The sequence below is a fragment of the Chiloscyllium plagiosum genome, unplaced genomic scaffold (assembly GCF_037043375.1).
Source record: "Chiloscyllium plagiosum isolate Xiang-an unplaced genomic scaffold, Cpla_swu_hap1 HiC_scaffold_28, whole genome shotgun sequence".
In the NCBI taxonomy this organism is placed as follows: domain Eukaryota; kingdom Metazoa; phylum Chordata; class Chondrichthyes; order Orectolobiformes; family Hemiscylliidae; genus Chiloscyllium; species Chiloscyllium plagiosum.
The window spans coordinates 44,530,765-44,670,122 of record NW_028270166.1 but is presented as its reverse complement, the minus strand read 5'-3'; the positions used below and the strand labels follow the sequence as shown (position 1 = coordinate 44,670,122).

The window sequence follows — 139,358 nt, the reverse complement described above, 5'->3', positions numbered from 1 at the left end:
CTTCCAATTAAACCTGTTGGACTATAACCTGGTGTTGTGTGATTTTTAACTTTGTACACCCCAGTCCAACACCGGCATCTCCAAATCAAGACAAGTGGACAGAGTGAATGCCCCTTTGTTCCTAATTTTCTTATTTATAGGAAAGAAAATTGGAGTTTATTTGTAATAAAAGCAGCAAAAAAGGGCAGATGGATGTATGGGGTCAAGGATCTTCTGGCAAACTCTGAAGTATCTCCACAAAAGGCCAGTATCCAGTCACCAAGTTACCCCTTACTTACATGTGTAGAATCCTTGACAATAACCCAGCTCCCTCAGAGCCAGCTCTCTGAACAGGATGTCTGACAATGTCACTCAGTGCTCCCTGATTGGACACAATTAAACAGCTCTGAGCAGGGAACTCATTCTATGAAGTCCATCCGGTTGACATTGTTGCAACCACTACAATGATTCTGACTCAAGACCAAGCTTATTATGGGCAATCCTAGAACAGACACCTCATCCACAGTCTTGCCTCATTCAAATTCTCCTTCTGTCCAGCTGAATCCAAGTGTCCACATGGAGAACCTAAATTCCCATCACCTTTAGAAGGAAGTGATGACATGTTTGTAGACTGATGAAATCACCATTGCAATCACCCATTTTAAAAAACAAATTGAAGTCAGGATGTTGTATGAGTAGCATAATGGGTAGAATCAGACTTGGTGGGAGATGCTGGTTTCAGTCTGACTGTATGATATTTTAATGAGACACTTAAATATCACATGAAGTAATGCAAATCGTTTGATCTTGCTCTTGCCTGCAGTCTCATGTCAAGATGAAATCACACCGAAATGTTTAAGAAAGTTCATGGTTTCCTTTCCCCAGTACACTCTGTATATAGTTTCCAGGAACGAGACCAAAATATTCTAATTCTGTCAAGTTGGCACCAAACAAGAATGAAACATCTGACCAACTCAGGAGTGATACACATTCAGGTAATACAAGTACCAGTCTGGTATTCTGTTACTGTCTTGAAAAATTCAAACCATTTGGGTTTTGCTCAATATAATAATAATATTGTTCTAGTCTAGGACACAGTGCAAGATAACATGACTTACTACAGTCTAATAGCTCTGGCATATTAGTACACCATTGGTACTTTACTGAAAGCAGCTTCATTCTTCCTATTAAGTTTGTCCGCAGGTTAAAGCATGTTTTGTTGGGATGGGTATGTGTGCTGCCGGATGTTTTTCTCTGCATAACCGGTCCAAGGAGGAAAAAGCTTGCAAACCATTATTCTAAGTTCCAACATAAGTTTAGCTATAACAATTATACATGAACAAAGGGCTGGATCCAACTTCAGCACACCAAGTAGTGATTGTAGTTTATTATAAGGGCCTGAAAAGTCTGGACAGTCTCAAGACTGATGACTAGTTGCTCTGTTTTGATGAAGTTTGTCAAATTTTCAAAGTAACTCCCCTGATTTTTTTACACAGCTCTTCTTCAGCCAGCGTATGGTGCCCTTGCCATTTTCATTGTTGCTTGCATTTTTGGCTGTGCACATAATATTTCTTATAGCACTGAGATGTAAAATGACCACAGAATGTTTCAATTGTTACTTTGGCTGTGTTCAAATGGGAATTCAGCTTTTCAATTTGCAAGCCATATCACCATAACCTGGTGGAGTTGGAAAGTAGAAACCAAAACTTCAACACCCAAACAGCTAAATTGTGCAGATTAAAACCTTTCTATCAATATTGAAACTTTAAAGATCATTTTAATGTGTGGCTGAAACTGCAGAAATTTCCATGTCTCAATTGCAATGGAAATGCCATTTGCATGGGCAGCAAACCAAAAACAATAAAAGTAATTGCAGGCACCATGTGATGGATGAATCTGCAAAAACACAAAATGAAGCATTGTCACCAATGCTATTTTTATGCAGCTACCCAGAACAGGGATAGCCTGTGGGCTGTGATCCTGTAGCACTTCAATCATTACAATGCGATAGACTTGAAGGTGCACAAATACTGGTCACAAAAATGCAAATTTTATTTGTGGCCTCAATTATTACAATGACAGTCCACACCATCAATGGTTTGAGAATCCCCATTGGACATAGCTTTACTGTGCTGTTATCAATATGAAGCAGTTATCCAGCCTGCATCACTTACGAAACAGGGAACTGGGATTCTTTCCAGTGAGCTCTGGATGAGCTTGGGGGCTGAGTACCCGAATGAGCTGGATGCTTAAAATTGCATAGGTTTCTTTTCTCTCATTACATGTTTTTTTTCCCCTTTGCCTCCCGAGCTCAGACATCATCCACGGTGAAAGCGAGCATTGACTTAGTCTCCCAGCACTCCCAGCCTCATGGTGAAGTCCAGTGCCACCTGGGTTGGAAGGACTGTTAATCTGAACTCTTACTTCTCTATTTTGAATTTATTGCTGGACGTTATTTTTCTTTTTCCCCTAAAAATTGATATTTAATTTGTACCTTGGTACCTAAGTGGCATTACAGGTGATTTGTAAACTTTTCACTGCACTCATGTGAATACATGTGACAATAAAACTAATCCAAAAAGCTACATTGTTGGTCTACTTGGGCAATTTTGGCAGCTTTAGTCAGCTTTACTGAGCATAAATCCTTGATCTGCTACCAAACTCTCAGGCTCCTGGGTTCAGCTAGGCGGCCTGACTTCCTAGAGGGACAATGTCTTCATTCTATTTTCAGTAAACAGAAGCTCCATAAAACTGCTCTCAACTCCACATCCACAAAAAGGTAAAGTCAAAGATCAGGTAGTGTGGCTCAAGGGGAGTGACCTTATTTGCTTTCTTGTGACATGGATGTGATTAGAAAAGTGGGTTTTTACTGTCTGACTCCAGCTATTGAAAAGTGGGGGTTAAGCATTCTACCTGAACTATTTCACACAACTGAGTAGGGTTCTGCACCTCTTTAAGAATGTAGTTAGTGTTAAGTGTGGAGTAGAACCACATATGGGGCAGATTGGATAAGAACACTCAAAGAAAGGCAAAATACTGCAGATGCTGAGACAAACAGAGAACACTGGAAAAACTCAGCAAGTCTGGCAGAATCTGTCAAGAAGGAAAGACATAACGTCTCAAATCCAGTAAGAAGAGTATTAATGAACAGTCATATTGCACTCAAACATTAACTCTCGCTGCACAGACCACCAAACCCATAGACTCTCAGTTACTCTGTATATTTAGGAACAGGACAATGAGTTTCCATCATTACACCAGACAATTTCTTTTACAGTAATCTGACTGCTTCATGGCATGTATTGATTTTTTAAAAGGTCAAATTGCCATGCTGATAACTGAACCAATTTTCTGGTAAATGTCTGAGTACCCAGTTTATTAATGCAGGAGGATGGCTAGCACACAGCCAAACCCCTCAGTATAGAAGATTATCAGCTTCAATTCTATTAGGTTTGGCAACGTGCATGAGGATTTTCTGTTATAAGTCACCTTTGTTCCAATGTCACCCAGAGTAAAAGTAAAAGCTAAGGCCAGCTCTAGTCAACCCAAAATATGCAGAAGTATCAAGAAAAACAGTAACAAAACCATTAGCAGACCAAAAGTTAACAAATTAACAGATAACGACACATTACAAATGTAGCCCAATGTGAGCAGATCGACACTCTGGGCTGGACTCCAGAAAGCATATCATTTACAAGCAGAACTGTCAAATTTAAAAAAGTGTAAGTAGTGTTATCCAAGCAGCATCTGCAACCACACAGTGTTACTCAGCCCTCAGTCTGAGGTAAATGGGGACCTGATAAGATCAGGGTTGAGATTAGGGTGGTGCTGGAAAAGCACAGCATGTCAGGCAGCATTCGAAGAACAGGAAAATCGACGTTTCGGCAAAAGCCCTTCATCAGGAACAGTCTATTCCTGATGAAGAGCTTTTGCCCAAAATGTCAATTTTCCTGTTCCTCGGATGCTGCCTGACCTGCTTTGCTTTTTCCAGCATCACTCTAATCTAGACTCTGGTTTCCAGCATCTGCAGTCCTTGTTTTTACCTCCTTGATAAGATCATCCCACTGCTTACTAAAGAGGGCAAAATAAATAAACAAGACCTCACTTCAGATTTGCAATCAGTTTACAATTTCTACAATGAGTCATTTGTCCTCAGACCAATTCTTTCCTAATACTTCTTTTCCAAGGATTTACCAATCATAACTTAATGCAACGCCGAAAAACAAACATGTATTTTCGAAAATAACTTTCTGCCTGTAATTAGTGAATTACAATTTGGCTCCCAGTGTTACTTAAGGGCACATGTTACATGAGAAATGCCATAAATATTTTCCTATAAAGTGGAAAACAGTTAAACAATGATTGGTGGGCAATCAGTAAAACTTTGTAGACCGAACGTCCCATTCCTGTGCTGTATAGTTCTGTGTTCTTTTGCTAGCAATCCCTCCACAGTCCCCCGCTCACCCAGGTACTGCACTCCACACGAAGCATCATTCTATGCCAAGACCCCCATAACCAACACTATCTTCAATCTGTGACAAAGCTTATTATCCTGTGGCATTCTCATTAAACCAACCAAAATAATTTTCCAATCTGTGTTAACTCTTTGTTTAAATACTTTGAAATTTCCTGCCTAATTAAAAATCAAAAGGGAGACATTTAGGAAGAATGATAATGAAGTCATTGGCTAAATCATGATAATCAATTTTTTAATGAATTAATCTACTAGAAACCCAGATATTGTCCAAAGACACATATCCCTTTGAATTAGGCTAAATGTAGACTGATCCCTGGCGTAGCTCCTCCTTTGAGGAGCCTGACAAATGGCTTTTGCCTGAAATGTCGATTTTCCTGCTGTGCCTTTCCAGCACCACACTGACCCTGACTATAATCATAACAGTTTAGACAAATGAGAGGTCATCTTATTGAAGCATAAAAATATTCAAACAAACAGAGGCACACTCAGTTTAATGTTATGATAGAGGTCAAACTCCTCTGCTGTTTAAAACCAAAACACACAGAAAAGCTCACCTCAATCTTTTCAGAGGGAGTGAAAGAAAGCCTTCTGATTTCTATTGTTTAAAGAAAACAATAACAGTTTATTTTTCTAAGTCTAAAAATGAACACAAAACAAAAACTATTAGCAAACCTGTTAAGCCTTTCTCTTAAAGACAACCTCTGACCACACTGCAATTAAAATGCTGCATCAATAACACAATGATTAAACATTAACTCAATTTTATCTCTCAAAGTCTACACAGTCACTTATCATATAACCCCTACAGTGTGGAAAAAGGCCATTTCGGCCAACAAGTGCACACCAACCCACCAAAGAACAACCCACTCAGACCCATTCCCCTACTTTATTACTCTACATTTATTCCTGACTAATGCACCTAACCTACACATGCCTGAACACTACTGGCAATTTAGCATGGCCAATTCACCTAATGTGTACATCTTTGGATGCTGTCTTCCTTCCAATTTTGCTGTTTACTTTCCACTTTGCTGCCTTCTCCCTGGGTCATCTACTTTTTTGTGAATGTCTTTGTATACAATTTCATGGTACCTTAAATAGATGATACCTTCTGCGATATTTCTTTTGAGAAAAAGATGTTTATTGCTTCAGAGAGCAGTTAGCGCTGACCAATTTTCAAAATGCCCTTCCGTTTACAACCCCCAGCGTCGTACCCTCTCATTGGTCTGATGTTTTCAATACAATAAATCCAAACTCAATTGGTTTATGGTATTCTGGGCATAATTAAAATTAATTGTTAAATTCAAATCCAATTGCCTGAACATCAAATCCCAAGCTGATTGTTATATATTATCCAACTCTCAGCATTCTCAGTCACGTCAAGGGGATGGCCTTCACTCAGGGGCTGTGGGCGCAGTTAGTCAGAGGCAGCCTCTGATACAGTCTCGGCCTTCTCAGGGTGGTTAGAGACCGGATCCTATCTTCATGAGAAGTGCGGAGCTAAACAATGGGAAGCACTCCTCCTGGCTTGACTCATCTTGTCCTGTTTTGGATAGTTTTGCTCCTGGAATGCTCAACATAGACAAACATGTGCTGTCACAATCTCTCAGCTCAGAAAAGATACTTGTCTCTTAAAGTGACCATACACTCTTTCGACTTCATAACAATAAGAGGCAGGCCCATTTAGGACTGAGATAAGGTAGAAATGAATTTTTGGAATTCTCTATCCCAGAAGCCTGGAGGGGGTTCAATCATTGAGTTCTGTTCAAGAGAGAAATTGACACATTTTTGGATATTAAAGATATCACGGCTTGAGGCATAGTAAAGGAAAATAGCCTTGAAGTAACATGATCTAGTTGAGTGACAGATTGTGCTTGAGGGGCCAAATGGCCTCTTCCTGCTTTTGTTTCTTGTCATAATTTCTTGCTTTTGCACTCGATGGATAGTATCTTCGCAGGCCCTGAGCAACATGGGCTCTGGTGCGATGATTGGTAGAGTCACATGAGGCTCAGCTCATTGCATCCTATTTGCTTTACAGAAGTGACATAGCAATATTTATACTAGGCAGCAAATGAGTCTCTTTTGGTGCATGCTAAAAGCCTTATCAAGAGCCAAACTCACCATGACTTTCTATCTCACCAAACTTACCATACAAGCTAGTGTCAGGATACCTCAGTATGGAAATCTCATCAGTTTCTCGGTGGGTTCAACTCACCACTTAATCCAAGAGAGCCCCATGTTGAACACCAGGCACCAGCATCTAGGGGACACTTTACAGGCTCCAGCCACACACACCCCAGATCCTCGAATATTAACCTTCGACATGTGCCGGCCTTTCAGTAACATCATGGCGTGTCTCCAATCTATTCAGAAGATGCTTCTACACTTCACTGTACCTTAGGCTGCCCCAATAACTCCCATTGTAATACTGCGGGAAAGACACTGTGTGCTCAGGGACATACACCCAGCCCCTGGACTGGACCAGGCTGTACCTCTGGGCTCTTTACTCATAGTGCTCACTCACTCTGAGCCTACCCGAATGCTTGCAGCATCCTACCTTACATTGCCTTGCCTTTGTAGGGCATTACCCCTTCAGCCAGGGATACCAGGCTCAAAATACTAAAGTCTTGCCATCCACAAAGCCAACAAGCTTGCCATGGTTGTCAGAAGACCTCAGTGAAGTCAAGGGGATGGTCTTCACTCAGGGGCTGTGGGCACAGTTAGTCAGAGGCAGCCTCTGATACAGTCGAGGCCCTTCTCGGGGTGGTTAGAGACCGGATCCTATCCTCATGAGAAGTGCGGAGCTAAACAATGGGCAGCACTCCTCCTGGCTTGACTCATCTTGTCCTGTTTTGGATAGTTTTGCTCCTGGAATGAGAGAGAGCAGTAGCCATTACACTGGCATCAATGGTACTTATGGTGCAGGTGGGGATGTGTAGTTTGTGAGTGAGTAGGCAGTGCAGATGGCACACAGGGTTAATAGTGACAGAGGTTGTGATGGAAAAGAGGGAAAGTGTTAGAGGACATAATGAAAGTGGTTGAGCATGAGTCTTGGTGGGAGGTGACGACAGAAGCAGCGATAGAGTGCGAGGTAGCAAAGAGAAGCTGGTGGCATTTACACTGGTGGAGAGAAAGACCGACATTGACTTTCTTCCTACAGTGCTGGACATCCTTCTAGATGGTTGAATTTACACTAACCCACTTGGCAACCTTGGACCAGGCTGGTATGTCTGCTGGGGTGGCCTACACTGCTGGTTTTTCGGGAAGAGGAAATTATGTGTCTGCAACACCTTGTCAATTTTCCCCTGGTCTTCCATATTTGGGGCAAATGCTAAGAGCCATGCAGGACAGCTCTAGATTGACAGTGCTTGGCCGGGTGCACAAAGGGCTTTTAAAGATGGTACTTGTGCCAAGAAATCTGGGTCAGTTGGTGATCTCCAACAAGAGGAGAGCTGCTCCAGGAATGGCATATGGTACGTAGGGGTGAAAATCAGATACCAACCATTCGGACTGAAACGTCAATGGATGTGATGAGTTTGAAAAGATACAGTGAGAAAACTTGCTCAGACCAGTGGTGAGACTTAGGCCACCAAACTTGATGTGATTTTCATGCAGCACATAAACCACACCATTCAGCCGTATGCCTCTCTCTTCAAAGTCAGCGGAGACTGAGAGACAAAAGAATTCAAGGAAAAATTTAAATTTGCACAAAATAAAATAATTTGACGATATGTAATGTTTGATTTTGGCATCAGGAACTCTTTTAATTTTATCACCTGCTGTTCTCTGGGGAATAAATTTCAGGCCTCAGCTCAGGCCTCACTGATGCTGTTAAAAACCTCCTTCTTGGAAACTTGACTGTTTCCTAGCCCCTGCCCTATTTTGATATCTTTGGGCAGTGAGAGGTCATCCCACAGAGTTCAGGAACAGTGCAAACTGTTGGAAAGTGATGGATTGCAGAAAGATTGAAATTGCTGATGCAAATATTTGTGTGAGATGTTTGGAAAATTAGGTATTTAGAAGAAACTGCCGTCTAGTAATTGCCAGAACTGGCTCCAGACAGACTCATTAGTGGATCTTGTCATCCTGAAGGAAAGTATGTAGTGACTGAGAATTGAATACTATACAGCAGCTAAAAAAAGCAACCATAGTTACCACTGCACCACTGTCTCAGCTGTCAATAACACTAATACAGTGCCAAGTAATTTTGCAGTCTGCCCTGCAGCACCTTGAACTGAAATAATCACACAAAAGGGTTGAGGTAGACAGAAAATGGAAAGAATTCCATGGAAAGGGTTGAACATTTCAACAAAACTGTTCACAGGCAAAACAATTTCAACAATTTTGCAAGTTGCATGCAGGATTGTATGGAGAATGTTTTCACATATTTTGTCCCTCACTGTCATCTGAAATATAATGAAATCCCAGAGAGGATTGTCACTCTATAAGCACTTGTTTTTCCATAGTGTTGAATACAGTGTCAACTACTCAGCAAAATCATGAGTCCACATTTACTCTGATTCAGGAAATCATTGTCCCCACGATCAGTCTCATTGAACAAAATTAAAACCCCACACATTGAGTCTGATTCAGCAAGATCACTACTCCTACACTGACTCTGGTATGAGAGACACAAGGATTGCTTCAGGAAACCGGGACGACTATCCTTAAGAATGAAAAGCTCGAGAAAGACATTTGATCAGCAATTTAAAACACGAGGGGCATGGACAAAGGGGATAGGGAAAAACTGTTCCTGGTGTTGATTATTTCTGAGCCATATGGGGCACTGATTTAAAAAAATTGACCAAGGGGCCAGACTTCATGAGGAATGACCTTTCTGTTGAGTTTGTGGTTAGGATCTAAATTGCACTGTTGGAGTATGTATTCGAGACAGATTCAATTATTGCTGTCAAATGAGAATTAGTTAATTATGTGAAGAGAAATTGTTTGCAGGGCCGCAGGTTGGAGGGTCCCAAGGCGGCAGATGAGGCCTTCTTCCTCCAGCTGTCGGGTGGCTTGGATTTGGCGGTGGAGGAGGCCCAGGACTTGCACGTCCTTGGCGGAATGGGGGGGGTGTTGAAGTGGTTGGCCACAGGGCTATGGGATTGTTTGGTGCGTGCTTTCCAAAGATATTCTCTGCAAGATTCCACAAATTGGCTTCCCCTCTCTAAAGGAGACCAAATCGAAAGCAACAAACACAGAGATAACATGTTTGGATGTGCAGGAAAATCTCTGTTGGATGTGGTCTCTTCTATATCAGGGAGACAGGATACTAACTCATGGAACATTTCAGGGAACATCACTGGGACACATATACCAAACAACTGCACTGCTCTGTGGCCGACCACTTAAACTCCCCCTCCAACTCTCCCAAGGCCATGCAAATCCTGGGCCTCCTCCACCACCAAAGCCAAGCCACCCAATGGTTGGAAGACGAAGGCCTCGTCTGCCGCCTTGGGACCCTTCAACCACACAGCTTCAACATCAACTTCACTAGTTTCCTAACCTCCCCTCCCCACTATATTGCAGATCCAACCCTCCAACTTGACACCACTTTCTTGACCTGTCCTACCTGTCCATCTTTCTTCTCAACTATCCATTCCACCCTCCCCTCAGAGCTATCACTATCACCATCCACCTGCATCTACCTATCGCCTTCCCAGCTACCTTCCTTCACCCCTATACTCCTATTTATCTCACAGTTCCCTTACCCGCCCCATCCCTCCGCCACATTCTTGATGAAAAGCTTGTGCCTGAAATGTCGACTCTCTTGTTCTTCGGATGTTTCTTAACCTGCTTTGCTTTTCCACTTTTCGACTCTGACTCTCCAGCATTTGCAGTTCTCACTATCTTCATGAGTAGATTTGATCAGCTGTGATCACGATGAATGGTACGGCAATAATAAAGGGCCAAAACACTTCCTCCTGCTCTCATTTTCGATGTCTCTCGATTCACTGTTGGGTTGACTGGGTTGCCAGGACAGTTCTAGTTCTCAATCTATTCTGGATGTCAAATATCCCATCCTCTGAGACACTGCAGGTTAATTCCTTTCTCCTGTCTCTGGGTACTGAGAGCTCCGCAGCTGGGCTGGGATGGCACTGTTGCCCTTCAGAATGTAATGGATCGATTGTACCAAGGGGAACACACCTTTGTGGCATTTTGGACTCACACACGTCTCCTGGGAGTTAATTGTTGGAGCGGGCTGCAATCTTTCAGAAATCCCCACATCCTCCGGTGATAGGTGGGGATCGAATTCAGATCAATTGTGCACATAGCCACCATATTTCTTGGAAGCCGTTTGGATATTAATCAATCTCAATCCATCAGTAACTGTTTTAGACTTTATCTGGAGCAGTTTTAACAGAACAACCTGAGAGAGCCCATTGTTGGAAACAACAGGTATTTTTGCATATGTTTTAACTCAGCATTTTGTGCGGATTTCCCTGGGGCCATTATTTGGCTTCTCTTTGTGTGACCATGATTCCGCAAAATGACAGTCACATTTCCTTAATGCAGTTGAGATTGCATTAGAACATAGAACATAGAACAGTATAGCACAGGAACGGGCATTTCAGCCCACGATTTTGTGCCAAACTTGACGCAAAATTAAAGTAATCCTTTCTGCCTGCCCTTGATCCATATCCTTCTATTTCTTGCATATTCCTGTGCTTATCTAAAACATCCCCATCGTAACTGCCTCCATCATTACCTCTGGCAACATCTTACAGACATCTACCACTCTCTGAGTAAAAGACTTGCCCCTCACATGTCCTTTGAATTTTTTCCCTCTCACCTTAAATACATGTCCCCTAGTATAAGACATTTTAACTCTGGGAAAAAAGTATTTCTGACTGTCATCCTTATCTAAGCATCTCCTAATTTTACAGACTTCAATCAAGTCTCCCCTTTGTCTCCACTGCTCCAGAGAAAACAACCCAAGTTTATCTAGCTTTTCCTTATAGCTCTTACCCTCTAATCCAGGCAACATCCTGGTAAACCTCTTCTGCACCCTCTCCAAAGCCTTTATGTCCTTCCTGTAGTGTGGCAACCAGAATTAAATGCAATTTTGCATTGCAAAAGTACTTCATTGGCTGTGAAGCACTTTGAGATGTGTTGAGCTGAATTGTATCAATCGAGGTTCTCTCTTACTCCTCAAACACAAAACATTTCAGTATCATCTCTGTACCATATTGTGACAAACAAAGCACACTCACTTCAATAATTTCAGTCCGAGACAAGATCTGAAGCAATCAGTATGTTTATTAAAAGCTTGCAAGCGTGGTGCCTGGAATTGACACACAGAGTTTAGCAAGTACATATCTTATATAGGATTCACTACTCCAAACCCGGTGCCCATTACTATTGTTTATCTCTTGCCTTATCCGGCCTTGTGCATAACAAAGCACAAGCTTTACTCGGCCATTTCACCACGTCCTGCTGTGGCCCATTGTTGGGTATATCCTTCTTCATGATTATCTACTTCCTCCACCTGTGCCATTTCCTCCCTTTCCCCAACCATATTGATCCTTATGACCTTTTAACTGGGGTTTGTTTTTGTGTTTTTGCAAAAGTGGGAAACTGACGCTTATAATTACTGCTTGTACCAGCATATCTGGCTTAACCTACATCCTCACAGCACCTTATCTATTTGTCTTCCATTGTTAACAAGGCAGTGCTCACCACTGAGCCACTGAAATAACTCTTCTCCCCATTGAACATGGATAACAAAAAAAAGGGAAAAGATTCCCCAGCCATCACCATTCCTTGCTCTTGGTGTATTTCTCAGACTGCTTCCCTTCTTTGAAGGTGTGGCCACATTATCCCTTTTGGTTCCAGTAATCACCTCCCAAGCTACTGTTTGGGATATTGTGTTTTCCGGCCTAGTCTTTGTCATTTCATAGACTCATAGGAACTCTACAATGCAGAGAAGAGGTCATTTGGCCATTCGAGTCTGGACTGACCCTCCAAAGAGCATCCACCGAGACCTCATCCCATCCCATCCTCATACACCTGCATTTCCCATGGCTAATCCGCCTAGCCTGCACATCTTTGGAATGCATTCTGCACAGTTTGCTAAAGGCCTCCTCAAAGAAACAAAAACTCTCAAATTATTTTTAATCAACGTATTCAGACTTAAACCCACGCCTTCTAACCCATAGGTAGAGGTACTGGAACTGCACCAGAAGACCGTCAGTTCCAATGCTTTTTCATACTCCTTCAAATTGATGCTGAGGGACTTGCAAATTGTCCATATCACTGGGATCAATTGAAGTTTCAACACCAGCTTTTCCTTAGTTTGCTGCTCCGCTCCAGATTCACTGTAGGATGTCTAATCTTGAATATTGATTCCCGATCAATGCCATGTAAATGTTAAGAAGTCAGCTCATGAAAAATACCAGAGAGCTGCTGGCATTCCACACCTGGTAGCCCCTTTATTGGACAGGGTTACAATATTAGAAAATGAAATTAGATTGAAATTAGTTTAGTGCACGATTAATGTGTTTAACAACCAGAAGGGAATTTGAGTGCCAGATTGAGAAAATAGCCAACAATATCCATTTCCTTTCTTAAATACTGTCTTTGTCAATGTGAGTTCAGGGAGAGACATAAATATTTTGGCTATGCTTTGTGGATGGCATTGAGTGATTAAAGTCATTGACCTTACTCCGTTTATTCCTATGGTACAATGAAGGTAGCAGTATGTTTAGCTTCGAGACTGAGCAAAGGGCAGCGAGGATGTGGTGGAATTTTGATCATATCAACAGCCCTTCAGAAACACAGGGACATAAAAATTCCATGTCTGTTTTACTCCTAGTATTTATTGTTCCTAGTGATTTTATCTTCAGCTCTCCCTGGAAAGAAAGAATTTGAAAAATCCAGAAAATAGTGAGAATGTACCAGCTTTTGTTTACTGGTTTCACCATGAGCTTAGTGCAGATATTCCCCATTCAAAGTAAGTTCTAATCATACATTTTTATTTTAACATAGTTTATACATTGACAACCCCCAAATATTTTTGTTTAATCAACATTACTGCAAGTGTTTCTTTCTTTAGAATAATGGTATTTAATTTTAACAAAAGTATTTTATTCAAGAAGCATGTTCCCAGCTGTGATTTACATCCAAAAATTAATCAAGTTCATATTGAGACTAAAAAATAATCAAGACATGGAAATGTTGCAATTACACAATAACAAAAAGAGACAAATTCAGCAGCCAAAAAGAAAATGGTGGATGGGACATTGAAGGAAAGATTGCATTAAATTCACAAACTGGGTTACAATAAATATCAACTTTCTTATATCACGGGTATAAATTTCATCATTTCAGCCAGGGCTACTCAAAGCTGAGGGTGTGGCCCCAAGTGGGTCATGAGCTACAATTTTGAGGTTGAATCTGAGATGATTGGCTGCTGTAGAGTTGGAACCAAGTTACAACAGCTGTGTCCCAACTCTAAAGAACTCCCAGCTCTCACATTTCTCAAGGAGATTTTGCAATTGTATTCAAGCTTCAAGATAGATTCACAGAGTCATATTGTTGTACAACACAGAAACGAGCCCTTCTGTCCATGCTGACCAGATATCCAAAATTAATCTCGTCCCATTTGCAAGCATTTGGCCTATATCCCTCTAAATCCTTCCTATTGATGTACCCATCCAGATGCATTTTAAATGCTGTAATTGTCTCTGTCTCCATCACTTCCTCTGCCAGCTCATTCCATACACACATAGCACCCTCTATGTGAAAAGAAGTGGTCCTTAGGTCCCTTCTCAATCTTTCCACTCTTACCTTAAACCTATGCCCTCTAATTTTGTACTCTTCTACCCTGGGGAAAAGACCTTGGCTGTTCATCGTATCCATACCCCTAAAGATTTCATAAACCTCTGTAATGTTACCCCTCAGCTTCCAACACTCCAGGGAGAAAAGCCACAGCCTATTCAGCCTTTCCCTATTGCTCAAACTCTACAACCCCAAAAACATCCTTGTAAATCTATTCTACACCCTTTCAAGTTCAACAACATCCTTCCTATAGGAGGGAGACGAGAACTGATTACAGTATTCCAAAAGTGGCCTAACCTATGTCCGTTATAGCTGCAACATGACATCCCAACTACTATACTCAGTACACTGACCAAAAAAGGCAAGCATAACAAATGCCTTCGTCAACACCCTGACTACCTGTGACTCCACCTTTAAGGAATCCCAAGATCTCTTGTTCGGCAACAATCCCCAGGGCCCGACCATTAAGTGTATAAGTCCAGCCTTGATTTGCTTTACCAAAATGCAACACCTCACATTTATCTAAAGTAAACTCCATGGGCCCAAGTGATCAAGGTCCCGTTGTACTCTGAGAAAACCTTTTTCACTGTCCACTATCTCATCTATTTTGGTGTCATCTGCAAACTTACTAATCATTCCTCCTATATTCACATCAAAATCACTTATAAAAATGAAGAAAATGTATTGGGATGAGATCACAATGAGCAAATATTTCAGATTCACTGACTGAGGGCCCAAACCATGTAAGGAGAGGATACACTGGTAACAACATAAGACATCAACTCCCTCTTCCTTCCCTCCTGCTTTCATTTGCCCTGAACTCTACCCCACTTCCCACTTACCCCTCTTGATGCTGACTACTTTGCACTCATTACTTCACTCACCGCATCTCTCCACAAAGTCCATGAGAAAAGCAATAAGAATTGAGGAAGGAATAAGGATGTGTAGGGAGGGATAGAGTGGGGTGAATGGCAGAAAGATGTGACATAAGAGATAGGCAGTGACAAGTTGGAGACATTTAGAAAGAGTTAATAAGTCATCAAGAATCAGTGAATCACTGAGTCACACAGTGATGTACAGCACGGAAACAGACCCTTCGGTACAATATTTCCATTTCAATCCTAAATAAATCTAGTCCCATCTGCCGGCATTTGGCCCATATCACTCTAAACCTTTCCCATTCTATACCCATCCAGATGCCTTCCAAATGTTGTAATTGTACCAGTATTCACCACTTCCTCTTGCAGTTCATTCCATATATGCATCACCTTCTGCATGAAAATGTTTCCCTTTAGCTCCCTTTAAAAATTTTTCCCCTCTCACCTTAAACTTATGCCCTCTAGTTTTGGATTCCCTGACCCCGGGGAAAAGACCTTGTCTATTCACCCTATCCATGCCCCTCATGGTTTTATAAACCTCGATAAGAGGTAAAAGTTAGGAATAGTATCTTTGAAGATAGATGGCTGCAGATTAGATTGGATTTAGATTAATTGTCATATGTATATAAAAATACAGTGAAAAGTGTTTTATCATGCGTTGTATGCAAAGTGTCACCATGCCCCTCTGCCATCTTGAAACACTGAATATAAGGCATGATTTTACTGCAATAGAGTTCTTCTTTCTCTCTTCTTGTTCCTCCTATTGATGCTTGGCAGTGGCCAGAGTCTCTGCAACGGGCTCTGGATTACCAGCCTCCCCAATCACAACTGCCGCATCAGAGCTGGAAGCATAGACATTGTGATGTGGGGGTCCCATCCCTCCCATTCCCTCTGCAATGTCCCTCACAATGTTGCCAACATCCATCAGGGTCCTCCCTCATCCCTTTCTCCAATTCTTCCGTTCCTTCAGGTACCCAGGCCCAGCCTCAAACCTGGAGCCTTGGCTCAGCCTGTGTGTCCAGGCTAGGTGAGTCAACCTTGCTTGCCAGGACACCCTGGGCTGGGTGGAGCTGTGTCCAGCACATTCTGGCTTTGTTGCTGCCACCATTGGAAGCCTCTTCCTTTACCTGCCACTCTCCAGGCAGAATTGCTAGAATTTTTGCCTGTGTCATCATAACAGGGATATTCGCCAATGACATCCAATGCAAGAGAGATGCCAGACCTGAGTGGTTACGGTCATGGATTAAAAATCATTTGGTGTTACCACCTCCCCACACCTCCCCGCCCCCCCCTCCCCCCCACCTCCACCACCACCCTACCTCACATTGGTTTGAATCATGTTGACTACGATCCTTACCTTACTGAAGCAAGTGCGATAGTTTTATAAATTCATCTGTGTGGGTATTGCTGGCTGGACAGCATTTATTGCCCATCCCTGGTTGCCCTTGAGAAGATAGTAGTGAGTTATCTCAGAGTCTCAGAGTCATAGAAATATACAGAATGCAAACAGACCCTTCAGTCCAACTTGTCCATGATCAACAGATTTCCTAAATTGATCTAGTCCCATTTGCCAGCATTTGGCCCCTATCCCTCGAAATCCTTCCTATTCATATAACCATCCAGATGTTTTTTACATGTTGTCATTGTACCAGCCTCCACCACTTCCTCTGACAGCTCATTCCATACACGCACCACCCTCTGCATGAAAAAGTTGTTCTTTAGGTCCCTTTTAAATCTTTCTCCTCTCACCTAAAACCTACACCCTCTAGTTCTGGACTCCCCCATTCAAGGGAATTTCTATAAGGTCACCCCTCATCCTCTGACACTTCAGGGAAAACAATGCCAGCCTGTTCTGCCTCTCCCTATAGCTGAAACCCTCCAATCCTGGCAACATCCTTGTAACTCTTTTCTGGTCCCTTTCAAGTTTCACAACATCCTTTCTATAGGAGGGAAACCAGAATTGCACACAATATTCCAAAAGTGGCCTAACCATTGTTCTGTACAGCTGCAACATGACATGTCAACTCAATGTTCTGATCTATAAAGGAAAACATACAAAACACCTTCTTCACTATTCTATCTACCTGACACTCCACTTTCAAGGAACTATGAACCTGCATGCTTCTTGAACCGCTACAGTCAACTTGCTGTGAGTTGACCCACAATGCCATGAGGGAGTGAATGTCAGGGTGTTGACCCAGCGGCAGTAAAGGAACAGTGATATATTTCCGAGTCAGGATGGTGAGTGGCTCGGATGGGAACTTGAAAGAGGTGGTGACCCCATGCACCTGCAGGCCTTGTCCTTCCAAATGGAAGTGGTTATGGGTTCAGAAGGTTCTGTGATGATTTTTGGTGAATTTCTACAGTGCATCTTATAGATAGTGTGCACTGCTCCTACTGAGCATTGGTGTTGGAGCTTCACTCATTCAGGCAAGTGTGGCGTATTCCATCATACTCCTGACTTGTGCTTTGCTAATAGTGGACTGGTTTTGGTGAATCAGAGGTGAGTTATACATTATGGTATTCCTTGCCTCTGACATGCTCTTGTAGTTGCTGTGTTTACGTGGTGAGTCCATTTCAGTTTCTGGTCAACGATAAACCCCAGGATGTTGTTAGTTGGGGATTCAGTGATGAAAACACCATTGAATATCCAGGGGTGGTAGTTAGACTGTCTCTTCTTGATGATAGTCATAGCCTGGCATTTGTGTGGCACAATTTGCTGGCTAAATTAGACACACACACATTTTATCATGGTTTTTTCAAGGACATTTGCAACATTCAAAAACATAGAAGAACAGGGAAATCTAAACAGGGAGTCAACAAAAGCAAGGCCCATGCATTTGTGATGTAGTCAATGGGAATTTAACATAAAATTTACAGAACAGATGACATAGTTCCTTTATCATCTGCTTTCTGATAAGAAAGTGATTTTCAATTCGTACTTGCTAATTTCGTATGCCGTTTTCATGGACCACATGTGGGATTGCTGGAATACTTTGGCTGAATGGAGAACTTTTGAACTATTCCAATGACATTTATAACTCAGAGGCCACCAAAACCCTTTGAATAGAGATAACAGGTGAATAATAACTCCCAAAGGAAAGAGTGATCAATCAGAGTCTGCAAGGATCAAAGCTATGTCAGGATTTCAGTTGTAACCCTAACTCATCAGTCCATTACTGGTGGAGATTTGCTAACCTGTGCTCTCTCTCAGATGCTATAACCTCCCAATGTTTATTGCCTATCCAATGTGAGAAGTGATTTATGTTCCTGATCTATAATTTTCACAATTAAAACCTAGAAACTACCTACTCCCAAAATATCTTTCTGCAGTCACCATGGCAAATGTTTACCTTGCAGTCACCTGCCACTTGGAGAACTTGTAAACCAAAGATGCCCCACTTGGTCTGAAATCTGTACATCAATGTCATATACACACAGTGTTCGAATGATCAGGGGTGTACAGAGATTGTGAACATTAGCAGAAAACAGACAGTGAAAATAAGGCAATCCAGTCCATTACATCTTTCCCAGAGCTAGTTCTGAAGAGGGAGAGATTGTTAACACGGTAGCCAGAGTGTTTCAGGGTCAGTAGAGGGGAGAGGGGGCTTAGGTGACATTGCCATGTGAGACGTAGACTACAGCAAAGTAGATCTGTACCATAATAATATGCAAATGATGAAGGCATAACTAATATTAGTATTAGAGATTGAAATAAAGCATCAAACTGGAAGAAGTACATAGAGAGGTCTCAGACTACTGTATTTAGTAACCTGCAATGCATAGATGTAATAAAAGAGTAAGGTAAAGTCAGCCCTTTGTTTTATCAGACCAAAGGGCTGCTCTGTTGTTGCAGAGAGAGAAATGTCTGGTAGTGGTTTAGCGTAAGGGTCACCACGCCTCAGGTGAGGGGTGAAATTGAGAAGGAGAATCTTTCCCGGTAACCTCAGCAGGTGCGGGAATTGAATCTATGTTGTTGAAATCACTCTGCATTACAAACCAGCCATTCAGCAAACAGACCCCCACTAACTGTTACAGGAAGGTATATTGTTAAGCTGGAGGGAGCTCCGAAGAAATTTACCACAATGTTGCCAGGAATGGAGGGTCTGAGTTATGAAGGAAGGCTGCTTAGGCTGGGACTTTTTTTCTCAGGAATCAGGAGGTTGAGGTGTGACCTTATAGAGGTCTATGAAATCATGGAGGACATAGATAAGGTGAATAGCTGGTGTATTTTCCCTAGGACGGGGGATGTCAAAACAAAGGTTGTTTTTTTTTTAAGTGAGAGGAGAAAGATTTTATGAAGATGTGGCAATTTGGTTTTACACAGAGAGTGGTTTGTGTGTGGAATGAAATTCCAGAGGAAAGTGGTGGATGCGGGCATAGTTATGAAGTTTAAATGATATTTGGATAACTACATGAATAAGAAATGTTTGGAGCAGGTGCAGGCAGGTGGGATGAGTTTGGTTATGATTATGATTGGCATGAACTGATTGGACCAAAGGTTCTGTTTCTGTGAGGTTATATGACTCTATAATGTTATACTTCAGGAGTTGAAGGGCATTACCTAAGGATAAGGAAACACTTGCAATGTTTCCTCTCTTTTTCCTCCTCCTCTGTGGATCTCCAGGGTTGGTATTCAACGTAGAATCATTGAGATGTACAGCATGGAAACAGACCCTTTGGATCAACTCATCCATGCCAACGAGATATCCGAACCCAATCTTGTCCCACCTGCTAGCACCCGGCCCATATCCCTCCAAACCCTTCCTCTTAATATACCCATCCAAATGCCTCTTAAATGTTGCAATTGTACCAGCCTCCACCACTTTCTCTGGCAGCTCAATCCCATACACTTACCACTCTCTTGCTGGATTCACCATTGCTGGCTGAAGATTGCCGCAAATGATTCAGCTTTATCTTTCGCATTGAGAGATGAGAGTGTTTGTGGAGCTTTCTCCTCCAGTGAGTTGGCAGTTCATTCCATACATGCACCACTCTCTGAGTGAAAAAGTTGTCTCTTAGGTCTCTTTTATATCTTTCCATTTTCATCCTAAACCTATGCCCTCTAGTTCTGGACTTCCCGACCCCAGGGAAAAGACTTTGCCTATTTACCCCATCCATGCCCCTCATAATTTTGTAAACCTCTATAAAGTCACCCCTCAGCCTCCGACACTGCAGGGAAAACAGCCCTAGCCTATTCAACCTCTCCCTATAGCTCAAATCCTCCAACCCTGGCAATATCCTTGTAAACTTTTTCTGGACCCTTTCAGGTTTCACAACATCTTTCCAATAAGAAGGAGACCAGAATTGCATGCAATATTCCAACAGTGGCCTAACCAATGTCCTGTACAGCCACAACATGACCTCCCAATTACTGTACTCAATACTCTGACCAACAAAGGAAAGCATACCAAATGCCTTCTTCACTATCCTATCTACCTGTGACTCCACTTTCAAGGAGCTACGAACATGCACTCCAAGGTCTCTTTGTTTAGCAACACTCCCTAGGACCTTACCATTAAGTGTATAAGTCCTGCCAAGATTTGCTTTCCCAAAATGCAACACTCACATTTATCTAAATTCAACTCCATCTGCCTCTTCTCAGCCCATTGGCCCATGTGTTCAAGATCCTGTTGTAATCTGAGATAACCTTCTTTGCTGTCCACAATACCTCCAGTTTTGGTGTCATCTGCAAACTTAGTAACTATACGTCTTATGCTCACATCCAAAGCAGTTGTGTCTGGAAACGGAGGTCATGCATGGGCCATTCCAGCACATCCGTACACTCTCGAGGGAACATTGGCCTCCAGCCTCACACAAAGGGAATGTTGAGAAATCCACGTCTCAGAGCTACTAAGGAGAACTATCCAATTCTGCTGGAAGCATCATTACTTTAAGCAGAAAATTAAGCATAGTGGCAACTAGTGCCCTCCAAATTCAGGATCCATGGTTAGATGAGACGTTCCAAAAGATGCAGCTAAAGAAGGGGAGACTCTGAAGTCAGGAAAATATCTTGGAAGCATTCAAGTAGAAACTTGGAAAAGGAGGAAACTTAGAACAGAAGGTGACAGTGTGGAAGGACTCCAAACAGCAAAATAAAGAACTTCCGGTAATTTCATTGCCATGCCACAACTAGCAATATTCCAAAGGGTAAAAACACAGAAACAAAAACACTTTCAGAGTAAGAAGGTAAACCCTCGGTTTAATAACTGATGATGTTGTGTCAAACCAAAGGTGAAAGAAAATATGACAGAGTATGATTTTTTGATTGAAACATTCAACTCATAGATTAAGCTCCTACAAGCACTTTCTTATCGAAAAGGTGAGATTCAGTCAGTAATCTCAGCATTTGAGTGAATAAATACAGGCATTTTTAACAGGTTTATATTGTCTATTACAGTAAGACCATGAGCCATAGGAGCAGAAATCATCCATTCAGCCCATCATGTCTGCCCCACCATTGAACAAAATCATGGCAGATCCAATAATCACCAACTCCACTTTTCTGCTTTTTCCCCGGAACCCTCACTTCACTTATTGATTAAAAACCTGACTATCTCAGCCTTGAACACACTTAGTGACCAAGCAATTTAGCAATTCTCTGTGGTAAAGAATTCCACAGATTCACAACCCTATGAGGGAAGAAATTTCTCCTCATCTCTGTCTTAAACTCTTGACCCTTTATTATGTCCTATGATCTTCAACCTCTCACAAGGGGTAAGAACCTTTCAGGGATGCTATCAGCATGAAATTCCAAAGCTATTCAGAGACTTAGACAACTTAAAGCAGGAATATCACATGGCTCTACAAGAAGGTAGTAAGCATATTCACTTACACGTATCCTTGGCAAGCTTCCATTCATAATCTATTTCCCCTCTCTCAATCAATTGTTTTTTCCTTCTTTGCTGGTATTTAAACTGTTCCCAATCATTAGCTCTCCTACTTTTTTGGCTAATGTCTGTGTCTCTTACTTGGATCTAATATTATCTCTAATTTCCCTTGTTACCATGGTCATGCCATTGTTTTCCATTGCATTTTTGATCCAAACAGGGATGAACACTTGTTGCAATTCCTCCATACACTCTTCAATGTTTGTCATTGCCCACCCTTTTAATAACATTTCTCAATGTATCATAGCCAGCTTTTGCCTCATACCATTGTAGTTTCCTCTACCTTGATTCAGAACCTGAGCCTCAGAATCACTTGCATGCCTCTCATTTTGATGAGAAATTCTATTATATTATGGTCACTCATCCCTAAGGGGTGCTGCACAGCTAATTTGCCAAGTACTCCTTTCTCATTACGCAATAACAAATTGAGGATAGCCTGTTCTCTAATTAAATCTTCAGCGTAGAGAGCCAGAACACCATCTGGTGCACACTTCATGAATTCCTCCTCTACCATATTATTACTAATTTGATTTGCCCAATCTAAAAACAGATTAAAGTAATTGATAATTACAGCTGTACCTTTATTCATTGTGCCTCTAATTTCCTTTTTAACGTCTTCTCTAACATTGCCTCTACAGTCAGGGGTCTAGTCAAATCTTCAGAAGGTTTATCATGGAGAGTCTAGACAGAGTGGATAGACAGAAACCTGTTCCTGCTCATAAGTGGATTGAGTACACAAAGGGAACGGTTTTAAAGTGTTTTGCAAAAGAAGCCAATATGCGGGAAGAAAATGTTTTTCATAAAGCAAGGAATGTACTGCCTGGGAGTGGCATCAGATGATTATTTACATAGAAACATTGTGCAGGGTTATGGGAAAAGTCTGGAAGAATGGCACAAAGCTAAAATGTTCCGAGAGTCAGTCCAGACGTGATGGGCCAAATGGTCTTCTTCTGTAATAACAATTCCGTGATTCTGTAAAGTTGACATGATCATGACCCCATTCCTGCTGGGCTGGCTGTCCATTGACTTGCAGATCCCTCCCTAGAGCTAATCTCTAAAGTATGTCTGTGTCTGTACTGGTTCCTTTGTCATGTCTTGCTCTTGTATCACTGTCAGACAAAATTGCAGTTCTTCACCATCTGAAGGTGTTGCAGTGAAGGGAGTGGACAAATGTATGCAAAAATAAAACCTTAAACTGTCTGCAGCTTGTAATCAGAGGAGATTAGGGGGATGAGGCAAAAAAGGATAAGAACATTCTGACATTTTCATCCTGTCACTGGCCACAGCCTCGGCATGGCCACGCCAGTGACAGCATGCACTGTTTCCAAAAGCATCTTCTTATTGGGATTATTTATTTTTTAAGCCATAGCTTCCGTGAACATGTGCTAACCTATCAGGACTTCTCTCATCCTATTGAGGCATGCAGCTAGTTATGAATTCACATTGGCAATACAAGTATTTGTTGCCCATCCCTAATTGACCTTCAGAATGTCAAGTTCACTTACCTTCTTGAACTGTAGCTGTATACCCACTGTATACCCACAGTGCAGTTTAAAAGTGAGTTCCAGGAATTTAACCTGCTGGAAGTGAAGGAACTGTGACATAGTTTCAAATCAGGTTGGGATGTGGGTCTGAGGGGAACTTGCAGGTGATGGGGACCCATCTATCTAATGCCCTTATCTTTCTAGATGGTAGAGGTTGCAGTTTTGAAGGGAGCTCTAGTCCAATGAAATCTGCATGACAATGTCGAAAATTGCACAGGTAGTCCTGGCCTCAAATTCAATCCAATTTGTATAAGGAGAAGCACAGAGTAGGCCATTCAACCTTACTGCATCTTTCAATATGATCATGGTCTCTCATCCAATTCACTGCCCTGTTTCTCATACTCTATGATCCCTTTAGTCCTAAGTTCTATATCTAACTCCTTCTTCAAAACATTCAATGTTTTGGCCTCGATCGTTTTTTTGAGGAGAGAGTCCCTTAAACTCATCAGTCTGTGGATGAAGACATTTCTCCTTAATCCAACATGGCCTACCTGTGAGCCCTGGGTTGGGACTCTCCAGTCAATTCAGGAACATAATTCCAGCATTTACCCTGTCTAATCCTGTGAGAATTTTGTAGGTTTCTGTCACACACACACACACACACACAGTCCGATGATCCAGTCTCTCTTCCTATGTCAGATCTGCCATCCCAGGAATCAGTCTGATAAATCTTCCCTTTACACCAGAACACTTTTCCTATGGTGAGACCCAAACTGCAGACAAAACTCCAGAAGTTTCCTGGTTCAAGTCCCACTCCAGAAACTTGAAAACGTGACTGTCATACTGAGGCACTGTTGGTGGTGCTGTCTTTTTGTTGAGACATTAAAGAGGTGGCAGGCATTAGTCAATATGAATGACCCCATGGGACTATTTGAAAAGGTAGAGGGAGTTGCCCTCGGTCTGACCTTCAGGCCAAACATCCATCAGCTAACATGTGACCCACCTCAGGCTGACCTAAGTGAAAATTTCAAGGCGTGAGCAGGAATCCACAAGGAATACCAACTCTTCCCAGTGAAAGGAAATACAACTGGAAACTGTATCCACCCATTGTTAGAGAACCAAAATAACATATTAGAATTCCAAGCCTTCAAGACCCATGTGAATAAACCTCTTTCTACAATTATATAGATGACTGTAAATAGAGGTATAACATACAAAAGCAAGACTGCTATGTTGAACTTATATACAATACTGGATTAGCCACATCTTAAGTATGGGTCATCATACCTTGAAAAAAAACATTGAATATTTAAAGAGGCCACACAAGAGATTTACTGGAATATTGTGAGGCATGAGGAACTTCAGTCACATGGACAGTTGGGATTGATTAATGATTAAAGCAAAGATTTAATATACATATCAAAATCATGAAGGATTTGATTGAGTAAATAAGCAGAAATAGTTTCCACTGGTGAGAGAACTGATGATCAGAGATTATTTGCCTAAAATTTAGGGATCGAGGCTGAAGCGAAATCTTTTTACACAGCAGGTTCTCACAGGTTGCAGAATATGTACTGCATGAAGTAACTTTCAACATGGCATATTGGTGACAAAAATGAACAGGGTACAAGTGTAAGATCTGGTGAGTAACACTGTTTGATGAGTCTAACACATACTGTCTGATTCCTATATTGTGATAACTACACAAAAGTAAAATGGAAATCACCAGGTTAAAAGGCTCAATCATTTGAAGCATCCAATCTAAAAACAAAAAAACAGGACAAAAGCTAATTTGAAAATTCTTGACGCTTTTCTTTTTGCTGCATTGTAACTGTTCATGCTTCTTCCAGAGATTCTCTGATGCTTTCTTGGTGTGAAAGATGGCAAACATTCTGACTAGGCTGCAGTACTCTAGCAGCCTAAGGCCCCTTCCATTAACTGCTCACTTAATTTGAGTTTACGAACAGTGTCTTAACACATGGTTTCAGGCATTTATGCACAATGGGATTACTGATGATGAATGGTCAGCTCATGACAGAATCTCAGGTCATCTTAGTTCACTTAGCAGAAATTTAACATTTGTCTTAAGGCTATAACCAAACTATTTGAGAATCTTCTGAACCTTCTGTCTTACAGTTGCTGGTATATAAATCCCAACCCGCAATCAGAACAATTTAGAAGAAACTCCGGGACTCAGCAAATGAGGTGAGGCTCCAGTCATTTTGTTTACTTACATTCAGATCCAATGATGTGTATAAACTGTTTAACGTTCCCAGTCTGTATTAAATGTCTCCATTTGTATTTCAATGTTAGGTTCCCTCATTTCATTTCCCTAACAGACTGAAGTGAGCTAGCAGGTTTATTGCAATATTCTGGCTGAGGATAAATTGCAGTTTAGAAATTAATGAACATGTTCATTGTGTATTTATGTCCTTCCGCTCACTTTGTCGTTCTATTTCAAAACATTAGATTTATTCTGTTGCCAAACTAAAGGGTCATCTCACTAATATAGCGGTTAACCAAGGGCTAATTTTGTGAAGACTGATTAGATTAGATTAGATTAGATTAGATTAGATTCCCTACAGTATGGAATACTGAAGATGCCTATTCATAGAATCCCTACAGTGCAGAAACAAGCCATTCAGCTCATCGAGTCCACACTGACCTTCTGAAGAGCACCCTCCCAGACCCATCTTCCTCTACGCTATCCCTGTAACCCAGCATTTCCCAGGTCTAACCCACCTAGCCTGCATACCTCTCCATGCTATGGGCAATTTAGCATGGCCAATCCACCTAATCTGTATATTTTTGGACTGTGGGAGGAAACCGAAGCACCCAAAGGAACCCCACACAGACACAGGGAGAATATGCAAGCTCCATGTAGATAGATGAGGTGGGAATCAAACGCGGGTAACGAGTGCTGTGAGGCAGTGGGTCTTATCACTGAGCTACCATGCCTCCCCAACCAACGAATTGTTCAAACGATTTACCTGATTATATCATTAGAGGGGACACAGTTTTCCTATCTGTAGCATTGAGAGGGTTTTATATTTTTCACACAACACAGACAGCTTTTTGTGAAAGACATGAATGATGTGTCTGATGGGAGCTATATTGCAGTTGATCAGGGAAGTTAACTGGAAACACTATTATAGCAAAGGGATCCAATTGATGGAGATGTGCAGAGTGTCTTTTAGAATGTAAACATAACCTGCTTTACTGACAGGAATCTGCTACCTCCTGACAAGTTAGGGCACAGCATGAGTCAGCTCCAGCATTTAGTGTACAGTCTGGAAGCAGAACTCAGGGATGTGAAGGCTAAAAGTTGGAGTCATGGGAGATACGTCTCTGATAGGACCAGTCACCTGCACCAGTTCACAGGTCAAGGTGATCACCTGCACCAGTTCACAGGTCAAGGTGATCAACTGGACCACTTTTTTTTTCATGGGACCATATTGTCCTGCATTCCTTTCTCCTCAGGACAATATTTGTAACGTAATTTTGAAATTATTTATGCAGCCTCACTCCTGTTGTTGGCCAGAAGATGGCAGTGGATTGGCACCCCAAGAAACTTCTTCACAGGGGGCAATAGGCTGCCAGAACATGTTTGGCCATCCTGGGTTAGGAAGCTGGATGAGAGGGACTTCAACATCCTTTCCCTCAACAAAGATTATCACTCTGTTGCCAGTGCATCATCTCACAGCAAATAAAACCAGGCTCAAAACCAACTGACAGGGAGTCAGTGACATAATGATAATTTACTGGGCCAGTAAGCCAGACTATTGCTGCAGGGATATGAGCTCAAATAGCAAAGAGTTTGAATTTGATCGAGAATCTAAGTTGAAAACTAGTCTGTGATGACCATTCCATCTATTATCAATTATAGTAAAGAAATTTAATCTTTTAGGGAAGGAAATTTGTGGTCCTTACCTCATTTGCATATGGTTCTTTATTCATTTCTATTTGAGAGGCCCTTCTATGTTTCCAGAGCAGTAGTGTTTGTAAGTTATCATAGAGTCATAGAATTTCATAGCACGAAAACAGATCCTTTGGTCCAACTTGTTCATGCTGACCAGATATGCTAAATGAATCTAGTCCCATTTGCCAGCATGTAGCCCACATCACTCTAAATCATTCCTATTCATAAACCTATCCAGACCCCTTTTAAATTTTGTAATTATATCAGCCTCCCTCATGAGTTTATAAACCTCCATATGGTCACCCCTCAGCCTCGAATGCTCCAGGGAAAATATTCACAGCATATTCAGCCTCTCCTTGTAGCTCAAACCCTCCAACCCTTGTAACATCCTTGTAAATCTTTTCTAAACCCTTTCCAGTTTTACAACATCCTTCCTATAGCATCAAGACCAGTATTGCACACAATATTACAAAAGTGGCCCAAACAATGTCCTGTACAGCTGCAACATGACCTGCCAACTCCGATACTCAATGCATTGCCCAATTAAAAACAAGCATACAAATGCCTTCTTCACTCTCCTATCTACCTATGATTTCACTGTCAAAGAACTATGAACCTTTCTTCAATGTATCTGTTCAGTAACACTCCCCAGGACGTTATGATTAAGTGTAGAAGTGCTGTCCTGATTTGTCTTTCCAAAATGCAGCACCTCACATTTATTTGCATTAAACCCCATCTGATCAAGATCCCGTTGTACTCTGAGGTTACCTTCACCCTGCCCTCATTGGTAAAGAAACCTATGTTGACCTCCTTTGAGGAAATGTAATGCATGTAGCATCTCAACCCTGTCCACCCCTTGTTTTCGGTCCATCTAGTTAATGAGTATGTTCCAGTTATGCAAAGCCTGTGTTAAACTATGCCTAAAGTTGACCAGATTGATTCCTGGGATGACAGGTTTGTCTTATCAGGAGCAATTGGTCAACTGATTTTATATTCACTGGAGTTTAGAGGAATGAACAGGAATCTTGTTAAAATGTCGAAAACTCTAAGGGTGCTGGACAGACTGGAAGTGAGGATGATATTTCCCCTGACCAGCAGTGGGGAGGGGTGTTCCAGAAGGAGAGGCTTCAGTATCAAGATATACGTTAATTCTATCCTTTTCCAACTGAGATGATGAGAAATTTCTTCACTCAGAGGGTGGCGAACCCGTGGAAGTCTCTCCTATAAAAGTCTGTGGAGCCTAAGTCACTGAATATATTGAAGCAAAAGATAAATTTCTAGAGGTTGCAGGTGTCAAAGGGTATAGACACAGAGTATGGTGTTGAGAGAGACAATCAGCAGTGGTCATGTTGAATGCAGAGTGGGCTTGACGGGCCAAATGGACTACACTTGCACATATTTCTGAGTCTTTATGTTTCTACAGTCAGCAGTTTTAGCCACCATCCTTAAAAAAGGATAAATGTGCCTTGGAAAGAGTTTAGATTTAATGGGTGAATATCTGCACTGCAAAGGTTTAATTAAAAGGTGTGATTGCACCAGATGGCCCTGCCTTGCTGGAATTTGATGAACAGTTTAGAGTTTTCAAGCAGTTTGGAGGAACAGGTAAGTTCAATGGAGATAAACTATTTCCTGGAAGTTTAAGACTAGTCAAAATGATTAGAGCCTGATTTTTTATGAGTGAAATCAGGACATGCATCTTCACATAAATGATTAGATTCCCTACAGTGTGGAAACAGGCTCTTTGGCCCAACCAGTCCACACTGACCCTCCATAGAGTAACCCAGTCAGACCATTTCCCTCTGATTAATGCACCTAATTTAGCAAGGCCAATTCACCTAACCTACAGGAGGAAACCCTCACAGACATGGGGAGAAATATGCAAATTCCACATAGGAAGCCACCCAAGGCTGGAATCAAACCTGGTACCCTGGTGCTGTGAGGCAGCAGTGCTAACCACTGAGCCACCATATGTCCTGACAAAGGGTTTTGGCCCAAAACATTGACCTTCCTGCTCCTCAGATGCTGTGTGACCTGCTGTGCTTTTCCAGCTCCACACCTATTGACCCTTCATATCAACGGTGTCGGAAATTGGAGCATTTTTCACAAATAATAATTGATATTCTGAATGTGAAATGTAAACTTGCTAGGTTTTTGTTATCCAGTGGTATTAAGGGATATAGGGATAGGTAGATGTGTTGAGTTGAGTCACAGATCAACCATGATCTTGTTGGATAGCGGAATATGTTCAAGGGACTAAATGGTCAAGCTCTGTTCCAATATCCTAAAGAATTACTCTTCAGATTTCAAGTGTTGATGCAGTGCACATTAGCCCACACTGCTTGTCAGTGTAAAGATTTATGAAATGTCCCAGGAGTTATAATGTCAATGGGAGTTGTATGTTACAGTATGAATGTATATCTTGTATTTGTATTGAAATGCTAGATCAGCAACAACAGCTGCAAATGACCTGAAGGCTTGTCAGAGTGGCAATTACAGAGAGCACTTGATAAATTTGGGTACATTTCCCTGTCAGGCTGCTTTACCATTGTCATGTCCATAAACTGAAGCATATATCTCTGTATCATTCTGAGATTGACCTCACGTGGAGACCAACAGCTTTGGGCAGGCTGCTATTCCCAGCCTTGGAGGGTGAATGCCTTGTGTACCAAGCTACACCCTCTTTCCAGGCTGGGCAACCAAATATCACGAGGTGGATTAAAGTTTTGATCTTGCATCATGTAGTCCCAGCTCCAGATCTATTAATTCCATCTTACCCCCTTATGGTCTTATTTCACACTGTAATTAGAAATGAGTACCTCTGTTAATTTACTCCTTGGCAACTATGGGAAACCCCTTACAATAACAAATTAATACTAACTCGAGAAAGTCAGTGAAGATGGAGGCTGGTGAACTCCAAGTTCATGATACTTTTGATTCCAGATAAATTGCCCACTATTTTTAATTTTAGGAATGCCTACATGATCGAGGATGTCCTGCATGATGTGCTAAAGGGTCCAAGCAGCCAAATAGTCTTTTCTGATTTGAAGCTTTCATACAGTGTTATATCAGACATTGTACATCCAGTTTCTTCCTTAGAGAAGGACCTATGAACTACAATGTCCTCAGAACCATAAGGCATTTAGAAGTGGAAAGGAGGAGCAGATAAAGAAATTAAGCTTCTGAGTTCTTGATTTGAGAGACACTGATTTCACCCTCTCATTTTAGAGGTTTTCATAAGAGTGGCTGCACTGTGTCATGACACCGACTCAGTACCTGAGCAAGTTGGGCTTGCTCATGGCATGTTCCGTGATCAGAATATGCGCCTTGTCAACCACTCCAAGTTCAAATATCGACTGGGAAACCTGGAAGACTATCCATGGGAAAAAGTACAACAGTAAGGTAAGAAAGGTCTCAGAGGTGAAGAATACTTATCCAGGATGCTTCTTTTTCCATTTGAATTGGATAAATATCTGACAAAACAGTGTTCAGGTACATAATTCTTTGAAGTTTGCATCACATATAGGCAGGGTGATCGAGAAGGCATTTAGCACGCTTTTTAAAGGTTTTAAAAGGACATGAGGTGCAATGTTTTGACACAGAGATTGGCTCATATGTGGAATGAACTGCCAGCAGAAGTAGTGGATGTACAGTTTTAATATTTAAAGAACATTTGGATAAGTACATGGATAGGAAAGGTATGAAGGGATAGGCCCAAATGCAGGCAAGTGCAACTAGTTTAATTTGGGAGCATGGTCGGCATGGATTGATTGGACATCGGGGTATGTTTCCATGCTGAGTGACTCTATGACTCTAAAACAAAATTTAAAGTGGGCTGTTTTGTTCTGGAAGGTGACAAGTTTTCTCAGTGTTGTTGAAATCTTGCACTCATCTGTCCAATGGGAGAGTATTCCTTCAGGCTCCTGGATTGTCCTTTTTATACAGGCCTTTGGATATATCTCATTGAATCCCTGCTGTGTGGAACAGGCCATTTGGCCCAAGAAGCCCACACTGACCCTCAGAAGAGTAGCCCACCCAGACTCTTTCCCCTACCCTATTACTCTACATTTCCTCTGACTAGTGGACCGAGCCGACACATCTCTGCACACTATGAGCAATTTAACATGGCCAATTCACCTAACCTGCACATCTTTGTGACTGTGGGAGGAAACTGGAGCACCCGGAGGAAACTCACGCAGACTCGGGTGGAATGTGCAAATTCCACACATACAGTTATCCGAGGCTGGAATCGAACCTGGAACCCTGGTACTGAGCCACCATGCCATCTAGGAGTTAGGAGGTTAATTACTCACTACAGAATTTCTAGCCTTTGACTTACTGCTGCAGCCAGAGTGATTATAGAGCTGGTTCAATTCAGTTTCTGATCAATGATAACCCATGCGATGCTAATGTTGTAGGATTCATGATGGTAAAGTCATTGAAGGAGAGATGATTGGAATCTCAGCTGCTGGGTTGACGGAGTGATTCTATGTTTCTACGGCCATTACCTGGTACCATGAGGTGCACATATTACAGGCTATTTATCAGCCCAAGATAGGATTTTGTCCAGGTCTTGCAGAAGGAACACAAATTGCTTCGGCATCTGAGGAGTTACAAAGGGGAATGCTAAAGTTTAAAATGTGCAAAGCAGCGTACATGAGCAGTGATGAGGCAGGTCTCAGATCTAGGATTCACAAGGATTTGAGGTTGAGATGCTTTTAGTCCTTATTGAATTGTAAGATCTCACCCGATCATTGGCTGAAGTTTGGATTAATTTCTGAACATTTTCACTTACGTCTTTAGGTAAATTTGCCCCAGATTAACTTGTAAACAATAAAACGCTTCATGTAATTAATCTCATGCTTAACCTAAGCTTTACTTATGCTGAAAAGTCCGAAAGCCCATGAATGCAGTGTGTGAATAAAGGAACAGTGTAAATGCGACACTCAAAGAGTTCCAGTCTCTTGTTTTTAAAAGCCATGATGTGGAGGTGCCAGTGTTAGACTCAATTGGACAAGGTCAAAAATTACATGACACCAGGTCATAGTCCAATGGGTTTATTTGAAAACATTAGCTTCCAGAGCACTGCACTTTCATCAGGTGTTAGTGAGAGAGGAAGACTTTAGACACAGAATTTATAAGGAAAAGATCAAAGTGTCATACCACTCTTGAAAATGAATTGAACACACGTAAGATATCTCTTAAATCTTTAATCGGTTAGATTGGAGGTATGGGTGTCAATTGATTAATATGCAAATTCCAGAATTTCTGAGAAAATTTCTCAATATAAAGGAGGTGACACCTCTGGTCAGACCCTAAACAAGACTTCACGCCTCAAATACATTGTCTGACCGGAGGTGTCACCTCCTTCATATTGATAACACCTTAAGTTGTCTCAGGGCATTGACTTGAAAGAAATCCTGGGAATTGCATATTAATCAACTGAAACCTGCATCTCCATTCTAACTGATTAAAGATTTAAAAGTCATCTTATGTGTGTTCAATTCATTCTCATGAGTTGTATGATCCTTTGAACCTTTCTTTATAAATTCTGTGTCTAAGGCCTTCCTCTCTCACTAACACCTGATGAAGGAGCAGCACTCCAAAAGCTAGTGTTTTCAAATAAACCCATTGGACTATAACCTGATGTCGTGTGATTTTTGACCTTATTCTTAAAAGAATAGTGACTCCTTCCACAGTCCTTGGTTTACAGCAGTAGCCTTTTCCCAATGTGATCCCAATCCAAATTAAAGAAACATTAAAGATGTTTACTGTTTACAATGGAAGCCATCTCAAAGACTGCAATTGTAAACCATACCCATAGAAGTGGCATGGACTTGATGAGCTGAATGCCTCAGATTGCAATGTAGCGAGTCCAGGGCCCAGGTTTGGAAACCTCCAACCATATCGACAAGGAGGTGGGGGCTTTATCCGTACAGCCCATGACCTCACCAAATGCTTTCACTTCCTTCTGAATAGCTCCTTGATAGAGATAGAAGTAGCGTTTTCAGAATTACTTACTAAGAAATTGGTCTCTGAATTTTGGCCTTCGACCCAGGGCACAACTTCCTGGTGGTCTTGACTTCAGTTCACCTTTGAGTCAAACTTACCCAAGACTGGAATCCAGCAGACACACTCCACAATGAGTTCAAGTGAATAGAATTCTGTCAGTGAGAAGTTTCACTGATCACAAGAACGTCAAATTATCTTTTATTATCCGGAACAGATTGCTACAGACACTCCTTCTCATCTTTTTCTCCCAGACCCATTTTCCCATGGATTCAACTCCTTGGTTAAAAGGTCGTATTTTCAACACTGTTTGGCCAAGTTCCTAAAAGGTGCAATTAATGGACATTGCAAGGACGGACAGATTAAACTTTAACAAACCAGGGGTGCAGTACAAATTCTGCTGGTTTCTGACATGCAGATCCCACATAACATGGGGTGTCGTCAGGGTAAACCTACTAGATGCACCAAGACGAAGCAATGTTCCCTCACCAATATTCAAGCAGCTACACTTCTATATTTCAATTTTAGGGTGTCACTGTGTGTGTGTGTGTGTGTGTGTGTCATTTGACCCACTTCGAGCTGAGATTTGGTACATTTCAGACCAATGCCAGATTAGAGCCCATAAAACATTGACACTTCCCACAGCAAGATTCCCTCACCAATATTCAAGCAGCTACACTTCAAAACTAATAGCTGTAAACCACTTTGGGACATTCTGAGGTCTCCAGAGGTGCTATTGAAATGCAGACACATCTTCATGATGACAACACCTTAATTTCTCACTGTTCTGTGTCCAGAAAACAGAGGCTCTCAGAAAAGGAATCTGGCTGCAAAATCTGAAGAAAGTTAAGGAGCATAATGAACATCAAGATTCAACGTTTATGATGGTCATGAATAGTTTTGGTGATTTGGTGAGTGATGTCTTGGTTAAGGTGGCCTATTGGTTACATACATAATCCAGTGCTTAGAACTTAAATTCTACCCGGACAAGCTGAGAAATGAAACTCGACAGAATCCGGTATTTGTTGGTTAATTCGGATAAATGCATTCCTAGTTTTATTGTGAAAGCCCAGCACAAGAATGGGGATCTGCTACATAAACCTGACGGAGTCACATATCATTCTGTCCTATACTACATAATTGGCTCTTAATGTTGTCAAGTCAACTACTCAGGTCAACTCAGGTCAATGAGTAATAAATACCCCATGTGGTTAATCCAAGATGGAGGACAGGAACGAAATTGTGGCTGTAAGAACTGTTCCTTTTATGAGATTTTTCGATGTTGGAGCTGATTTCCTCAAATTTTAGGAGCAGTAGTTAGTGTTTAATAAGCTGTTATATTGTTTTAGAAATTTGGAAAAAAAGAGATCTAAACAACAGCACTTGTAAAAGGAAAAAGAGAGACAGATAACGACGACGTGGGAGGTGAAACAATCGGAGAAATCAGTCAGCACAACTGTCTGACCCAGCAATGAACCTGCACAGCTGACTGCCTCTGCTGTTTGGTTTCAAGTATCTTTTGACATCAGAGTTCTTCTAAGAAAAATAAAGAGTGAAGTTCACAGCTAACCTGTTTAGGGGAGCTCACAGCATGGGAACAGCTCAGTGGCTAGGTTTTAAAGTGTAATCTCACTTTTTAAAAATATAAATCTACAACAGTGAGTAGAGTGGTTTTATTTTTGATTAAATGTTTTTCTTGAGGTCTGTCTCTTGATTAAACTTTAAAAATATAAAACATAGATACTAAGTTGGCCTGGAGCAGTGTTTTTACATCAGGAAGACTGGGCTATTTTCTGGGTCTGCAGATTGTTAAGGTGCAAAGGCGGCCTTTAGTAGAGTGATGTGCTCTTCCTGTTGGATGTGGAAGATTAGAGAGAGTTTCCATGTTACTGATGATTATATCTGCGTGAAGTGTGTCTGGTTGAGAATGCTATTGGATCGCATGGAGCAGTTGGAATGGCAGCTAGGGCAATGAAGAGTTTACAGAAGCAAGGAGGGTGTGATGGATGGTAGTTGCAGGAAGGGAGATAAACCACAGATACATTCAGGTGGATAGATTACCTCCAGGAAAGGTAGGCGAGGGAGGCAGGTAGTGCAGGCATCTCCTGTGGCTATCCCCAACTTGAACAAGTATGCTGTTTTGGAAAATTAGGGAATGATGGACTCTCAGGGATATGTAGCACTGACAGCCAGGTTTCTGGTACCGAACATCATAGCAGTTACTAACATGTGGCTCAGGGGTGGACAGGACTGGCAGTTTAATGTTCCAAGGTATAGATGCTATCGGAAGAATAGAAAGGGGGCAAGAAAGGAGGGGGAGTGGCATTCTTGATTAAGGTTAGGTTAGCTGTACTTAGGGAAGGTATCCCAGGGAATATGTCCAGGGAAGGTATTTTGGTGGAACTGAGAAATAAAAAAAGGGATGATCATCTTACAGGGATTGGGTCTGCCATAGTTTTAAGGGCTTAGATGGACAAGACTTTGTTAAGTGTCTACAAGAAAATGTTCTGAGTCAGGATGTGGATGTACCTACTAGAGAAGATGCAAAACATGACCTACTCTTGAGCAATAAGGCAGAGCAGGTGACTGAGGTGTCAGTGGGGAAGCGCTTTGGGGCCAATGACCATAATTCTATTAGTTTTGAAATAGAGATGGAAAAGGATCGATCGAATCTAAAAGTCAAAATTCTAAATTGCAGGAAGGGTGATTTTGATGGAATTTGGCAAGAACTTTCAAAAGTTGATTGGGGGCAGATGTTCACAGGTAAAGGGACAGCTGGACATTGGGAAACCTTGATAAATGAGATGATGAGAGTCTAGGGACAGTATGTTCCTGTTAGGGTGAAAGGAAAGGCTGGTAGGTGTAGGGAATGCTGATGAATTGAGAAATTGAGGCTTTAGTGAAGAGAAAGAAGGAAGCTAATGTCAGGTATAGACAGCAGGGACAGAGTGGATGCCTAGAAGAGTATAAAGGCAGTAGGAGTAGACTTAAGAGGGAAATCAGGAAGGCAAAAAGGGGACATGAAGTAGCTTTGTCAAATAGGTTTAGGACACTCCAAAGGGATTCTACAAATATACTAAAGCTGGAAGAGTAACAATGGAGAGAATAGAGTCCCTTAAAGATTAGCAAAGCTGCCGAATAGTGAAACTGCAGGAGATACTAAATGAGTATTTTGAATCCTGGAAAAGGATATGGAAGACAGAAAACATGGGGAAATAAATAACAACAGCTTGAAAAGTGTCCATATTACAGAGGAGGAGGTGCTGGATTACTTAAAACACAAAAAGGCGGATAAACCTTAGGGACCTGATCAGGTGTACTTCAAACTCTGTGGGAAGCTAAGGAAGTAATCGCAGGGACTCTTACTGAAATATTTGTATCACTAATAGCTACAGGGGAGGTGCCAGAAGACTGGAGGTTGGCTAACGTCATGCCATTATTTAAGAAAGCTGGTAAGGAAAAGCGAGGGAACCGGTGAGCCTGACATCAGTGGTGAGAGACAAAAGAACTGAAGATGCTGGAATCCAAGGTAGACAAGATGGAGACTGGAAGAACACTGCAAGCCAGGCAGCATCAAGAGGTGGAGAAGTCAACACTTCAAGATGCTGGAAACCAGAGTCTAGGTTAGAGTGGTGCTGGAAAAACATTGCAGGTCAGGCATCATCTGAGGAGTTGGCAGGAGAGGGGCGGGGTGGTGAGGTAGTGATAGGTGAAAACAGGTAGAGGGTACAACCTGGTTGGTCAATGGGAAGACTGAGTCTGTTTGTTGCTGGAAGGAAGGGTCAATGAGAGGAATGGAAGGGGGTTAGGGGCTGGGAAGAGAGTTGGAAGATGAGAAGGGAGGTTGCTTCATGTTGAAGAATTCAAAGTTGAGTCCCCCCAGCTGAAAGCTGCCCAGGCAAAAGATGAGGTGTTGTTCCTCCAATTTGTGGTTTGGTTCATATTGGCAATGGAGGAGGCCAAGGATGGTCATGTCAGAAAGGGAGTGGGAAGGAGAATTAAAATGGGCGGTGACTGGGAGGTCAGATTGGCCCCTTCAGGCGCTGCTGAAATGCTCAGTGAAATGTTCCCTTAGTTAACGTTTGGCGTCCCCGATGTAGAGAAAACCACATCGGGAGCACCAGATACAATAAACTGGTTGGAGGCGAGGCAAGTGAACCCCTGTCTCACATGGAAGGATTGTTTAGGGCCCTGGATGGAGGTGTGTTGGGGGGGGGGGGGGGGGGGGGGCGTGTACCAGCAAGTTTTGCATCTTTTACGGTTACAGGGGAAGGTCCCTAGGGATTCGGGGGGTCGGTTGGGAGAGTGGTGCAAACAAAGCATTGGCAAAGGGAATAGTCCTTGCGGAAGGCAGAAATGGGTGGGGAGACGAAGATGTTCTTGGTGGTGGGGTCTAGTTGGAGTTGGCAGAAGTGTTTAAGGATATACATTGGATGCAGAGACTGATCGGGTGGAAGGCGAGGACTGGGGGACTCTGTCTTTGTGGTGGTTGGAAGGGTGGGGGTTTGAAGCAGTGAAGCAGGGAATGGAGTGAGTGCAGAGGAGGGCTGTCTGGATGACAGAGGGGGGAAAAGCATGTTTTTCAAAATGGGTGGACGTCTGGGATGCTTGGGAGTGGAAGGTCTCCTTGTCTGCGGAGATGCAACAAATGCAGAGGAATTGGAAAAATGGGATAGCATTCTTGCAGGCTACTGGGGTGGGAGCAGGTATTGTCCAGGTAGTTATGCGAGTCTGTGGGTTTATAGTAAAAGTCCGTGGTGGGTAAGTTGTTGGAGGGAATCTGGAGGGATAGGATTTAAATGTATTTGGAAATGCAAAAACTGATAAGGGAACATGGCTTTGTGCGTGGGAAATCACAACTCATTAACTTGATTGAGTTTTTTGAAGAAGTAATTTAGGGGATTGATGAGTGGTGGACGTGATCTATATAGACTTCAGTATGGCATTCGACAAGTTTGCTCATGGTAGATTCGTTAGCAAGGTTAGATCTCATGGAATATAGTGAGAATTAGCCATTTGGATACAGACTGGCTCAAAGGAAGCAGACAGAGGGTGGTGGTGCAGGGTTGCTTGTCAGATTGGAGGACTGTGACAAGTGGAATGCCACAAGGATCGGTGCTGGGTCCACTGCTTTTCATTATTTATATAAATGGTTTGGATGCGAACATAGGAGGTTCATAAGTTTGCAGATGACACCAAAATTGGAGGTGTAGTTGACAATGAAGAAGGTTACCTCATAGTACAATATGACCTTGATCAGATAGGCAAATGGGCTGAGGAGTGTCAGATAGAGTTTAATTCAGATAAATGTGAGTTTTGCATTTTGTAAAGGCAAATCAGGGCAGGACTTATACACTTTATAGTAAGGTCCTGGGGAGTGTTGCTGAACAAAGACAGCTTGGAGTGGAGGCTCATAGTTCCTTGAAAGTGGACTCCCTGGTTGATAGAATAGTGAAGATGGCATTTGGTATGCTTGCTTTTATTGGTCAGTACATTGAGTATAGGAGTTGGCAGATCATGTTGTGGCTGTACAGAATATTGATTAGTCCACTTTTGGAATCATGCATGCAGTAGGAAGAATGTTGTGAAACGTGAAAGGATTCAGAAAAGATTTATAAGGATGTTGCCAGGGTAGGGAGGTTTGAGCTATAGGGAGAGGCTGAATAGAATGGGGCTGTTTTCCCTGGAGCATTGGAGGCTGAGGGATGATCTTATAGAGGTTTATAAAATCACGAGGGGCATGGATAGATTGAATACCTAAGGTCTTTTCCCCAGGCTGGGAGAGTTCAAGACTAGAGGACATAGGTTTAAGGTGAGAGGGGAAAGATTTGAATGGGATCGAAAGGACAACATTTTCATGCAGACAGTGGTGCACATATGGAATGAGATGCCAGAGGAAGTGGTGGAGGCTGGTACAATTACAACATTTAAAAGGCACTTGGATGTATAGGAAAGGGTTAGAGGGATATGGCCCAAGTACTGGCAAATGGGACTAGATTTATTTATGATATAAGGTCAGCATGGATGAAATGGACTGAAGGAATTGTTTCTGTTCTGTACATCTCTATGACTTTCTGACTCCAAATGTTGTTTTAACAGCATTGTTTATATTTTGAGGGCCCACATGTTCAAGTAACACATCACCACAAAATCTGCTTATTGTAATGCATTTACAAGATGAAGACATTGCTGGCTAGGCCAGAATGTTTTGCCAGAGGCTAGTTAAGAGTCAACCACATTGCTATAAGTCTGGAATCATATGTAGTCCCGACCAGGTAAGGATGGCAGTTTTCTTTTCTAAAGGATATTTGTGAACCAGTTGTATTTCTTTTCTGACAATGGTTTCATAATCATCATTCAATTTGGAACTCCAAATTTCTGTTGAATTCAAATTCTGCCATCTACCATGAATACTTTCAAACCCAGGCCCACAGAACATTACCTGAGTCTTTGGATTAACTGTCCAGTGATAATACCACTAGGCAACAACCTCCACCCATAGCTACCATGATCCAGAATGATGAAATGCTAGAGAAACACAAGCTTAGATTTTGACATGAGTTCAAATGTTTAGACATAGCATAGTGCAAATAAAATAAAAATTAAGGCACAGATACAAATGTTGTCCTGTCTCTGTAATAGAATACTGCATCCCAAACAGCATCATGTACAAAGCTGAAAATGTGTTGCTGGAAAAGCGCAGCAAGTCTTCCAGCAACACATTTTCAGCTCTGATCTCTAGCATTTGCAGCCCTCACTTTCTCCTCGAGCATCATGTACAAACTCCAGCAAGAATTGGTGCAGTTTCCTGGTCAATGTTGACTTTCCTGATAGCATTAGCAGAAGACTATCTGGTCATTTACCACATTACTGTCCATGCAATTTGCTGTGCACAAATTGGCAGCTGTGTATCCTAAATCCCTATTGCATTAGATGGCCTGAGCCTGTGAGACATACTGTAGAAAATCGAATTCTTTCTTTTTCTTCAGACATTAAAAGAATTTGCTGAATTATTCAACACATATGAGAGGAAAGCTGTGCCAGTGAATAACCAGACACGAGAGCCAATGAGAGTGTGGACTGGCGCACAGCTGGTTATGTTACCCCAGCAAAGAACCAGGTTCCTAATCTTGTTATTTGTTTCTACCATGCATGAGTATTGCTTCAAAATTCCTCAATCATTATTGTATTATTGTTTGGATCAGTAATGTGTCCTTATTCTAAGAGTAGGGAAATTCCACAGCAGAATAGTGTAGTTGAGGAAGAAATACTGTTCTGTGCAACAAAATGTAGAGTCCCGAAGGCTACGTTGATAGCAAGATTCAGGACAACTCTTCAAGGCTGGATAACAATTTGCAGTGGTAGGGGAAGGTTGTAGTTGTAAATCTGTAGTTGTCATGGTCCATGTAGGTATTGACAATACAGACAGGACTGAGAAAGATTTGTGCTGAGGGATTGCAAACTGCTCAAAGCTAAATAAAAGAGCAGAACCAAATGGAATTTTTGTCAGGTTACTATCGGAGCCAGGTGCAAATTGGTGTAGCGTAAGTAAGTTTCAAGAGATAAATATGTGATTCAAAGATTGTTATGGGAGCAATGGGCTCTGTACATGGGATTCTGGCTCCAGTATTGGGTAAAGACAGCGCTGTGTTGTGGGGACAGGATTCATTTGAACCAGACTTTGGGACTGCTGTCCTAGTGAATAGTATAACTCGGGTGTGAACTAACTAATTCGTTGAGGGTGGTTTCAATTGTAGGGGAGTTTCAAAAGTCGAAAAAATTCAGACAACAGAGGTGCGGGAATAAAGTATCAAAACCTCGTGCTAGGCCATAGGATTGGGATTTTTTTAGAAACCAGCGGTAGATGATCAAACGGCTAATAAAGGTAGAGAACATTTACTATGAATGTAAATTGGATAAATATAACAAAATATGTAGCAAGAATGCTTATGGGCATATAATAAGCAAGCAAGTAACTGAACTATGTGTGTGGAAGATGTGACTAAATAATTACAGGGAAACTACAGATGGTTGAAACCCATATTTTGAACTTCATGATCAAGGGCACGATAAGTAGCCCAAAGTTAACAGATAAGCAAAGTGCTAATTTGAGGAAAGATCTGGCAATACTCTGTATCATGAGGAAAAAAGCATTGGACAAACGAATTGGATAAAAGTCAGACAATTTGCCAGAACCTGATGGCTAACATCCAAGGGTTTTAAAGGAAGTGGCTGCAGAGATAATGGAGGCACTGTTTTTAATTTAGTAAAGTGTGAGGCCATGCACTTTGGTAGGAAGAACCAAAAAGCTGGCTATTATTTAAATGGAGAGACAGTCTAAACAGACCAGCATTGAAGGATTTTGGAGTTCTCAAAACAAAAGCAGTTAGTGTTTGGGTTCAGCAAGTAATTAAAAAGAAAAATAGAATTTGGCTTCTATTGATAGTAACTTGGAATTAAAATTAAGGAATTCTTATTATAACTGTACAGGCTGTTGGTAAGGCTGCATCTGGAGAACTGTGTACAGTTTTGACCCTTGTGTTTCAGAAAGAGTTAATGTATAGCATTAGAGGCTGCTCAAGAGAGCTTCACAAGGTTGATTTTTGGGATCTGGCGGTTGATTTATAATGAACGGTTAAATGGGTTAGACCTTTTTTTCATTAGAGTTAAGGATGATCTTGTTGAATCATACAAATTCTGTGGGAGCTTGAAAGGGTGAAAGTTGAGAAGATGATTCCATTACTGGTGGACACAGTTACAGAATAAGGGAGGCACTCATGTAGAACTAAGAAGTGAAAGCATTTCTTCTCCCAGAATGTATGGAGAATGCAGTCCAAAGAACTGCAAAGATAACGAACTAAAAGTATCGAAAGGGGTGGTGAGTCGATTTTTGAAATATCAGGGAGTTGAGATACATGAGGGGCTGGTCTGGAAAAGGAACAGAGTTGTGAAGCAGGGCAGTCCCGATCTTGTTGGAAAACAGGACTCAGGAGCTGAAGAGACTTCTCTTGCTCCTATTTCCCCTGTTCTTCTTATGCCCAGAGTGTTGGATTTAACCAAAGCTACCAGAACACCATCGCATCTCATTGTAGTACGTTTTCTTCACACTCTCGCGCAGCCATTCTGACACAATCCACACAATTCAGTAGGAAAGACGGGCAGCCCCGACTGTGCAGGGCCGATTCCAAACCGCTGTCTCTCTTCATCACCCCCATTCCATTGCCGCCCCGACCTCTCTCTACTGTAACAACCCTCCTCAACACACACCTCTGGCACCGTCAAAGCCATCAGCAAGCTTACAACACAGCACCGCCAAAGTAAGAACGGTGCTCATGAGACGGCCTCATCATCATCCCTCCAACACCACGCACAGTCCCTACCCCCAGCATCCACTCTCTGCTCGACACAATCCACCCGAACACAAGCCGCAGGCACCGACACTCCCACACGCACTGCCACATCACCATCAGCTCCAAAACAAGGAAGATGTGCATGAAAGGTTCCGTTTGAAGTGTCTGACTTGATTTTAAAAAAGCAGACCATCGATGACAGCAGTGTCCATAAATCGAAGCTTCAGCACGTGCAAATAGAATCAGGATTTCACTGCTGCCTCCCAGCGCCACGGACCCTTGTCGGATTCGAGCCTCGGGCGACTACCTGTGTGCAGTTTGCACATTCTACCCGTGTCTGCGTGGATTTCGTCGGACGGATCCGGTTTCCTCCCACAGTCCAAAGGTGTGCAGGTCAGGTGTTCTGGCCATGCTAAATTGCCCATTGTTTTCAGGGATGTGTAGGCTCGGTGCATTTGTTCGGGGTAAATAGAGTCATGCGGTAGGGGTTTGGGTGTGTGGGGGATACTACTGGGAGAGTCGGGAGCCTGTTTCCACAGTCGAGGGATTCGATGCTAATTTCTGATTACGCACATTTGGAGGACCTGAAAGAGATCAATTCAAACAGAAGCCACGCTTTGCGGGAGAAACACCGCGAGTTTGGCAGCATCTGCCACATTTCGGAAATGCAGGCAAAAGTGGCCTGTGCTTGCTTCCCACCGCCACAATGTGAGGGCCATTCAGTCTGATTTGCTCGCACTCCGTCTTCGCTGTTGTCCCGTGGCAGTGCAATTTAAAAGCGACCCGCCCGAGCAGGGACTTGAACCCTGGACCCTCAGATTAAAAGTCTGATGCTCTACCGACTGAGCTACCCGGGCTCGTGGCAAGCCGCCGCCCTGCTGCGGCTTTCCCTGCTTGAGCTGGAAAAGACGTTCGCGCTTCATACTCTCGCGCAGCCATTCTGACACAATCCACACAATTCAGTAGGAAAGACGGGCAGCCCCGACTGTGCAGGGCCGATTCCAAACCGCTGTCTCTCTTCATCACCCCCATTCCATTGCCGCCCCGACCTCTCTCTACTGTAACAACCCTCCTCAACACACACCTCTGGCACCGTCAAAGCCATCAGCAAGCTTACAACACAGCACCGCCAAAGTAAGAACGGTGCTCATGAGACGGCCTCATCATCATCCCTCCAAAACCACGCACAGTCCCTACCCCCAGCATCCACTCTCTGCTCGACACAATCCACCCGAACACAAGCCGCAGGCACCGACACTCCCACACGCACTGCCACATCACCATCAGCTCCAAAACAAGGAAGATGTGCATGAAAGGTTCCGTTTGAAGTGTCTGACTTGATTTTAAAAAAGCAGACCATCGATGACAGCAGTGTCCATAAATCGAAGCTTCAGCACGTGCAAATAGAATCAGGATTTCACTGCTGCCTCCCAGCGCCACGGACCCTTGTCGGATTCGATCCTCGGGCGACTACCTGTGTGCAGTTTGCACATTCTACCCGTGTCTGCGTGGATTTCGTCGGACGGATCCGGTTTCCTCCCACAGTCCAAAGGTGTGCAGGTCAGGTGTTCTGGCCATGCTAAATTGCCCATTGTTTTCAGGGATGTGTAGGTTCGGTGCATTTGTTCGGGGTAAATAGAGTCATGCGGTAGGGGTTTGGGTGTGTGGGGGATACTACTGGGAGAGTCGGGAGCCTGTTTCCACAGTCGAGGGATTCGATGCTAATTTCTGATTACGCACATTTGGAGGACCTGAAAGAGATCAATTCAAACAGAAGCCACGCTTTGCGGGAGAAACACCGCGAGTTTGGCAGCAACTGCCACATTTCGGAAATGCAGGCAAAAGTGGCCTGTGCTTGCTTCCCACCGCCACAATGTGAGGGCCATTCAGTCTGATTTGCTCGCACTACGCCTTCGCTGTTGTCCCGTGGCAGTGCAATTTAAAAGCGACCCGCCCGAGCAGGGACTTGAACCCTGGACCCTCAGATTAAAAGTCTGATGCTCTACCGACTGTGCTACCCGGGCTCGTGGCAAGTCGCCGCCCTGCTGCGGCTTTTCCTGCTTGAGCTGGAAAAGACGTTCGCGCTTCACACTCTCGCGCAGCCATTCTGACACAATCCACACAATTCAGTAGGAAAGACGGGCAGCCCCGACTGTGCAGGGCCGATTCCAAACCGCTGTCTCTCTTCATCACCCCCATTCCATTGCCGCCCCGACCTCTCTCTACTGTAACAACCCTCCTCAACACACACCTCTGGCACCGTCAAAGCCATCAGCAAGCTTACAACACAGCACCGCCAAAGTAAGAACGGTGCTCATGAGACGGCCTCATCATCATCCCTCCAAAACCACGCACAGTCCCTACCCCCAGCATCCACTCTCTGCTCGACACAATCCACCCGAACACAAGCCGCAGGCACCGACACTCCCACACGCACTGCCACATCACCATCAGCTCCAAAACAAGGAAGATGTGCATGAAAGGTTCCGTTTGAAGTGTCTGACTTGATTTTAAAAAAGCAGACCATCGATGACAGCAGTGTCCATAAATCGAAGCTTCAGCACGTGCAAATAGAATCAGGATTTCACTGCTGCCTCCCAGCGCCACGGACCCTTGTCGGATTCGAGCCTCGGGCGACTACCTGTGTGCAGTTTGCACATTCTACCCGTGTCTGCGTGGATTTCGTCGGACGGATCCGGTTTCCTCCCACAGTCCAAAGGTGTGCAGGTCAGGTGTTCTGGCCATGATAAATTGCCCATTGTTTTCAGGGATGTGTAGGCTCGGTGCATTTGTTCGGGGTAAATAGAGTCATGCGGTAGGGGTTTGGGTGTGTGGGGGATACTACTGGGAGGGTCGGGAGCCTGTTTCCACAGTCGAGGGATTCGATGCTAATTTCTGATTACGCACATTTGGAGGACCTGAAAGAGATCAATTCAAACAGAAGCCACGCTTTGCGGGAGAAACACCGCGAGTTTGGCAGCATCCGCCACATTTCGGAAATGCAGCCTGTGCTTGCTTCCCACCGCCACAATGTGAGGGCCATTCAGTCTGATTTGCTCGCACTCCGTCTTCGCTGTTGTCCCGTGGCAGTGCAATTTAAAAGCGATCCGCCCGAGCAGGGACTTGAACCCTGGACCCTCAGATTAAAAGTCTGATGCTCTACCGACTGAGCTACCCGGGGTCGTGGCAAGCTGCCGTCCTGCTGCGGCTTTTCCTGCTTGAGCTGGAAAAGACGTTCGCGCTTCACACTCTCGCGCAGCCATTCTGACACAATCCACACAATTCAGTAGGAAAGACGGGCAGCCCCGACTGTGCAGGGCCGATTCCAAACCGCTGTCTCTCTTCATCACCCCCATTCCATTGCCGCCCCGACCTCTCTCTACTGTAACAACCCTCCTCAACACACACCTCTGGCACCGTCAAAGCCATCAGCAAGCTTACAACACAGCACCTCCAAAGTAAGAACGGTGCTCATGAGACGGCCTCATCATCATCCCTCCAAAACCACGCACAGTCCCTACCCCCAGCATCCACTCTCTGCTCGACACAATCCACCCGAACACAAGCCGCAGGCACCGACACTCCCACACGCACTGCCACATCACCATCAGCTCCAAAACAAGGAAGATGTGCATGAAAGGTTCCGTTTGAAGTGTCTGACTTGATTTTAAAAAAGCAGACCATCGATGACAGCAGTGTCCATAAATCGAAGCTTCAGCACGTGCAAATAGAATCAGGATTTCACTGCTGCCTCCCAGCGCCACGGACCCTTGTCGGATTCGAGCCTCGGGCGACTACCTGTGTGCAGTTTGCACATTCTACCCGTGTCTGCGTGGATTTCGTCGGACGGATCCGGTTTCCTCCCACAGTCCAAAGGTGTGCAGGTCAGGTGTTCTGGCCATGCTAAATTGCCCATTGTTTTCAGGGATGTGTAGGTTCGGTGCATTTGTTCGGGGTAAATAGAGTCATGCGGTAGGGGTTTGGGTGTGTGGGGGATACTACTGGGAGAGTCGGGAGCCTGTTTCCACAGTCGAGGGATTCGATGCTAATTTCTGATTACGCACATTTGGAGGACCTGAAAGAGATCAATTCAAACAGAAGCCACGCTTTGCGGGAGAAACACCGCGAGTTTGGCAGCAACTGCCACATTTCGGAAATGCAGGCAAAAGTGGCCTGTGCTTGCTTCCCACCGCCACAATGTGAGGGCCATTCAGTCTGATTTGCTCGCACTACGCCTTCGCTGTTGTCCCGTGGCAGTGCAATTTAAAAGCGACCCGCCCGAGCAGGGACTTGAACCCTGGACCCTCAGATTAAAAGTCTGATGCTCTACCGACTGAGCTACCCGGGCTCGTGGCCAGCCGCCGCCCTGCTTCGGCTTTTCCTGCTTGAGCTGGAAAAGACGTTCGCGCTTCACACTCTCGCGCAGCCATTCTGACACAATCCACACAATTCAGTTGGAAAGACGGGCAGCCCCGACTGTGCAGGGCCGATTCCAAACCGCTGTCTCTCTTCATCACCCCCATTCCATTGCCGCCCCGACCTCTCTCTACTGTAACAACCCTCCTCAACACACACCTCTGGCACCGTCAAAGCCATCAGCAAGCTTACAACACAGCACCGCCAAAGTAAGAACGGTGCTCATGAGACGGCCTCATCATCATCCCTCCAACACCACGCACAGTCCCTACCCCCAGCATCCACTCTCTGCTCGACACAATCCACCCGAACACAAGCCGCAGGCACCGACACTCCCACACGCACTGCCACATCACCATCAGCTCCAAAACAAGGAAGATGTGCATGAAAGGTTCCGTTTGAAGTGTCTAACTTGATTTTAAAAAAAGCAGACCATCGATGACAGCAGTGTCCATAAATCGAAGCTTCAGCACGTGCAAATAGAATCAGGATTTCACTGCTGCCTCCCAGCGCCACGGACCCTTGTCGGATTCGAGCCTCGGGCGACTACCTGTGTGCAGTTTGCACATTCTACCCGTGTCTGCGTGGATTTCGTCGGACGGATCCGGTTTCCTCCCACAGTCCAAAGGTGTGCAGGTCAGGTGTTCTGGCCATGCTAAATTGCCCATTGTTTTCAGGGATGTGTAGGTTCGGTGCATTTGTTCGGGGTAAATAGAGTCATGCGGTAGGGGTTTGGGTGTGTGGGGGATACTACTGGGAGAGTCGGGAGCCTGTTTCCACAGTCGAGGGATTCGATGCTAATTTCTGATTACGCACATTTGGAGGACCTGAAAGAGATCAATTCAAACAGAAGCCACGCTTTGCGGGAGAAACACCGCGAGTTTGGCAGCAACTGCCACATTTCGGAAATGCAGGCAAAAGTGGCCTGTGCTTGCTTCCCACCGCCACAATGTGAGGGCCATTCAGTCTGATTTGCTCGCATTTCGCCTTCGCTGTTGTCCCGTGGCAGTGCAATTTAAAAGCGACCCGCCCGAGCAGGGACTTGAACACTGGACCCTCAGATTAAAAGTCGGATGCTCTACCGACTGAGCTACCCGGGCTCGTGGCCAACCGCCGCCCTGCTGCGGCTTTTCCTGCTTGAGCTGGAAAAGACGTTCGCGCTTCACACTCTCGCGCAGCCATTCTGACACAATCCACACAATTCAGTAGGAAAGACGGGCAGCCCCGACTGTGCAGGGCCGATTCCAAACCGCTGTCTCTCTTCATCACCCCCATTCCATTGCCGCCCCGACCTCTCTCTACTGTAACAACCCTCCTCAACTCACACCTCTGGCACCGTCAAAGCCATCAGCAAGCTTACAACACAGCACCGCCAAAGTAAGAACGGTGCTCATGAGACGGCCTCATCATCATCCCTCCAACACCACGCACAGTCCCTACCCCCAGCATCCACTCTCTGCTCGACACAATCCACCCGAACACAAGCCGCAGGCACCGACACTCCCACACGCACTGCTACATCACCATCAGCTCCAAAACAAGGAAGATGTGCATGAAAGGTTCCGTTTGAAGTGTCTGACTTGATTTTAAAAAAGCAGACCATCGATGACAGCAGTGTCCATAAATCGAAGCTTCAGCACGTGCAAATAGAATCAGGATTTCACTGCTGCCTCCCAGCGCCACGGACCCTTGTCGGATTCGAGCCTCGGGCGACTACCTGTGTGCAGTTTGCACATTCTACCCGTGTCTGCGTGGATTTCGTCGGACGGATCCGGTTTCCTCCCACAGTCCAAAGGTGTGCAGGTCAGGTGTTCTGGCCATGCTAAATTGCCCATTGTTTTCAGGGATGTGTAGGTTCGGTGCATTTGTTCGGGGTAAATAGAGTCATGCGGTAGGGGTTTGGGTGTGTGGGGGATACTACTGGGAGAGTCGGGAGCCTGTTTCCACAGTCGAGGGATTCGATGCTAATTTCTGATTACGCACATTTGGAGGACCTGAAAGAGATCAATTCAAACAGAAGCCACGCTTTGCGGGAGAAACACCGCGAGTTTGGCAGCAACTGCCACATTTCGGAAATGCAGGCAAAAGTGGCCTGTGCTTGCTTCCCACCGCCACAATGTGAGGGCCATTCAGTCTGATTTGCTCGCACTACGCCTTCGCTGTTGTCCCGTGTCAGTGCAATTTAAAAGCGACCCGCCCGAGCCGGGACTTGAACCCTGGACCCTCAGATTAAGAGTCTGATGCTCTACCGACTGAGCTACCCGGGCTCGTGGCAAGCCGCCGCCCTGCTGCGGCTTTTCCTGCTTGAGCTGGAAAAGACGTTCGCGCTTCACACTCTCGCGCAGCCATTCTGACACAATCCACACAATTCAGTAGGAAAGACGGGCAGCCCCGACTGTGCAGGGCCGATTCCAAACCGCTGTCTCTCTTCATCACCCCCATTCCATTGCCGCCCCGACCTCTCTCTACTGTAACAACCCTCCTCAACACACACCTCTGGCACCGTCAAAGCCATCAGCAAGCTTACAACACAGCACCGCCAAAGTAAGAACGGTGCTCATGAGACGGCCTCACATTCATCTCTCCAACACCACGCACAGTCCCTACCCCCAGCATCCACTCTCTGCTCGACACAATCCACCCGAACACAAGCCGCAGGCACCGACACTCCCACACGCACTGCCACATCACCATCAGCTCCAAAACAAGGAAGATGTGCATGAAAGGTTCCGTTTGAAGTGTCTGACTTGATTTTAAAAAAGCAGACCATCGATGACAGCAGTGTCCATAAATCGAAGCTTCAGCACGTGCAAATAGAATCAGGATTTCACTGCTGCCTCCCAGCGCCACGGACCGTTGTCGGATTCGAGCCTCGGGCGACTACCTGTGTGCAGTTTGCACATTCTACCCGTGTCTGCGTGGATTTCGTCGGACGGATCCGGTTTCCTCCCACAGTCCAAAGGTGTGCAGGTCAGGTGTTCTGGCCATGCTAAATTGCCCATTGTTTTCAGGGATGTGTAGGTTCGGTGCATTTGTTCGGGGTAAATAGAGTCATGCGGTAGGGGTTTGGGTGTGTGGGGGATACTACTGGGAGAGTCGGGAGCCTGTTTCCACAGTCGAGGGATTCGATGCTAATTTCTGATTACGCACATTTGGAGGACCTGAAAGAGATCAATTCAAACAGAAGCCACGCTTTGCGGGAGAAACACCGCGAGTTTGGCAGCAACTGCCACATTTCGGAAATGCAGGCAAAAGTGGCCTGTGCTTGCTTCCCACCGCCACAATGTGAGGGCCATTCAGTCTGATTTGCTCGCACTACGCCTTCGCTGTTGTCCCGTGTCAGTGCAATTTAAAAGCGACCCGCCCGAGCAGGGACTTGAACCCTGGACCCTCAGATTAAAAGTCTGATGCTCTACCGACTGAGCTACCCGGGCTCGTGGCAAGCCGCCGCCCTGCTGCGGCTTTTCCTGCTTGAGCTGGAAAAGACGTTCGCGCTTCACACTCTCGCGCAGCCATTCTGACACAATCCACACAATTCAGTAGGAAAGACGGGCAGCCCCGACTGTGCAGGGCCGATTCCAAACCGCTGTCTCTCTTCATCACCCCCATTCCATTGCCGCCCCGACCTCTCTCTACTGTAACAACCCTCCTCAACACACACCTCTGGCACCGTCAAAGCCATCAGCAAGCTTACAACACAGCACCGCCAAAGTAAGAACGGTGCTCATGAGACGGCCTCATCATCATCCCTCCAAAACCACGCACAGTCCCTACCCCCAGCATCCACTCTCTGCTCGACACAATCCACCCGAACACAAGCCGCAGGCACCGACACTCCCACACGCACTGCCACATCACCATCAGCTCCAAAACAAGGAAGATGTGCATGAAAGGTTCCGTTTGAAGTGTCTGACTTGATTTTAAAAAAGCAGACCATCGATGACAGCAGTGTCCATAAATCGAAGCTTCAGCACGTGCAAATAGAATCAGGATTTCACTGCTGCCTCCCAGCGCCACGGACCCTTGTCGGATTCGAGCCTCGGGCGACTACCTGTGTGCAGTTTGCACATTCTACCCGTGTCTGCGTGGATTTCGTCGGACGGATCCGGTTTCCTCCCACAGTCCAAAGGTGTGCAGGTCAGGTGTTCTGGCCATGCTAAATTGCCCATTGTTTTCAGGGATGTGTAGGTTCGGTGCATTTGTTCGGGGTAAATAGAGTCATGCGGTAGGGGTTTGGGTGTGTGGGGGATACTACTGGGAGAGTCGGGAGCCTGTTTCCACAGTCGAGGGATTCGATGCTAATTTCTGATTACGCACATTTGGAGGACTTGAAAGAGATCAATTCAAACAGAAGCCACGCTTTGCGGGAGAAACACCGCGAGTTTGGCAGCAACTGCCACATTTCGGAAATGCAGGCAAAAGTGGCCTGTGCTTGCTTCCCACCGCCACAATGTGAGGGCCATTCAGTCTGATTTGCTCGCACTACGCCTTCGCTGTTGTCCCGTGGCAGTGCAATTTAAAAGCGACCCGCCCGAGCAGGGACTTGAACCCTGGACCCTCAGATTAAAAGTCTGATGCTCTACCGACTGAGCTACCCGGGGTCGTGGCCAGCCGCCGCCCTGCTGCGGCTTTTCCTGCTTGAGCTGGAAAAGACGTTCGCGCTTCACACTCTCGCGCAGCCATTCTGACACAATCCACACAATTCAGTTGGAAAGACGGGCAGCCCCGACTGTGCAGGGCCGATTCCAAACCGCTGTCTCTCTTCATCACCCCCATTCCATTGCCGCCCCGACCTCTCTCTACTGTAACAACCCTCCTCAACACACACCTCTGGCACCGTCAAAGCCATCAGCAAGCTTACAACACAGCACCGCCAAAGTAAGAACGGTGCTCATGAGACGGCCTCATCATCATCCCTCCAACACCACGCACAGTCCCTACCCCCAGCATCCACTCTCTGCTCGACACAATCCACCCGAACACAAGCCGCAGGCACCGACACTCCCACACGCACTGCCACATCACCATCAGCTCCAAAACAAGGAAGATGTGCATGAAAGGTTCCGTTTGAAGTGTCTAACTTGATTTTAAAAAAAGCAGACCATCGATGACAGCAGTGTCCATACATCGAAGCTTCAGCACGTGCAAATAGAATCAGGATTTCACTGCTGCCTCCCAGCGCCACGGACCCTTGTCGGATTCGAGCCTCGGGCGACTACCTGTGTGCAGTTTGCACATTCTACCCGTGTCTGCGTGGATTTCGTCGGACGGATCCGGTTTCCTCCCACAGTCCAAAGGTGTGCAGGTCAGGTGTTCTGGCCATGCTAAATTGCCCATTGTTTTCAGGGATGTGTAGGTTCGGTGCATTTGTTCGGGGTAAATAGAGTCATGCGGTAGGGGTTTGGGTGTGTGGGGGATACTACTGGGAGAGTCGGGAGCCTGTTTCCACAGTCGAGGGATTCGATGCTAATTTCTGATTACGCACATTTGGAGGACCTGAAAGAGATCAATTCAAACAGAAGCCACGCTTTGCGGGAGAAACACCGCGAGTTTGGCAGCAACTGCCACATTTCGGAAATGCAGGCAAAAGTGGCCTGTGCTTGCTTCCCACCGCCACAATGTGAGGGCCATTCAGTCTGATTTGCTCGCATTACGCCTTCGCTGTTGTCCCGTGGCAGTGCAATTTAAAAGCGACCCGCCCGAGCAGGGACTTGAACACTGGACCCTCAGATTAAAAGTCGGATGCTCTACCGACTGAGCTACCCGGGCTCGTGGCCAACCGCCGCCCTGCTGCGGCTTTTCCTGCTTGAGCTGGAAAAGACGTTCGCGCTTCACACTCTCGCGCAGCCATTCTGACACAATCCACACAATTCAGTAGGAAAGACGGGCAGCCCCGACTGTGCAGGGCCGATTCCAAACCGCTGTCTCTCTTCATCACCCCCATTCCATTGCCGCCCCGACCTCTCTCTACTGTAACAACCCTCCTCAACTCACACCTCTGGCACCGTCAAAGCCATCAGCAAGCTTACAACACAGCACCGCCAAAGTAAGAACGGTGCTCATGAGACGGCCTCATCATCATCCCTCCAACACCACGCACAGTCCCTACCCCCAGCATCCACTCTCTGCTCGACACAATCCACCCGAACACAAGCCGCAGGCACCGACACTCCCACACGCACTGCCACATCACCATCAGCTCCAAAACAAGGAAGATGTGCATGAAAGGTTCCGTTTGAAGTGTCTGACTTGATTTTAAAAAAGCAGACCATCGATGACAGCAGTGTCCATAAATCGAAGCTTCAGCACGTGCAAATAGAATCAGGATTTCACTGCTGCCTCCCAGCGCCACGGACCGTTGTCGGATTCGAGCCTCGGGCGACTACCTGTGTGCAGTTTGCACATTCTACCCGTGTCTGCGTGGATTTCGTCGGACGGATCCGGTTTCCTCCCACAGTCCAAAGGTGTGCAGGTCAGGTGTTCTGGCCATGCTAAATTGCCCATTGTTTTCAGGGATGTGTAGGTTCGGTGCATTTGTTCGGGGTAAATAGAGTCATGCGGTAGGGGTTTGGGTGTGAGGGGGATACTACTGGGAGAGTCGGGAGCCTGTTTCCACAGTCGAGGGATTCGATGCTAATTTCTGATTACGCACATTTGGAGGACCTGAAAGAGATCAATTCAAACAGAAGCCACGCTTTGCGGGAGAAACACCGCGAGTTTGGCAGCAACTGCCACATTTCGGAAATGCAGGCAAAAGTGGCCTGTGCTTGCTTCCCACCGCCACAATGTGAGGGCCATTCAGTCTGATTTGCTCGCACTACGCCTTCGCTGTTGTCCCGTGTCAGTGCAATTTAAAAGAGACCCGCCCGAGCCGGGACTTGAACCCTGGACCCTCAGAATAAGAGTCTGATGCTCTACCGACTGAGCTACCCGGGCTCGTGGCACGCCGCCGCCCTGCTGCGGCTTTTCCTGCTTGAGCTGGAAAAGACGTTCGCGCTTCACACTCTCGCGCAGCCATTCTGACACAATCCACACAATTCAGTAGGAAAGACGGGCAGCCCCGACTGTGCAGGGCCGATTCCAAACCGCTGTCTCTCTTCATCACCCCCATTCCATTGCCGCCCCGACCTCTCTCTACTGTAACAACCCTCCTCAACACACACCTCTGGCACCGTCAAAGCCATCAGCAAGCTTACAACACAGCACCGCCAAAGTAAGAACGGTGCTCATGAGACGGCCTCACATTCATCCCTCCAACACCACGCACAGTCCCTACCCCCAGCATCCACTCTCTGCTCGACACAATCCACCCGAACACAAGCCGCAGGCACCGACACTCCCACACGCACTGCCACATCACCATCAGCTCCAAAACAAGGAAGATGTGCATGAAAGGTTCCGTTTGAAGTGTCTGACTTGATTTTAAAAAAGCAGACCATCGATGACAGCAGTGTCCATAAATCGAAGCTTCAGCACGTGCAAATAGAATCAGGATTTCACTGCTGCCTCCCAGCGCCACGGACCGTTGTCGGATTCGAGCCTCGGGCGACTACCTGTGTGCAGTTTGCACATTCTACCCGTGTCTGCGTGGATTTCGTCGGACGGATCCGGTTTCCTCCCACAGTCCAAAGGTGTGCAGGTCAGGTGTTCTGGCCATGCTAAATTGCCCATTGTTTTCAGGGATGTGTAGGTTCGGTGCATTTGTTCGGGGTAAGTAGAGTCATGCGGTAGGGGTTTGGGTGTGTGGGGGATACTACTGGGAGAGTCGGGAGCCTGTTTCCACAGTCGAGGGATTCGATGCTAATTTCTGATGACGCACATTTGGAGGACCTGAAAGAGATCAATTCAAACAGAAGCCACGCTTTGCGGGAGAAACACCGCGAGTTTGGCAGCAACTGCCACATTTCGGAAATGCAGGCAAAAGTGGCCTGTGCTTGCTTCCCACCGCCACAATGTGAGGGCCATTCAGTCTGATTTGCTCGCACTACGCCTTCGCTGTTGTCCCGTGTCAGTGCAATTTAAAAGCGACCCGCCCGAGCAGGGACTTGAACCCTGGACCCTCAGATTAAAAGTCTGATGCTCTACCGACTGAGCTACCCGGGCTCGTGGCAAGCCGCCGCCCTGCTGCGGCTTTTCCTGCTTGAGCTGGAAAAGACGTTCGCGCTTCACACTCTCGCGCAGCCATTCTGACACAATCCACACAATTCAGTAGGAAAGACGGGCAGCCCCGACTGTGCAGGGCCGATTCCAAACCGCTGTCTCTCTTCATCACCCCCATTCCATTGCCGCCCCGACCTCTCTCTACTGTAACAACCCTCCTCAACACACACCTCTGGCACCGTCAAAGCCATCAGCAAGCTTACAACACAGCACCGCCAAAGTAAGAACGGTGCTCATGAGACGGCCTCACATTCATCCCTCCAACACCACGCACAGTCCCTCCCCCCAGCATCCACTCTCTGCTCGACACAATCCACCCGAACACAAGCCGCAGGCACCGACACTCCCACACGCACTGCCACATCACCATCAGCTCCAAAACAAGGAAGATGTGCATGAAAGGTTCCGTTTGAAGTGTCTGACTTGATTTTAAAAAAGCAGACCATCGATGACAGCAGTGTCCATAAATCGAAGCTTCAGCACGTGCAAATAGAATCAGGATTTCACTGCTGCCTCCCAGCGCCACGGACCCTTGTCGGATTCGAGCCTCGGGCGACTACCTGTGTGCAGTTTGCACATTCTACCCGTGTCTGCGTGGATTTCGTCGGACGGATCCGGTTTCCTCCCACAGTCCAAAGGTGTGCAGGTCAGGTGTTCTGGCCATGCTAAATTGCCCATTGTTTTCAGGGATGTGTAGGTTCGGTGCATTTGTTCGGGGTAAATAGAGTCATGCGGTAGGGGTTTGGGTGTGTGGGGGATACTACTGGGAGAGTCGGGAGCCTGTTTCCACAGTCGAGGGATTCGATGCTAATTTCTGATGACGCACATTTGGAGGACCTGAAAGAGATCAATTCAAACAGAAGCCACGCTTTGCGGGAGAAACACCGCGAGTTTGGCAGCAACTGCCACATTTCGGAAATGCAGGCAAAAGTGGCCTGTGCTTGCTTCCCACCGCCACAATGTGACGGCCATTCAGTCTGATTTGCTCGCCCTACGCCTACGCTGTTGTCCCGTGTCAGTGCAATTTTAGAGCGACCCGCCCGAGCCGAGACTTGAACCCTGGACCCTCAGATTAAAAGTCTGATGCTCTACCGACTGAGCTACCCGGGCTCGTGGCAAACCGCCGCCCTGCTGCGGCTTTTCCTGCTTGAGCTGGGAAAGACGTTCGCGCTTCACACTCTCGCGCAGCCATTCTGACACAATCCACACAATTCAGTAGGAAAGACGGGCAGCCCCGACTGTGCAGGGCCGATTCCAAACCGCTGTCTCTCTTCATCACCCCCATTCCATTGCCGCCCCGACCTCTCTCTACTGTAACAACCCTCCTCAACTCACACCTCTGGCACCGTCAAAGCCATCAGCAAGCTTACAACACAGCACCGCCAAAGTAAGAACGGTGCTCATGAGACGGCCTCATCATCATCCCTCCAACACCACGCACAGTCCCTACCCCCAGCATCCACTCTCTGCTCGACACAATCCACCCGAACACAAGCCGCAGGCACCGACACTCCCACACGCACTGCTACATCACCATCAGCTCCAAAACAAGGAAGATGTGCATGAAAGGTTCCGTTTGAAGTGTCTGACTTGATTTTAAAAAAGCAGACCATCGATGACAGCAGTGTCCATAAATCGAAGCTTCAGCACGTGCAAATAGAATCAGGATTTCACTGCTGCCTCCCAGCGCCACGGACCCTTGTCGGATTCGAGCCTCGGGCGACTACCTGTGTGCAGTTTGCACATTCTACCCGTGTCTGCGTGGATTTCGTCGGACGGATCCGGTTTCCTCCCACAGTCCAAAGGTGTGCAGGTCAGGTGTTCTGGCCATGCTAAATTGCCCATTGTTTTCAGGGATGTGTAGGTTCGGTGCATTTGTTCGGGGTAAATAGAGTCATGCGGTAGGGGTTTGGGTGTGTGGGGGATACTACTGGGAGAGTCGGGAGCCTGTTTCCACAGTCGAGGGATTCGATGCTAATTTCTGATTACGCACATTTGGAGGACCTGAAAGAGATCAATTCAAACAGAAGCCACGCTTTGCGGGAGAAACACCGCGAGTTTGGCAGCAACTGCCACATTTCGGAAATGCAGGCAAAAGTGGCCTGTGCTTGCTTCCCACCGCCACAATGTGAGGGCCATTCAGTCTGATTTGCTCGCACTACGCCTTCGCTGTTGTCCCGTGTCAGTGCAATTTAAAAGCGACCCGCCCGAGCCGGGACTTGAACCCTGGACCCTCAGATTAAGAGTCTGATGCTCTACCGACTGAGCTACCCGGGCTCGTGGCAAGCCGCCGCCCTGCTGCGGCTTTTCCTGCTTGAGCTGGAAAAGACGTTCGCGCTTCACACTCTCGCGCAGCCATTCTGACACAATCCACACAATTCAGTAGGAAAGACGGGCAGCCCCGACTGTGCAGGGCCGATTCCAAACCGCTGTCTCTCTTCATCACCCCCATTCCATTGCCGCCCCGACCTCTCTCTACTGTAACAACCCTCCTCAACACACACCTCTGGCACCGTCAAAGCCATCAGCAAGCTTACAACACAGCACCGCCAAAGTAAGAACGGTGCTCATGAGACGGCCTCACATTCATCTCTCCAACACCACGCACAGTCCCTACCCCCAGCATCCACTCTCTGCTCGACACAATCCACCCGAACACAAGCCGCAGGCACCGACACTCCCACACGCACTGCCACATCACCATCAGCTCCAAAACAAGGAAGATGTGCATGAAAGGTTCCGTTTGAAGTGTCTGACTTGATTTTAAAAAAGCAGACCATCGATGACAGCAGTGTCCATAAATCGAAGCTTCAGCACGTGCAAATAGAATCAGGATTTCACTGCTGCCTCCCAGCGCCACGGACCGTTGTCGGATTCGAGCCTCGGGCGACTACCTGTGTGCAGTTTGCACATTCTACCCGTGTCTGCGTGGATTTCGTCGGACGGATCCGGTTTCCTCCCACAGTCCAAAGGTGTGCAGGTCAGGTGTTCTGGCCATGCTAAATTGCCCATTGTTTTCAGGGATGTGTAGGTTCGGTGCATTTGTTCGGGGTAAATAGAGTCATGCGGTAGGGGTTTGGGTGTGTGGGGGATACTACTGGGAGAGTCGGGAGCCTGTTTCCACAGTCGAGGGATTCGATGCTAATTTCTGATTACGCACATTTGGAGGACCTGAAAGAGATCAATTCAAACAGAAGCCACGCTTTGCGGGAGAAACACCGCGAGTTTGGCAGCAACTGCCACATTTCGGAAATGCAGGCAAAAGTGGCCTGTGCTTGCTTCCCACCGCCACAATGTGAGGGCCATTCAGTCTGATTTGCTCGCACTACGCCTTCGCTGTTGTCCCGTGTCAGTGCAATTTAAAAGCGACCCGCCCGAGCAGGGACTTGAACCCTGGACCCTCAGATTAAAAGTCTGATGCTCTACCGACTGAGCTACCCGGGCTCGTGGCAAGCCGCCGCCCTGCTGCGGCTTTTCCTGCTTGAGCTGGAAAAGACGTTCGCGCTTCACACTCTCGCGCAGCCATTCTGACACAATCCACACAATTCAGTAGGAAAGACGGGCAGCCCCGACTGTGCAGGGCCGATTCCAAACCGCTGTCTCTCTTCATCACCCCCATTCCATTGCCGCCCCGACCTCTCTCTACTGTAACAACCCTCCTCAACACACACCTCTGGCACCGTCAAAGCCATCAGCAAGCTTACAACACAGCACCGCCAAAGTAAGAACGGTGCTCATGAGACGGCCTCATCATCATCCCTCCAAAACCACGCACAGTCCCTACCCCCAGCATCCACTCTCTGCTCGACACAATCCACCCGAACACAAGCCGCAGGCACCGACACTCCCACACGCACTGCCACATCACCATCAGCTCCAAAACAAGGAAGATGTGCATGAAAGGTTCCGTTTGAAGTGTCTGACTTGATTTTAAAAAAGCAGACCATCGATGACAGCAGTGTCCATAAATCGAAGCTTCAGCACGTGCAAATAGAATCAGGATTTCACTGCTGCCTCCCAGCGCCACGGACCCTTGTCGGATTCGAGCCTCGGGCGACTACCTGTGTGCAGTTTGCACATTCTACCCGTGTCTGCGTGGATTTCGTCGGACGGATCCGGTTTCCTCCCACAGTCCAAAGGTGTGCAGGTCAGGTGTTCTGGCCATGCTAAATTGCCCATTGTTTTCAGGGATGTGTAGGTTCGGTGCATTTGTTCGGGGTAAATAGAGTCATGCGGTAGGGGTTTGGGTGTGTGGGGGATACTACTGGGAGAGTCGGGAGCCTGTTTCCACAGTCGAGGGATTCGATGCTAATTTCTGATTACGCACATTTGGAGGACTTGAAAGAGATCAATTCAAACAGAAGCCACGCTTTGCGGGAGAAACACCGCGAGTTTGGCAGCAACTGCCACATTTCGGAAATGCAGGCAAAAGTGGCCTGTGCTTGCTTCCCACCGCCACAATGTGAGGGCCATTCAGTCTGATTTGCTCGCACTACGCCTTCGCTGTTGTCCCGTGGCAGTGCAATTTAAAAGCGACCCGCCCGAGCAGGGACTTGAACCCTGGACCCTCAGATTAAAAGTCTGATGCTCTACCGACTGAGCTACCCGGGGTCGTGGCCAGCCGCCGCCCTGCTGCGGCTTTTCCTGCTTGAGCTGGAAAAGACGTTCGCGCTTCACACTCTCGCGCAGCCATTCTGACACAATCCACACAATTCAGTTGGAAAGACGGGCAGCCCCGACTGTGCAGGGCCGATTCCAAACCGCTGTCTCTCTTCATCACCCCCATTCCATTGCCGCCCCGACCTCTCTCTACTGTAACAACCCTCCTCAACACACACCTCTGGCACCGTCAAAGCCATCAGCAAGCTTACAACACAGCACCGCCAAAGTAAGAACGGTGCTCATGAGACGGCCTCATCATCATCCCTCCAACACCACGCACAGTCCCTACCCCCAGCATCCACTCTCTGCTCGACACAATCCACCCGAACACAAGCCGCAGGCACCGACACTCCCACACGCACTGCCACATCACCATCAGCTCCAAAACAAGGAAGATGTGCATGAAAGGTTCCGTTTGAAGTGTCTAACTTGATTTTAAAAAAAGCAGACCATCGATGACAGCAGTGTCCATACATCGAAGCTTCAGCACGTGCAAATAGAATCAGGATTTCACTGCTGCCTCCCAGCGCCACGGACCGTTGTCGGATTCGAGCCTCGGGCGACTACCTGTGTGCAGTTTGCACATTCTACCCGTGTCTGCGTGGATTTCGTCGGACGGATCCGGTTTCCTCCCACAGTCCAAAGGTGTGCAGGTCAGGTGTTCTGGCCATGCTAAATTGCCCATTGTTTTCAGGGATGTGTAGGTTCGGTGCATTTGTTCGGGGTAAATAGAGTCATGCGGTAGGGGTTTGGGTGTGTGGGGGATACTACTGGGAGAGTCGGGAGCCTGTTTCCACAGTCGAGGGATTCGATGCTAATTTCTGATTACGCACATTTGGAGGACCTGAAAGAGATCAATTCAAACAGAAGCCACGCTTTGCGGGAGAAACACCGCGAGTTTGGCAGCAACTGCCACATTTCGGAAATGCAGGCAAAAGTGGCCTGTGCTTGCTTCCCACCGCCACAATGTGAGGGCCATTCAGTCTGATTTGCTCGCATTACGCCTTCGCTGTTGTCCCGTGGCAGTGCAATTTAAAAGCGACCCGCCCGAGCAGGGACTTGAACACTGGACCCTCAGATTAAAAGTCGGATGCTCTACCGACTGAGCTACCCGGGCTCGTGGCCAACCGCCGCCCTGCTGCGGCTTTTCCTGCTTGAGCTGGAAAAGACGTTCGCGCTTCACACTCTCGCGCAGCCATTCTGACACAATCCACACAATTCAGTAGGAAAGACGGGCAGCCCCGACTGTGCAGGGCCGATTCCAAACCGCTGTCTCTCTTCATCACCCCCATTCCATTGCCGCCCCGACCTCTCTCTACTGTAACAACCCTCCTCAACTCACACCTCTGGCACCGTCAAAGCCATCAGCAAGCTTACAACACAGCACCGCCAAAGTAAGAACGGTGCTCATGAGACGGCCTCATCATCATCCCTCCAACACCACGCACAGTCCCTACCCCCAGCATCCACTCTCTGCTCGACACAATCCACCCGAACACAAGCCGCAGGCACCGACACTCCCACACGCACTGCCACATCACCATCAGCTCCAAAACAAGGAAGATGTGCATGAAAGGTTCCGTTTGAAGTGTCTGACTTGATTTTAAAAAAGCAGACCATCGATGACAGCAGTGTCCATAAATCGAAGCTTCAGCACGTGCAAATAGAATCAGGATTTCACTGCTGCCTCCCAGCGCCACGGACCGTTGTCGGATTCGAGCCTCGGGCGACTACCTGTGTGCAGTTTGCACATTCTACCCGTGTCTGCGTGGATTTCGTCGGACGGATCCGGTTTCCTCCCACAGTCCAAAGGTGTGCAGGTCAGGTGTTCTGGCCATGCTAAATTGCCCATTGTTTTCAGGGATGTGTAGGTTCGGTGCATTTGTTCGGGGTAAATAGAGTCATGCGGTAGGGGTTTGGGTGTGAGGGGGATACTACTGGGAGAGTCGGGAGCCTGTTTCCACAGTCGAGGGATTCGATGCTAATTTCTGATTACGCACATTTGGAGGACCTGAAAGAGATCAATTCAAACAGAAGCCACGCTTTGCGGGAGAAACACCGCGAGTTTGGCAGCAACTGCCACATTTCGGAAATGCAGGCAAAAGTGGCCTGTGCTTGCTTCCCACCGCCACAATGTGAGGGCCATTCAGTCTGATTTGCTCGCACTACGCCTTCGCTGTTGTCCCGTGTCAGTGCAATTTAAAAGCGACCCGCCCGAGCCGGGACTTGAACCCTGGACCCTCAGATTAAGAGTCTGATGCTCTACCGACTGAGCTACCCGGGCTCGTGGCAAGCCGCCGCCCTGCTGCGGCTTTTCCTGCTTGAGCTGGAAAAGACGTTCGCGCTTCACACTCTCGCGCAGCCATTCTGACACAATCCACACAATTCAGTAGGAAAGACGGGCAGCCCCGACTGTGCAGGGCCGATTCCAAACCGCTGTCTCTCTTCATCACCCCCATTCCATTGCCGCCCCGACCTCTCTCTACTGTAACAACCCTCCTCAACACACACCTCTGGCACCGTCAAAGCCATCAGCAAGCTTACAACACAGCACCGCCAAAGTAAGAACGGTGCTCATGAGACGGCCTCACATTCATCCCTCCAACACCACGCACAGTCCCTACCCCCAGCATCCACTCTCTGCTCGACACAATCCACCCGAACACAAGCCGCAGGCACCGACACTCCCACACGCACTGCCACATCACCATCAGCTCCAAAACAAGGAAGATGTGCATGAAAGGTTCCGTTTGAAGTGTCTGACTTGATTTTAAAAAAGCAGACCATCGATGACAGCAGTGTCCATAAATCGAAGCTTCAGCACGTGCAAATAGAATCAGGATTTCACTGCTGCCTCCCAGCGCCACGGACCGTTGTCGGATTCGAGCCTCGGGCGACTACCTGTGTGCAGTTTGCACATTCTACCCGTGTCTGCGTGGATTTCGTCGGACGGATCCGGTTTCCTCCCACAGTCCAAAGGTGTGCAGGTCAGGTGTTCTGGCCATGCTAAATTGCCCATTGTTTTCAGGGATGTGTAGGTTCGGTGCATTTGTTCGGGGTAAATAGAGTCATGCGGTAGGGGTTTGGGTGTGTGGGGGATACTACTGGGAGAGTCGGGAGCCTGTTTCCACAGTCGAGGGATTCGATGCTAATTTCTGATGACGCACATTTGGAGGACCTGAAAGAGATCAATTCAAACAGAAGCCACGCTTTGCGGGAGAAACACCGCGAGTTTGGCAGCAACTGCCACATTTCGGAAATGCAGGCAAAAGTGGCCTGTGCTTGCTTCCCACCGCCACAATGTGAGGGCCATTCAGTCTGATTTGCTCGCACTACGCCTTCGCTGTTGTCCCGTGTCAGTGCAATTTAAAAGCGACCCGCCCGAGCAGGGACTTGAACCCTGGACCCTCAGATTAAAAGTCTGATGCTCTACCGACTGAGCTACCCGGGCTCGTGGCAAGCCGCCGCCCTGCTGCGGCTTTTCCTGCTTGAGCTGGAAAAGACGTTCGCGCTTCACACTCTCGCGCAGCCATTCTGACACAATCCACACAATTCAGTAGGAAAGACGGGCAGCCCCGACTGTGCAGGGCCGATTCCAAACCGCTGTCTCTCTTCATCACCCCCATTCCATTGCCGCCCCGACCTCTCTCTACTGTAACAACCCTCCTCAACACACACCTCTGGCACCGTCAAAGCCATCAGCAAGCTTACAACACAGCACCGCCAAAGTAAGAACGGTGCTCATGAGACGGCCTCACATTCATCCCTCCAACACCACGCACAGTCCCTCCCCCCAGCATCCACTCTCTGCTCGACACAATCCACCCGAACACAAGCCGCAGGCACCGACACTCCCACACGCACTGCCACATCACCATCAGCTCCAAAACAAGGAAGATGTGCATGAAAGGTTCCGTTTGAAGTGTCTGACTTGATTTTAAAAAAGCAGACCATCGATGACAGCAGTGTCCATAAATCGAAGCTTCAGCACGTGCAAATAGAATCAGGATTTCACTGCTGCCTCCCAGCGCCACGGACCGTTGTCGGATTCGAGCCTCGGGCGACTACCTGTGTGCAGTTTGCACATTCTACCCGTGTCTGCGTGGATTTCGTCGGACGGATCCGGTTTCCTCCCACAGTCCAAAGGTGTGCAGGTCAGGTGTTCTGGCCATGCTAAATTGCCCATTGTTTTCAGGGATGTGTAGGTTCGGTGCATTTGTTCGGGGTAAATAGAGTCATGCGGTAGGGGTTTGGGTGTGTGGGGGATACTACTGGGAGAGTCGGGAGCCTGTTTCCACAGTCGAGGGATTCGATGCTAATTTCTGATGACGCACATTTGGAGGACCTGAAAGAGATCAATTCAAACAGAAGCCACGCTTTGCGGGAGAAACACCGCGAGTTTGGCAGCAACTGCCACATTTCGGAAATGCAGGCAAAAGTGGCCTGTGCTTGCTTCCCACCGCCACAATGTGACGGCCATTCAGTCTGATTTGCTCGCCCTACGCCTACGCTGTTGTCCCGTGTCAGTGCAATTTTAGAGCGACCCGCCCGAGCCGAGACTTGAACCCTGGACCCTCAGATTAAAAGTCTGATGCTCTACCGACTGAGCTACCCGGGCTCGTGGCAAACCGCCGCCCTGCTGCGGCTTTTCCTGCTTGAGCTGGGAAAGACGTTCGCGCTTCACACTCTCGCGCAGCCATTCTGACACAATCCACACAATTCAGTAGGAAAGACGGGCAGCCCCGACTGTGCAGGGCCGATTCCAAACCGCTGTCTCTCTTCATCACCCCCATTCCATTGCCGCCCCGACCTCTCTCTACTGTAACAACCCTCCTCAACACACACCTCTGGCACCGTCAAAGCCATCAGCAAGCTTACAACACAGCACCGCCAAAGTAAGAACGGTGCTCATGAGACGGCCTCATCATCATCCCTCCAACACCACGCACAGTCCCTACCCCCAGCATCCACTCTCTGCTCGACACAATCCACCCGAACACAAGCCGCAGGCACCGACACTCCCACACGCACTGCCACATCACCATCAGCTCCAAAACAAGGAAGATGTGCATGAAAGGTTCCGTTTGAAGTGTCTGACTTGATTTTAAAAAAGCAGACCATCGATGACAGCAGTGTCCATAAATCGAAGCTTCAGCACGTGCAAATAGAATCAGGATTTCACTGCTGCCTCCCAGCGCCACGGACCGTTGTCGGATTCGAGCCTCGGGCGACTACCTGTGTGCAGTTTGCACATTCTACCCGTGTCTGCGTGGATTTCGTCGGACGGATCCGGTTTCCTCCCACAGTCCAAAGGTGTGCAGGTCAGGTGTTCTGGCCATGCTAAATTGCCCATTGTTTTCAGGGATGTGTAGGTTCGGTGCATTTGTTCGGGGTAAGTAGAGTCATGCGGTAGGGGTTTGGGTGTGTGGGGGATACTACTGGGAGAGTCGGGAGCCTGTTTCCACAGTCGAGGGATTCGATGCTAATTTCTGATGACGCACATTTGGAGGACCTGAAAGAGATCAATTCAAACAGAAGCCACGCTTTGCGGGAGAAACACCGCGAGTTTGGCAGCAACTGCCACATTTCGGAAATGCAGGCAAAAGTGGCCTGTGCTTGCTTCCCACCGCCACAATGTGAGGGCCATTCAGTCTGATTTGCTCGCACTACGCCTTCGCTGTTGTCCCGTGTCAGTGCAATTTAAAAGCGACCCGCCCGAGCAGGGACTTGAACCCTGGACCCTCAGATTAAAAGTCTGATGCTCTACCGACTGAGCTACCCGGGCTCGTGGCAAGCCGCCGCCCTGCTGCGGCTTTTCCTGCTTGAGCTGGAAAAGACGTTCGCGCTTCACACTCTCGCGCAGCCATTCTGACACAATCCACACAATTCAGTAGGAAAGACGGGCAGCCCCGACTGTGCAGGGCCGATTCCAAACCGCTGTCTCTCTTCATCACCCCCATTCCATTGCCGCCCCGACCTCTCTCTACTGTAACAACCCTCCTCAACACACACCTCTGGCACCGTCAAAGCCATCAGCAAGCTTACAACACAGCACCGCCAAAGTAAGAACGGTGCTCATGAGACGGCCTCATCATCATCCCTCCAACACCACGCACAGTCCCTACCCCCAGCATCCACTCTCTGCTCGACACAATCCACCCGAACACAAGCCGCAGGCATCGACACTCCCACACGCACTGCCACATCACCATCAGCTCCAAAACAAGGAAGATGTGCATGAAAGGTTCCGTTTGAAGTGTCTGACTTGATTTTAAAAAAGCAGACCATCGATGACAGCAGTGTCCATAAATCGAAGCTTCAGCACGTGCAAATAGAATCAGGATTTCACTGCTGCCTCCCAGCGCCACGGACCCTTGTCGGATTCGAGCCTCGGGCGACTACCTGTGTGCAGTTTGCACATTCTACCCGTGTCTGCGTGGATTTCGTCGGACGGATCCGGTTTCCTCCCACAGTCCAAAGGTGTGCAGGTCAGGTGTTCTGGCCATGCTAAATTGCCCATTGTTTTCAGGGATGTGTAGGTTCGGTGCATTTGTTCGGGGTAAATAGAGTCATGCGGTAGGGGTTTGGGTGTGTGGGGGATACTACTGGGAGAGTCGGGAGCCTGTTTCCACAGTCGAGGGATTCGATGCTAATTTCTGATGACGCACATTTGGAGGACCTGAAAGAGTTCAATTCAAACAGAAGCCACGCTTTGCGGGAGAAACACCGCGAGTTTGGCAGCAACTGCCACATTTCGGAAATGCAGGCAAAAGTGGCCTGTGCTTGCTTCCCACCGCCACAATGTGAGGGCCATTCAGTCTGATTTGCTCGCACTACGCCTTCGCTGTTGTCCCGTGGCAGTGCAATTTAAAAGCGACCCGCCCGAGCAGGGACTTGAACCCTGGACCCTCAGATTAAAAGTCTGATGCTCTACCGACTGAGCTACCCGGGCTCGTGGCAAGCCGCCGCCCTGCTGCGGCTTTTCCTGCTTGAGCTGGAAAAGACGTTCGCGCTTCACACTCTCGCGCAGCCATTCTGACACAATCCACACAATTCAGTAGGAAAGACGGGCAGCCCCGACTGTGCAGGGCCGATTCCAAACCGCTGTCTCTCTTCATCACCCCCATTCCATTGCCGCCCCGACCTCTCTCTACTGTAACAACCCTCCTCAACACACACCTCTGGCACCGTCAAAGCCATCAGCAAGCTTACAACACAGCACCGCCAAAGTAAGAACGGTGCTCATGAGACGGCCTCATCATCATCCCTCCAACACCACGCACAGTCCCTACCCCCAGCATCCACTCTCTGCTCGACACAATCCACCCGAACACAAGCCGCAGGCACCGACACTCCCACACGCACTGCCACATCACCATCAGCTCCAAAACAAGGAAGATGTGCATGAAAGGTTCCGTTTGAAGTGTCTGACTTGATTTTAAAAAAGCAGACCATCGATGACAGCAGTGTCCATAAATCGAAGCTTCAGCACGTGCAAATAGAATCAGGATTTCACTGCTGCCGCCCAGCGCCACGGACCCTTGTCGGATTCGAGCCTCGGGCGACTACCTGTGTGCAGTTTGCACATTCTACCCGTGTCTGCGTGGATTTCGTCGGACGGATCCGGTTTCCTCCCACAGTCCAAAGGTGTGCAGGTCAGGTGTTCTGGCCATGCTAAATTGCCCATTGTTTTCAGGGATGTGTAGGTTCGGTGCATTTGTTCGGGGTAAATAGAGTCATGCGGTAGGGGTTTGGGTGTGTGGGGGATACTACTGGGAGAGTCGGGAGCCTGTTTCCACAGTCGAGGGATTCGATGCTAATTTCTGATTACGCACATTTGGAGGACCTGAAAGAGATCAATTCAAACAGAAGCCACGCTTTGCGGGAGAAACACCGCGAGTTTGGCAGCAACTGCCACATTTCGGAAATGCAGGCAAAAGTGGCCTGTGCTTGCTTCCCACCGCCACAATGTGAGGGCCATTCAGTCTGATTTGCTCGCACGACGCCTTTGCTGTTGTCCCGTGGCAGTGCAATTTAATAGCGACCCGCCCGAGCAGGGACTTGAACCCTGGACCCTCAGATTAAAAGTCTGATGCTCTACCGACTGAGCTACCCGGGCTCGTGGCAAGCCGCCGCCCTGCTGCAGATTTTCCTGCTTGAGCTGGAAAAGACGTTCGCGCTTCACACTCTCGCGCAGCCATTCTGACACAATCCACACAATTCAGTAGAAAAGACGGGCAGCCCCGACTGTGCAGGGCCGATTCCAAACCGCTGTCTCTCTTCATCACCCCCATTCCATTGCCGCCCCGACCTCTCTCTACTGTAACAACCCTCCTCAACACACACCTCTGGCACCGTCAAAGCCATCAGCAAGCTTACAACACAGCACCGCCAAAGTAAGAACGGTGCTCATGAGACGGCCTCATCATCATCCCTCCAACACCACGCACAGTCCCTACCCCCAGCATCCACTCTCTGCTCGACACAATCCACCCGAACACAAGCCGCAGGCACCGACACTCCCACACGCACTGCCACATCACCATCAGCTCCAAAACAAGGAAGATGTGCATGAAAGGTTCCGTTTGAAGTGTCTGACTTGATTTTAAAAAAGCAGACCATCGATGACAGCAGTGTCCATAAATCGAAGCTTCAGCACGTGCAAATAGAATCAGGATTTCACTGCTGCCTCCCAGCGCCACGGACCCTTGTCGGATTCGAGCCTCGGGCGACTACCTGTGTGCAGTTTGCACATTCTACCCGTGTCTGCGTGGATTTCGTCGGACGGATCCGGTTTCCTCCCACAGTCCAAAGGTGTGCAGGTCAGGTGTTCTGGCCATGCTAAATTGCCCATTGTTTTCAGGGATGTGTAGGTTCGGTGCATTTGTTCGGGGTAAATAGAGTCATGCGGTAGGGGTTTGGGTGTGTGGGGGATACTACTGGGAGAGTCGGGAGCCTGTTTCCACAGTCGAGGGATTCGATGCTAATTTCTGATTACGCACATTTGGAGGACCTGAAAGAGATCAATTCAAACAGAAGCCACGCTTTGCGGGAGAAACACCGCGAGTTTGGCAGCAACTGCCACATTTCGGAAATGCAGGCAAAAGTGGCCTGTGCTTGCTTCCCACCGCCACAATGTGAGGGCCATTCAGTCTGATTTGCTCGCACTACGCCTTCGCTGTTGTCCCGTGGCAGTGCAATTTAAAAGCGACCCGCCCGAGCAGGGACTTGAACCCAGGACCCTCAGATTAAGTGTCTGATGCTCTACCGACTGAGCTACCCGGGCTCGTGGCATGCCGCCGCCCTGCTGCGGCTTTTCCTGCTTGAGCTGGAAAAGACGTTCGCGCTTCACACTCTCGCGCAGCCATTCTGACACAATCCACACAATTCAGTAGGAAAGACGGGCAGCCCCGACTGTGCAGGGCCGATTCCAAACCGCTGTCTCTCTTCATCACCCCCATTCCATTGCCGCCCCGACCTCTCTCTACTGTAACAACCCTCCTCAACACACACCTCTGGCACCGTCAAAGCCATCAGCAAGCTAACAACACAGCACCGCCAAAGTAAGAACGGTGCTCATGAGACGGCCTCATCATCATCCCTCCAACACCACGCACAGTCCCTACCCCCAGCATCCACTTTCTGCTCGACACAATCCACCCGAACACAAGCCGCAGGCACCGACACTCCCACACGCACTGCCACATCACCATCAGCTCCAAAACAAGGAAGATGTGCATGAAAGGTTCCGTTTGAAGTGTCTGACTTGATTTTAAAAAAGCAGACCATCGATGACAGCAGTGTCCATAAATCGAAGCTTCAGCACGTGCAAATAGAATCAGGATTTCACTGCTGCCTCCCAGCGCCACGGACCCTTGTCGGATTCGAGCCTCGGGCGACGACCTGTGTGCAGTTTGCACATTCTACCCGTGTCTGCGTGGATTTCGTCGGACGGATCCGGTTTCCTCCCACAGTCCAAAGGTGTGCAGGTCAGGTGTTCTGGCCATGATAAATTGCCCATTGTTTTCAGGGATGTGTAGGTTCGGTGCATTTGTTCGGGGTAAATAGAGTCATGCGGTAGGGGTTTGGGTGTGTGGGGGATACTACTGGGAGAGTCGGGAGCCTGTTTCCACAGTCGAGGGATTCGATGCTAATTTCTGATTACGCACATTTGGAGGACCTGAAAGAGATCAATTCAAACAGAAGCCACGCTTTGCGGGATTAACACCGCGAGTTTGGCAGCAACTGCCACATTTCGGAAATGCAGGCAAAAGTGGCCTGTGCTTGCTTCCCACCGCCACAATGTGAGGGCCATTCAGTCTGATTTGCTCGCACTACGCCTTCGCTGTTGTCCCGTGGCAGTGCAATTTAAAAGCGACCCGCCCGAGCAGGGACTTGAACCCAGGACCCTCAGATTAAGTGTCTGATGCTCTACCGACTGAGCTACCCGGGCTCGTGGCATGCCGCCGCCCTGCTGCGGCTTTTCCTGCTTGAGCTGGAAAAGACGTTCGCGCTTCACACTCTCGCGCAGCCATTCTGACACAATCCACACAATTCAGTAGGAAAGACGGGCAGCCCCGACTGTGCAGGGCCGATTCCAAACCGCTGTCTCTCTTCATCACCCCCATTCCATTGCCGCCCCGACCTCTCTCTACTGTAACAACCCTCCTCAACACACACCTCTGGCACCGTCAAAGCCATCAGCAAGCTAACAACACAGCACCGCCAAAGTAAGAACGGTGCTCATGAGACGGCCTCATCATCATCCCTCCAACACCACGCACAGTCCCTACCCCCAGCATCCACTCTCTGCTCGACACAATCCACCCGAACACAAGCCGCAGGCACCGACACTCCCACACGCACTGCCACATCACCATCAGCTCCAAAACAAGGAAGATGTGCATGAAAGGTTCCGTTTGAAGTTTCTGACTTGATTTTAAAAAAGCAGACCATCGATGACAGCAGTGTCCATAAATCGAAGCTTCAGCACGTGCAAATAGAATCAGGATTTCACTGCTGCCTCCCAGCGCCACGGACCCTTGTCGGATTCGAGCCTCGGGCGACTACCTGTGTGCAGTTTGCACATTCTACCCGTGTCTGCGTGGATTTCGTCGGACGGATCCGGTTTCCTCCCACAGTCCAAAGGTGTGCAGGTCAGGCGTTCTGGCCATGCTAAATTGCCCATTGTTTTCAGGGATGTGTAGGTTCGGTGCATTTGTTCGGGGTAAATAGAGTCATGCGGTAGGGGTTTGGGTGTGTGGGGGATACTACTGGGAGAGTCGGGAGCCTGTTTCCACAGTCGAGGGATTCGATGCTAATTTCTGATTACGCACATTTGGAGGACCTGAAAGAGATCAATTCAAACAGAAGCCACGCTTTGCGGGAGAAACACCGCGAGTTTGGCAGCAACTGCCACATTTCGGAAATGCAGGCAAAAGTGGCCTGTGCTTGCTTCCCACCGCCACAATGTGAGGGCCATTCAGTCTGATTTGCTCGCACGACGCCTTTGCTGTTGTCCCGTGGCAGTGCAATTTAATAGCGACCCGCCCGAGCAGGGACTTGAACCCTGGACCCTCAGATTAAAAGTCTGATGCTCTACCGACTGAGCTACCCGGGCTCGTGGCAAGCCGCCGCCCTGCTGCAGATTTTCCTGCTTGAGCTGGAAAAGACGTTCGCGCTTCACACTCTCGCGCAGCCATTCTGACACAATCCACACAATTCAGTAGAAAAGACGGGCAGCCCCGACTGTGCAGGGCCGATTCCAAACCGCTGTCTCTCTTCATCACCCCCATTCCATTGCCGCCCCGACCTCTCTCTACTGTAACAACCCTCCTCAACACACACCTCTGGCACCGTCAAAGCCATCAGCAAGCTTACAACACAGCACCGCCAAAGTAAGAACGGTGCTCATGAGACGGCCTCATCATCATCCCTCCAACACCACGCACAGTCCCTACCCCCAGCATCCACTCTCTGCTCGACACAATCCACCCGAACACAAGCCGCAGGCACCGACACTCCCACACGCACTGCCACATCACCATCAGCTCCAAAACAAGGAAGATGTGCATGAAAGGTTCCGTTTGAAGTGTCTGACTTGATTTTAAAAAAGCAGACCATCGATGACAGCAGTGTCCATAAATCGAAGCTTCAGCACGTGCAAATAGAATCAGGATTTCACTGCTGCCTCCCAGCGCCACGGACCCTTGTCGGATTCGAGCCTCGGGCGACTACCTGTGTGCAGTTTGCACATTCTACCCGTGTCTGCGTGGATTTCGTCGGACGGATCCGGTTTCCTCCCACAGTCCAAAGGTGTGCAGGTCAGGTGTTCTGGCCATGCTAAATTGCCCATTGTTTTCAGGGATGTGTAGGTTCGGTGCATTTGTTCGGGGTAAATAGAGTCATGCGGTAGGGGTTTGGGTGTGTGGGGGATACTACTGGGAGAGTCGGGAGCCTGTTTCCACAGTCGAGGGATTCGATGCTAATTTCTGATTACGCACATTTGGAGGACCTGAAAGAGATCAATTCAAACAGAAGCCACGCTTTGCGGGAGAAACACCGCGAGTTTGGCAGCAACTGCCACATTTCGGAAATGCAGGCAAAAGTGGCCTGTGCTTGCTTCCCACCGCCACAATGTGAGGGCCATTCAGTCTGATTTGCTCGCACTACGCCTTCGCTGTTGTCCCGTGGCAGTGCAATTTAAAAGCGACCCGCCCGAGCAGGGACTTGAACCCAGGACCCTCAGATTAAGTGTCTGATGCTCTACCGACTGAGCTACCCGGGCTCGTGGCATGCCGCCGCCCTGCTGCGGCATTTCCTGCTTGAGCTGGAAAAGACGTTCGCGCTTCACACTCTCGCGCAGCCATTCTGACACAATCCACACAATTCAGTAGGAAAGACGGGCAGCCCCGACTGTGCAGGGCCGATTCCAAACCGCTGTCTCTCTTCATCACCCCCATTCCATTGCCGCCCCGACCTCTCTCTACTGTAACAACCCTCCTCAACACACACCTCTGGCACCGTCAAAGCCATCAGCAAGCTAACAACACAGCACCGCCAAAGTAAGAACGGTGCTCATGAGACGGCCTCATCATCATCCCTCCAACACCACGCACAGTCCCTACCCCCAGCATCCACTTTCTGCTCGACACAATCCACCCGAACACAAGCCGCAGGCACCGACACTCCCACACGCACTGCCACATCACCATCAGCTCCAAAACAAGGAAGATGTGCATGAAAGGTTCCGTTTGAAGTGTCTGACTTGATTTTAAAAAAGCAGACCATCGATGACAGCAGTGTCCATAAATCGAAGCTTCAGCACGTGCAAATAGAATCAGGATTTCACTGCTGCCTCCCAGCGCCACGGACCCTTGTCGGATTCGAGCCTCGGGCGACGACCTGTGTGCAGTTTGCACATTCTACCCGTGTCTGCGTGGATTTCGTCGGACGGATCCGGTTTCCTCCCACAGTCCAAAGGTGTGCAGGTCAGGTGTTCTGGCCATGCTAAATTGCCCATTGTTTTCAGGGATGTGTAGGTTCGGTGCATTTGTTCGGGGTAAATAGAGTCATGCGGTAGGGGTTTGGGTGTGTGGGGGATACTACTGGGAGAGTCGGGAGCCTGTTTCCACAGTCGAGGGATTCGATGCTAATTTCTGATTACGCACATTTGGAGGACCTGAAAGAGATCAATTCAAACAGAAGCCACGCTTTGCGGGATTAACACCGCGAGTTTGGCAGCAACTGCCACATTTCGGAAATGCAGGCAAAAGTGGCCTGTGCTTGCTTCCCACCGCCACAATGTGAGGGCCATTCAGTCTGATTTGCTCGCACTACGCCTTCGCTGTTGTCCCGTGGCAGTGCAATTTAAAAGCGACCCGCCCGAGCAGGGACTTGAACCCAGGACCCTCAGATTAAGTGTCTGATGCTCTACCGACTGAGCTACCCGGGCTCGTGGCATGCCGCCGCCCTGCTGCGGCTTTTCCTGCTTGAGCTGGAAAAGACGTTCGCGCTTCACACTCTCGCGCAGCCATTCTGACACAATCCACACAATTCAGTAGGAAAGACGGGCAGCCCCGACTGTGCAGGGCCGATTCCAAACCGCTGTCTCTCTTCATCACCCCCATTCCATTGCCGCCCCGACCTCTCTCTACTGTAACAACCCTCCTCAACACACACCTCTGGCACCGTCAAAGCCATCAGCAAGCTAACAACACAGCACCGCCAAAGTAAGAACGGTGCTCATGAGACGGCCTCATCATCATCCCTCCAACACCACGCACAGTCCCTACCCCCAGCATCCACTCTCTGCTCGACACAATCCACCCGAACACAAGCCGCAGGCACCGACACTCCCACACGCACTGCCACATCACCATCAGCTCCAAAACAAGGAAGATGTGCATGAAAGGTTCCGTTTGAAGTTTCTGACTTGATTTTAAAAAAGCAGACCATCGATGACAGCAGTGTCCATAAATCGAAGCTTCAGCACGTGCAAATAGAATCAGGATTTCACTGCTGCCTCCCAGCGCCACGGACCCTTGTCGGATTCGAGCCTCGGGCGACTACCTGTGTGCAGTTTGCACATTCTACCCGTGTCTGCGTGGATTTCGTCGGACAGATCCGGTTTCCTCCCACAGTCCAAAGGTGTGCAGGTCAGGCGTTCTGGCCATGCTAAATTGCCCATTGTTTTCAGGGATGTGTAGGTTCGGTGCATTTGTTCGGGGTAAATAGAGTCATGCGGTAGGGGTTTGGGTGTGTGGGGGATACTACTGGGAGAGTCGGGAGCCTGTTTCCACAGTCGAGGGATTCGATGCTAATTTCTGATTACGCACATTTGGAGGACCTGAAAGAGATCAATTCAAACAGAAGCCACGCTTTGCGGGAGAAACACCGCGAGTTTGGCAGCAACTGCCACATTTCGGAAATGCAGGCAAAAGTGGCCTGTGCTTGCTTCCCACCGCCACAATGTGAGGGCCATTCAGTCTGATTTGCTCGCACTACGCCTTCGCTGTTGTCCCGTGGCAGTGCAATTTAAAAGCGACCCGCCCGAGCAGGGACTTGAACCCTGGACCCTCAGATTAAGAGTCTGATGCTCTACCGACTGAGCTAACCGGGCTCGCGGCAAACCATCCCCCTGCTGCGGCTTTTCCTGCCTGCTGGAAAAGACGTTCGCGCTTCACACTCTCGCGCAGCCATTCTGACACAATCCACACAATTCAGTAGGAAAGACGGGCAGCCCCGACTGTGCAGGGCCGATTCCAAACCGCTGTCTCTCTTCATCACCCCCATTCCATTGCCGCCCCGACCTCTCTCTACTGTAACAACCCTCCTCAACACACACCTCTGGCACCGTCAAAGCCATCAGCAAGCTTACAACACAGCACCGCCAAAGTAAGAACGGTGCTCATGAGACGGCCTCATCATCATCCCTCCAACACCACGCACAGTCCCTACCCCCAGCATCCACTCTCTGCTCGACACAATCCACCCGAACACAAGCCGCAGGCACCGACACTCCCACACGCACTGCCACATCACCATCAGCTCCAAAACAAGGAAGATGTGCATGAAAGGTTCCGTTTGAAGTGTCTGACTTGATTTTAAAAAAGCAGACCATCGATGACAGCAGTGTCCATAAATCGAAGCTTCAGCACGTGCAAATAGAATCAGGATTTCACTGCTGCCTCCCAGCGCCACGGACCCTTGTCGGATTCGAGCCTCGGGCGACTACCTGTGTGCAGTTTGCACATTCTACCCGTGTCTGCGTGGATTTCGTCGGACGGATCCGGTTTCCTCCCACAGTCCAAAGGTGTGCAGGTCAGGTGTTCTGGCCATGCTAAATTGCCCATTGTTTTCAGGGATGTGTAGGTTCGGTGCATTTGTTCGGGGTAAATAGAGTCATGCGGTAGGGGTTTGGGTGTGTGGGGGATACTACTGGGAGAGTCGGGAGCCTGTTTCCACAGTCGAGGGATTCGATGCTAATTTCTGATTACGCACATTTGGAGGACCTGAAAGAGATCAATTCAAACAGAAGCCACGCTTTGCGGGAGAAACACCGCGAGTTTGGCAGCAACTGCCACATTTCGGAAATGCAGGCAAAAGTGGCCTGTGCTTGCTTCCCACCGCCACAATGTGAGGGCCATTCAGTCTGATTTGCTCGCACTACGCCTTCGCTGTTGTCCCGTGGCAGTGCAATTTAAAAGCGACCCGCCCGAGCAGGGACTTGAACCCTGGACCCTCAGATTAAGAGTCTGATGCTCTACCGACTGAGCTAACCGGGCTCGTGGCAAACCAGCCCCCTGCTGCGGCTTTTCCTGCCTGCTGGAAAAGACGTTCGCGCTTCACACTCTCGCGCAGCCATTCTGACACAATCCACACAATTCAGTAGGAAAGACGGGCAGCCCCGACTGTGCAGGGCCGATTCCAAACCGCTGTCTCTCTTCATCACCCCCATTCCATTGCCGCCCCGACCTCTCTCTACTGTAACAACCCTCCTCAACACACACCTCTGGCACCGTCAAAGCCATCAGCAAGCTTACAACACAGCACCGCCAAAGTAAGAACGGTGCTCATGAGACGGCCTCATCATCATCCCTCCAACACCACGCACAGTCCCTACCCCCAGCATCCACTCTCTGCTCGACACAATCCACCCGAACACAAGCCGCAGGCACCGACACTCCCACACGCACTGCCACATCACCATCAGCTCCAAAACAAGGAAGATGTGCATGAAAGGTTCCGTTTGAAGTGTCTGACTTGATTTTAAAAAAGCAGACCATCGATGACAGCAGTGTCCATAAATCGAAGCTTCAGCACGTGCAAATAGAATCAGGATTTCACTGCTGCCTCCCAGCGCCACGGACCCTTGTCGGATTCGAGCCTCGGGCGACTACCTATGTGCAGTTTGCACATTCTACCCGTGTCTGCGTGGATTTCGTCGGACGGATCCGGTTTCCTCCCACAGTCCAAAGGTGTGCAGGTCAGGTGTTCTGGCCATGCTAAATTGCCCATTGTTTTCAGGGATGCGTAGGTTCGGTGCATTTGTTCGGGGTAAATAGAGTCATGCGGTAGGGGTTTGGGTGTGTGGGGGATACTACTGGGAGAGTCGGGAGCCTGTTTCCACAGTCGAGGGATTCGATGCTAATTTCTGATTACGCACATTTGGAGGACCTGAAAGAGATCAATTCAAACAGAAGCCACGCTTTGCGGGAGAAACACCGCGAGTTTGGCAGCAACTGCCATATTTCGGAAATGCAGGCAAAAGTGGCCTGTGCTTGCTTCCCACCGCCACAATGTGAGGGCCATTCAGTCTGATTTGCTCGCACTACGCCTTCGCTGTTGTCCCGTGGCAGTGCAATTTAAAAGCGACCCGCCCGAGCAGGGACTTGAACCCTGGACCCTCAGATTAAGAGTCTGATGCTCTACCGACTGAGCTACCCGGGCTCGTGGCAAGCCGCCGCCCTGCTGCGGCTTTTCCTGCTTGAGCTGGAAAAGACGTTCGCGCTTCACACTCTCGCGCAGCCATTCTGACACAATCCACACAATTCAGTAGGAAAGACGGGCAGCCCCGACTGTGCAGGGCCGATTCCAAACCGCTGTCTCTCTTCATCACCCCCATTCCATTGCCGCCCCGACCTCTCTCTACTGTAACAACCCTCCTCAACACACACCTCTGGCACCGTCAAAGCCATCAGCAAGCTTACAACACAGCACCGCCAAAGTAAGAACGGTGCTCATGAGACGGCCTCATCATCATCCCTCCAACACCACGCACAGTCCCTACCCCCAGCATCCACTCTCTGCTCGACACAATCCACCCGAACACAAGCCGCAGGCACCGACACTCCCACACGCACTGCCACATCACCATCAGCTCCAAAACAAGGAAGATGTGCATGAAAGGTTCCGTTTGAAGTGTCTGACTTGATTTTAAAAAAGCAGACCATCGATGACAGCAGTGTCCATAAATCGAAGCTTCAGCACGTGCAAATAGAATCAGGATTTCACTGCTGCCTCCCAGCGCCACGGACCCTTGTCGGATTCGAGCCTCGGGCGACTACCTGTGTGCAGTTTGCACATTCTACCCGTGTCTGCGTGGATTTCGTCGGACGGATCCGGTTTCCTCCCACAGTCCAAAGGTGTGCAGGTCAGGTGTTCTGGCCATGCTAAATTGCCCATTGTTTTCAGGGATGTGTAGGTTCGGTGCATTTGTTCGGGGTAAATAGAGTCATGCGGTAGGGGTTTGGGTGTGTGGGGGATACTACTGGGAGAGTCGGGAGCCTGTTTCCACAGTCGAGGGATTCGATGCTAATTTCTGATTACGCACATTTGGAGGACCTGAAAGAGATCAATTCAAACAGAAGCCACGCTTTGCGGGAGAAACACCGCGAGTTTGGCAGCAACTGCCACATTTCGGAAATGCAGGCAAAAGTGGCCTGTGCTTGCTTCCCACCGCCACAATGTGAGGGCCATTCAGTCTGATTTGCTCGCACTACGCCTTCGCTGTTGTCCCGTGGCAGTGCAATTTAAAAGCGACCCGCCCGAGCAGGGACTTGAACCCTGGACCCTCAGATTAAGAGTCTGATGCTCTACCGACTGAGCTACCCGGGCTCGTGGCAAGCCGCCGCCCTGCTGCGGCTTTTCCTGCTTGAGCTGGAAAAGACGTTCGCGCTTCACACTCTCGCGCAGCCATTCTGACACAATCCACACAATTCAGTAGGAAAGACGGGCAGCCCCGACTGTGCAGGGCCGATTCCAAACCGCTGTCTCTCTTCATCACCCCCATTCCATTGCCGCCCCGACCTCTCTCTACTGTAACAACCCGCCTCAACACACACCTCTGGCACCGTCAAAGCCATCAGCAAGCTTACAACACAGCACCGCCAAAGTAAGAACGGTGCTCATGAGACGGCCTCATCATCATCCCTCCAACACCACGCACAGTCCCTACCCCCAGCATCCACTCTCTGCTCGACACAATCCACCCGAACACAAGCCGCAGGCACCGACACTCCCACACGCACTGCCACATCACCATCAGCTCCAAAACAAGGAAGATGTGCATGAAAGGTTCCGTTTGAAGTGTCTGACTTGATTTTAAAAAAGCAGACCATCGATGACAGCAGTGTCCATAAATCGAAGCTTCAGCACGTGCAAATAGAATCAGGATTTCACTGCTGCCTCCCAGCGCCACGGACCCTTGTCGGATTCGAGCCTCGGGCGACTACCTGTGTGCAGTTTGCACATTCTACCCGTGTCTGCGTGGATTTCGTCGGACGGATCCGGTTTCCTCCCACAGTCCAAAGGTGTGCAGGTCAGGTGTTCTGGCCATGCTAAATTGCCCATTGTTTTCAGGGATGCGTAGGTTCGGTGCATTTGTTCGGGGTAAATAGAGTCATGCGGTAGGGGTTTGGGTGTGTGGGGGATACTACTGGGAGAGTCGGGAGCCTGTTTCCACAGTCGAGGGATTCGATGCTAATTTCTGATTACGCACATTTGGAGGACCTGAAAGAGATCAATTCAAACAGAAGCCACGCTTTGCGGGAGAAACACCGCGAGTTTGGCAGCAACTGCCACATTTCGGAAATGCAGGCAAAAGTGGCCTGTGCTTGCTTCCCACCGCCACAATGTGAGGGCCATTCAGTCTGATTTGCTCGCACTACGCCTTCGCTGTTGTCCCGTGGCAGTGCAATTTAAAAGCGACCCGCCCGAGCAGGGACTTGAACCCTGGACCCTCAGATTAAGAGTCTGATGCTCTACCGACTGAGCTACCCGGGCTCGTGGCAAGCCGCCGCCCTGCTGCGGCTTTTCCTGCTTGAGCTGGAAAAGACGTTCGCGCTTCACACTCTCGCGCAGCCATTCTGACACAATCCACACAATTCAGTAGGAAAGACGGGCAGCCCCGACTGTGCAGGGCCGATTCCAAACCGCTGTCTCTCTTCATCACCCCCATTCCATTGCCGCCCCGACCTCTCTCTACTGTAACAACCCTCCTCAACACACACCTCTGGCACCGTCAAAGCCATCAGCAAGCTAACAACACAGCACCGCCAAAGTAAGAACGGTGCTCATGAGACGGCCTCATCATCATCCCTCCAACACCACGCACAGTCCCTACCCCCAGCATCCACTCTCTGCTCGACACAATCCACCCGAACACAAGCCGCAGGCACCGACACTCCCACACGCACTGCCACATCACCATCAGCTCCAAAACAAGGAAGATGTGCATGAAAGGTTCCGTTTGAAGTGTCTGACTTGATTTTAAAAAAGCAGACCATCGATGACAGCAGTGTCCATAAATCGAAGCTTCAGCACGTGCAAATAGAATCAGGATTTCACTGCTGCCTCCCAGCGCCACGGACCCTTGTCGGATTCGAGCCTCGGGCGACTACCTGTGTGCAGTTTGCACATTCTACCCGTGTCTGCGTGGATTTCGTCGGACGGATCCGGTTTCCTCCCACAGTCCAAAGGTGTGCAGGTCAGGTGTTCTGGCCATGCTAAATTGCCCATTGTTTTCAGGGATGTGTAGGTTCGGTGCATTTGTTCGGGGTAAATAGAGTCATGCGGTAGGGGTTTGGGTGTGTGGGGGATACTACTGGGAGAGTCGGGAGCCTGTTTCCACAGTCGAGGGATTCGATGCTAATTTCTGATTACGCACATTTGGAGGACCTGAAAGAGATCAATTCAAACAGAAGCCACGCTTTGCGGGAGAAACACCGCGAGTTTGGCAGCAACTGCCACATTTCGGAAATGCAGGCAAAAGTGGCCTGTGCTTGCTTCCCACCGCCACAATGTGAGGGCCATTCAGTCTGATTTGCTCGCACTACGCCTTCGCTGTTGTCCCGTGGCAGTGCAATTTAAAAGCGACCCGCCCGAGCAGGGACTTGAACCCTGGACCCTCAGATTAAGAGTCTGATGCTCTACCGACTGAGCTACCCGGGCTCGTGGCAAGCCGCCGCCCTGCTGCGGCTTTTCCTGCTTGAGCTGGAAAAGACGTTCGCGCTTCACACTCTCGCGCAGCCATTCTGACACAATCCACACAATTCAGTAGGAAAGACGGGCAGCCCCGACTGTGCAGGGCCGATTCCAAACCGCTGTCTCTCTTCATCACCCCCATTCCATTGCCGCCCCGACCTCTCTCTACTGTAACAACCCTCCTCAACACACACCTCTGGCACCGTCAAAGCCATCAGCAAGCTTACAACACAGCACCGCCAAAGTAAGAACGGTGCTCATGAGACGGCCTCATCATCATCCCTCCAACACCACGCACAGTCCCTACCCCCAGCATCCACTCTCTGCTCGACACAATCCACCCGAACACAAGCCGCAGGCACCGACACTCCCACACGCACTGCCACATCACCATCAGCTCCAAAACAAGGAAGATGTGCATGAAAGGTTCCGTTTGAAGTGTCTGACTTGATTTTAAAAAAGCAGACCATCGATGACAGCAGTGTCCATAAATCGAAGCTTCAGCACGTGCAAATAGAATCAGGATTTCACTGCTGCCTCCCAGCGCCACGGACCCTTGTCGGATTCGAGCCTCGGGCGACTACCTGTGTGCAGTTTGCACATTCTACCCGTGTCTGCGTGGATTTCGTCGGACGGATCCGGTTTCCTCCCACAGTCCAAAGGTGTGCAGGTCAGGTGTTCTGGCCATGCTAAATTGCCCATTGTTTTCAGGGATGTGTAGGTTCGGTGCATTTGTTCGGGGTAAATAGAGTCATGCGGTAGGGGTTTGGGTGTGTGGGGGATACTACTGGGAGAGTCGGGAGCCTGTTTCCACAGTCGAGGGATTCGATGCTAATTTCTGATTACGCACATTTGGAGGACCTGAAAGAGATCAATTCAAACAGAAGCCACGCTTTGCGGGAGAAACACCGCGAGTTTGGCAGCAACTGCCACATTTCGGAAATGCAGGCAAAAGTGGCCTGTGCTTGCTTCCCACCGCCACAATGTGAGGGCCATTCAGTCTGATTTGCTCGCACTACGCCTTCGCTGTTGTCCCGTGGCAGTGCAATTTAAAAGCGACCCGCCCGAGCAGGGACTTGAACCCTGGACCCTCAGATTAAGAGTCAGATGCTCTACCGACTGAGCTACCCGGGCTCGTGGCAAGCCGCCGCCCTGCTGCGGCTTTTCCTGCTTGAGCTGGAAAAGACGTTCGCGCTTCACACTCTCGCGCAGCCATTCTGACACAATCCACACAATTCAGTAGGAAAGACGGGCAGCCCCGACTGTGCAGGGCCGATTCCAAACCGCTGTCTCTCTTCATCACCCCCATTCCATTGCCGCCCCGACCTCTCTCTACTGTAACAACCCTCCTCAACACACACCTCTGGCACCGTCAAAGCCATCAGCAAGCTTACAACACAGCACCGCCAAAGTAAGAACGGTGCTCATGAGACGGCCTCATCATCATCCCTCCAACACCACGCACAGTCCCTACCCCCAGCATCCACTCTCTGCTCGACACAATCCACCCGAACACAAGCCGCAGGCACCGACACTCCCACACGCACTGCCACATCACCATCAGCTCCAAAACAAGGAAGATGTGCATGAAAGGTTCCGTTTGAAGTGTCTGACTTGATTTTAAAAAAGCAGACCATCGATGACAGCAGTGTCCATAAATCGAAGCTTCAGCACGTGCAAATAGAATCAGGATTTCACTGCTGCCTCCCAGCGCCACGGACCCTTGTCGGATTCGAGCCTCGGGCGACTACCTGTGTGCAGTTTGCACATTCTACCCGTGTCTGCGTGGATTTCGTCGGACGGATCCGGTTTCCTCCCACAGTCCAAAGGTGTGCAGGTCAGGTGTTCTGGCCATGCTAAATTGCCCATTGTTTTCAGGGATGTGTAGGTTCGGTGCATTTGTTCGGGGTAAATAGAGTCATGCGGTAGGGGTTTGGGTGTGTGGGGGATACTACTGGGAGAGTCGGGAGCCTGTTTCCACAGTCGAGGGATTCGATGCTAATTTCTGATTACGCACATTTGGAGGACCTGAAAGAGATCAATTCAAACAGAAGCCACGCTTTGCGGGAGAAACACCGCGAGTTTGGCAGCAACTGCCACATTTCGGAAATGCAGGCAAAAGTGGCCTGTGCTTGCTTCCCACCGCCACAATGTGAGGGCCATTCAGTCTGATTTGCTCGCACTACGCCTTCGCTGTTGTCCCGTGGCAGTGCAATTTAAAAGCGACCCGCCCGAGCAGGGACTTGAACCCTGGACCCTCAGATTAAGAGTCTGATGCTCTACCGACTGAGCTACCCGGGCTCGTGGCAAGCCGCCGCCCTGCTGCGGCTTTTCCTGCTTGAGCTGGAAAAGACGTTCGCGCTTCACACTCTCGCGCAGCCATTCTGACACAATCCACACAATTCAGTAGGAAAGACGGGCAGCCCCGACTGTGCAGGGCCGATTCCAAACCGCTGTCTCTCTTCATCACCCCCATTCCATTGCCGCCCCGACCTCTCTCTACTGTAACAACCCTCCTCAACACACACCTCTGGCACCGTCAAAGCCATCAGCAAGCTTACAACACAGCACCGCCAAAGTAAGAACGGTGCTCATGAGACGGCCTCATCATCATCCCTCCAACACCACGCACAGTCCCTACCCCCAGCATCCACTCTCTGCTCGACACAATCCACCCGAACACAAGCCGCAGGCACCGACACTCCCACACGCACTGCCACATCACCATCAGCTCCAAAACAAGGAAGATGTGCATGAAAGGTTCCGTTTGAAGTGTCTGACTTGATTTTAAAAAAGCAGACCATCGATGACAGCAGTGTCCATAAATCGAAGCTTCAGCACGTGCAAATAGAATCAGGATTTCACTGCTGCCTCCCAGCGCCACGGACCCTTGTCGGATTCGAGCCTCGGGCGACTACCTGTGTGCAGTTTGCACATTCTACCCGTGTCTGCGTGGATTTCGTCGGACGGATCCGGTTTCCTCCCACAGTCCAAAGGTGTGCAGGTCAGGTGTTCTGGCCATGCTAAATTGCCCATTGTTTTCAGGGATGTGTAGGTTCGGTGCATTTGTTCGGGGTAAATAGAGTCATGCGGTAGGGGTTTGGGTGTGTGGGGGATACTACTGGGAGAGTCGGGAGCCTGTTTCCACAGTCGAGGGATTCGATGCTAATTTCTGATTACGCACATTTGGAGGACCTGAAAGAGATCAATTCAAACAGAAGCCACGCTTTGCGGGAGAAACACCGCGAGTTTGGCAGCAACTGCCACATTTCGGAAATGCAGGCAAAAGTGGCCTGTGCTTGCTTCCCACCGCCACAATGTGAGGGCCATTCAGTCTGATTTGCTCGCACTACGCCTTCGCTGTTGTCCCGTGGCAGTGCAATTTAAAAGCGACCCGCCCGAGCAGGGACTTGAACCCTGGACCCTCAGATTAAAAGTCTGATGCTCTACCGACTGAGCTACCCGGGCTCGTGGCAAGCCGCCGCCCTGCTGCGGCTTTTCCTGCTTGAGCTGGAAAAGACGTTCGCGCTTCACACTCTCGCGCAGCCATTCTGACACAATCCACACAATTCAGTAGGAAAGACGGGCAGCCCCGACTGTGCAGGGCCGATTCCAAACCGCTGTCTCTCTTCATCACCCCCATTCCATTGCCGCCCCGACCTCTCTCTACTGTAACAACCCTCCTCAACACACACCTCTGGCACCGTCAAAGCCATCAGCAAGCTTACAACACAGCACCGCCAAAGTAAGAACGGTGCTCATGAGACGGCCTCATCATCATCCCTCCAACACCACGCACAGTCCCTACCCCCAGCATCCACTCTCTGCTCGACACAATCCACCCGAACACAAGCCGCAGGCACCGACACTCCCACACGCACTGCCACATCACCATCAGCTCCAAAACAAGGAAGATGTGCATGAAAGGTTCCGTTTGAAGTGTCTGACTTGATTTTAAAAAAGCAGACCATCGATGACAGCAGTGTCCATAAATCGAAGCTTCAGCACGTGCAAATAGAATCAGGATTTCACTGCTGCCTCCCAGCGCCACGGACCCTTGTCGGATTCGAGCCTCGGGCGACTACCTGTGTGCAGTTTGCACATTCTACCAGTGTCTGCGTGGATTTCGTCGGACGGATCCGGTTTCCTCCCACAGTCCAAAGGTGTGCAGGTCAGGTGTTCTGGCCATGCTAAATTGCCCATTGTTTTCAGGGATGTGTAGGTTCGGTGCATTTGTTCGGGGTAAATAGAGTCATGCGGTAGGGGTTTGGGTGTGTGGGGGATACTACTGGGAGAGTCGGGAGCCTGTTTCCACAGTCGAGGGATTCGATGCTAATTTCTGATTACGCACATTTGGAGGACCTGAAAGAGATCAATTCAAACAGAAGCCACGCTTTGCGGGAGAAACACCGCGAGTTTGGCAGCAACTGCCACATTTCGGAAATGCAGGCAAAAGTGGCCTGTGCTTGCTTCCCACCGCCACAATGTGAGGGCCATTCAGTCTGATTTGCTCGCACTACGCCTTCGCTGTTGTCCCGTGGCAGTGCAATTTAAAAGCGACCCGCCCGAGCAGGGACTTGAACCCTGGACCCTCAGATTAAAAGTCTGATGCTCTACCGACTGAGCTACCCGGGCTCGTGGCAAGCCGCCGCCCTGCTGCGGCTTTTCCTGCTTGAGCTGGAAAAGACGTTCGCGCTTCACACTCTCGCGCAGCCATTCTGACACAATCCACACAATTCAGTAGGAAAGACGGGCAGCCCCGACTGTGCAGGGCCGATTCCAAACCGCTGTCTCTCTTCATCACCCCCATTCCATTGCCGCCCCGACCTCTCTCTACTGTAACAACCCTCCTCAACACACACCTCTGGCACCGTCAAAGCCATCAGCAAGCTTACAACACAGCACCGCCAAAGTAAGAACGGTGCTCATGAGACGGCCTCATCATCATCCCTCCAACACCACGCACAGTCCCTACCCCCAGCATCCACTCTCTGCTCGACACAATCCACCCGAACACAAGCCGCAGGCACCGACACTCCCACACGCACTGCCACATCACCATCAGCTCCAAAACAAGGAAGATGTGCATGAAAGGTTCCGTTTGAAGTGTCTGACTTGATTTTAAAAAAGCAGACCATCGATGACAGCAGTGTCCATAAATCGAAGCTTCAGCACGTGCAAATAGAATCAGGATTTCACTGCTGCCTCCCAGCGCCACGGACCCTTGTCGGATTCGAGCCTCGGGCGACTACCTGTGTGCAGTTTGCACATTCTACCCGTGTCTGCGTGGATTTCGTCGGACGGATCCGGTTTCCTCCCACAGTCCAAAGGTGTGCAGGTCAGGTGTTCTGGCCATGCTAAATTGCCCATTGTTTTCAGGGATGTGTAGGTTCGGTGCATTTGTTCGGGGTAAATAGAGTCATGCGGTAGGGGTTTGGGTGTGTGGGGGATACTACTGGGAGAGTCGGGAGCCTGTTTCCACAGTCGAGGGATTCGATGCTAATTTCTGATTACGCACATTTGGAGGACCTGAAAGAGATCAATTCAAACAGAAGCCACGCTTTGCGGGAGAAACACCGCGAGTTTGGCAGCAACTGCCACATTTCGGAAATGCAGGCAAAAGTGGCCTGTGCTTGCTTCCCACCGCCACAATGTGAGGGCCATTCAGTCTGATTTGCTCGCACTACGCCTTCGCTGTTGTCCCGTGGCAGTGCAATTTAAAAGCGACCCGCCCGAGCAGGGACTTGAACCCTGGACCCTCAGATTAAGAGTCTGATGCTCTACCGACTGAGCTACCCGGGCTCGTGGCAAGCCGCCGCCCTGCTGCGGCTTTTCCTGCTTGAGCTGGAAAAGACGTTCGCGCTTCACACTCTCGCGCAGCCATTCTGACACAATCCACACAATTCAGTAGGAAAGACGGGCAGCCCCGACTGTGCAGGGCCGATTCCAAACCGCTGTCTCTCTTCATCACCCCCATTCCATTGCCGCCCCGACCTCTCTCTACTGTAACAACCCTCCTCAACACACACCTCTGGCACCGTCAAAGCCATCAGCAAGCTTACAACACAGCACCGCCAAAGTAAGAACGGTGCTCATGAGACGGCCTCATCATCATCCCTCCAACACCACGCACAGTCCCTACCCCCAGCATCCACTCTCTGCTCGACACAATCCACCCGAACACAAGCCGCAGGCACCGACACTCCCACACGCACTGCCACATCACCATCAGCTCCAAAACAAGGAAGATGTGCATGAAAGGTTCCGTTTGAAGTGTCTGACTTGATTTTAAAAAAGCAGACCATCGATGACAGCAGTGTCCATAAATCGAAGCTTCAGCACGTGCAAATAGAATCAGGATTTCACTGCTGCCTCCCAGCGCCACGGACCCTTGTCGGATTCGAGCCTCGGGCGACTACCTGTGTGCAGTTTGCACATTCTACCAGTGTCTGCGTGGATTTCGTCGGACGGATCCGGTTTCCTCCCACAGTCCAAAGGTGTGCAGGTCAGGTGTTCTGGCCATGCTAAATTGCCCATTGTTTTCAGGGATGTGTAGGTTCGGTGCATTTGTTCGGGGTAAATAGAGTCATGCGGTAGGGGTTTGGGTGTGTGGGGGATACTACTGGGAGAGTCGGGAGCCTGTTTCCACAGTCGAGGGATTCGATGCTAATTTCTGATTACGCACATTTGGAGGACCTGAAAGAGATCAATTCAAACAGAAGCCACGCTTTGCGGGAGAAACACCGCGAGTTTGGCAGCAACTGCCACATTTCGGAAATGCAGGCAAAAGTGGCCTGTGCTTGCTTCCCACCGCCACAATGTGAGGGCCATTCAGTCTGATTTGCTCGCACTACGCCTTCGCTGTTGTCCCGTGGCAGTGCAATTTAAAAGCGACCCGCCCGAGCAGGGACTTGAACCCTGGACCCTCAGATTAAGAGTCTGATGCTCTACCGACTGAGCTACCCGGGCTCGTGGCAAGCCGCCGCCCTGCTGCGGCTTTTCCTGCTTGAGCTGGAAAAGACGTTCGCGCTTCACACTCTCGCGCAGCCATTCTGACACAATCCACACAATTCAGTAGGAAAGACGGGCAGCCCCGACTGTGCAGGGCCGATTCCAAACCGCTGTCTCTCTTCATCACCCCCATTCCATTGCCGCCCCGACCTCTCTCTACTGTAACAACCCTCCTCAACACACACCTCTGGCACCGTCAAAGCCATCAGCAAGCTTACAACACAGCACCGCCAAAGTAAGAACGGTGCTCATGAGACGGCCTCATCATCATCCCTCCAACACCACGCACAGTCCCTACCCCCAGCATCCACTCTCTGCTCGACACAATCCACCCGAACACAAGCCGCAGGCACCGACACTCCCACACGCACTGCCACATCACCATCAGCTCCAAAACAAGGAAGATGTGCATGAAAGGTTCCGTTTGAAGTGTCTGACTTGATTTTAAAAAAGCAGACCATCGATGACAGCAGTGTCCATAAATCGAAGCTTCAGCACGTGCAAATAGAATCAGGATTTCACTGCTGCCTCCCAGCGCCACGGACCCTTGTCGGATTCGAGCCTCGGGCGACTACCTGTGTGCAGTTTGCACATTCTACCCGTGTCTGCGTGGATTTCGTCGGACGGATCCGGTTTCCTCCCACAGTCCAAAGGTGTGCAGGTCAGGTGTTCTGGCCATGCTAAATTGCCCATTGTTTTCAGGGATGTGTAGGTTCGGTGCATTTGTTCGGGGTAAATAGAGTCATGCGGTAGGGGTTTGGGTGTGTGGGGGATACTACTGGGAGAGTCGGGAGCCTGTTTCCACAGTCGAGGGATTCGATGCTAATTTCTGATTACGCACATTTGGAGGACCTGAAAGAGATCAATTCAAACAGAAGCCACGCTTTGCGGGAGAAACACCGCGAGTTTGGCAGCAACTGCCACATTTCGGAAATGCAGGCAAAAGTGGCCTGTGCTTGCTTCCCACCGCCACAATGTGAGGGCCATTCAGTCTGATTTGCTCGCACTACGCCTTCGCTGTTGTCCCGTGGCAGTGCAATTTAAAAGCGACCCGCCCGAGCAGGGACTTGAACCCTGGACCCTCAGATTAAGAGTCTGATGCTCTACCGACTGAGCTACCCGGGCTCGTGGCAAGCCGCCGCCCTGCTGCGGCTTTTCCTGCTTGAGCTGGAAAAGACGTTCGCGCTTCACACTCTCGCGCAGCCATTCTGACACAATCCACACAATTCAGTAGGAAAGACGGGCAGCCCCGACTGTGCAGGGCCGATTCCAAACCGCTGTCTCTCTTCATCACCCCCATTCCATTGCCGCCCCGACCTCTCTCTACTGTAACAACCCTCCTCAACACACACCTCTGGCACCGTCAAAGCCATCAGCAAGCTTACAACACAGCACCGCCAAAGTAAGAACGGTGCTCATGAGACGGCCTCATCATCATCCCTCCAACACCACGCACAGTCCCTACCCCCAGCATCCACTCTCTGCTCGACACAATCCACCCGAACACAAGCCGCAGGCACCGACACTCCCACACGCACTGCCACATCACCATCAGCTCCAAAACAAGGAAGATGTGCATGAAAGGTTCCGTTTGAAGTGTCTGACTTGATTTTAAAAAAGCAGACCATCGATGACAGCAGTGTCCATAAATCGAAGCTTCAGCACGTGCAAATAGAATCAGGATTTCACTGCTGCCTCCCAGCGCCACGGACCCTTGTCGGATTCGAGCCTCGGGCGACTACCTGTGTGCAGTTTGCACATTCTACCCGTGTCTGCGTGGATTTCGTCGGACGGATCCGGTTTCCTCCCACAGTCCAAAGGTGTGCAGGTCAGGTGTTCTGGCCATGCTAAATTGCCCATTGTTTTCAGGGATGTGTAGGTTCGGTGCATTTGTTCGGGGTAAATAGAGTCATGCGGTAGGGGTTTGGGTGTGTGGGGGATACTACTGGGAGAGTCGGGAGCCTGTTTCCACAGTCGAGGGATTCGATGCTAATTTCTGATTACGCACATTTGGAGGACCTGAAAGAGATCAATTCAAACAGAAGCCACGCTTTGCGGGAGAAACACCGCGAGTTTTGCAGCAACTGCCACATTTCGGAAATGCAGGCAAAAGTGGCCTGTGCTTGCTTCCCACCGCCACAATGTGAGGGCCATTCAGTCTGATTTGCTCGCACTACGCCTTCGCTGTTGTCCCGTGGCAGTGCAATTTAAAAGCGACCCGCCCGAGCAGGGACTTGAACCCTGGACCCTCAGATTAAGAGTCTGATGCTCTACCGACTGAGCTACCCGGGCTCGTGGCAAGCCGCCGCCCTGCTGCGGCTTTTCCTGCTTGAGCTGGAAAAGACGTTCGCGCTTCACACTCTCGCGCAGCCATTCTGACACAATCCACACAATTCAGTAGGAAAGACGGGCAGCCCCGACTGTGCAGGGCCGATTCCAAACCGCTGTCTCTCTTCATCACCCCCATTCCATTGCCGCCCCGACCTCTCTCTACTGTAACAACCCTCCTCAACACACACCTCTGGCACCGTCAAAGCCATCAGCAAGCTTACAACACAGCACCGCCAAAGTAAGAACGGTGCTCATGAGACGGCCTCATCATCATCCCTCCAACACCACGCACAGTCCCTACCCCCAGCATCCACTCTCTGCTCGACACAATCCACCCGAACACAAGCCGCAGGCACCGACACTCCCACACGCACTGCCACATCACCATCAGCTCCAAAACAAGGAAGATGTGCATGAAAGGTTCCGTTTGAAGTGTCTGACTTGATTTTAAAAAAGCAGACCATCGATGACAGCAGTGTCCATAAATCGAAGCTTCAGCACGTGCAAATAGAATCAGGATTTCACTGCTGCCTCCCAGCGCCACGGACCCTTGTCGGATTCGAGCCTCGGGCGACTACCTGTGTGCAGTTTGCACATTCTACCCGTGTCTGCGTGGATTTCGTCGGACGGATCCGGTTTCCTCCCACAGTCCAAAGGTGTGCAGGTCAGGTGTTCTGGCCATGCTAAATTGCCCATTGTTTTCAGGGATGTGTAGGTTCGGTGCATTTGTTCGGGGTAAATAGAGTCATGCGGTAGGGGTTTGGGTGTGTGGGGGATACTACTGGGAGAGTCGGGAGCCTGTTTCCACAGTCGAGGGATTCGATGCTAATTTCTGATTACGCACATTTGGAGGACCTGAAAGAGATCAATTCAAACAGAAGCCACGCTTTGCGGGAGAAACACCGCGAGTTTGGCAGCAACTGCCACATTTCGGAAATGCAGGCAAAAGTGGCCTGTGCTTGCTTCCCACCGCCACAATGTGAGGGCCATTCAGTCTGATTTGCTCGCACTACGCCTTCGCTGTTGTCCCGTGGCAGTGCAATTTAAAAGCGACCCGCCCGAGCAGGGACTTGAACCCTGGACCCTCAGATTAAGAGTCTGATGCTCTACCGACTGAGCTACCCGGGCTCGTGGCAAGCCGCCGCCCTGCTGCGGCTTTTCCTGCTTGAGCTGGAAAAGACGTTCGCGCTTCACACTCTCGCGCAGCCATTCTGACACAATCCACACAATTCAGTAGGAAAGACGGGCAGCCCCGACTGTGCAGGGCCGATTCCAAACCGCTGTCTCTCTTCATCACCCCCATTCCATTGCCGCCCCGACCTCTCTCTACTGTAACAACCCTCCTCAACACACACCTCTGGCACCGTCAAAGCCATCAGCAAGCTTACAACACAGCACCGCCAAAGTAAGAACGGTGCTCATGAGACGGCCTCATCATCATCCCTCCAACACCACGCACAGTCCCTACCCCCAGCATCCACTCTCTGCTCGACACAATCCACCCGAACACAAGCCGCAGGCACCGACACTCCCACACGCACTGCCACATCACCATCAGCTCCAAAACAAGGAAGATGTGCATGAAAGGTTCCGTTTGAAGTGTCTGACTTGATTTTAAAAAAGCAGACCATCGATGACAGCAGTGTCCATAAATCGAAGCTTCAGCACGTGCAAATAGAATCAGGATTTCACTGCTGCCTCCCAGCGCCACGGACCCTTGTCGGATTCGAGCCTCGGGCGACTACCTGTGTGCAGTTTGCACATTCTACCCGTGTCTGCGTGGATTTCGTCGGACGGATCCGGTTTCCTCCCACAGTCCAAAGGTGTGCAGGTCAGGTGTTCTGGCCATGCTAAATTGCCCATTGTTTTCAGGGATGTGTAGGTTCGGTGCATTTGTTCGGGGTAAATAGAGTCATGCGGTAGGGGTTTGGGTGTGTGGGGGATACTACTGGGAGAGTCGGGAGCCTGTTTCCACAGTCGAGGGATTCGATGCTAATTTCTGATTACGCACATTTGGAGGACCTGAAAGAGATCAATTCAAACAGAAGCCACGCTTTGCGGGAGAAACACCGCGAGTTTGGCAGCAACTGCCACATTTCGGAAATGCAGGCAAAAGTGGCCTGTGCTTGCTTCCCACCGCCACAATGTGAGGGCCATTCAGTCTGATTTGCTCGCACTACGCCTTCGCTGTTGTCCCGTGGCAGTGCAATTTAAAAGCGACCCGCCCGAGCAGGGACTTGAACCCTGGACCCTCAGATTAAGAGTCTGATGCTCTACCGACTGAGCTACCCGGGCTCGTGGCAAGCCGCCGCCCTGCTGCGGCTTTTCCTGCTTGAGCTGGAAAAGACGTTCGCGCTTCACACTCTCGCGCAGCCATTCTGACACAATCCACACAATTCAGTAGGAAAGACGGGCAGCCCCGACTGTGCAGGGCCGATTCCAAACCGCTGTCTCTCTTCATCACCCCCATTCCATTGCCGCCCCGACCTCTCTCTACTGTAACAACCCTCCTCAACACACACCTCTGGCACCGTCAAAGCCATCAGCAAGCTTACAACACAGCACCGCCAAAGTAAGAACGGTGCTCATGAGACGGCCTCATCATCATCCCTCCAACACCACGCACAGTCCCTACCCCCAGCATCCACTCTCTGCTCGACACAATCCACCCGAACACAAGCCGCAGGCACCGACACTCCCACACGCACTGCCACATCACCATCAGCTCCAAAACAAGGAAGATGTGCATGAAAGGTTCCGTTTGAAGTGTCTGACTTGATTTTAAAAAAGCAGACCATCGATGACAGCAGTGTCCATAAATCGAAGCTTCAGCACGTGCAAATAGAATCAGGATTTCACTGCTGCCTCCCAGCGCCACGGACCCTTGTCGGATTCGAGCCTCGGGCGACTACCTGTGTGCAGTTTGCACATTCTACCCGTGTCTGCGTGGATTTCGTCGGACGGATCCGGTTTCCTCCCACAGTCCAAAGGTGTGCAGGTCAGGTGTTCTGGCCATGCTAAATTGCCCATTGTTTTCAGGGATGTGTAGGTTCGGTGCATTTGTTCGGGGTAAATAGAGTCATGCGGTAGGGGTTTGGGTGTGTGGGGGATACTACTGGGAGAGTCGGGAGCCTGTTTCCACAGTCGAGGGATTCGATGCTAATTTCTGATTACGCACATTTGGAGGACCTGAAAGAGATCAATTCAAACAGAAGCCACGCTTTGCGGGAGAAACACCGCGAGTTTGGCAGCAACTGCCACATTTCGGAAATGCAGGCAAAAGTGGCCTGTGCTTGCTTCCCACCGCCACAATGTGAGGGCCATTCAGTCTGATTTGCTCGCACTACGCCTTCGCTGTTGTCCCGTGGCAGTGCAATTTAAAAGCGACCCGCCCGAGCAGGGACTTGAACCCTGGACCCTCAGATTAAGAGTCGGATGCTCTACCGACTGAGCTACCCGGGCTCGTGGCAAGCCGCCGCCCTGCTGCGGCTTTTCCTGCTTGAGCTGGAAAAGACGTTCGCGCTTCACACTCTCGCGCAGCCATTCTGACACAATCCACACAATTCAGTAGGAAAGACGGGCAGCCCCGACTGTGCAGGGCCGATTCCAAACCGCTGTCTCTCTTCATCACCCCCATTCCATTGCCGCCCCGACCTCTCTCTACTGTAACAACCCTCCTCAACACACACCTCTGGCACCGTCAAAGCCATCAGCAAGCTTACAACACAGCACCGCCAAAGTAAGAACGGTGCTCATGAGACGGCCTCATCATCATCCCTCCAACACCACGCACAGTCCCTACCCCCAGCATCCACTCTCTGCTCGACACAATCCACCCGAACACAAGCCGCAGGCACCGACACTCCCACACGCACTGCCACATCACCATCAGCTCCAAAACAAGGAAGATGTGCATGAAAGGTTCCGTTTGAAGTGTCTGACTTGATTTTAAAAAAGCAGACCATCGATGACAGCAGTGTCCATAAATCGAAGCTTCAGCACGTGCAAATAGAATCAGGATTTCACTGCTGCCTCCCAGCGCCACGGACCCTTGTCGGATTCGAGCCTCGGGCGACTACCTGTGTGCAGTTTGCACATTCTACCCGTGTCTGCGTGGATTTCGTCGGACGGATCCGGTTTCCTCCCACAGTCCAAAGGTGTGCAGGTCAGGTGTTCTGGCCATGCTAAATTGCCCATTGTTTTCAGGGATGTGTAGGTTCGGTGCATTTGTTCGGGGTAAATAGAGTCATGCGGTAGGGGTTTGGGTGTGTGGGGGATACTACTGGGAGAGTCGGGAGCCTGTTTCCACAGTCGAGGGATTCGATGCTAATTTCTGATTACGCACATTTGGAGGACCTGAAAGAGATCAATTCAAACAGAAGCCACGCTTTGCGGGAGAAACACCGCGAGTTTGGCAGCAACTGCCACATTTCGGAAATGCAGGCAAAAGTGGCCTGTGCTTGCTTCCCACCGCCACAATGTGAGGGCCATTCAGTCTGATTTGCTCGCACTACGCCTTCGCTGTTGTCCCGTGGCAGTGCAATTTAAAAGCGACCCGCCCGAGCAGGGACTTGAACCCTGGACCCTCAGATTAAGAGTCTGATGCTCTACCGACTGAGCTACCCGGGCTCGTGGCAAGCCGCCGCCCTGCTGCGGCTTTTCCTGCTTGAGCTGGAAAAGACGTTCGCGCTTCACACTCTCGCGCAGCCATTCTGACACAATCCACACAATTCAGTAGGAAAGACGGGCAGCCCCGACTGTGCAGGGCCGATTCCAAACCGCTGTCTCTCTTCATCACCCCCATTCCATTGCCGCCCCGACCTCTCTCTACTGTAACAACCCTCCTCAACACACACCTCTGGCACCGTCAAAGCCATCAGCAAGCTTACAACACAGCACCGCCAAAGTAAGAACGGTGCTCATGAGACGGCCTCATCATCATCCCTCCAACACCACGCACAGTCCCTACCCCCAGCATCCACTCTCTGCTCGACACAATCCACCCGAACACAAGCCGCAGGCACCGACACTCCCACACGCACTGCCACATCACCATCAGCTCCAAAACAAGGAAGATGTGCATGAAAGGTTCCGTTTGAAGTGTCTGACTTGATTTTAAAAAAGCAGACCATCGATGACAGCAGTGTCCATAAATCGAAGCTTCAGCACGTGCAAATAGAATCAGGATTTCACTGCTGCCTCCCAGCGCCACGGACCCTTGTCGGATTCGAGCCTCGGGCGACTACCTGTGTGCAGTTTGCACATTCTACCCGTGTCTGCGTGGATTTCGTCGGACGGATCCGGTTTCCTCCCACAGTCCAAAGGTGTGCAGGTCAGGTGTTCTGGCCATGCTAAATTGCCCATTGTTTTCAGGGATGTGTAGGTTCGGTGCATTTGTTCGGGGTAAATAGAGTCATGCGGTAGGGGTTTGGGTGTGTGGGGGATACTACTGGGAGAGTCGGGAGCCTGTTTCCACAGTCGAGGGATTCGATGCTAATTTCTGATTACGCACATTTGGAGGACCTGAAAGAGATCAATTCAAACAGAAGCCACGCTTTGCGGGAGAAACACCGCGAGTTTGGCAGCAACTGCCACATTTCGGAAATGCAGGCAAAAGTGGCCTGTGCTTGCTTCCCACCGCCACAATGTGAGGGCCATTCAGTCTGATTTGCTCGCACTACGCCTTCGCTGTTGTCCCGTGGCAGTGCAATTTAAAAGCGACCCGCCCGAGCAGGGACTTGAACCCTGGACCCTCAGATTAAGAGTCTGATGCTCTACCGACTGAGCTACCCGGGCTCGTGGCAAGCCGCCGCCCTGCTGCGGCTTTTCCTGCTTGAGCTGGAAAAGACGTTCGCGCTTCACACTCTCGCGCAGCCATTCTGACACAATCCACACAATTCAGTAGGAAAGACGGGCAGCCCCGACTGTGCAGGGCCGATTCCAAACCGCTGTCTCTCTTCATCACCCCCATTCCATTGCCGCCCCGACCTCTCTCTACTGTAACAACCCTCCTCAACACACACCTCTGGCACCGTCAAAGCCATCAGCAAGCTTACAACACAGCACCGCCAAAGTAAGAACGGTGCTCATGAGACGGCCTCATCATCATCCCTCCAACACCACGCACAGTCCCTACCCCCAGCATCCACTCTCTGCTCGACACAATCCACCCGAACACAAGCCGCAGGCACCGACACTCCCACACGCACTGCCACATCACCATCAGCTCCAAAACAAGGAAGATGTGCATGAAAGGTTCCGTTTGAAGTGTCTGACTTGATTTTAAAAAAGCAGACCATCGATGACAGCAGTGTCCATAAATCGAAGCTTCAGCACGTGCAAATAGAATCAGGATTTCACTGCTGCCTCCCAGCGCCACGGACCCTTGTCGGATTCGAGCCTCGGGCGACTACCTGTGTGCAGTTTGCACATTCTACCCGTGTCTGCGTGGATTTCGTCGGACGGATCCGGTTTCCTCCCACAGTCCAAAGGTGTGCAGGTCAGGTGTTCTGGCCATGCTAAATTGCCCATTGTTTTCAGGGATGTGTAGGTTCGGTGCATTTGTTCGGGGTAAATAGAGTCATGCGGTAGGGGTTTGGGTGTGTGGGGGATACTACTGGGAGAGTCGGGAGCCTGTTTCCACAGTCGAGGGATTCGATGCTAATTTCTGATTACGCACATTTGGAGGACCTGAAAGAGATCAATTCAAACAGAAGCCACGCTTTGCGGGAGAAACACCGCGAGTTTGGCAGCAACTGCCACATTTCGGAAATGCAGGCAAAAGTGGCCTGTGCTTGCTTCCCACCGCCACAATGTGAGGGCCATTCAGTCTGATTTGCTCGCACTACGCCTTCGCTGTTGTCCCGTGGCAGTGCAATTTAAAAGCGACCCGCCCGAGCAGGGACTTGAACCCTGGACCCTCAGATTAAGAGTCTGATGCTCTACCGACTGAGCTACCCGGGCTCGTGGCAAGCCGCCGCCCTGCTGCGGCTTTTCCTGCTTGAGCTGGAAAAGACGTTCGCGCTTCACACTCTCGCGCAGCCATTCTGACACAATCCACACAATTCAGTAGGAAAGACGGGCAGCCCCGACTGTGCAGGGCCGATTCCAAACCGCTGTCTCTCTTCATCACCCCCATTCCATTGCCGCCCCGACCTCTCTCTACTGTAACAACCCTCCTCAACACACACCTCTGGCACCGTCAAAGCCATCAGCAAGCTTACAACACAGCACCGCCAAAGTAAGAACGGTGCTCATGAGACGGCCTCATCATCATCCCTCCAACACCACGCACAGTCCCTACCCCCAGCATCCACTCTCTGCTCGACACAATCCACCCGAACACAAGCCGCAGGCACCGACACTCCCACACGCACTGCCACATCACCATCAGCTCCAAAACAAGGAAGATGTGCATGAAAGGTTCCGTTTGAAGTGTCTGACTTGATTTTAAAAAAGCAGACCATCGATGACAGCAGTGTCCATAAATCGAAGCTTCAGCACGTGCAAATAGAATCAGGATTTCACTGCTGCCTCCCAGCGCCACGGACCCTTGTCGGATTCGAGCCTCGGGCGACTACCTGTGTGCAGTTTGCACATTCTACCCGTGTCTGCGTGGATTTCGTCGGACGGATCCGGTTTCCTCCCACAGTCCAAAGGTGTGCAGGTCAGGTGTTCTGGCCATGCTAAATTGCCCATTGTTTTCAGGGATGTGTAGGTTCGGTGCATTTGTTCGGGGTAAATAGAGTCATGCGGTAGGGGTTTGGGTGTGTGGGGGATACTACTGGGAGAGTCGGGAGCCTGTTTCCACAGTCGAGGGATTCGATGCTAATTTCTGATTACGCACATTTGGAGGACCTGAAAGAGATCAATTCAAACAGAAGCCACGCTTTGCGGGAGAAACACCGCGAGTTTGGCAGCAACTGCCACATTTCGGAAATGCAGGCAAAAGTGGCCTGTGCTTGCTTCCCACCGCCACAATGTGAGGGCCATTCAGTCTGATTTGCTCGCACTACGCCTTCGCTGTTGTCCCGTGGCAGTGCAATTTAAAAGCGACCCGCCCGAGCAGGGACTTGAACCCTGGACCCTCAGATTAAGAGTCTGATGCTCTACCGACTGAGCTACCCGGGCTCGTGGCAAGCCGCCGCCCTGCTGCGGCTTTTCCTGCTTGAGCTGGAAAAGACGTTCGCGCTTCACACTCTCGCGCAGCCATTCTGACACAATCCACACAATTCAGTAGGAAAGACGGGCAGCCCCGACTGTGCAGGGCCGATTCCAAACCGCTGTCTCTCTTCATCACCCCCATTCCATTGCCGCCCCGACCTCTCTCTACTGTAACAACCCTCCTCAACACACACCTCTGGCACCGTCAAAGCCATCAGCAAGCTTACAACACAGCACCGCCAAAGTAAGAACGGTGCTCATGAGACGGCCTCATCATCATCCCTCCAACACCACGCACAGTCCCTACCCCCAGCATCCACTCTCTGCTCGACACAATCCACCCGAACACAAGCCGCAGGCACCGACACTCCCACACGCACTGCCACATCACCATCAGCTCCAAAACAAGGAAGATGTGCATGAAAGGTTCCGTTTGAAGTGTCTGACTTGATTTTAAAAAAGCAGACCATCGATGACAGCAGTGTCCATAAATCGAAGCTTCAGCACGTGCAAATAGAATCAGGATTTCACTGCTGCCTCCCAGCGCCACGGACCCTTGTCGGATTCGAGCCTCGGGCGACTACCTGTGTGCAGTTTGCACATTCTACCCGTGTCTGCGTGGATTTCGTCGGACGGATCCGGTTTCCTCCCACAGTCCAAAGGTGTGCAGGTCAGGTGTTCTGGCCATGCTAAATTGCCCATTGTTTTCAGGGATGTGTAGGTTCGGTGCATTTGTTCGGGGTAAATAGAGTCATGCGGTAGGGGTTTGGGTGTGTGGGGGATACTACTGGGAGAGTCGGGAGCCTGTTTCCACAGTCGAGGGATTCGATGCTAATTTCTGATTACGCACATTTGGAGGACCTGAAAGAGATCAATTCAAACAGAAGCCACGCTTTGCGGGAGAAACACCGCGAGTTTGGCAGCAACTGCCACATTTCGGAAATGCAGGCAAAAGTGGCCTGTGCTTGCTTCCCACCGCCACAATGTGAGGGCCATTCAGTCTGATTTGCTCGCACTACGCCTTCGCTGTTGTCCCGTGGCAGTGCAATTTAAAAGCGACCCGCCCGAGCAGGGACTTGAACCCTGGACCCTCAGATTAAGAGTCTGATGCTCTACCGACTGAGCTACCCGGGCTCGTGGCAAGCCGCCGCCCTGCTGCGGCTTTTCCTGCTTGAGCTGGAAAAGACGTTCGCGCTTCACACTCTCGCGCAGCCATTCTGACACAATCCACACAATTCAGTAGGAAAGACGGGCAGCCCCGACTGTGCAGGGCCGATTCCAAACCGCTGTCTCTCTTCATCACCCCCATTCCATTGCCGCCCCGACCTCTCTCTACTGTAACAACCCTCCTCAACACACACCTCTGGCACCGTCAAAGCCATCAGCAAGCTTACAACACAGCACCGCCAAAGTAAGAACGGTGCTCATGAGACGGCCTCATCATCATCCCTCCAACACCACGCACAGTCCCTACCCCCAGCATCCACTCTCTGCTCGACACAATCCACCCGAACACAAGCCGCAGGCACCGACACTCCCACACGCACTGCCACATCACCATCAGCTCCAAAACAAGGAAGATGTGCATGAAAGGTTCCGTTTGAAGTGTCTGACTTGATTTTAAAAAAGCAGACCATCGATGACAGCAGTGTCCATAAATCGAAGCTTCAGCACGTGCAAATAGAATCAGGATTTCACTGCTGCCTCCCAGCGCCACGGACCCTTGTCGGATTCGAGCCTCGGGCGACTACCTGTGTGCAGTTTGCACATTCTACCCGTGTCTGCGTGGATTTCGTCGGACGGATCCGGTTTCCTCCCACAGTCCAAAGGTGTGCAGGTCAGGTGTTCTGGCCATGCTAAATTGCCCATTGTTTTCAGGGATGTGTAGGTTCGGTGCATTTGTTCGGGGTAAATAGAGTCATGCGGTAGGGGTTTGGGTGTGTGGGGGATACTACTGGGAGAGTCGGGAGCCTGTTTCCACAGTCGAGGGATTCGATGCTAATTTCTGATTACGCACATTTGGAGGACCTGAAAGAGATCAATTCAAACAGAAGCCACGCTTTGCGGGAGAAACACCGCGAGTTTGGCAGCAACTGCCACATTTCGGAAATGCAGGCAAAAGTGGCCTGTGCTTGCTTCCCACCGCCACAATGTGAGGGCCATTCAGTCTGATTTGCTCGCACTACGCCTTCGCTGTTGTCCCGTGGCAGTGCAATTTAAAAGCGACCCGCCCGAGCAGGGACTTGAACCCTGGACCCTCAGATTAAGAGTCTGATGCTCTACCGACTGAGCTACCCGGGCTCGTGGCAAGCCGCCGCCCTGCTGCGGCTTTTCCTGCTTGAGCTGGAAAAGACGTTCGCGCTTCACACTCTCGCGCAGCCATTCTGACACAATCCACACAATTCAGTAGGAAAGACGGGCAGCCCCGACTGTGCAGGGCCGATTCCAAACCGCTGTCTCTCTTCATCACCCCCATTCCATTGCCGCCCCGACCTCTCTCTACTGTAACAACCCTCCTCAACACACACCTCTGGCACCGTCAAAGCCATCAGCAAGCTTACAACACAGCACCGCCAAAGTAAGAACGGTGCTCATGAGACGGCCTCATCATCATCCCTCCAACACCACGCACAGTCCCTACCCCCAGCATCCACTCTCTGCTCGACACAATCCACCCGAACACAAGCCGCAGGCACCGACACTCCCACACGCACTGCCACATCACCATCAGCTCCAAAACAAGGAAGATGTGCATGAAAGGTTCCGTTTGAAGTGTCTGACTTGATTTTAAAAAAGCAGACCATCGATGACAGCAGTGTCCATAAATCGAAGCTTCAGCACGTGCAAATAGAATCAGGATTTCACTGCTGCCTCCCAGCGCCACGGACCCTTGTCGGATTCGAGCCTCGGGCGACTACCTGTGTGCAGTTTGCACATTCTACCCGTGTCTGCGTGGATTTCGTCGGACGGATCCGGTTTCCTCCCACAGTCCAAAGGTGTGCAGGTCAGGTGTTCTGGCCATGCTAAATTGCCCATTGTTTTCAGGGATGTGTAGGTTCGGTGCATTTGTTCGGGGTAAATAGAGTCATGCGGTAGGGGTTTGGGTGTGTGGGGGATACTACTGGGAGAGTCGGGAGCCTGTTTCCACAGTCGAGGGATTCGATGCTAATTTCTGATTACGCACATTTGGAGGACCTGAAAGAGATCAATTCAAACAGAAGCCACGCTTTGCGGGAGAAACACCGCGAGTTTGGCAGCAACTGCCACATTTCGGAAATGCAGGCAAAAGTGGCCTGTGCTTGCTTCCCACCGCCACAATGTGAGGGCCATTCAGTCTGATTTGCTCGCACTACGCCTTCGCTGTTGTCCCGTGGCAGTGCAATTTAAAAGCGACCCGCCCGAGCAGGGACTTGAACCCTGGACCCTCAGATTAAGAGTCTGATGCTCTACCGACTGAGCTACCCGGGCTCGTGGCAAGCCGCCGCCCTGCTGCGGCTTTTCCTGCTTGAGCTGGAAAAGACGTTCGCGCTTCACACTCTCGCGCAGCCATTCTGACACAATCCACACAATTCAGTAGGAAAGACGGGCAGCCCCGACTGTGCAGGGCCGATTCCAAACCGCTGTCTCTCTTCATCACCCCCATTCCATTGCCGCCCCGACCTCTCTCTACTGTAACAACCCTCCTCAACACACACCTCTGGCACCGTCAAAGCCATCAGCAAGCTTACAACACAGCACCGCCAAAGTAAGAACGGTGCTCATGAGACGGCCTCATCATCATCCCTCCAACACCACGCACAGTCCCTACCCCCAGCATCCACTCTCTGCTCGACACAATCCACCCGAACACAAGCCGCAGGCACCGACACTCCCACACGCACTGCCACATCACCATCAGCTCCAAAACAAGGAAGATGTGCATGAAAGGTTCCGTTTGAAGTGTCTGACTTGATTTTAAAAAAGCAGACCATCGATGACAGCAGTGTCCATAAATCGAAGCTTCAGCACGTGCAAATAGAATCAGGATTTCACTGCTGCCTCCCAGCGCCACGGACCCTTGTCGGATTCGAGCCTCGGGCGACTACCTGTGTGCAGTTTGCACATTCTACCCGTGTCTGCGTGGATTTCGTCGGACGGATCCGGTTTCCTCCCACAGTCCAAAGGTGTGCAGGTCAGGTGTTCTGGCCATGCTAAATTGCCCATTGTTTTCAGGGATGTGTAGGTTCGGTGCATTTGTTCGGGGTAAATAGAGTCATGCGGTAGGGGTTTGGGTGTGTGGGGGATACTACTGGGAGAGTCGGGAGCCTGTTTCCACAGTCGAGGGATTCGATGCTAATTTCTGATTACGCACATTTGGAGGACCTGAAAGAGATCAATTCAAACAGAAGCCACGCTTTGCGGGAGAAACACCGCGAGTTTGGCAGCAACTGCCACATTTCGGAAATGCAGGCAAAAGTGGCCTGTGCTTGCTTCCCACCGCCACAATGTGAGGGCCATTCAGTCTGATTTGCTCGCACTACGCCTTCGCTGTTGTCCCGTGGCAGTGCAATTTAAAAGCGACCCGCCCGAGCAGGGACTTGAACCCTGGACCCTCAGATTAAGAGTCTGATGCTCTACCGACTGAGCTACCCGGGCTCGTGGCAAGCCGCCGCCCTGCTGCGGCTTTTCCTGCTTGAGCTGGAAAAGACGTTCGCGCTTCACACTCTCGCGCAGCCATTCTGACACAATCCACACAATTCAGTCGGAAAGACGGGCAGCCCCGACTGTGCAGGGCCGATTCCAAACCGCTGTCTCTCTTCATCACCCCCATTCCATTGCCGCCCCGACCTCTCTCTACTGTAACAACCCTCCTCAACACACACCTCTGGCACCGTCAAAGCCATCAGCAAGCTTACAACACAGCACCGCCAAAGTAAGAACGGTGCTCATGAGACGGCCTCATCATCATCCCTCCAACACCACGCACAGTCCCTACCCCCAGCATCCACTCTCTGCTCGACACAATCCACCCGAACACAAGCCGCAGGCACCGACACTCCCACACGCACTGCCACATCACCATCAGCTCCAAAACAAGGAAGATGTGCATGAAAGGTTCCGTTTGAAGTGTCTGACTTGATTTTAAAAAAGCAGACCATCGATGACAGCAGTGTCCATAAATCGAAGCTTCAGCACGTGCAAATAGAATCAGGATTTCACTGCTGCCTCCCAGCGCCACGGACCCTTGTCGGATTCGAGCCTCGGGCGACTACCTGTGTGCAGTTTGCACATTCTACCCGTGTCTGCGTGGATTTCGTCGGACGGATCCGGTTTCCTCCCACAGTCCAAAGGTGTGCAGGTCAGGTGTTCTGGCCATGCTAAATTGCCCATTGTTTTCAGGGATGTGTAGGTTCGGTGCATTTGTTCGGGGTAAATAGAGTCATGCGGTAGGGGTTTGGGTGTGTGGGGGATACTACTGGGAGAGTCGGGAGCCTGTTTCCACAGTCGAGGGATTCGATGCTAATTTCTGATTACGCACATTTGGAGGACCTGAAAGAGATCAATTCAAACAGAAGCCACGCTTTGCGGGAGAAACACCGCGAGTTTGGCAGCAACTGCCACATTTCGGAAATGCAGGCAAAAGTGGCCTGTGCTTGCTTCCCACCGCCACAATGTGAGGGCCATTCAGTCTGATTTGCTCGCACTACGCCTTCGCTGTTGTCCCGTGGCAGTGCAATTTAAAAGCGACCCGCCCGAGCAGGGACTTGAACCCTGGACCCTCAGATTAAGAGTCTGATGCTCTACCGACTGAGCTACCCGGGCTCGTGGCAAGCCGCCGCCCTGCTGCGGCTTTTCCTGCTTGAGCTGGAAAAGACGTTCGCGCTTCACACTCTCGCGCAGCCATTCTGACACAATCCACACAATTCAGTAGGAAAGACGGGCAGCCCCGACTGTGCAGGGCCGATTCCAAACCGCTGTCTCTCTTCATCACCCCCATTCCATTGCCGCCCCGACCTCTCTCTACTGTAACAACCCTCCTCAACACACACCTCTGGCACCGTCAAAGCCATCAGCAAGCTTACAACACAGCACCGCCAAAGTAAGAACGGTGCTCATGAGACGGCCTCATCATCATCCCTCCAACACCACGCACAGTCCCTACCCCCAGCATCCACTCTCTGCTCGACACAATCCACCCGAACACAAGCCGCAGGCACCGACACTCCCACACGCACTGCCACATCACCATCAGCTCCAAAACAAGGAAGATGTGCATGAAAGGTTCCGTTTGAAGTGTCTGACTTGATTTTAAAAAAGCAGACCATCGATGACAGCAGTGTCCATAAATCGAAGCTTCAGCACGTGCAAATAGAATCAGGATTTCACTGCTGCCTCCCAGCGCCACGGACCCTTGTCGGATTCGAGCCTCGGGCGACTACCTGTGTGCAGTTTGCACATTCTACCCGTGTCTGCGTGGATTTCGTCGGACGGATCCGGTTTCCTCCCACAGTCCAAAGGTGTGCAGGTCAGGTGTTCTGGCCATGCTAAATTGCCCATTGTTTTCAGGGATGTGTAGGTTCGGTGCATTTGTTCGGGGTAAATAGAGTCATGCGGTAGGGGTTTGGGTGTGTGGGGGATACTACTGGGAGAGTCGGGAGCCTGTTTCCACAGTCGAGGGATTCGATGCTAATTTCTGATTACGCACATTTGGAGGACCTGAAAGAGATCAATTCAAACAGAAGCCACGCTTTGCGGGAGAAACACCGCGAGTTTGGCAGCAACTGCCACATTTCGGAAATGCAGGCAAAAGTGGCCTGTGCTTGCTTCCCACCGCCACAATGTGAGGGCCATTCAGTCTGATTTGCTCGCACTACGCCTTCGCTGTTGTCCCGTGGCAGTGCAATTTAAAAGCGACCCGCCCGAGCAGGGACTTGAACCCTGGACCCTCAGATTAAGAGTCTGATGCTCTACCGACTGAGCTACCCGGGCTCGTGGCAAGCCGCCGCCCTGCTGCGGCTTTTCCTGCTTGAGCTGGAAAAGACGTTCGCGCTTCACACTCTCGCGCAGCCATTCTGACACAATCCACACAATTCAGTAGGAAAGACGGGCAGCCCCGACTGTGCAGGGCCGATTCCAAACCGCTGTCTCTCTTCATCACCCCCATTCCATTGCCGCCCCGACCTCTCTCTACTGTAACAACCCTCCTCAACACACACCTCTGGCACCGTCAAAGCCATCAGCAAGCTTACAACACAGCACCGCCAAAGTAAGAACGGTGCTCATGAGACGGCCTCATCATCATCCCTCCAACACCACGCACAGTCCCTACCCCCAGCATCCACTCTCTGCTCGACACAATCCACCCGAACACAAGCCGCAGGCACCGACACTCCCACACGCACTGCCACATCACCATCAGCTCCAAAACAAGGAAGATGTGCATGAAAGGTTCCGTTTGAAGTGTCTGACTTGATTTTAAAAAAGCAGACCATCGATGACAGCAGTGTCCATAAATCGAAGCTTCAGCACGTGCAAATAGAATCAGGATTTCACTGCTGCCTCCCAGCGCCACGGACCCTTGTCGGATTCGAGCCTCGGGCGACTACCTGTGTGCAGTTTGCACATTCTACCCGTGTCTGCGTGGATTTCGTCGGACGGATCCGGTTTCCTCCCACAGTCCAAAGGTGTGCAGGTCAGGTGTTCTGGCCATGCTAAATTGCCCATTGTTTTCAGGGATGTGTAGGTTCGGTGCATTTGTTCGGGGTAAATAGAGTCATGCGGTAGGGGTTTGGGTGTGTGGGGGATACTACTGGGAGAGTCGGGAGCCTGTTTCCACAGTCGAGGGATTCGATGCTAATTTCTGATTACGCACATTTGGAGGACCTGAAAGAGATCAATTCAAACAGAAGCCACGCTTTGCGGGAGAAACACCGCGAGTTTGGCAGCAACTGCCACATTTCGGAAATGCAGGCAAAAGTGGCCTGTGCTTGCTTCCCACCGCCACAATGTGAGGGCCATTCAGTCTGATTTGCTCGCACTACGCCTTCGCTGTTGTCCCGTGGCAGTGCAATTTAAAAGCGACCCGCCCGAGCAGGGACTTGAACCCTGGACCCTCAGATTAAGAGTCTGATGCTCTACCGACTGAGCTACCCGGGCTCGTGGCAAGCCGCCGCCCTGCTGCGGCTTTTCCTGCTTGAGCTGGAAAAGACGTTCGCGCTTCACACTCTCGCGCAGCCATTCTGACACAATCCACACAATTCAGTCGGAAAGACGGGCAGCCCCGACTGTGCAGGGCCGATTCCAAACCGCTGTCTCTCTTCATCACCCCCATTCCATTGCCGCCCCGACCTCTCTCTACTGTAACAACCCTCCTCAACACACACCTCTGGCACCGTCAAAGCCATCAGCAAGCTTACAACACAGCACCGCCAAAGTAAGAACGGTGCTCATGAGACGGCCTCATCATCATCCCTCCAACACCACGCACAGTCCCTACCCCCAGCATCCACTCTCTGCTCGACACAATCCACCCGAACACAAGCCGCAGGCACCGACACTCCCACACGCACTGCCACATCACCATCAGCTCCAAAACAAGGAAGATGTGCATGAAAGGTTCCGTTTGAAGTGTCTGACTTGATTTTAAAAAAGCAGACCATCGATGACAGCAGTGTCCATAAATCGAAGCTTCAGCACGTGCAAATAGAATCAGGATTTCACTGCTGCCTCCCAGCGCCACGGACCCTTGTCGGATTCGAGCCTCGGGCGACTACCTGTGTGCAGTTTGCACATTCTACCCGTGTCTGCGTGGATTTCGTCGGACGGATCCGGTTTCCTCCCACAGTCCAAAGGTGTGCAGGTCAGGTGTTCTGGCCATGCTAAATTGCCCATTGTTTTCAGGGATGTGTAGGTTCGGTGCATTTGTTCGGGGTAAATAGAGTCATGCGGTAGGGGTTTGGGTGTGTGGGGGATACTACTGGGAGAGTCGGGAGCCTGTTTCCACAGTCGAGGGATTCGATGCTAATTTCTGATTACGCACATTTGGAGGACCTGAAAGAGATCAATTCAAACAGAAGCCACGCTTTGCGGGAGAAACACCGCGAGTTTGGCAGCAACTGCCACATTTCGGAAATGCAGGCAAAAGTGGCCTGTGCTTGCTTCCCACCGCCACAATGTGAGGGCCATTCAGTCTGATTTGCTCGCACTACGCCTTCGCTGTTGTCCCGTGGCAGTGCAATTTAAAAGCGACCCGCCCGAGCAGGGACTTGAACCCTGGACCCTCAGATTAAGAGTCTGATGCTCTACCGACTGAGCTACCCGGGCTCGTGGCAAGCCGCCGCCCTGCTGCGGCTTTTCCTGCTTGAGCTGGAAAAGACGTTCGCGCTTCACACTCTCGCGCAGCCATTCTGACACAATCCACACAATTCAGTCGGAAAGACGGGCAGCCCCGACTGTGCAGGGCCGATTCCAAACCGCTGTCTCTCTTCATCACCCCCATTCCATTGCCGCCCCGACCTCTCTCTACTGTAACAACCCTCCTCAACACACACCTCTGGCACCGTCAAAGCCATCAGCAAGCTTACAACACAGCACCGCCAAAGTAAGAACGGTGCTCATGAGACGGCCTCATCATCATCCCTCCAACACCACGCACAGTCCCTACCCCCAGCATCCACTCTCTGCTCGACACAATCCACCCGAACACAAGCCGCAGGCACCGACACTCCCACACGCACTGCCACATCACCATCAGCTCCAAAACAAGGAAGATGTGCATGAAAGGTTCCGTTTGAAGTGTCTGACTTGATTTTAAAAAAGCAGACCATCGATGACAGCAGTGTCCATAAATCGAAGCTTCAGCACGTGCAAATAGAATCAGGATTTCACTGCTGCCTCCCAGCGCCACGGACCCTTGTCGGATTCGAGCCTCGGGCGACTACCTGTGTGCAGTTTGCACATTCTACCCGTGTCTGCGTGGATTTCGTCGGACGGATCCGGTTTCCTCCCACAGTCCAAAGGTGTGCAGGTCAGGTGTTCTGGCCATGCTAAATTGCCCATTGTTTTCAGGGATGTGTAGGTTCGGTGCATTTGTTCGGGGTAAATAGAGTCATGCGGTAGGGGTTTGGGTGTGTGGGGGATACTACTGGGAGAGTCGGGAGCCTGTTTCCACAGTCGAGGGATTCGATGCTAATTTCTGATTACGCACATTTGGAGGACCTGAAAGAGATCAATTCAAACAGAAGCCACGCTTTGCGGGAGAAACACCGCGAGTTTGGCAGCAACTGCCACATTTCGGAAATGCAGGCAAAAGTGGCCTGTGCTTGCTTCCCACCGCCACAATGTGAGGGCCATTCAGTCTGATTTGCTCGCACTACGCCTTCGCTGTTGTCCCGTGGCAGTGCAATTTAAAAGCGACCCGCCCGAGCAGGGACTTGAACCCTGGACCCTCAGATTAAGAGTCTGATGCTCTACCGACTGAGCTACCCGGGCTCGTGGCAAGCCGCCGCCCTGCTGCGGCTTTTCCTGCTTGAGCTGGAAAAGACGTTCGCGCTTCACACTCTCGCGCAGCCATTCTGACACAATCCACACAATTCAGTCGGAAAGACGGGCAGCCCCGACTGTGCAGGGCCGATTCCAAACCGCTGTCTCTCTTCATCACCCCCATTCCATTGCCGCCCCGACCTCTCTCTACTGTAACAACCCTCCTCAACACACACCTCTGGCACCGTCAAAGCCATCAGCAAGCTTACAACACAGCACCGCCAAAGTAAGAACGGTGCTCATGAGACGGCCTCATCATCATCCCTCCAACACCACGCACAGTCCCTACCCCCAGCATCCACTCTCTGCTCGACACAATCCACCCGAACACAAGCCGCAGGCACCGACACTCCCACACGCACTGCCACATCACCATCAGCTCCAAAACAAGGAAGATGTGCATGAAAGGTTCCGTTTGAAGTGTCTGACTTGATTTTAAAAAAGCAGACCATCGATGACAGCAGTGTCCATAAATCGAAGCTTCAGCACGTGCAAATAGAATCAGGATTTCACTGCTGCCTCCCAGCGCCACGGACCCTTGTCGGATTCGAGCCTCGGGCGACTACCTGTGTGCAGTTTGCACATTCTACCCGTGTCTGCGTGGATTTCGTCGGACGGATCCGGTTTCCTCCCACAGTCCAAAGGTGTGCAGGTCAGGTGTTCTGGCCATGCTAAATTGCCCATTGTTTTCAGGGATGTGTAGGTTCGGTGCATTTGTTCGGGGTAAATAGAGTCATGCGGTAGGGGTTTGGGTGTGTGGGGGATACTACTGGGAGAGTCGGGAGCCTGTTTCCACAGTCGAGGGATTCGATGCTAATTTCTGATTACGCACATTTGGAGGACCTGAAAGAGATCAATTCAAACAGAAGCCACGCTTTGCGGGAGAAACACCGCGAGTTTGGCAGCAACTGCCACATTTCGGAAATGCAGGCAAAAGTGGCCTGTGCTTGCTTCCCACCGCCACAATGTGAGGGCCATTCAGTCTGATTTGCTCGCACTACGCCTTCGCTGTTGTCCCGTGGCAGTGCAATTTAAAAGCGACCCGCCCGAGCAGGGACTTGAACCCTGGACCCTCAGATTAAGAGTCTGATGCTCTACCGACTGAGCTACCCGGGCTCGTGGCAAGCCGCCGCCCTGCTGCGGCTTTTCCTGCTTGAGCTGGAAAAGACGTTCGCGCTTCACACTCTCGCGCAGCCATTCTGACACAATCCACACAATTCAGTCGGAAAGACGGGCAGCCCCGACTGTGCAGGGCCGATTCCAAACCGCTGTCTCTCTTCATCACCCCCATTCCATTGCCGCCCCGACCTCTCTCTACTGTAACAACCCTCCTCAACACACACCTCTGGCACCGTCAAAGCCATCAGCAAGCTTACAACACAGCACCGCCAAAGTAAGAACGGTGCTCATGAGACGGCCTCATCATCATCCCTCCAACACCACGCACAGTCCCTACCCCCAGCATCCACTCTCTGCTCGACACAATCCACCCGAACACAAGCCGCAGGCACCGACACTCCCACACGCACTGCCACATCACCATCAGCTCCAAAACAAGGAAGATGTGCATGAAAGGTTCCGTTTGAAGTGTCTGACTTGATTTTAAAAAAGCAGACCATCGATGACAGCAGTGTCCATAAATCGAAGCTTCAGCACGTGCAAATAGAATCAGGATTTCACTGCTGCCTCCCAGCGCCACGGACCCTTGTCGGATTCGAGCCTCGGGCGACTACCTGTGTGCAGTTTGCACATTCTACCCGTGTCTGCGTGGATTTCGTCGGACGGATCCGGTTTCCTCCCACAGTCCAAAGGTGTGCAGGTCAGGTGTTCTGGCCATGCTAAATTGCCCATTGTTTTCAGGGATGCGTAGGTTCGGTGCATTTGTTCGGGGTAAATAGAGTCATGCGGTAGGGGTTTGGGTGTGTGGGGGATACTACTGGGAGAGTCGGGAGCCTGTTTCCACAGTCGAGGGATTCGATGCTAATTTCTGATTACGCACATTTGGAGGACCTGAAAGAGATCAATTCAAACAGAAGCCACGCTTTGCGGGATTAACACCGCGAGTTTGGCAGCAACTGCCACATTTCGGAAATGCAGGCAAAAGTGGCTTGTGCTTGCAAAGCCATCAGCAAGCTTACAACACAGCACCGCCAAAGTATTTTCTGATGGTGTTTCTTCACTTTGCGTAACCAGTAAATCATTGACCTTTTGCTTTGATTCCATCTCGAAATCGCTTTTGAGCAATTTCACAAAACACTCAGATATCTCTGCCTGGAGTCAAATCGTTCACCTCACTCACTCTTCTTTTGATTTGACAAAACGTCCTCTACACCTTACTTTTAAAGGTTTACCTATCACAGGAAGTAACACCAACACTTCAGCTTTGTTCGCAAAATTTAGGTTAGGATTTCTTGTCTGCTTCCTGTTTAATCTCATGCTATGGTTTTTTAAAGTGCTGCCTAGTCAACTCCTGCTCCATTTAATTGCTCCCTACAATTTGACACAGTCCAAACATGTGGTCTCTGAATTCTGATTTACCTATTTTTCTTTAATTTCAGAGGCCCTTTCATCTCATGCGCAAAATCTAAATCAAGTCTACTGAATTTGGTCGATTCATTTTGAGCATCGCAAATGGCAAAGAAAACAAAAGGAATTCCTTTCTCCCAGTCGTCTGTCTAATCTTGACTGTAAACTCTTAACATTGTCTTAACACTCCTTGCAATTCCAGATGATATGCATTGTTTTGAATTGTTTTATTCCTCATCTATCCATTACTTTACCGAAAAGTTTTAGTGTAAAATTTGCCCCTTGATGTGATTGTTTTGTTGTTGTCCATACCCAGTGAAAAATTTGAGTAACTCGTCTCTAATTTTAGCTGTGATGTTGTGTGATGAAATGACCTTTGGAAATCTAGGGGACACGTCCAGTATTAACAAATACTGATTCCCACTTTTGGTTTTAGTTTGGGGTCCTACACAATCGATTATGGCACTTGTTAAAAGGTTTCTCAATTGCAGGAATGGGTATTAAAGGTGCTGCTTTTTATCTTTGCCTGAGGTTTTCCAATTAACTGACACGTGTGAAATATCTGGCAAAATTCATCTACATCCTTATGCAGTCCAGGGCAGTAAAAATGTTTTTGTATTTTAGCTTCAGTTTGTGTTACCCCAAATAACCCACTACTGATAATTCATGCACTCTCCGGAGTGCCTCCTTTCTCTAACCCATGGTAATACAACTTGTAGAACGTCTGTTCATTTCTCACCTGCCTGACTATGTGATGGTCTCCATTTCCTCACGAACAGTTCATTTTTTAGATGGTAACATTTGGGAATAAACTCAGATTCCACTTCTGTGTACACTTTCTAATGTAATTGCATCAATTTTACATCTTTGTTGTAATTCAGTTAAATTCCTTGAGCTAAAAATATCCACTTTGTCTTCCACGTGTTCCTGTTTTGTCTCAACCATTTGATCAAACATGGTCTGATAGTTCTACATCAACTTCCTTTTTGTATTCTTTGACTTGTCCTCCTGTTTCAACTGTTGGCTTTGTGACCTTGTAATTACAGTCAGGTAAATTTCTAGGATATACTTCTTGTAATGCCTTAGTTGCCTGATTCTCTACTGGCTTTTCAACCACAGTAGACCCACTTCTGTGATCCAGCTAATATGTTACCAAGGAGAAATTGTATTCCTGGAACCGAGTGTTCCTGCAGTACCCCTACCACCACTTCTCCATTTGTCACGGTAGACTGTAACTTCACTCTACATAAATTGAAGACTTCCTGTCTTACCATGAATTCCACAAATTGGCGTTTTTTCTGGCAATAGTTCTTCTGAATTACGTATCTCCTCATCTCACAAAGAGAGGCACGATCCCACATCTGTTAACACTGTAAGTTATTACCTACTGCTGGTAATGCTAGCAATAAATCTTACCTTTGCAAGTAAGTAGTTTAAGAAAATCTGGCACTTCCTCCTCAACCAACCTCTGACCAGGTTGTACTTTCTGGTGCAGCGTTTTGGCCGCCACTGTGCTTTTTGCTACTTTAACAAAATTTACTGGCTTATCCTGTTTTCCTACATCAATCTTCCCAAGTGCTTTTCTAACCCACCAACACTGACTCCATGTGGCCTACTTTATTGCAATGAAAATACCTGAGGTTTTCAACTTCTCTTTTCCCTTCCTGGCTTTCCTTTTTATACCTGTAGTAAGCTATCTTTATCATCTTCACCGAGATCTACTTTTTCCTTACCATGTGAGTACTTTTCTTGACCTCAATTTCTATGCCTCACAGAATGAAATCGAGGTTGGATGCTAAACATTAATTTATGACCCAACTCAATCATAAATTCAGCTGCTTACCCTGCTATTTTAAACCTCTGCACTTCCACGTGAGTTCTCACTACATCAGGAAGTGAATTTTTGAACTCCTCCAAAATAATTGTCTCTCAGAGCGTCATGTGTTTTGGTCTATTATTAATGTCCTGATGAGTGAAAAATGCCATCCTAAGTACATTTGAGCTAACACCAGAAGCCTCCAGCCAACATTTCATGAATCTAAGGAGGGAACCTGATCAAACATATACATGTGTTGAGTTTGAAAGAATCAAACAAAGTAATTTTGATCGGTGGATAAAGGCATTGAAAATAGATCAAACACATGATGGTATTAGGGATTACTTTGGAGTTCGAAGAATTCACTTCCTGAAGTTATAAGAACTCATGTGGAATAGCAAGTTAAGGCTGCCCCATTAGGAGTGGAAATGGCATATTTCATAATGGCAGATATGCAAACAAACACACAAGCTAACACGCACACCTACACAAAAACACAGGGACATATGTCAGCACAATGAAACACACACACACATAAGTACGCATATAAATTACAAAAACACATGCCAAATGTATGTTTGGAGATGTGACTCTAGGATTGGGCTCATCAGGTGCACAAGGACCCAGAGAATCCAGTAGCAATGACACAGAATTTCCAAGGGGGCAATTGCACTCATATTGTTGCCACTGACAATGACTAAGTAGTGGGGCCCATGGTCAAGTGAAGGGGAGACATCATAAAGTGACGGGAAACAACAAAATGATAGAGCAGGGTAATATCTTGAGTGATGAGTTCAAAAGTGTGTCAGATAGGGACAGAACATACAAATATAAGAGTGCAGCAGTAGAATGGAGCCTTGATTGCAAAAAAATGGTCAAGAGAATGAATTTAAGGCACTGTAGCTGAATGCACAACACATTCGGATGAATTGTCAGTGATTGGTGTTTGTGAAAATGGGTTGAAAAGAATTACAAAAATATAGTCGAAAAGTAAGAAAGACTGGGATGTGAGTGTTGAAGGGTATTTGAGGCATGCCAAGCTAGGAAAGGTTGGTGCATTGGCTCTGTTAATTAGGTTTGGCATTAGTTCAATACTGAGGGATGGTCTTAACTTGAAAAATCCATCTGTCAAATCAGCTTGGGTGGAGACAAGAGTAGGAAAGATAAGAGGTCACAGTTTATAAGGTCCTTGAGAGTAGTGACAAAGAGCAGAGCATACAGGAGGTAAAATTGAGCAATGTACCAACATAATTATTGATGACTTTAAACTTAAGGTAAACTGGGAAAATAAAATTCACAAAGACAGCAGGAAAAATGAGTCAGTGTTTCTGTGACCAAGCTATTTTAGACGTGGCAGTTTGCAAGGAGATAGGAATGATCAATAATCTCATGGTAAAGGAGCCTCGAGGTGACAGCTGCCGGGTTTGCAATGTTGTCAGCCAGGTGGACCTCAGAATGAGTTTCCGTATTGGAGCTGTTAACCTGATCCAGTCAGAGAGCCTTGGTTGAGAAATATACAGTAAACAGGATTGTCAGACATTCCTGCTCACTCTGACAGCTGGATCAGTGTCAAGGGCTCACAACATGTCAATAAAGGGTGACTTGGTGACAGGATACTGGCCTCTGGAGTTATTTCAGGGGCAACACGAATGAGATTTATGATGTAACCATGAAAGATAATCTATTAGCTAAATAGCAACTGGATTTCCAACACCAGCATCTCCAAATCAGGACTTCCAAAGGGCAGTACAATTGGCTTTATCATTGGAAAATATGGCAAATTGAGTCTATGAGTTGCAGTGCACACCAATGGAAGTGGACGCCCCTGTGAGTCAGACTGAACTTGGGGAACACCACTTGAGTGAAAACAATTGCATAGCCTCACTCAAGACATATCCTGATCAGAGGGACTGCAGGTCTGCCCCACAGCAAAACCTGAAAACAAAGCCAAGCCTTGGCCAAATAATCAAGCTTTCTTCAGGATCCAGGCTGGCACGTTGATGTAGTTGCTACCAATTGAGGACTCAAGCCAGTAAAAAGGTGCCATTAGACCTAAATTCAGTAAGAGAACTCATGGACCTATATCCATGTAAGTGCACATCTGGAAAATCCTCTTCCATCTGGCTGAGAACAGTTAAATTGCTTAACAACATCCAAACCAGAGTCAATCAAAATAAACATCTGATTAAATGGTCACCTGCTTCTAATGGAGGTTGATGCTGGTGCAACTGTTTCAATGATTGCAGAACCGGTTTTAAGCAAAGTTCACTCTGGACTCCAACCCTTAAGTTAGTGCAAGACCTCAGCTAGACTGAGAACCTATATTGGGGAGCCTTTCCAGATTAAATGAATGACTTTGGCTCTGGTCTCTGAGAAGCTGCAGGTTCAGTGACCACTGGTTATAGTAAAAGGCTTGGGCCCAAGCTTGATGAGATGAAATTGATTGAGAAAGATTCACTGAGATTGACTCAATATTTTAATTAGAAAATTCATGACACCAGCCTCAAGTTGTTTCAACAGTGATCATAAGGAAATTAATGTTGAGTTTGAAATGATGGATTGTGTGTCATAGAGTCATGCAGCACAGAAACCCTTAAGCCCAAATTGTCCATGCCAACCAGGTTTTCTCAACTAAATTAGTCCCTTCAGCTTGTGTTTGGCCCATATCCCACTAAACCTATCTTACCCATGTACCTATCCTAATGTCTTTTAAATGTTGTAATTGCATCTGCTGCTACCATGTTTTTGGTCAATTTATTCCATTTTACACCACCCCTTCTTTGAAAATGTTGCCTCTTAGGACCCTTTTAAGTCTTTCCCTTCTCATCTTAATCCTATGACCTCTAGTTTTGGACTCATTCCCTAGGGAAGAGATCTTAGCTATTCAGATTATCCATGCCCCTCATGATTTTATAAACCTGTATAAGGTCACCCCTCAGAACTGTATCAGGGAGAAAGATTCCAGCCTATCCTTATAGCTCATCTCATCCAGTCTCAGTAACATCCTTGTAAATCTTTTTTGCCCTTCCCAGTTTAATAATATCCTTCATATAGCAAAGCAACTCGAATTGTACACATTGCCAAGGCCACATTTAGATTAATATCTTACACAGCCATAAAACAATGTCACAATTCCCGTACTCAATTCTCTGACCATTACTTGTGATTTAAAATGAATTAAAGGTAACTGAGAATATGATGGCAGACCTGACTCAGGTGAACTGGGAAACTGGGATAAGATGTATCATAGTAAAGTTTGAGGCATTTTTTAAAAAGATATTTAATAGCCCAGTAGAGAATTGTTGTTGAACGAAAGGCTCCTTGCGAAACAGCCTTCATCCATTGCTCAATGCATAAACCCAGGAGACCATTAAATAGAAAGAAAACATTACAGCTCTGCAAACATGAGTGCTGAATTAGAGGACTGGACAGACTTCAAGAAGCAGCAAAGAATGACGAAACTGTCAAAATGTTGTGGCTAAGGCAAAACCTGTCTCAAAAGACTGAATTGTCTCTTGTATTTAGCCAGAAGATGGCGATCTTGGACTGTCAGAGTCACAGAGTGAGAGCTGAGGCTGTTTTAACTGGGCCCTCTATTTTCTAAAGTTAAAAAATCACACAACACCAGGTTATAGTCCAACAGGTTTAATTGGAAGCACGCTAGCTTTCGGAGCGACGCTCCTTCATCAGGTGATAGTGGAGGGCTCGATCATAACACAGAATTTATCTATTTTATAGTTCATCATCAAGTTCTTTCTTTTGAGCACAATGCCTGTGCCCTAAACCACAGCAAGCTGCAACAGAAATGCACTCAGAAAAGTGGCTAGCATTTCCACACAAACATTTGGTAACTTGATAAAGGTACACAAACACAGATGAATTAGGAGAATTCTTCAAGTCCCCTCTACTATTCAGTAAAGGCGTAACTACTACAAGATTATGAAACAATCAGATCATATTCATTCACTTCAGTGTACCAACAATTCATTTTGCTTGTTATGAATGCTGCCAGCATTTGGATACAGAACCATTAACTTAGTTTGTTTTTGTTGTATTTGCAGCATCTAGTCTTGACTACTTAAGTTTATTTCTTAATGTTATTTCTGTCCTTTCCTGTCATTCTCTGGCCTGCATTCCACATAGTATTTTTCTGTCCTGCCTTGACTCCATTCCTTGATTTGTTACATTTAACCAAGCTTGGTTCCTCAGCCAAGACTATGGTGCTGGAAATGCACAGCAAGTCAGGCAGCATCTGAGGAGTAGGAGAATCGGTGTTTCAGGCATAAGACCTTCCTGATGATCTCCAGCATCTGCAGTCATCATTTTCTCCCTTGGTTCCTCAGCCCCTTTGTTTAGAATTATAGAACACCAACAGTGTGGAAGCAGGCCATTCGGCCCATCAAGTGCACATTGACTGTTCGAAGATCATCCCACCCAGATCCATTCCCCCTGTATTTTCACCCAGTAACATTGTATTTTCCATGGCTAACCTATCCTGCACTTCCCTGGACACAGGGCAATTTAGCATGGCCAATCCACCTTACCTGCACCATTTGGCACTGTGGGAAGTAACCGGAGCACCTGGAGGAAACTCTCACAGATATGGGGAGAATGTCTGTTTGGAGTTTGCACATCATGAGGCTGGAATCAAACCCAGGTCCCTGGTACTGTGAGGCAGCAGTGCTAACCAATGAGCTACTATGCCATCCTTAGTCTAAAGCCCCCTCCATTTTAGTCATTGTGTTGCATGTGGGACCACTGGTCCCAGCATAGTGAAGGTGTAGACGATCCTAATGGCACAGAGTCCACTTTCCGTAAGTACTGGTGCTATCACCCCATGATACAGAACCCCCTACTCCCACATGTTCAGTTCTTGACTCTTATTCATCCTTTGCCAAGTTGCATATGGCTCAGGTAATAATCCAGAGATTATTACATTTGACATTCCAGTTTTATAATTTATCATCTAACATTGCAACATTTAAAAGGCATCAGGATGGGCATACAATAGGAGGGGTTTGGAGAGATATGGGCCAGGTGATGGCAGGTGGGACTAGATTGGGTTGGGATATCTGGCCAGTATGGATGAGTTGGACCGAAGGGTCTGTTTCTGTTCTATACATCTCTATGACTGTATGACTGTATCTCATGCTCCTGCAGCAGAACCTCTTTCTTATGTTCGATCTGTGTCATTGGTATCAATGTGGACCACTGGATCCTCCCTTGCAACCTGCAAATTCTACTCTGGGTCAGATCTGATGTGCTTGTCACGGGGGGAAAACACTACTATCTGAACTTGTTATTTAATGTTGAGAACACTTTCAATCCCCCTCACTATACTGTCACCGGCTACCATTACACTCTTTCTTATTTCCCAGCTTGAATCTTCTTCCATCACAGATCATTCATCCTTGCAGCCCTTATTACCATCCAAAAATTCAAACCTGTTGGGCAAATGCTCCTGTATTCCTGCTCTCTGTGTCATCTTTCCCACCTCACTTGAAGTGACACCAACCTTCCCTGACCATTGATGAAATTAGAAGACTTAAACCGAGGGGGTGTGACCATCTCCCAGAATAAAGTGTCCAGTATATTTGTCCTGTCCACTATCCTGCAAAAATCTACAGATTTGGAATGGTTCTGGTGACTGGAATGTAAAAAATCTGGCGCACTATTAAACAAGAGAGGAAAAGGAGAAAGCAGGGAACCCCAAGCCCATTAACCTTACTTCAATAGTGGAGAATGTATCAAAAAGCATGTGATAAATGGATGTGGGATTGTAGGAAAAAGATCTGATTGAGTGTAATCGGCATGGACTTACAAATGGGAAATGGAGTTTGACAAAGTTGGTGTTTGATGATGTTGTGAACAAATCTGATAAAGGGTGTTGGCGGATGTAGAATACTTGGGTTTTCAGAAGGATTTTAATGAAGTGCCCACAAAAGGCTGGTTAGCAAAATTAAAATAGGAGGTAATAAACTGGCATGGATCAAAAATTGGCAAACAGAGTGAGAATATATGGATCATTCTTGCATCAGCAGGTTGTGACTAGTGGGGTCTGTACTTGAACACCAGCTGTTCACAATACATATCAATGTCATGGCTGTGGTGACCAAAGGTATTATGTCCAAGCTGGTGGATGAGTCACAACTAGATGAGAACATGTGCTGTCAGGAAGCTGCAAAGCAGCTTCAAGACAAGTGTAAAATCACACAACTGAAAATGTGTTGCTGGAAAAGCGCAGCAGGTCAGGCAGCATCCAAGGAGCAGGAGAATCGACGTTTCGAGCATGAGCCCTTCTTCAGGAAACCTGAAGAAGGGCTCATGCCCGAAAAGACGATTCTCCTGCTCCTTGGATGCTGCCTGACCTGCTGCGCTTTTTCAGCAACACACATTTTCAGCACTGATCTCCAGCATCTGCAGTCCTCACTTTCTCCTAAAATCACACAACAGGTTTAATTGGAAGCACACTAGCTTTCGGAGCATCACTCCTTTGTCAGGTGATAGTGGAGGACTCAATCCTAAAACACAGAATTTATAGCAAAAAATTTACAGTGTGATGTAACTGAAATTATATATTGATGGTATTCAAACAGATGAAAGACTCAACAGACAATCAAGATATTTTTCAATGTATAATTTCAGTTACATCATACTGTAAATTTCTGCTATAAATTTTGTGTTTTAGGATTGAGTCCTCCACTATCACCTGATGAAGGTGCGACTCTCCGAAAGCTAGTGTGCTTCCAATTAAACCTGTTGGACTATAACCTGGTGTTGTGTGATTTTTAACTTTGTACACCCCAGTCCAACACCGGCATCTCCAAATCAAGACAAGTGGACAGAGTGAATGCCCCTTTGTTCCTAATTTTCTTATTTATAGGAAAGAAAATTGGAGTTTATTTGTAATAAAAGCAGCAAAAAAGGGCAGATGGATGTATGGGGTCAAGGATCTTCTGGCAAACTCTGAAGTATCTCCACAAAAGGCCAGTATCCAGTCACCAAGTTACCCCTTACTTACATGTGTAGAATCCTTGACAATAACCCAGCTCCCTCAGAGCCAGCTCTCTGAACAGGATGTCTGACAATGTCACTCAGTGCTCCCTGATTGGACACAATTAAACAGCTCTGAGCAGGGAACTCATTCTATGAAGTCCATCCGGTTGACATTGTTGCAACCACTACAATGATTCTGACTCAAGACCAAGCTTATTATGGGCAATCCTAGAACAGACACCTCATCCACAGTCTTGCCTCATTCAAATTCTCCTTCTGTCCAGCTGAATCCAAGTGTCCACATGGAGAACCTAAATTCCCATCACCTTTAGAAGGAAGTGATGACATGTTTGTAGACTGATGAAATCACCATTGCAATCACCCATTTTAAAAAACAAATTGAAGTCAGGATGTTGTATGAGTAGCATAATGGGTAGAATCAGACTTGGTGGGAGATGCTGGTTTCAGTCTGACTGTATGATATTTTAATGAGACACTTAAATATCACATGAAGTAATGCAAATCGTTTGATCTTGCTCTTGCCTGCAGTCTCATGTCAAGATGAAATCACACCGAAATGTTTAAGAAAGTTCATGGTTTCCTTTCCCCAGTACACTCTGTATATAGTTTCCAGGAACGAGACCAAAATATTCTAATTCTGTCAAGTTGGCACCAAACAAGAATGAAACATCTGACCAACTCAGGAGTGATACACATTCAGGTAATACAAGTACCAGTCTGGTATTCTGTTACTGTCTTGAAAAATTCAAACCATTTGGGTTTTGCTCAATATAATAATAATATTGTTCTAGTCTAGGACACAGTGCAAGATAACATGACTTACTACAGTCTAATAGCTCTGGCATATTAGTACACCATTGGTACTTTACTGAAAGCAGCTTCATTCTTCCTATTAAGTTTGTCCGCAGGTTAAAGCATGTTTTGTTGGGATGGGTATGTGTGCTGCCGGATGTTTTTCTCTGCATAACCGGTCCAAGGAGGAAAAAGCTTGCAAACCATTACTCTAAGTTCCAACATAAGTTTAGCTATAACAATTATACATGAACAAAGGGCTGGATCCAACTTCAGCACACCAAGTAGTGATTGTAGTTTATTATAAGGGCCTGAAAAGTCTGGACAGTCTCAAGACTGATGACTAGTTGCTCTGTTTTGATGAAGTTTGTCAAATTTTCAAAGTAACTCCCCTGATTTTTTTACACAGCTCTTCTTCAGCCAGCGTATGGTGCCCTTGCCATTTTCATTGTTGCTTGCATTTTTGGCTGTGCACATAATATTTCTTACAGCACTGAGATGTAAAATGACCACAGAATGTTTCAATTGTTACTTTGGCTGTGTTCAAATGGGAATTCAGCTTTTCAATTTGCAAGCCATATCACCATAACCTGGTGGAGTTGGAAAGTAGAAACCAAAACTTCAACACCCAAACAGCTAAATTGTGCAGATTAAAACCTTTCTATCAATATTGAAACTTTAAAGATCATTTTAATGTGTGGCTGAAACTGCAGAAATTTCCATGTCTCAATTGCAATGGAAATGCCATTTGCATGGGCAGCAAACCAAAAACAATAAAAGTAATTGCAGGCACCATGTGATGGATGAATCTGCAAAAACACAAAATGAAGCATTGTCACCAATGCTATTTTTATGCAGCTACCCAGAATAGGGATAGCCTGTGGGCTGTGATCCTGTAGCACTTCAATCATTACAATGCGATAGACTTGAAGGTGCACAAATACTGGTCACAAAAATGCAAATTTTATTTGTGGCCTCAATTATTACAATGACAGTCCACACCATCAATGGTTTGAGAATCCCCATTGGACATAGCTTTACTGTGCTGTTATCAATATGAAGCAGTTATCCAGCCTGCATCACTTACGAAACAGGGAACTGGGATTCTTTCCAGTGAGCTCTGGATGAGCTTGGGGGCTGAGTACCCGAATGAGCTGGATGCTTAAAATTGCATAGGTTTCTTTTCTCTCAATACATGTTTTTTTTCCCCTTTTGCCTCCCGAGCTCAGACATCATCCACGGTGAAAGCGAGCATTGACTTAGTCTCCCAGCACTCCCAGCCTCATGGTGAAGCCCAGTGCCATCTGGGTTGGAAGGACTGTTAATCTGAACTCTTACTTCTCTATTTTGAATTTATTGCTGGACTTTATTTTTCTTTTTCCCCTAAAAATTTATATTTAATTTGTACCTTGGTACCTAAGTGGCATTACAGGTGATTTGTAAACTTTTCACTGCACTCATGTGAATACATGTGACAATAAAACTAATCCTAAAAGCTACGTTGTTGGTCTACTTGGGCAATTTTGGCAGCTTTAGTCAGCTTTACTGAGCATAAATCCTTGATCTGCTACCAAACTCTCAGGCTCCTGGGTTCAGCTAGGTGGCCTGACTTCCTAGAGGGACAATGTCTTCATTCCATTTTCAGTAAACAGAAGCTCCATAAAACTGCTCTCAACTCCACATCCACAAAAAGGTAAAGTCAAAGATCAGGTAGTGTGGCTCAAGGGGAGTGACCTTATTTGCTTTCTTGTGACATGGATGTGATTAGAAAAGTGGGTTTTTATTGTCTGACTCCAGCTATTGAAAAGCGGGGGTTAAGCATTCTACCTGAACTATTTCACACAACTGAGTAGGGTTCTGCACCTCTTTAAGAATGTAGTTAGTGTTAAGTGTGGAGTAGAACCACATATGGGGCAGATAGGATAAGAACACTCAAAGAAAGGCAAAATACTGCAGATGCTGAGACAAACAGAGAACACTGGAAAAACTCAGCAAGTCTGGCAGAACCTGTCAAGAAGGAAAGACATAACGTCTCAAATCCAGTAAGAAGAGTATTAATGAACAGTCATATTGCACTCAAACATTAACTCTCGCTGCACAGACCACCAAACCCATAGACTCTCAGTTACTCTGTATATTTAGGAACAGGACAGTGAGTTTCCATCATTACACCAGACAATTTCTTTTACAGTAATCTGACTGCTTCATGGCATTTATTGATTTTTTAAAAGGTCAAATTGCCATGCTGATAACTGAACCAATTTTCTGGTAAATGTCTGAGTACCCAGTTTATTAATGCAGGAGGATGGCTAGCACACAGCCAAACCCCTCAGTATAGAAGATTATCAGCTTCAATTCTATTAGGTTTGGCAACGTGCATGAGGATTTTCTGTTATAAGTCACCTTTGTTCCAATGTCACCCAGAGTAAAAGTAAAAGCTAAGGCCAACTCTAGTCAACCCAAAATATGCAGAAGTATCAAGAAAAACAGTAACAAAACCATTAGCAGACCAAAAGTTAACAAATTAACAGATAACGACACATTACAAATGTAGCCCAATGTGAGCAGATAGACACTCTGGGCTGGACTCCAGAAAGCATATCATTTACAAGCAGAACTGTCAAATTTAAAAAAGTGTAAGTAGTGTTATCCAAGCAGCATCTGCAACCACACAGTGTTACTCAGCCCTCAGTCTGAGGTAAATGGGGACCTGATAAGATCAGGGTTGAGATTAGGGTGGTGCTGGAAAAGCACAGCATGTCAGGCAGCATTCGAAGAACAGGAAAATCGACGTTTCGGGCAAAAGCCCTTCATCAGGAACAGTCTATTCCTGATGAAGAGCTTTTGCCCAAAATGTCAATTTTCCTGTTCCTCGGATGCTGCCTGACCTGCTTTGCTTTTTCCAGCATCACTCTAATCTAGACTCTGGTTTCCAGCATCTGCAGTCCTTGTTTTTACCGACTTGATAAGATCATCCCACTGCTTACTAAAGAGGGCAAAATAAATAAACAAGACCTCACTTCAGATTTGCAATCAGTTTACAATTTCTACAATGAGTCATTTGTCCTCAGACCAATTCTTTCCTAATACTTCTTTTCCAAGGATTTACCAATCATAACTTAATGCAACGCCGAAAAACAAACTTGTATTTTAGAAAATAACTTTCTGCCTGTAATTAGTGAATTACAATTTGGCTCCCAGTGTTACTTAAGGGCACATGTTACATGAGAAATGCCATAAATATTTTCCTATAAAGTGGAAAACAGTTAAACAATGATTGGTGGGCAATCAGTAAAACATTGTAGACCGAACGTCCCATTCCTGTGCTGTATAGTTCTGTGTTCTTTTGCTAGCAATCCCTCCACAGTCCCCCGCTCACCCAGGTACTGCACTCCACACGAAGCATCATTCTATGCCAAGACCCCCATAACCAACACTATCTTCAATCTGTGGCAAAGCTTATTATCCTGTGGCATTCTCATTAAACCAACCAAAATAATTTTCCAATCAGTGTTAACTCTTTGTTTAAATACTTTGAAATTTCCTGCCAAATTAAAAATCAAAAGGGAGACATTTAGGAAGAATGATAATGAAGTCATTGGCTAAATCATGATAATCAATTTTTTAATTAATTAATCTACTGGAAACCCAGATATTGTCCAAAGACACATATCCCTTTGAATTAGGCTAAATGTAGACTGATCCCTGGCGTAGCTCCTCCTTTGAGGAACCTGACAAATGGGTTTTGCCTGAAATGTCGATTTTCCTGCTGTGCCTTTCCAGCACCACACTGACCCTGACTATAATCATAACAGTTTAGACAAATGAGAGGTCATCTTATTGAAGCATAAAAATAGTCAAACAAACAGGGGCACACTCAGTTTAATGTTATGATAGAGGTCAAACTCCTCTGCTGTTTAAAACCAAAACACACAGAAAAGCTCACCTCAATCTTTTCAGAGGGAGTGAAAGAAAGCCTTCTGATTTCTATTGTTTAAAGAAAACAATAACAGTTTATTTTTCTAAGTCTAAAAATGAACACAAAACAAAAACTATTAGCAAACCTGTTAAGCCTTTCTCTTAAAGAAAATCTCTGACCACACTGCAATTAAAATGCTGCATCAATAACACAATGATTAAACATTAACTCAATTTTATCTCTCAAAGTCTATACAGTCACTTATCATATAACCCCTACAGTGTGGAAAAAGGCCTTTTCGGCCAACAAGTGCACACCAACCCACCAAAGAACAACCCACTCAGACCCATTCCCCTACTTTATTACTCTATATTTACTCCTGACTAATGCACCTAACCTACACATGCCTGAACACTACTGGCAATTTAGCATGGCCAATTCACCTAATGTGTACATCTTTGGATGCTGTCTTCCTTCCAATTTTGCTGTTTCCTTTCCATTTTGCTGCCTTCTCCCTGGGTCATCTATTTTTTTGTGAATGTCTTTGTATACAATTTCATGGTACCTTAAATAGATGATACTTTCTGCGATATTTCTTTTGAGAAAAAGATGTTTATTGCTTCAGAGAGCAGTTAGCGCTGACCAATTTTCAAAATGCCCTTCCGTTTACAACCCCCAGCATCGTACCCTCTCATTGGTCTGATGTTTTCAATACAATAAATCCAAACTCAATTGGTTTATGGTATTCTGGGCATAATTAAAATTAATTGTTAAATTCAAATCCAATTGCCTGAACATCAAATCCCAAGCTGATTGTTATATATTATCCAACTCTCAGCATTCTCAGTCACGTCAAGGGGATGGCCTTCACTCAGGGGCTGTGGGCGCAGTTAGTCAGATGCAGCCTCTGATACAGTCTCGGCCCTTCTCAGGGTGGTTAGAGACCGGATCCTATCCTCATGAGAAGTGCGGAGCTAAACAATGGGCAGCACTCCTCCTGGCTTGACTCATCTTGTCCTGTTTTGGATAGTTTTGCTCCTGGAATGCTCAACATAGACAAACATGTGCTGTCACAATCTCTCAGCTCAGAAAAGATACTTGTCTCTTAAAGTGACCATACACTCTTTCGACTTCATAACAATAAGAGGCAGGCCCATTTAGGACTGAGATAAGGTCGAAATGAATTTATGGAATTCTCTATCCCAGAAGCCTGGAGGGGGTTCAATCATTGAGTTGTGTTCAAGAGAGAAATTGACACATTTTTGGATATTAAAGATATCACGGCTTGAGGCATAGTAAAGGAAAATAGCCTTGAAGTAACATGATCTAGTTGAGTGACGGATTGTGCTTGAGGGGCCAAATGGCCTCTTCCTGCTTTTGTTTCTTGTCATAATTTCTTGCTTTTGCACTCAATGGATAGTATCTTCGCAGGCCCTGAGCAACATGGGCTCTGGTGCGATGATTGGTAGAGTCACATGAGGCTCAGCTCATTGCATCCTATTTGCTTTACAGAAGTGACATAGCAATATTTATACTAGGCAGCAACTGAGTCTCTTTTGGTGCATGCTAAAAGCCTTATCAAGAGCCAAACTCACCATGACTTTCTATGTCACCAAACTTACCATACAAGCTAGTGTCAGGATACCTCAGTATGGAAATCTCATCAGTTTCTCGGTGGGTTCAACTCACCACTTTATCCAAGAGAGCCCCATGTTGAACACCAGGCACCAGCATCTTGGGGACACTTTACAGGCTCCAGCCACACACACCCCAGATCCTCGAATATGAACCTTCGACATGTGCCAGCCTCTCAGTAACCTCATGGCGTGTCTCCAATCTATTCAGAAGATGCTTCTACACTTCACTGTACCTTAGGCTGCCTCAGTAACTCCCATTGTAATGCTGCAGGAAAGACACTGTGTGCTCAGGGACATACACCCAGCCCCTGGACTGGAGCAGGCTGTACCTCTGGGCTCTTTACTCATAGTGCTCGCTCACTCTGAGCCTACCCGAATGCTTGCAGCATCCTACCTTACATTGCCTTGCCTTTTTAGGGCATTACCCCTTCAGCCAGGGATACCAGGCTCAAAATACTAAAGTCTTGCCAACCACAAAGCCAACAAGCTTGCCATGGTTGTCAGAAGACCTCAGTGAAGTCAAGGGGATGGCCTTCACTCAGGGGCTGTGGGCACAGTTAGTCAGAGGCAGCCTCTGATACAGTCGAGGCCCTTCTCGGGGTGGTTAGAGACCGGATCCTATCCTCATGAGAAGTGCGGAGCTAAACAATGGGCAGCACTCCTCCTGGCTTGGCTCATCTTGTCCTGTTTTGGATAGTTTTGCTCCTGGAATGAGAGAGAGCAGTAGCCATTACACTGGCATCAATGGTACTTATGGTGCAGGTGGGGATGTGTAGTTCGTGAGTGAGTAGGCAGTGCAGATGGCACACAGGGTTAATAGTGACAGAGGTTGTGATGGAAAAGAGGGAAAATGTTAGAGGACATAATGAAAGTGGTTGAGCATGAGTCTTGGTGGGAGGTGACGACAGAAGCAGCGATAGAGTGCGAGGTAGCAAAGAGAAGCTGGTGGCATTTACACTGGTGGAGAGAAAGACCGACATTGACTTTCTTCCTACAGTGCTGGACATCCTTCTAGATGGTTGAATTTACACTAACCCACTTGGCAACCTTGGACCAGGCTGGTATGTCTGCTGTGGTGGCCTACACTGCTGGTCCTTGGGGAAGAGGAAATTATGTGTCTGCAACACCTTGTCAATTTTCCCCTGGTCTTCCATATTTGGGGCAAATGCTAAGAGCCATGCAGGACAGCTCTAGATTGACAGTGCTTGGCCGGGTGCACAAAGGGCTTTTAAAGATGGTACTTGTGCCAAGAAATCTGGGTCAGTTGGTGATCTCCAACAAGAGGAGAGCTGCTCCAGGAATGGCATATGGTACGTAGGGGTGAAAATCAGATACCAACCATTCGGACTGAAACGTCAATGGATGTGATGAGTTTGAAAAGATACAGTGAGAAAACTTGCTCAGACCAGTGGTGAGACTTAGGCCACCAAACTTGATGTGATTTTCATGCAGCACATAAACCACACGATTCAGCCGTATGCCTGTCTCTTCAAAGTCAGCGGAGACTGAGAGACAAAAGAATTCAAGGAAAAATTTAAATTTGCACAAAATAAAATAATTTGACGGTATGTAATGTTTGATTTTGGCATCAGGAACTCTTTTAATTTTATCACCTGCTGTTCTCTTGGGAATAAATTTCAGGCCTCAGCTCAGGCCTCACTGATGCTGTTAAAAACCTCCTTCTTGGAAACTTGACTGTTTCCTAGCCCCTGCCCTATTTTGATATCTTTGGGCAGTGAGAGGTCATCCCACAGAGTTCAGGAACAGTGCAAACTGTTGGAAAGTGATGGATTGCAGAAAGATTGAAATTGCTGATGCAAATATTTGTGTGAGATGTTTGGAAAATTAGGTATTTAGAAGAAACTGCCGTCTAGTAATTGCCAGAACTGGCTCCAGACAGACTCATTAGTGGATCTTGTCATCCTGAAGGAAAGTATGTAGTGACTGAGAATTGAATACTATACAGCAGCTAAAAAAGCAACCATAGTGACCACTGCACCACTGTCTCAGCTGTCAATAACACTAATACAGTGCCAAGTAATTTTGCAGTCTGCCCTGCAGCACCTTGAACTGAAATAATCACACAAAAGGGTTGAGGTAGACAGAAAATGGAAAGACTTCCATGGAAAGGGTTGAACATTTCAACAAAACTGTTCACAGGCAAAACAATTTCAACAATTTTGCAAGTTGCATGCAGGATTGTATGGAGAATGTTTTCACATATTTTGTCCCTCACTGTCATCTGAAATATAATGAAATCCCAGAGAGGATTGTCACTCTATAAGCACTTGTTTTTCCATAGTGTTGAATACAGTGTCAACTACTCAGCAAAATCATGAGTCCACATTTACTCTGATTCAGGAAATCATTGTCCCCACGATCAGTCTCATTTAACAAAATTAAAACCCCACACATTGAGTCTGATTCAGCAAGATCACTACTCCTACACTGACTCTGGTATGAGAGACACAAGGATTGCTTCAGGAAACCGGGACGACTATCCTTAAGAATGAAAAGCTCGAGAAAGACATTTGATCAGCAATTTAAAACACGAGGGGCATGGACAAAGGGGATAGGGAAAAACTGTTCCTGGTGTTGATTATTTCTGAGCCATATGGGGCACTGATTTAAAAAAATTGACCAAGGGGCCAGACTTCATGAGGAATGACCTTTCTGTTGAGTTCGTGGTTAGGATCTAAATTGCACTGTTGGAGTATGTATTCGAGACAGATTCAATTATTGCTGTCAAATGAGAATTAGTTAATTATGTGAAGAGAAATTGTTTGCAGGGCCGCAGGTTGGAGGGTCCCAAGGCGGCAGATGAGGCCTTCTTCCTCCAGCTGTCGGGTGGCTTGGATTTGGCGGTGGAGGAGGCCCAGGACTTGCACGTCCTTGGCGGAATGGGGGGGTGTTGAAGTGGTTGGCCACAGGGCTATGGGATTGTTTGGTGCGTGCTTTCCAAAGATATTCTCTGCAAGATTCCACAAATTGGCTTCCCCTCTCTAAAGGAGACCAAATCGAAAGCAACAAACACAGAGATAACATGTTTGGATGTGCAGGAAAATCTCTGTTGGATGTGGTCTCTTCTATATCAGGGAGACAGGATACTAACTCATGGAACATTTCAGGGAACATCACTGGGACACATGTACCAAACAACTGCACTGCTCTGTGGCCGACCACTTCAACTCCCCCTCCAACTCTCCCAAGGCCATGCAAATCCTGGGCCTCCTCCACCACCGAAGCCAAGCCAACCAATGGCTGGAAGAAGAAGGCCTCGTCTGCCGCCTTGGGACCCTTCAACCACACAGCTTCAACATCAACTTCACTAGTTTCCTAACCTCCCCTCCCCACTATATTGCAGATCCAACCCTCCAACTTGACACCACTTTCTTGACCTGTCCTACCTGTCCATCTTTCTTCTCAACTATCCATTCCACCCTCCCCTCTGAGCTATCACTATCACCATCCACCTGCATCTACCTATCGCCTTCCCAGCTACCTTCATCCACCCCTACACTCCTATTTATCTCACAGTTCCCTTACCCGCCCCATCCCTCCGCCACATTATTGATGAAAAGCTTGTGCCTGAAATGTCGACTCTCTTGTTCTTCGGATGTTTCTTAACCTGCTTTGCTTTTCCACTTTTCGACTCTGACTCTCCAGCATTTGCAGTTCTCACTATCTTCATGAGTAGATTTGATCAGCTGTGATCACGATGAATGGTACGGCAATAATAAAGGGCCAAAACACTTCCCCCTGCTCTCATTTTCGATGTCTCTCGATTCACTGTTGGGTTGACTGGGTTGCCAGGACAGTTCTAGTTCTCAATCTATTCTGGATGTCAAATATCCCATCCTCTGAGACGCTGCAGGTTAATTCCTTTCTCCTGTCTCTGGGTACTGAGAGCTCCTCAGCTGGGCTGGGATGGCACTGTTGCCCTTCAGAATGTAATGGATCGATTGTACCAAGGGGAACACACCTTTGTGGCATTTTGGACTCACACACGTCTCCTGGGAGTTAATTGTTGGAGCGGGCTGCAATCTTTCAGAAATCCCCACATCCTCCGGTGATAGGTGGGGATCGAACCCAGGTCAATTGTGCACATAGCCACCATATTTCTTGGAAGCCGTTTGGATATTAATCAATCTCAATCCATCAGTAACTGTTTTAGACTTTATCTGGAGCAGTTTTAACAGAACAACCTGAGAGAGCCCATTGTTGGAAACAACAGGTATTTTTGCATATGTTTTAACTCAGCATTTTGTGCGGATTTCCCTGGGGCCATTATTTGGCTTCTCTTTGTGTGACCATGATTCCGCAAAATGACAGTCACATTTCCTTAATGCAGTTGAGATTGCATTAGAACATAGAACATAGAACAGTATAGCACAGCAACGGGCATTTCCGCCCACGATTTTGTGCCAAACTTGACGCAAAATTAAAGTAATCCTTTCTGCCTGCCCTTGATCCATATCCTTCTATTTCTTGCATATTCCTGTGCTTATCTAAAACATCCCCATTGTAACTGCCTCCATCATTACCTCTGGCAACATCTTACAGACATCTACCACTCTCTGAGTAAAAGCATTGCCCCTCACATGTCCTTTGAATTTTTTCCCTCTCACCTTAAATACATGTCCCCTAGTATAAGACATTTTAACTCTGGGAAAAAAGTATTTCTGACTGTCATCCTTATCTAAGCATCTCCTAATTTTACAGACTTCAATCAAGTCTCCCCTTTGTCTCCACTGCTCCAGAGAAAACAACCCAAGTTTATCTAGCTTTTCCTTATAGCTCTTACCCTCTAATCCAGGCAACATCCTGGTAAAACTCTTCTGCACCCTCTCCAAAGCCTTTATGTCCTTCCTGTAGTGTGGCAACCAGAATTAAATGCAATTTTGCATTGCAAAAGTACTTCATTGGCTGTGAAGCACTTTGAGATGTGTTGAGCTGAATTGTATCAGTCGAGGTTCTCTCTTACTCCTCAAACACAAAACATTTCAGTATCATCTCTGTACCATATTGTGAGAAACAAAGCACACTCACTTCAATAATTTCAGTCTGAGACAAGATCTGAAGCAATCAGTATGTTTATTAAAAGCTTGCAAGCGTGGTGCCTGGAATTGGCACACAGAGTTTAGCAAGTACATATCTTATATAGGATTCACTACTCCAAACCCGGTGCCCATTACTATTGTTTATCTCTTGCCTTATCCGGCCTTGTGCATAACAAAGCACAAGCTTTACTCGGCCATTTCACCACGTCCTGCTGTGGCCCATTGTTGGGTATATCCTTCTTCATGATTATCTACTTCCTCCACCTGTGCCATTTCCTCCCTTTCCCCAACCATATTGATCCTTATGACCTTTTAATTGGGGTTTGTTTTTGTGTTTTTGCAAAAGTGGGAAACAGACGCTTATAATTACTGCTTGTACAAGCATATCTGGCTTAACCTACATCCTCACAGCACCTTATCTATTTGTCTTCCATTGTTAACAAGGCAGTGCTCACCACTGAGCCACTGAAATAACTCTTCTCCCCATTGAACATGGATAACAAAAAAAAGGGAAAAGATTCCCCAGACATCACCATTCCTTGCTCTTGGTGTATTTCTCAGACTGCTTCCCTTCTTTGAAGGTGTGGCCACATTATCCCTTTTGGTTCCAGTAATCACCTCCCAAGCTACTGTTTGGGATATTGTGTTTTCCGGCCTAGTCTTTGTCATTTCATAGACTCATAGGAACTCTACAATGCAGAGAAGAGGTCATTTGGCCATTCGAGTCTGGACTGACCCTCCAAAGAGCATCCACCGAGACCTCATCCCATCCCATCCTCATATACCTGCATTTCCCATGGCTAATCCGCCTAGCCTGCACATCTTTGGAATGCATTCTGCACAGTTTGCTAAAGGCCTCCTCAAAGAAACAAAAACTCTCAAATTATTTTTAATCAACGTATTCAGACTTAAACCCATAGGTAGAGGAACTGGTGCACCAGAAGACCGTCAGTTCCCAATGCTTTTTCATACTCCTTCAAATTGATGCTGAGGGACTTGCAAATTGTCCATATCACTGGGATCAATTGAAGTTTCAACACCAGCTTTTCCTTAGTTTGCTGCTCCGCTCCAGATTCACTGTAGGATGTCTAATCTTGAGTATTGATTCCCGATCAATGCCATGTAAATGTTAAGATGTCAGCTCATGAAAAATACCAGAGAGCTGCTGGCATTCCACACCTGGTAGCCCCTTTATTGGGTTACAATATTAGAAAATGAAATTAGATTGAAATTAGTTTAGTGCACGATTAATGTGTTTAACAACCAGAAGGGAATTTGAGTGCCAGATTGAGAAAATAGCCAACAATATCCATTTCCTTTCTTAAATACTGTCTTTGTCAATGTGAGTTCAGGGAGAGACATAAATATTTTGGCTATGCTTTGTGGATGGCATTGAGTGATTAAAGTCATTGACCTTACTCCGTTTATTCCTATGGTACAATGAAGGTAGCAGTATGTTTAGCTTCGAGACTGAGCAAAGGGCAGCGAGGATGTGGTGGAATTTTGATCATATCAACAGCCCTTCAGAAACACAGGGACATAAAAATTCCATGTCGGTTTTACTCCTAGTATTTATTGTTCCTAGTGATTTTATCTTCAGCTCTCCCTGGAAAGAAAGAATTTGAAAAATCCAGAAAACAGTGAGAATGTTCCAGCTTTTGTTTACTGGCTTCACCATGAGCTTAGTGCAGATATTCCCCATTCAAAGTAAGTTCTAATCATACATTTTTATTTTAACATAGCTTCTACATTGACAACCCCCAAATATTTTTGTTTAATCAACATTACTGCAAGTGTTTCTTTCTTTAGAATAATGGTATTTAATTTTAACAAAAGTATTTTATTCAAGAAGCATGTTCCCATCTGTGATTTACATCCAAAAATTAATCAAGTTCATATTGAGACTAAAAAATAATCAAGACATGGAAATGTTGCAATTACACAATAACAAAAAGAGACAAATTCAGCAGCCAAAAAGAAAATGGTGGATGGGACATTGAAGGAAAGATTGCATTAAATTCACAAACTGGGTTACAATAAATATCAACTTTCTTATATCACGGGTATAAATTTCATCATTTCAGCCAGGGCTACTCAAAGCTGAGGGTGTGGCCCCAAGTGGGTCATGAGCTACAATTTTGAGGTTGAATCTGAGATGATTGGCTGCTGTAGAGTTGGAACCAAGTTACAACAGCTGTGTCCCAACTCTAAAGAACTCCCAGCTCTCACATTTCTCAAGGAGATTTTGCAATTGTATTCAAGCTTCAAGATAGATTCACAGAGTCATATTGTTGCACAGCACAGAAACGAGCCCTTCTGTCCATGCTGACCAGATATCCAAAATTAATCTCGTCCCATTTGCAAGCATTTGGCCTATATCCCTCTAAATCCTTCCTATTGATGTACCCATCCAGGTGCATTTTAAATGCTGTAATTGTCTCTGTCTCCATCACTTCCTCTGCCAGCTCATTCCATACACACATAGCACCCTCTATGTGAAAAGAAGTGGTCCTTAGGTCGCTTCTCAATCTTTCCACTCTTACCTTAAACCTATGCCCTCTAATTTTGTACTCTTCTACCCTGGGGAAAAGACCTTGGCTGTTCATCGTATCCATACCCCTAAAGATTTCATAAACCTCTGTAATGTTACCCCTCAGCTTCCAACACTCCAGGGAGAAAAGCCGCAGCCTATTCAGCCTTTCCCTATTGCTCAAACTCTACAACCCCAAAAACATCCTTGTAAATCTATTCTACACCCTTTCAAGTTCAACAACATCCTTCCTATAGGAGGGAGACGAGAACTGATTACAGTATTCCAAAAGTGGCCTAACCTATGTCCGTTATAGCTGCAACATGACATCCCAACTTCTATACTCAGTACACTGACCAAAAATGGCAAGCATAACAAATGCCTTCGTCAACACCCTGACTACCTGTGACTCCACCTTCAAGGAATCCCAAGATCTCTTGTTCGGCAACAATCCCCAGGGCCCGACCATTAAGTGTATAAGTCCTGCCTTGATTTGCTTTACCAAAATGCAACACCTCACATTTATCTAAAGTAAACTCCATGGGCCCAAGTGATCAAGGTCCCGTTGTACTCTGAGAAAACCTTTTTCACTGTCCACGATCTCATCTATTTTGGTGTCATCTGCAAACTTACTAACCATTCCTCCTATATTCACATCAAAATCACTTATAAAAATGAAGAAAATGTATTGGGATGAGATCACAATGAGCAAACATTTCAGATTCACTGACTGAGGGCCCAAACCATGTAAGGATAGGATACACTGGTAACAACATAAGACATCAACTCCCTCTTCCTTCCCTCCTGCTTTCATTTGCCCTGAACTCTACCCCACTTCCCACTTACCCCTCTTGATGCTGACTACTTTGCACTCATTACTTCACTCACCCCATCTCTCCACAAAGTTCATGAGAAAAGCAATAAGAATTGAGGAAGGAATAAGGATGTGTAGGGAGGGATAGAGTGGGGTGAATGGCAGAAAGATGTGACATAAGAGATAGGCAGTGACAAGTTGGAGACATTTAGAAAGAGTTAATAAGTCATCAAGAATCAGTGAATCACTGAGTCACACAGTGATGTACAACACGGAAACAGACCCTTCGGTCCAATATTTCCATTTCAATCCTAAATAAATCTAGTCCCATCTGCCAGCATTTGGCCCATATCACTCTAAACCTTTCCCATTCTATACCCATCCAGATGCCTTCCAAATGTTGTAATTGTACCAGTATTCACCACTTCCTCTTGCAGTTCATTCCATATATGCATCACCTTCTGCGTGAAAATGTTTCCCTTTAGCTCCCTTTAAAATTTTTCCCCTCTCACCTTAAACTTATGCCCTCTAGTTTTGGATTTCCTGACCCCGGGGAAAAGAACTTGTCTATTCACCCTATCCATGCCCCTCATGGTTTTATAAACCTCGATAAGAGGTAAAAGTTAGGAATAGTATCTTTGAAGATAGATGGCTGCAGATTAGATTGGATTTAGATTAATTGTCATATGTACATAAAAATACAGTGAAAAGTGTTTTATCATGCGTTGTATGCAAAGTGTCACCATGCCCCTCTGCCATCTTGAAACACTGAATATAAGGCATGATTTTACTGCAATAGAGTTCTTCTTTCTCTCTTCTTGTTCCTCCTATTGATGCTTGGCAGTGGCCAGAGTCTCTGCAACGGGCTCTGGATTACAAGCCTCCCCAATCACAACTGCCGCATCAGAGCTGGAACCGTAGACATTGGGATGTGGGGGTCCCATCCCTCCCATTCCCTATGCAATGTCCCTCACAATGTTGCCAACATCCATCAGGGTCCTCCCTCATCCCTTTCTCCAAATCTTCCGCTCCTTCAGGTACCCAGGCCCAGCCTCAAACCTGGAGCCTTGGCTCAGCCTGTGTGTCCAGGCTAGGTGAGTCAAACTTGCTTGCCAGGAGACCCTGGGCTGGGTGGAGCTGTGTCCAGCACATTCTGGCTTTGTTGCTGCCACCATTGGAAGCCTCTTCATTTACCTGCCACTGTCCAGGCAGAATTGCTAGAATTTTTGCCTGTGTCATCATAACAGGGATATTCGCCAATGACATCCAATGCAAGAGAGATGCCAGACCTGAGTGGTTACGGTCATGGATTAAAAATCATTTGGTGTTACCACCTCCCCACACCTCCCCGCCCCCCCCCCCTCCCCCCACCTCCACCACCACCCTACCCCACATTGGTTTGAATCATGTTGACTACGATCCTTACCTTACTGAAGCAAGTGCGATTGTTTTATAAATTCATCTGTGTGGGTATTGCTGGCTGGACAACATTTATTGCCCATCCCTGGTTGCCCTTGTGAAGATAGTAGTGAGTTATCTCAGAGTCTCAGAGTCATAGAAATATACAGAATGCAAACAGACCCTTCAGTCCAACTTGTCCATGATCAACAGATTTCCTAAATTGATCTAGCCCCATTTGCCAGCATTTGGCCCCTATCCCTCGAAATCCTTCCTATTCATATAACCATCCAGATGTTTTTTACATGTTGTCATTGTACCAGCCTCCACCACTTCCTCTGACAGCTCATTCCATACACGCACCACCCTCTGCATGAAAAAGTTGTTCTTTAGGTCCCTTTTAAATCTTTCTCCTCTCACCTTAAACCTACACCCTCTAGTTCTGGACTCCCCCATTCAAGGGAATTTCTATAAGGTCACCCCTCATCCTCTGACACTTCAGGGAAAACAACACCAGCCTGTTCTGCCTCTCCCGATAGCTCGAACCCTCCAATCCTGGCAACATCCTTGTAACTCTTTTCTGGTCCCTTTCAAGTTTCACAACATCCTTTCTATAGGAGGGAAACCAGAATTGCACACAATATTCCAAAAGTGGCCTAACCATTGTTCGGTACAGCTGCAACATGACATGTCAACTCAATGTTCTGATCTATAAAGAAAAACATACAAAACACCTTCTTCACTATTCTATCTACCTGACACTCCACTTTCAAGGAACTATGAACCTGCATGCTTCTTGAACCGCTACAGTCAACTTGCTGTGAGTTGACCCACAATGCCATGAGGGAGTGAATGTCAGGGTGTTGATCCAGCGGCAGTGAAGGAACAGTGATATATTTCCGAGTCAGGATGGTGAGTGGCTCGGATGGGAACTTGAAAGAGGTGGTGACCCCATGCACCTGCAGGCCTTGTCCTTCCAAATGGAAGTGGTTATGGGTTCAGAAGGTTCTGTGATGATTTTTGGTGAATTTCTACAGTGCATCTTATAGATAGTGTGCTCTGCTCCTACTGAGCATTGGTGTTGGAGCTTCACTCATTCAGGCAAGTGGGGCGTATTCCATCATACTCCTGACTTGTGCTTTGCTAATAGTGGACTGGTTTTGGTGAATCAGAGGTGAGTTATACATCATGGTATTCCTTGCCTCTGACATGCTCTTGTAGTTGCTGTGTTTACGTGGTGAGTCCATTTCAGTTTCTGGTCAACGATAAACCCCAGGATGTTGTTAGTTGGGGATTCAGTGATGAAAACACCATTGAATATCCAGGGGTGGTAGTTAGACTGTCTCTTCTTGATGATAGTCATAGCCTGGCATTTGTGTGGCACAATTTGCTGGCTAAATTAGACACACTCTCATTTTATCATGGTTTTTTCAAGGACATTTGCAACATTTCAAAAACATAGAAGAACAGGGAAATCTAAACAGGAGTCAACAAAAGCAAGGCCCATGCATTTGTGATGTAGTCAATGGGAATTTAACATAAAATTTACAGAACAGATGACATAGTTCCTTTATCATCTGCTTTCTGATAAGAAATTGATTTTCAATTCGTACTTGCTAATTTCGTATGCCGTTTTCATGGACCACATGTGGGATTGCTGGAATACTTTGGCTGAATGGAGAGCTTTTGAACTACTCCAATGACATTTATAACTCAGAGGCCACCAAAACCCTTTGAATAGAGATAACAGGTGAATAATAACTCCCAAAGGAAAGAGTGATCAATCAGAGTCTGCAAGGATCAAAGCTATGTCAGGATTTCAGTTGTAACCCTAACTCCATCAGTCCATTACTGGTGGAGATTTGCTAACCTGTGCTCTCTCTCAGATGCTATAACCTCTCAATGTTTATTGCCTATCCAATGTGAGAAGTGATTTATGTTCCTGATCTGTAATTTTCACAATTAAAACCTAGAAACTACCTACTCCCAAAATATCTTTCTGCAGTCACCATGGCAAATGTTTACCTTGCAGTCACCTGCCTCTTGGAGAACTTGTAAACCAAAGATGCCCCACTTGGTCTGAAATCTGTACATCAATGTCATATACACACAGTGTTCGAATGATCAGGGGTGTACAGAGATTGTGAACATTAGCAGAAAACAGACAGTGAAAATAAGGCAATCCAGTCCATTACATCTTTTCCAGAGCTAGTTCTGAAGAGGGAGAGATTGTTAACACGGTAGCCAGAGTGTTTCAGGGTCAGTAGAGGGGAGAGGGGGCTTAGGTGACACTGCCATGTGAGACGTAGACTACAGCAACGTAGATCTGTACCATAATAATATGCAAATGATGAAGACATGACTAATATTAGTATTAGAGATTGAAATAAAGCATCAAACTGGAAGAAGTACATAGGGAGGTCTCAGACTACTGTATGTAGTAACCTGCAATGCATAGATGTAATGAAAGAGTAAGGTAAAGTTCGCCCTTTGTTTTATCAGACCAAAGGGCTGCTCTGTTGTTGCAGAGAGAGAAATGTCTGGTAGTGGTTTAGCCTAAGGGTCACCACGCCTCAGGTGAGGGGTGAAATTGAGAAGGAGAATCTTTCCCGGTAACCTCAGCAGGTGCGGGAATTGAATCTATGTTGTTGAAATCACTCTGCATTACAAACCAGCCATTCAGCAAACAGACCCCCACTAACTGTTACAGGAAGGTATATTGTTAAGCTGGAGGGAGCTCCAAAGAAATTTACCACAATGTTGCCAGGAATGGAGGGTCTGAGTTATGAAGGAAGGCTGCTTAGGCTGGGACTTTTTTTCTCAGGAATACAGGAGGT

General features: G+C 47.8%; 58 non-coding genes across 58 annotated transcripts; all 58 read right to left on the bottom strand.

Annotated features, from left to right (window-relative positions):
- Positions 1-43,547: 43,547 nt before the first annotated feature.
- On the bottom strand, positions 43,548-43,620 carry trnak-uuu (transfer RNA lysine (anticodon UUU)). The gene has a single exon. It is a non-coding gene; the product is annotated as a tRNA-Lys (tRNA).
- A 1,094-nt stretch (positions 43,621-44,714) lies between these two features.
- trnak-uuu (transfer RNA lysine (anticodon UUU)) lies at positions 44,715-44,787 on the bottom strand. The gene has a single exon. It is a non-coding gene; the product is annotated as a tRNA-Lys (tRNA).
- Positions 44,788-45,871: 1,084 nt separating this feature from the next.
- Positions 45,872-45,944, bottom strand: trnak-uuu (transfer RNA lysine (anticodon UUU)). Its single transcript has one exon. It is a non-coding gene; the product is annotated as a tRNA-Lys (tRNA).
- A 1,094-nt stretch (positions 45,945-47,038) lies between these two features.
- Positions 47,039-47,111, bottom strand: trnak-uuu (transfer RNA lysine (anticodon UUU)). Its single transcript has one exon. It is a non-coding gene; the product is annotated as a tRNA-Lys (tRNA).
- A 1,095-nt stretch (positions 47,112-48,206) lies between these two features.
- Positions 48,207-48,279, bottom strand: trnak-uuu (transfer RNA lysine (anticodon UUU)). The gene has a single exon. It is a non-coding gene; the product is annotated as a tRNA-Lys (tRNA).
- Positions 48,280-49,373: 1,094 nt separating this feature from the next.
- On the bottom strand, positions 49,374-49,446 carry trnak-cuu (transfer RNA lysine (anticodon CUU)). The gene has a single exon. It is a non-coding gene; the product is annotated as a tRNA-Lys (tRNA).
- A 1,094-nt stretch (positions 49,447-50,540) lies between these two features.
- trnak-uuu (transfer RNA lysine (anticodon UUU)) lies at positions 50,541-50,613 on the bottom strand. The gene has a single exon. It is a non-coding gene; the product is annotated as a tRNA-Lys (tRNA).
- A 1,094-nt stretch (positions 50,614-51,707) lies between these two features.
- Positions 51,708-51,780, bottom strand: trnak-uuu (transfer RNA lysine (anticodon UUU)). Its single transcript has one exon. It is a non-coding gene; the product is annotated as a tRNA-Lys (tRNA).
- A 1,095-nt stretch (positions 51,781-52,875) lies between these two features.
- trnak-uuu (transfer RNA lysine (anticodon UUU)) lies at positions 52,876-52,948 on the bottom strand. The gene has a single exon. It is a non-coding gene; the product is annotated as a tRNA-Lys (tRNA).
- A 1,094-nt stretch (positions 52,949-54,042) lies between these two features.
- Positions 54,043-54,115, bottom strand: trnak-cuu (transfer RNA lysine (anticodon CUU)). The gene has a single exon. It is a non-coding gene; the product is annotated as a tRNA-Lys (tRNA).
- A 1,094-nt stretch (positions 54,116-55,209) lies between these two features.
- trnak-uuu (transfer RNA lysine (anticodon UUU)) lies at positions 55,210-55,282 on the bottom strand. Its single transcript has one exon. It is a non-coding gene; the product is annotated as a tRNA-Lys (tRNA).
- A 1,094-nt stretch (positions 55,283-56,376) lies between these two features.
- Positions 56,377-56,449, bottom strand: trnak-uuu (transfer RNA lysine (anticodon UUU)). The gene has a single exon. It is a non-coding gene; the product is annotated as a tRNA-Lys (tRNA).
- A 1,094-nt stretch (positions 56,450-57,543) lies between these two features.
- On the bottom strand, positions 57,544-57,616 carry trnak-cuu (transfer RNA lysine (anticodon CUU)). Its single transcript has one exon. It is a non-coding gene; the product is annotated as a tRNA-Lys (tRNA).
- A 1,094-nt stretch (positions 57,617-58,710) lies between these two features.
- Positions 58,711-58,783, bottom strand: trnak-uuu (transfer RNA lysine (anticodon UUU)). The gene has a single exon. It is a non-coding gene; the product is annotated as a tRNA-Lys (tRNA).
- Positions 58,784-59,877: 1,094 nt separating this feature from the next.
- Positions 59,878-59,950, bottom strand: trnak-uuu (transfer RNA lysine (anticodon UUU)). Its single transcript has one exon. It is a non-coding gene; the product is annotated as a tRNA-Lys (tRNA).
- Positions 59,951-61,045: 1,095 nt separating this feature from the next.
- On the bottom strand, positions 61,046-61,118 carry trnak-uuu (transfer RNA lysine (anticodon UUU)). The gene has a single exon. It is a non-coding gene; the product is annotated as a tRNA-Lys (tRNA).
- A 1,094-nt stretch (positions 61,119-62,212) lies between these two features.
- trnak-cuu (transfer RNA lysine (anticodon CUU)) lies at positions 62,213-62,285 on the bottom strand. Its single transcript has one exon. It is a non-coding gene; the product is annotated as a tRNA-Lys (tRNA).
- Positions 62,286-63,379: 1,094 nt separating this feature from the next.
- Positions 63,380-63,452, bottom strand: trnak-uuu (transfer RNA lysine (anticodon UUU)). Its single transcript has one exon. It is a non-coding gene; the product is annotated as a tRNA-Lys (tRNA).
- A 1,094-nt stretch (positions 63,453-64,546) lies between these two features.
- Positions 64,547-64,619, bottom strand: trnak-uuu (transfer RNA lysine (anticodon UUU)). The gene has a single exon. It is a non-coding gene; the product is annotated as a tRNA-Lys (tRNA).
- A 1,094-nt stretch (positions 64,620-65,713) lies between these two features.
- trnak-uuu (transfer RNA lysine (anticodon UUU)) lies at positions 65,714-65,786 on the bottom strand. Its single transcript has one exon. It is a non-coding gene; the product is annotated as a tRNA-Lys (tRNA).
- Positions 65,787-66,880: 1,094 nt separating this feature from the next.
- trnak-uuu (transfer RNA lysine (anticodon UUU)) lies at positions 66,881-66,953 on the bottom strand. Its single transcript has one exon. It is a non-coding gene; the product is annotated as a tRNA-Lys (tRNA).
- A 1,094-nt stretch (positions 66,954-68,047) lies between these two features.
- Positions 68,048-68,120, bottom strand: trnak-uuu (transfer RNA lysine (anticodon UUU)). The gene has a single exon. It is a non-coding gene; the product is annotated as a tRNA-Lys (tRNA).
- Positions 68,121-69,214: 1,094 nt separating this feature from the next.
- Positions 69,215-69,287, bottom strand: trnak-cuu (transfer RNA lysine (anticodon CUU)). Its single transcript has one exon. It is a non-coding gene; the product is annotated as a tRNA-Lys (tRNA).
- Positions 69,288-70,381: 1,094 nt separating this feature from the next.
- Positions 70,382-70,454, bottom strand: trnak-cuu (transfer RNA lysine (anticodon CUU)). Its single transcript has one exon. It is a non-coding gene; the product is annotated as a tRNA-Lys (tRNA).
- Positions 70,455-71,548: 1,094 nt separating this feature from the next.
- On the bottom strand, positions 71,549-71,621 carry trnak-uuu (transfer RNA lysine (anticodon UUU)). The gene has a single exon. It is a non-coding gene; the product is annotated as a tRNA-Lys (tRNA).
- A 1,094-nt stretch (positions 71,622-72,715) lies between these two features.
- trnak-cuu (transfer RNA lysine (anticodon CUU)) lies at positions 72,716-72,788 on the bottom strand. The gene has a single exon. It is a non-coding gene; the product is annotated as a tRNA-Lys (tRNA).
- Positions 72,789-73,882: 1,094 nt separating this feature from the next.
- Positions 73,883-73,955, bottom strand: trnak-cuu (transfer RNA lysine (anticodon CUU)). The gene has a single exon. It is a non-coding gene; the product is annotated as a tRNA-Lys (tRNA).
- Positions 73,956-75,049: 1,094 nt separating this feature from the next.
- Positions 75,050-75,122, bottom strand: trnak-cuu (transfer RNA lysine (anticodon CUU)). The gene has a single exon. It is a non-coding gene; the product is annotated as a tRNA-Lys (tRNA).
- Positions 75,123-76,214: 1,092 nt separating this feature from the next.
- On the bottom strand, positions 76,215-76,287 carry trnak-cuu (transfer RNA lysine (anticodon CUU)). Its single transcript has one exon. It is a non-coding gene; the product is annotated as a tRNA-Lys (tRNA).
- A 1,092-nt stretch (positions 76,288-77,379) lies between these two features.
- On the bottom strand, positions 77,380-77,452 carry trnak-cuu (transfer RNA lysine (anticodon CUU)). Its single transcript has one exon. It is a non-coding gene; the product is annotated as a tRNA-Lys (tRNA).
- Positions 77,453-78,546: 1,094 nt separating this feature from the next.
- Positions 78,547-78,619, bottom strand: trnak-cuu (transfer RNA lysine (anticodon CUU)). The gene has a single exon. It is a non-coding gene; the product is annotated as a tRNA-Lys (tRNA).
- A 1,094-nt stretch (positions 78,620-79,713) lies between these two features.
- Positions 79,714-79,786, bottom strand: trnak-cuu (transfer RNA lysine (anticodon CUU)). The gene has a single exon. It is a non-coding gene; the product is annotated as a tRNA-Lys (tRNA).
- A 1,094-nt stretch (positions 79,787-80,880) lies between these two features.
- trnak-cuu (transfer RNA lysine (anticodon CUU)) lies at positions 80,881-80,953 on the bottom strand. Its single transcript has one exon. It is a non-coding gene; the product is annotated as a tRNA-Lys (tRNA).
- A 1,094-nt stretch (positions 80,954-82,047) lies between these two features.
- On the bottom strand, positions 82,048-82,120 carry trnak-cuu (transfer RNA lysine (anticodon CUU)). Its single transcript has one exon. It is a non-coding gene; the product is annotated as a tRNA-Lys (tRNA).
- A 1,094-nt stretch (positions 82,121-83,214) lies between these two features.
- Positions 83,215-83,287, bottom strand: trnak-cuu (transfer RNA lysine (anticodon CUU)). Its single transcript has one exon. It is a non-coding gene; the product is annotated as a tRNA-Lys (tRNA).
- Positions 83,288-84,381: 1,094 nt separating this feature from the next.
- Positions 84,382-84,454, bottom strand: trnak-uuu (transfer RNA lysine (anticodon UUU)). Its single transcript has one exon. It is a non-coding gene; the product is annotated as a tRNA-Lys (tRNA).
- A 1,094-nt stretch (positions 84,455-85,548) lies between these two features.
- Positions 85,549-85,621, bottom strand: trnak-uuu (transfer RNA lysine (anticodon UUU)). Its single transcript has one exon. It is a non-coding gene; the product is annotated as a tRNA-Lys (tRNA).
- Positions 85,622-86,715: 1,094 nt separating this feature from the next.
- trnak-cuu (transfer RNA lysine (anticodon CUU)) lies at positions 86,716-86,788 on the bottom strand. Its single transcript has one exon. It is a non-coding gene; the product is annotated as a tRNA-Lys (tRNA).
- Positions 86,789-87,882: 1,094 nt separating this feature from the next.
- trnak-cuu (transfer RNA lysine (anticodon CUU)) lies at positions 87,883-87,955 on the bottom strand. The gene has a single exon. It is a non-coding gene; the product is annotated as a tRNA-Lys (tRNA).
- Positions 87,956-89,049: 1,094 nt separating this feature from the next.
- trnak-cuu (transfer RNA lysine (anticodon CUU)) lies at positions 89,050-89,122 on the bottom strand. Its single transcript has one exon. It is a non-coding gene; the product is annotated as a tRNA-Lys (tRNA).
- Positions 89,123-90,216: 1,094 nt separating this feature from the next.
- trnak-cuu (transfer RNA lysine (anticodon CUU)) lies at positions 90,217-90,289 on the bottom strand. The gene has a single exon. It is a non-coding gene; the product is annotated as a tRNA-Lys (tRNA).
- A 1,094-nt stretch (positions 90,290-91,383) lies between these two features.
- Positions 91,384-91,456, bottom strand: trnak-cuu (transfer RNA lysine (anticodon CUU)). Its single transcript has one exon. It is a non-coding gene; the product is annotated as a tRNA-Lys (tRNA).
- Positions 91,457-92,550: 1,094 nt separating this feature from the next.
- trnak-cuu (transfer RNA lysine (anticodon CUU)) lies at positions 92,551-92,623 on the bottom strand. The gene has a single exon. It is a non-coding gene; the product is annotated as a tRNA-Lys (tRNA).
- Positions 92,624-93,717: 1,094 nt separating this feature from the next.
- On the bottom strand, positions 93,718-93,790 carry trnak-cuu (transfer RNA lysine (anticodon CUU)). The gene has a single exon. It is a non-coding gene; the product is annotated as a tRNA-Lys (tRNA).
- A 1,094-nt stretch (positions 93,791-94,884) lies between these two features.
- On the bottom strand, positions 94,885-94,957 carry trnak-cuu (transfer RNA lysine (anticodon CUU)). Its single transcript has one exon. It is a non-coding gene; the product is annotated as a tRNA-Lys (tRNA).
- Positions 94,958-96,051: 1,094 nt separating this feature from the next.
- trnak-cuu (transfer RNA lysine (anticodon CUU)) lies at positions 96,052-96,124 on the bottom strand. Its single transcript has one exon. It is a non-coding gene; the product is annotated as a tRNA-Lys (tRNA).
- A 1,094-nt stretch (positions 96,125-97,218) lies between these two features.
- trnak-cuu (transfer RNA lysine (anticodon CUU)) lies at positions 97,219-97,291 on the bottom strand. Its single transcript has one exon. It is a non-coding gene; the product is annotated as a tRNA-Lys (tRNA).
- Positions 97,292-98,385: 1,094 nt separating this feature from the next.
- On the bottom strand, positions 98,386-98,458 carry trnak-cuu (transfer RNA lysine (anticodon CUU)). The gene has a single exon. It is a non-coding gene; the product is annotated as a tRNA-Lys (tRNA).
- Positions 98,459-99,552: 1,094 nt separating this feature from the next.
- trnak-cuu (transfer RNA lysine (anticodon CUU)) lies at positions 99,553-99,625 on the bottom strand. The gene has a single exon. It is a non-coding gene; the product is annotated as a tRNA-Lys (tRNA).
- Positions 99,626-100,719: 1,094 nt separating this feature from the next.
- Positions 100,720-100,792, bottom strand: trnak-cuu (transfer RNA lysine (anticodon CUU)). Its single transcript has one exon. It is a non-coding gene; the product is annotated as a tRNA-Lys (tRNA).
- A 1,094-nt stretch (positions 100,793-101,886) lies between these two features.
- On the bottom strand, positions 101,887-101,959 carry trnak-cuu (transfer RNA lysine (anticodon CUU)). Its single transcript has one exon. It is a non-coding gene; the product is annotated as a tRNA-Lys (tRNA).
- Positions 101,960-103,053: 1,094 nt separating this feature from the next.
- On the bottom strand, positions 103,054-103,126 carry trnak-cuu (transfer RNA lysine (anticodon CUU)). Its single transcript has one exon. It is a non-coding gene; the product is annotated as a tRNA-Lys (tRNA).
- A 1,094-nt stretch (positions 103,127-104,220) lies between these two features.
- trnak-cuu (transfer RNA lysine (anticodon CUU)) lies at positions 104,221-104,293 on the bottom strand. The gene has a single exon. It is a non-coding gene; the product is annotated as a tRNA-Lys (tRNA).
- Positions 104,294-105,387: 1,094 nt separating this feature from the next.
- On the bottom strand, positions 105,388-105,460 carry trnak-cuu (transfer RNA lysine (anticodon CUU)). The gene has a single exon. It is a non-coding gene; the product is annotated as a tRNA-Lys (tRNA).
- A 1,094-nt stretch (positions 105,461-106,554) lies between these two features.
- Positions 106,555-106,627, bottom strand: trnak-cuu (transfer RNA lysine (anticodon CUU)). The gene has a single exon. It is a non-coding gene; the product is annotated as a tRNA-Lys (tRNA).
- Positions 106,628-107,721: 1,094 nt separating this feature from the next.
- trnak-cuu (transfer RNA lysine (anticodon CUU)) lies at positions 107,722-107,794 on the bottom strand. Its single transcript has one exon. It is a non-coding gene; the product is annotated as a tRNA-Lys (tRNA).
- Positions 107,795-108,888: 1,094 nt separating this feature from the next.
- On the bottom strand, positions 108,889-108,961 carry trnak-cuu (transfer RNA lysine (anticodon CUU)). The gene has a single exon. It is a non-coding gene; the product is annotated as a tRNA-Lys (tRNA).
- Positions 108,962-110,055: 1,094 nt separating this feature from the next.
- trnak-cuu (transfer RNA lysine (anticodon CUU)) lies at positions 110,056-110,128 on the bottom strand. Its single transcript has one exon. It is a non-coding gene; the product is annotated as a tRNA-Lys (tRNA).
- Positions 110,129-139,358: the final 29,230 nt, after the last annotated feature.